The following is a 130700-nucleotide window of genomic DNA, read 5'->3' as shown; positions in this document are numbered from 1 at the left end:
ACAGAGCAAAACCAGCCTGCAAGTTACATAGGTGAAATCTTACTATAGGTACTGAGAGCAGGACAGAAGCAGTTCAACACCCAAAATATGCATGAGAGCCAACAAGAGAAGTTCAAGTCCCAGCATTAGCAAGCTTTGAATGAAGCCAGAAAAACATTAGCTATAATAATGATGGGCACACATGCCCACACCAGACATTTGTAAGCATGTAGGGAAATTCCTTTCAACAAATGTATCACTGTAGGTGGTATGCAACTTTGTGCCAGAGACTGTAGGGCTAGCTGTATATTCACAGTCAAAAATTCTTTACCAAAGAGAAAATTACTCTACAAGTAATTGTTTCATTTAGCTTGGGTTTCAAATCTTTGTCCCAAGCCTTACAGGATATGCCAAGCAGCTATCCCACACTTTACCTCATCTTCCTTTCCCCACAGGGTCACTGACACTTCCACCTGAATCACCACAATGGTGACTCTCAGAGCAACTCCTCCATCCTGGCTTTTCGTATTTTTTGTTGAAGCCCCAGATTTTAATGGGATGAAGAGACTTGTTGCAGAGATAAGATGCAACAATCAAGAGTCTGCCATGAAAAATCTGAGTTCTCAAGAGAGCTGCAAGACCACCCTACAACAGCTAGCCCAGCAGAGTATTTAGGAAATAGAGAAGACTAAGAATTCAAGAAAAGATACTGGGACTCCATGACATTGCAGAGTATCATCTGCACATTGTGGTCAAAGGGTTAAAAATAAAGGGGGGGGGGGAGAGGAGAAGGGAGAAAAAGAATAACAAGAAATAAATATTCAATTGTGTTCAGAGTTGTATCAGGTTTGGCAAGGCAACAGCTCTGTTCTACCCTCCATTACAGAGTTTCCTGCCTATGCAACTCCCAGAATCTAACCAGTTGCCTTTTTTGGCGATAATCAGGCAGGACACAGAAGCAGTATGCTTCAGCTAAATTCAGTTTCATCATTTCCTGACGAATCCTAAGTAACCAGCCATCTGAAGTGTCCTACGTTACACTGAAACGTATTCCTCACTTCCTTACTGTTGAAACACATGCATTCAATACACTCTGGAGATTTCTTCTGGGATAAAGGCTAATTCTTTTTTTGGTAAGAAATACATAAGACCACAATAAATCTTTTAAAGAGTATCTTGAAAGCCAGTTCTAGAGCTGAAGAGAACTAAGGAAAGAAGATAACTACAGAGAGGTTAATCAAATTCCTCACAGGAGGAGAAAGCTCAATTATCTTGCACACAGCAAGACTGCATTCTTCAGCCAGTACGGGATCTTTCTATATCATCTGTCCCTTTTTATTTCCAGAACTGAAACCAAAATCTTTCACAGCAAGAAGATAGATAGCCTAACAATTCTAAACAATCTCACCAAACACTAAGGGGTTTTTTATGCCAGTACTACCAAATAGCAAGGATATTCAGAGATGGTTTGCACCTCAAACTTTAAACAGACTTGAAAATTACCCTATTGCATGGCAGCAGCAAACAGTCTTGTTATGACCATTTCATATGGTCCAGAACAGAATCATCAGGTACTAGAACTAAAAAAAATTGAGAATCATGCTAAGATAACATGGTATTAGTGCTACTCTCAAGGCTGACTTCTAACCCACAGGGCCTCTAAACTAGCAGTACCAAACAAACCAACCATTAATTTGTCTTCTCCACAAGAACAGTACTAGAGGAATCAGATTCAGCAAGTTCCACCTCATGGGCTGCAAAATTTATCTTCATGGGCTGCACTTCACTGGGCATTTCTAAAAAACCCTGAAGTGGTGAAGGAAGTAAGCCCTCTAAACTCTTGCAGCCTCACAGCAACTCCCAATGATTGCAAGTCATTGCCATTTTAGGAACAAATTAAGAAGTTATTTGTTTGCCTAGTAGCTTGCATTTTGGGTGTAGATAACTGTGTGGGGCAAGGACATTTATCTTTACATGGCTATTGTGCAACTGTCAGAGGAGAATACCGTTAACAATATTCTTTTTGATGCAATAACAGTCTATGGCTTAGAAGACCAAAAAGTACAGAAGAAAGACAGACCATCCTTGTTTTGAGTTTAAATGCCTCCTTCCTAGTATTGTTTCCAAATATGAAATACTACAGTCACTTCCCTGTTAACCCAGGATGCTTCCTTATTGTGGTTCATAGCAGTCTGAGGAACGGGCTGGTCAAACATTGCTTGTTTTTCATTATTTCATGTGCCAAAAGACATTCTTTTGCCGTTTAACTAACTACATAATTGCCACAATGATGCCATGCAGTTACAGATGGAGGCAAAGCAATCTCTACAGTCATGAATAGGATGGGACCAAGACACTGATAATATTTAGTCCAACCTTAAAAAAAAAAAAATCAAAAATCCTTTGCATACGTATTTCCCTACAGATTCTTCTGAGATGAACAAATTAAACACTGGCTTTAAGTTAAGATGCCATGCATTCCGTTAAATAAGCAGAATTAACCAAAACCCTCATGCGAATACAATCATATGGACAAAAGTTTGCCTTAACCTCCTGCAGTTCCACAGCCTTAAGGCTATGAGACTCTTCACACACTCCTCTCTCTATTTAAAGGGCAAGGTGCTTCCCAAAAAGCTGGAAATAAACACCTGGCTGGCTTGGAAAGGTCTAAAAGATGCCTCTGATATAAAGCCCCTTCCTTTGATCACAGTGTTATACAACTGCTAGAAGCACAGAACATTATCTGTTTGCAATTTAATTTTCCAGAACTATTTGTATTATTCTCTCCTCTCCCCCCCCCAATGTTTACTCTGTCAGCAGCCACAGAATTGTTTCTGGGACTGAGCCATTGCTCAGCGAGAGCAGCTTGGGCTATGGTAAGCTATTGAGGTAATGGCTGAAGTAGCAATAGAATTAGTCTATTTAGAAGAGCATCAATAGCAACAGCTAAAGCATCCCACTTACTAACAACTGTCAGAGCACTAACTAGGCAAGGAAAGCACTTCTAGTTAGAGCTATATGAACTGCCATTAAGGTAGGGATCTCCACAATGTTCTTCTGAGGCTTAAGCCTCCTTAATACAAAGATACACTGGAATAGGCAGTTTTAATCACACACCATTTCTCTACTTCGATGAATTATTAGAAGTTTGTGAAATACTGGGCTACATAAAATAGACACATACATGCACTGTATACTTGCTGATTCAGATCACCATTTCCGAACCTTGCTGTAAGACTGAGCCTGTGTGAAAAGGGATGTACATTACTATAAGTTTTCTTTTGCTTCATATCCAACAGTAAGGCACTGCTATTAAAACTTTCTATGATTTCACATTAAATGATCACACACACATGGTTTGTCTAATGCCCTTTATACTAGCAGTGGAAGAGGAACTACCCTAAAGATAAGGGTGACAAATAGAAAACACATATAGACTAGAATTAAAAAGTTAACAAGTTAACTTCCCTTTGTTTATACATTTACATTTTAAAAGTATTTCAGGAACACAGTTCTCATGCTATCTACCTCTAGCAGGTTGTCAGAGAATGCAGTACAAAAGGTCCTCTCACAGAGCAAAGGGAAAATGCATGATTTCTACAGGCAAGACAAGACTTTTACACTAGAAAACTATACCACTACGCCTACAGACCCATTTCAGTTACAACCAAGTTGTCCTCAGTGAAGAAACTTGTTTCTTTATTACTACACAGCATTTTAAAAATAACCTGACTCTGAGAAGCAGCTAATGATTCAAACTAAGTTTGCTCAGTAACATTTATATGATGGGAATCCTCACTAAGCATACAATCTGAATAGCCAATTCTTGCATTATTTTTGCAGACTCAACTATTTCACTTTCCCAGCCAGCTGAATGCAGTTCATCAAATCAACACAGTTGCATGCAGTGCAGCTAGAAAGCACAGTAAGTAGACTTGTGTGGCCAGACTGCCTACAGTGACCATGAACTGACAACATCAAAAACAAAACCTCACCCACCAAAAACCCCTCCCTGTAATTCCTTTGGGTTCACTTAGAAAGTGTTCAGATCTGTTTAGTTAGGACATACGAGGCTGACACTTCACAGGTCCATGCGCCAGGATGTTTATGGGAAAGAAAACTGTGAAGTTACTTAGCACAGACTGCTCCAATGTGTAAGCGACACCTATATATATAAAATTAAAAAAAAAGGTCTGAATCATTAGTGAAATATGAGAAATGAATCCCACTGGTGTAGCGGTAAGGGGAAAAGCTGGCAGAAGGCTAAACTGATGATACCTGCTTGCTTCTCAAGTTCAATATACTGTGACACACCAGTACTTGATGCTTCAGACTGAACTCAAAGAATCACAAGTTTCAGTTATCTCACAAGGGAATATAGCATCAGAAAAGTACAAGAGTTTGCCATTAATACTGCCTCATAGATAGCCTCCCAAGCTGAAAGCTTTCAGCTCCACTCCGCCTTTGTGTTCAGAATGCCATGCTGCCACGCAGACTCATTTCTTCTAGTTAAGCTTTATTTGGGATTCATAATGATTGCTATTAGCTCACTGTAGTTCACTGCTTTCCTCTCTAGTCACAGTCTGACGCACACAATACATTGTTGAAAGATCTATTTCACAACTGGAATGCAGATTGCTGGCAATTATTCTTGCATATTCAGTTTGACTGTAGTGCTGCCCAGACTTGCAGCTACCATGTTTATTACTGTAAGTTAAACTTAAGGTAGAGCACTAAAGTGCCCTCTCTGCATGTGCAGGGCTCCAAGAATAAAGAACCTAATTATCTAATGTATAAATGATACCTGCATTAGACAAAAACGATGTGCCGACCAGACTACACACACAACAGAAGAATGAAGTTAAATGGAATTCCTTATCTTCCAAGTGGCCTAAATGTATCCAGCACACATCCTCAGACAAACATGGAATAAACGCTTCTCGGTTTCTGTATGTCCAGCCTTCTTCAGCTGTGAAGTACCACTTTCTGGTACGTGTGAAGCAAGCTCTTGCGTATTCTACTGTAACAGCTGACACATGAGGTTTGCTCTGTGAAGCTGGAACTTTCCACAGCAAATTGCAAAGGCCACAAAGCCACAAGCAATTAAGACACTGTCCTTACATGCCACTTAGTAGTTACCTTTTCTCTTCACTGGGTTCAAATGAATGGCAAGACTGGGAGAACAGAAGACACAAGCACAGCACCTGTAGACGTAATGTAAGTCAATGCTAATCTGAAGAGGCTAGTTTTGGGTACCAAAGAGTGAAAGCGGGATGGTGCAGCCTTCACCACAGGGTATACAAGCACAGAAATTATCTCGGCCAACTTCGCTGCATACCATAAAGAAACTAACTACTGAAGGTTATGAACAAATACAGGCAGGCATAGCTTCCCTAAGTAAATGCTAAGGAGGGGACGTTTGCCCCTATTTTACTTCCAACTTCTCAGTTCAGTGAGACACATAGACCCATTACCATGTACATGGCACCAATAATCAGTTCTATGAAGCCTGTGCACATTGTTTAAACACACCAAGCACTGGTTTAGGGAGGGGGAGGGTAGCCTTCTGTTGATTTCAAGTCCAGTCTTTAGCATGACAAAGCTAGGCTGGCTGCCACCCAACCCCATTCACTTGGAATAAATATTCAAAGTTTACAATCCCGCATAATACACTTTCTGCAACTGTTGTTTCTCATTAGTGCATGTACAGTACATGCCTTCTCAGCAGAGGACAGAATTCCTTTTCCAGAGACAGTGTGCCCACAAGGAAAACATTCCAGGGGGAGAACGCATTCTTCGTGACCATTCAGCAAAGTAATCCCACTTAAGGAGACAGCTGTAGTTCAGAAAACTGCAGCCCATCCTGGCTGTTCAAGCTGTTTTGCTGCAAGACTTGTTTTCAGGAGACATAATGGACTGTAAAAGTTCTGATCAGGCATGCAGAATTCCCTAAGGACATTGCATGAGAGGGGAAGGAAGAGCTTGGAAAGTTTAAGCCTGTCCTTGTTACCTCAGGGTCACTTTTCATGCCTTTCCTAATATTCTGATTTAAGACTAAAGAGTTACCTGCCAAGAACTCTGTGACACTGAAGTGGAAGGGAGCTCTTCCAATACACAGTTCTATATCAGTTAGGTCTCCCTATCATCCTTGTCCGCTCCAGGTTTCACTTCATCACAAGAGGGAACAAGGAACAAAGCAATCACACCTCAATACAGATAGCAAAACCACAGTTCTTTCAGTCTTTTTTCTAAAAGTATTTTGCATGTATGTGGCTTCTCTAGACACTCACACCTCAACCCACTGTGCCAAACTATGACTGGGTACAAGCTGCTTTCTGCTATATCTCATCTTTTTATTCTTGTTTCAAATAGTTCTGCTCTGCCTTTAACAACAGCTATTAGCGATGGTAGGCAAAAACCCTGACACAGAGAAGTCTACCACTTTCATGGGTCCATGTTTGATTCTCAACTCTTCTAGATTAATCAAGAAGATCTACCTCTGATTATGAAGGTGATCTTGGAGGTAGGGGGCAGGAGGAGAGGAGGAGAGTCACTCTTTCTGGACATGAGAACAGCAACTCCTCGACTGAAGGAGAAGCTACGTAGCGTTTAGCTCCAGGATGTATAAGGAGGCCAGGCTGAAAACAACCTTGCAGAGAATAAATACCAAATTCAAGATGGTCTCAAAAACTTCGAAACATTCAGGCTGCAACATTTCCCTGTTGTGTCCAACATCTTGCACAGCATCTTGGCTTCTTACTTAGGTATCCATTATAAGCAATGTTCTAGAGAAAGGCCCCTGTGCAGCAAAGCGAACAGGAACACTTGTCTGGTCTGTACATCTCAGCCTCAGGCTTGTTCTCTGGTTACATTGTTCCTTTCCTTACCTATGCTTTCTTCCCTAAATGTCAAATACATCAGTGTTTAAAAAGGAACAGCATTAGGCACCTCTTATTTTAGAATTCACCCAACCATGCCCTCTGGTCTGGATGTCCTGAAGTGTTGATTTGTGTTTTACAGGAGAAGAACAGACTCATTTTTCAGTTTGAATTGAGTAGAAGCAAGGGCACTTGAAGTACAATCACGGCTATACGGGCATACAAAATTTTCTCCATTCTGGTATTAGAAGACCTAAAAAAACCCAAACAACAACAACAAAAAAAACCCACAACAAATTATCCCCTATTGACATTCCATGGTACCAGTAAGAGAAGGCAAATATAATTTGGAAGTTTCCAACAAAGTTTTGCTTTCTGGTGTAACAGAGTAAAAGTCAACATAAGGAAACACTGACCACAGAGTAGCAGAATTGTTTCAATTGTTTCTTCATAGTTAACAACATTCTCCACAACCACATAAACTATAGTAATGTGGTGGTGAGGCACGGGCACAGGTTGCCCAGAGAAGCTGTGGCTGTGCTATCTGGCATTGTTCAAGGACAGGTTAGACAGGGCTTTGAGCAACCTGGTCTAGTGGACGGTGTCCCTAGTTTGTACTTGATGACCTTTAAAGTCCCTTCCAACCCAAACCATTCTATTATATTCTTCTCCTTATCTACACAAGTAAGAGCTGAACCATTACTGCAGTTGTACTATTTCATGATAGAATTGGTATAATATAACATGGCAATATTTACCAGTTAAATCTCCACTAAGTTTTCAGAGCAATTATGACCTAAAATCTACTTTTATTGTTCTGCTCATTAGGAAAAACCTTTAAATTTGCCATGCAAAAAGATTAACTTCCACATGTGGAGGAAGAAGATAAACTGAGTACCGATAGCTATATGCCACTGCTGTGCAGACAACATGCAGACAATTGTCAGAAGTTACACCAGTTTTTCTAATAAACTGACAATCCTTTTTTAAAAAAAAATAAATTACTAATACACCTTCTCGTGTGTTTTCATTTTACACTTCATAGAATCATAGAATCTTTAGGGTTGGAAAGGACCTTAAGATCATCTAGTTGCAACCCCCCTGCCATAGACAGGGACACCTCACACTAAACCATGTCACCCAAGGCTCTGCCCAACCTGGCCTTGAACACCGCCAGGGATGGAGCATTCACAGCTTCCTTGGGCAACCCATTCCAGTGCCTCACCACCCTTACAGTAAGGAACTTCTTCCTTATATCCAACCTAAACTTACCCTGTTTAAGTTTGAACCCATTACCCCTTGTGCTGTCACTACAGTCCCTAATGAAGAGTCCATCCCCAGCATACTTATAAGCCCCCTTCGGATACTGGAAGGCTGCTATGAGGTCTCCATGCAGCCTTCTCCAGGCTGAAAAGCCCCAACTTTCTCAGCCTATCTTCATACAGGAGGTGCTCCAGTCCCCTGATCACCCTCATGGCCCTCCTCTGGACTTGTTCCAACAGATCCATGTCCTTTTTATGTTGAGGACACCAGAACTGCACACAATACTCCAAGTGACGTCTCACGAGAGCAGAGTAGAGGGGCAGAATCACCTCCTTTGACCTGCTGGTCAAGCTCCTTTTGATGCAACCCAGGATACGCTTGGCTTTCTGGGATGCGAGCACACACTGCTGGCTCATGTTCATTTTCTCATCAGCCAACACCCTCAAGTCCTTCTCTGCAGGGCTGCTCTGAATCTCTTCTCTGCCCAATCTGCCATTTCCCATCATATACTGCATTAAACTACAAGCTCAAGTTCATCTACACAAAACTTTGACTTGGGAAAGGCCATTAAACAATTCAGAGTAATTTACTGCCTAATGAAAGGTCAAAGACTTTAGTATCTGCTATAAACATTCATACTGGAATATAGCCTTGATGATAAAATCCAAGTAAACTGGTTTAAGCCACAAATTTAAAATCACAGTTTAAAGAGGTTTTGTGAAGAAATCTTACTTTGCGCTTATGCTCTTTTGAGAAAGGAAATTCCCTTTGTCAATAAGCAGACATGCCCATTTGCAACATGACAGTTACAAGTATCCAATTGCGTAATTACTGTTACTAGTTTACCATATACCTGCATCCATACTTCCATATCCATTTATTTAAACAATTCTGTAAAGTCTGAATACATTTACACACAATCATAGAATGGCTTAGGTTGGAAAGGACCTTAAGATCATCTAGTTCCAACCCCCCTGCCATGGGCAGGGAAACCTCACACTAGACCATGTCACCCAAGGCTCTGTCCAGCCTGGCCTTGAACACCACCAGGGATGGTACATTTACCACTTCTTTGGGGAACCTGTTCCGGTGCCTCGGCACCCTTACAGTAAAGACTTCTTCCTTATATCTAACCTGAACTTCCCCTGTTTAAGTTTAAATCCATTACCCCTTGTCCTATCACTACAATTCCCGATGAACAGTCCCTCCCCAGCACCTTTATAGGCCCCCTTCAGATACTGGAAGGCTGCTATGAGGTCTCCACACAGCCTTCTCTTTTATTTCATGACAAAGAGATAAAACCATCTTTGTCCCTGAACAACAGAAATGAAGACATCTGAACAACATCTATGAAGAATAAAATACATAAGTGATACTCTGCTAAAACATGTAACTCCATTAATAATAATTTTTTTTAAAAAGTATTTATTTCACTAGTGCAGGTACATTTACAAGCAAAAAGTAACTAAAATGGTTTTCTAGCTACCTGCAATCAGCAATTTATGAATGAATTTTATTTTGGATACCTTCATCTCAAATCCACCCCTCATCTGTTCCACCAATTGTGAAACACATAGCTACCCACTCCCCCAAGCACTTACAAAAAGAGTTAGGAAAAAAGGCCAAAGAAAAATGTCAATGCCTTCCTGTACATTTTGAAATATGAATTACATGGCCAAAACAGAAGCCAGAAAGCATTTTTATCTACATTTAAAAAGCTGTCAAAAGTCAATTTACCTCATCAACCAACTAATTCCAAGTGCTTAGGCAAGAACTTTCTCATCCAGTTCACTAGTTTGACTTCAGCTTTACACTCTGTATTTGTTGCCAAGTTCTTAGATTTAAGCATCTTAGATTTGTTCAACTCTGCCCAAACCCTAAGATAAGCTACCAAGTTTAGAAAAGAAACACCATGAATGAAAATTAATTTGTACTCACACGTTTAAAAGTAACTGATTTTATCCATTGTGAGCATAGCAAAATGAATCTCTTGCACTTAATGACAAGCAGACCTACAGTGTAACAGTCCCTGCCAAAAAGACCTTACTCACTTAAAATTTTACCTACAAACTGATACGACAGTTGGTTTAAGTCAGTCACATTTGGAGAAAAAAACAGCAACTGAAATAAATTTAAGTTTTGCTGTAGGTTTCCTTTTTTTCCCTTGGCTATTTAAAACAAGTATCTCAATAAAACTGCTGGACTGAGTGTTGGCCAGAACCAACTTTAACCTGAGTCTAAGCTACAGCACCTGCAAGGCTGATTTAAAAGAGCTTAAATTTAAGTGAACTGGTGAAGTCTTGACCTTAAAAGAAAAATACAGATGAATGTACTCTCATCACTACAAACAATAAAAAAAGGGAGTAAACTATTACAAGAGCACACTTTAAATCTTAGATTTTAAACAGGAAGCTGCTCAACAGGGGGGGGGAAGAAGTCTGATTACACAAGACTGTCAAAGTTGAATGCAGAATTTCTCTAAACCTCATTTCTTACAAGTCCAAATGCCTACTTTGCTTTCATTCCAATTGGAACTCCAGTTCTGTGTTGAGGCATATATCACAATGAATTTCCTGCCGAGACTAATTAAAATGGTAGCTCTTGATGAATGGAAGTATTCATCAGTTGAAGAGACTTTATGATACAGATTTCCAAGTTAAGTTTCCCTCAACATACATTAATTATTAGCTTGAGTTTACTGAAATCACTCATCCACGCAGTTTTATTTACTACTCTCAGCAGAGTTGCGTATATGCATTAGGAGAAATTTAAATTTCTGGTCATGAAGACAAGTAGAATACAAACCCTATGTACAAAACTCTAGAGGCATAAATTTCATAAAGAGGTCATGGAGTCAAACCACAGTATGCAGAGATGTATTTCATTATACCTCTCTGCATCCAACAGCAATGCATTTGTAGTACCTCCATAAGAAATAATTTGCAGTAGACAAGTGTGCTAGATCAATTTTACAGTCCTTTCAAAAGGACATGACTTAGCAGTCCTAGCTCCAGAGGTATCAAACAATGAAATCAATCACAGTTCCCATTACTGGAAAATTGGAGGCACTACTATTTCTTTACACTTTTTAGGATGCTGAGAAAGGCAACATACTGTACTGAATAGTAACAGGCCAAAGAGCCACTAGCTGAAAAGAGGGACTGGTCCATTACACTGAACATGACTGCACTAGAGTGAGGTCCGAAGACGTTAAACATTACAGTAGCCTGGGATTGCAAGATGAATCGGTGTTGAGATTATTACTTCAAGTACAAAGAACAAGTTCTCACAGCCGCTAAAGAAAGAAGTGAAGCGGATAAACCATAATTAAGATGAACTTGTAAATTGATGCATTTAATTTAGTTGGACAACACCCATTTGCATTAGCTTCCAGGGCAGAAGTTGCATTTGTGTATTTGTCTCATCATACTCTATTCAAATCAGGGTGCTAGTTTCCATCTCTTTCTAAACTAGGAAACTCAATTAGAACTATGGTGTGCTTAAAGTGAAAAGAAATTTAAGGTACAAGGTCACCAAGCCACCATTAAGCTAGAGCAATTGCCAGCAAAAACAATGCCGCTGTAGGCAATCCTATGCTATTATAGTTTTGTTTCAACCCACAGAAGACTTAACATAAGGCACACAATTTCTCTACTTAACATGCAGACAGCTGTGCCTCAATTATAAACTAAGAAAACAAAGACTAATAAGATATTTATACAAGAAATCAAAGACAAAAATCTTTGTTAACGGGCACCGAGTGCATTACTGAGTCAAAACGAATTAAATCATACACTCAGGACTTTAGTAGATGCGTAGCTAACACTGAGCCTCTGAAATGCACTTTAGTCATCAGTAAGGTTCAGCATGTTACCCAATAGCCTGAAGTTACCACACAAGAAAGCAGATATACTGTGCAGAGGTGGGGGTAAGAAAACCTTAACTTTGACTTCCCCTTTCAGTAAACCTTGCATTAACCAGTTGAGTTCCTGTACTCCAGTGGGTCCACATGCAATCTCGTCCTACTAAAGTCACACCAATTCCAAAGTGACATAAATCTGGACAAGACATGGGCCTACGGATGCAGGGGTAGGAACAGAAAACTCAGCAAAATCAGCTCATAAATCACACCTGTGACATGTCCTGTCCTATCTGTTCAGCATGCCAGAGATTAACAGAACAAAAGCTGAATTTTTGGGTATAGACAGGCTAATCCCCTAGTATAACTGAAGCATATTTTCACATACTTAATAGACACACTGAAATACATATACTCCCTTGTACCTGCATGTAAACAGTCTGACAGAGCTAACCCGTGAATTATTAGTTACTATAAGCATTTAGTACATTATTTTTAAAGACCTGCCAAGATAATAATGGTTCAAGTTTTGAAGACAGTTTGTTGCACTGGTAAATGTAATTGCTATTGCAAATGATGAGACTATCTGCACTGCCAAATACTGTTGCAGAGAGATTTATGCATCTGTGGCATCTAACTCCACTGCAGTTTTCAACTCAAAGATGAGTATTAGATCTACCACACACTACCACTCTTTAACATTTTGCATAATAACAAAATAATGTGCTATACAACACACAACAAGGTTATTTCAACCTCCTAAGTGAGAAACTCTTCTAATCCTTTTCCTGTAACTTTACTGGACAAGTAATTTTATTCCTCTTGTTTTAATTATTACTTATTCACTATTGATTGACTTAAAAGATTATGATGGAGCTCTCAACACATTTGTCTTCTTAAAACCATTCTGAAACACATCAAAATCCACCTAGAAGAAACAATAATTAGAAAAAAACAAAACAAAACACCAAAACCAAGAACGTAAGTCTCTGTCTTCAACTTTTTTCTTACAAGAATAACTTGAGGAAAAAAAAAAAAAAAGTAATCCCAGAATCATGGAATAAATAACTTCACAATCTATGCAAACAAAGTCCAGTAAAATGCCTTCAGTTTCGACACCCATTCTTCTGGGACAGAGAACCCAACTATACAGTCTTCCTGTTTATACAGAAATGGCCACATGCTACCCAGCAGAGCAAACTTTGAGGTCAAAGTCTCTTCTCCAGAGAACTTCTAAAATCTTGGCTATACAGTTAGGCATCAAAGACCTGAGGTTATATTATGAAAAGAACCATGTAAGTCACCAGCTTGGAACTGGTCATACTCACTTTAAGGTTCCAGGTCAGTAAGCACAAAAATTTCAGACCCCTGTTTCTATCCGCTACCAGCAATTTTGCAGCTACCTTAGAGTTACTGAAAATTTTGCCTGTCCACCTCCAGAAAGACAGTGCACACATTATGAATAAGTGAACAAATAAAGCTATCAAGAAGGAAAACACGTCAATTTAAACAGTTCCACCTGACATAGAGCTTCATGGAACCATTGCATGACTTCACTCTAGTTATTTTTACAAGGTCAGATTAGCAGCACAATCTCGTGTTTATACAGTTTTGGCAATTGTGATTAATAACCTCAAAACTCTTTTGTGCTAAAGGCAACTCCACTTACATTTATCAATTGCTTCCTCCTCATTACAACTTTCTAGTTAACAAAAATATTTGCTTATCTCATTTAAACTTAGGAGAGAGAGCTATAGTTGCAGACAGTGCATCTATGAGTCAATACATATCTGCACCACTATTTGCCATTTTTACTGGAATGCCATGGATAAGTGAACTTAGTCACATTGTTACCTAGTGACTAATTTCAAAAGCGTCTTTACACAAGCAGTAACTGATTAGAATGCTGTTACCTTGCAGTTAAAACTTTACTGTATCTAGCTTTACAGACTGGAGACATATATGATGACGGTTAAGGATGTGCAATTTAAGCTTTCGAGCCATGGTTCAACAGCCTCCCTGTAAATTAACTTGTATTTCTTTATAGTGTAGGGCAGAGACATAGAAATCATTGTCTGCAGGCCAAAGTCCATCTACTACAATATATCTTCAGGTTTGAAGCAGAAAATTCTTATGCAGTATTTGAGAGAATATTCTCTTTAGGACAGACCTGCTCACTTAGAAAAAAGCTTAGGTTCTTACTCCACTCTAATGGAGTGTTGCTCAGGACATCATGACAGAGGATACAGAAGAAAAAGCTATGGAAAAAGATAGATGAAGAGCACAAAGCTTCAAGACAGAAAAAAAAAAGAAGGGAAATGAACCTTAAGGAGAATAAAAAAAGATGGAATCTAACAGACACTGCATGAAGAGCCTCCCAACCAATGCAGTTTACTTCTGAGAAATTCCACTTTATTACCAGAAGCATGTTACTGCTATAAAACTCATTTCACCCTGTATTTAGACAAATTAGGAGCAATCCTTATGAAACCCACTGGGTACACACTACCCTTGGGGGCTATGAAATTTATTACTTCCCACACCTACTGGAGGCAGGTTGGTAACGATACCACTAACAGCCAGAGAACCTTCCCTACTCAGTTGGAGGTGATGCCTGAAAGCACAAGCTATCTGAAGAGTTTTTACTGCAAGCTTCATCTTGCCCTGTCACTCCCTCCTCCCTCTCTCCTGGCTTCACTGTACAGACCAAACCGAACGAGGAAGTCGAGATCTGAGGGCGGAAGCCAAGCCCATTGCAATGTCTGCAGGAGGATTGTCAGCCTGTGACTCAGGCTGCAGCCCTGACAGCTGCCAAACGGTCCTATTTTCCCCTACCCGCTACTTCCAAAGGACGGTCACTTAAATGCGAGGGGGGACATTGGGGGGGGGGGGGGAGGGCAATGCACCGGAGGGAGAAGAAAGGAGACTGTGAGGTGAAAAAGAGCGCGAATAACGCCACCCCACCTGCGAGAAGGCCAGTTAGCAGGGCGTGGAGGGAGGAGAGAGGCAACTCCCTGGGCATAATGCAACCGTGCACATACGCCCCCGAACGAGATGGGAAAGGACAGGGAGCACCCCAAGCACGGCAGCTCGGCTCCCCTGCCAGGCTGCCCACCACCCGGCTCCGCAGGGAAGACGGAAGAGAGCAGTAGGAGAGCGGTGCCCTCTCGGCCGGCAGGACAAAGAGGCGCGAAACCCGTGAGGAGAGAAGCGCGGCGCCAGGGGGAACAAACCGGGGCCACCCGTATCCATCGCCCTGCTTTACCTGAGCCCTGCTACGGCGGAGGGTGGGAGGGAGGGAAATGCCGCAGCAGTGGCGGCTGCGCTCCTCGCGGCGAGAGAGTGGCGTCTTCCTCACGCTGCCGGCTTCTCCCGCAGGCACCGCCACCACCTCTCACTTCACCGGCACTGCAAGGCGCCCAGCCGCCAACAGCCGCCGCGGCCCAGCAACGCTGCCGACCCGCCCACCCCCCGCGGCACCGCCAGCCAATAGTGACGCCGGCTGACGGAGAACTGACAGCAGACGCCACCAATCAGAGGCGGCGGCACGGCGGGGGCGAGCCTTGAGGAAGCACCGAGCCGTTGAGAAACGGGGTGGTGCTTTGCGCTCTCCGCCGTTAGCAACGCCCGGGCGCGGGCGGAGCGGAGCGAGCCGAAGGTCGGCAGCGGCGGCCGTAGCAGCCGACGCGCCCGGAGAAGGCGCGCCCCAGCTTCAGCCCGCCGGGCACGGGGCGGGCCGAGCCCCCGCTACTTTGCCTTTCGTTCCCCTTCTCCCCGGGTCGAACCGTGCCAAGGCGTCCTCACAGCGCCCCGCTCCAGGCAGTGCCAGGCCGGTCCCACAATGCCCCGCGCCGGGCGGTACCGGTGGCCGTTGCCAGCCGCTGCCCCTCCGGAAGCGCTGCCTCGCTGGCACTGCGGAGGTGCTGCTCCAAGGCTGGGAGGAGGGAGCTCGGGGTCAGCCTCCGGTAGTAGGGCGCGGGGCCGCGGCACCGGCGTCCGGAGGCCTTTCCAGAGATCATTGGAAATGAGGGGGGCTTAGCCCTGTTGTCTTACAGTGCAAAAGGGGGAGATCCAAGTCGGAATTTTGTTTCATAAAGGACTGAGACAAGCAGAAGCATTGGTGTAAGCAGCCCCTGCTGAGGTGTTTGAGCAGCCAGTATGTTAAAGTAGGCTCCAACTGGATTACAAAAGGCATCCCAAAACAGTAGAGGTGTGGAAAAGCAGAAGTGGTGTAATTCTGCCTGTTCACTTTTACAACAGCGCTCTTTAGGGCTGAACTTTGTACAAGTAAAACGAGGAAGCATTTTACATACATAGCTAAGATGCAAGACAAAAGTCCTTCTGAAAAGAGCACAGCATATATAAATCCATATGTCAGGTCCATCTATGCACATGAGGTTTACTGCACACTTTACAAGCACGCTGAAACACAAGGCTCCCTCCCTTTAGGTCTTCCTACTTTCTGCAAGGAGAGCAAGTTTGCAAGTTGTAGATCATAGTGATGGAAAACGCAAGGTGAGGTTTACTGATGACAGCACTACAGATATGAGTGCAGAGGGCAAATGAAGTGAAAGAGCCTTGAGTAAAGAGAGAAGTTGAGGTATAAGTGTCTCGAGTAAGCATCTCTTGTCCAAGTGGAACTCTTCAGGCTTAGAAAGATTCACTGTAGCAGTTTGGAAACAATGCTAGACACAAAAGGCAGTGTGAAAAATCACTGAAAGGTTTGTACAGCTGAATATCAGGGATACAGAGGTGTCATTGTTAAAGGCAGAGGTGATAAATGTAAATACAAGTGCAAAATAAAAATGAGAATTTGATTTGGCAGTGAGAGGGGAACGTACTGGATTGGTCTTTGCTAGTACATCAAGGCAGAAAATTAAAGGAAACTGGAATTGTGACAACCAGAGACACCTACATAACCAGATACCTTAGATGGCGAAACTATCTGCAGTATGCAGTGACTCATTTTGATCCATGAAAAAAAGTGACCAACACATAGGAAGGACATTTACTGATTGTACAACAGGGTTTTAAATTCTCCCTCGAAAATTAAGCTGAATGATAATAGTGGAGGTAACTACATGTATCAAAAGCTTTTTAAGAGCAGGAGAGGCTGCCTTTTCAGCCAAGTGGCTGTGGAAGGAAAGGTAAGTCAGTATAAAGCTTTTAAAGAAGAAAACCATCAGATCTTTCTTAGCTGGGAAAGCAAGGCAGAATGAACTGACAGCAGTAGTAATGTGGGAAGTCAGATAGAGTGCAAGCACGAAATGCAGACATAAAAAGCTGCCACGAAGTCATTTTAGAAGAGGGTATGATATTGGGCCTTTTTAATTATTATTCTTTTCCAACTCTCATACTTTTATATATATACTTATAGAAGAGGTCCAGATATGGCCATGAAGATGCTCAGAGGGCCAGAGTACCTTTCTATGGAAACAGGCTGTGAGAGCTGGGCTTCTTCAGCCTGGAGAAGGCTCCAGAGAGACCTTAGTGCAGTTTACAGTAAGGACATGTAAGGAGTAATGGCTTCAGGATGAAAGAGAGTAGTAGATTAGAGTTAGGAAGAAATTCTTCCATGTGAGGGTGCTGAGGCCCCAGAGAAGCTGTGGCTGCCCCATCCCTGGCAGTGCTCAAGGCCAGGTTGGATGGGGCTTGGAGCAACCTGCTCTAGTGGGAGGTGCCTCTGCCTGTGGCAGGGGATTGGAACTAGGTGAGCTTTAAGGTCCTTTCCAACCCAAACCATTCTATGATTATGTGGTATGTTCTCTGCTCTTCTTGATGCTAAGATTTAACTTTAAGGTCAGGCTGGCCTGTCTTTGGCATCCATTTTTCTTTTTTTTTTTTTAATTTTGGAACTTGGTCCCATTCCTGTTTAAACACACATCAAAATTTTCTTGATGACTTCAGCAATAAAGCATCAAAACTTGAGTTCAGGTCAAAGGTTGCTGCAGGTTTACACCATCCTTTCCCTTAACAGAAAGTGTATCCCTCCTCTTTTGAAAACTCTGTGTGTTTCCCTCATGGTCAGATTTGTAGATGTGCAGTAGCTGGGGCAAGTCAGGTTTGAAATACCTGTTTTCCATAGCTTGATTACTATGAAATAAATGCAATAGGTTTTTGTGTTGCTCTTGTGGCAGGAAGTTGCCCAGGAAAAGAGACACACCTCAGAGAAAGTCTGACTAAAAAAACCTTGTATTTTATACATCTGTTACTTTCTGAAGGTTCACAGGATGTTTATTCGGATCCTTTTGATCAACTTCACTCACGTTTTCCACCAGTGTTTGCAAGCCAGCATCCTTTGGAAGAATAAACCTGATCATTGAATTCTGAAGAGCATATCTCAACTGCAGACAAATTTACCAGTTTGGTGAGAGTAAATTAATGGTACTGTAGTATATATAGTTGGGGGAAAAAAATCTGCTGAGCAGTGAGCATCCATATATGCCTCCTCAATTTGCCAGCCTTAACTGCACCCCAAGCAAATGCCCACTTTGCTGAGCTACAGTGTTCTCCCATACAGTGGTCTAATCCAAGACAATTGGGTTTAAGTTTGTTGGCAAGCAGCAACCCCAGGGAGAAGCCTGCACTTCTGCAGTCAACAATAAATGCAAGGACATTTGATTTCTACATCTGACAAAATGGGTAAAATGGCTAAATTAATTTTGTGAATTATTTCCAGTGCTTTGCAGGGCAGAAGAAATCTCTTCCAAAACGCATTTCTAACTGACAAGCTTGAGTGAAACAAGAGGAGTGACAGATACAAAAGGTGTTTACTTCACTGAAGAAGTCACATTGCTAAATGCTAACCACAGTGGCTTTAGACAGAAACCACACATGTACAGATCTGGAGAATGTCACAATCTGGTATTGCTAAGAAGCCTAAGATCTATTTTTGCAAAAGCTTGAAACATCAGTCATTTCAGTGCAGATTCATAATTAGAAATTCTCAAAAAAAGCAGCTCTGGACTGGTTTTAATACATACACCCATACAGGGGCTATAAATGCAGGTTACAACTTGAGGGGCTTTCACCTACTGTAATAAAAGGAAATGGCTCTTTTTAGGTGGGTCTGTGGAAGAAAGCCACATATGTCGGTGTACTTCACACCTATATCCTCTGAACAACCTGAAATCTGTCTGCAATGTAAGCACCATCTCTTAGCACATAACTTCCTTTTCCCCTTGTACTGTTTCTTTATTTTTCTGCCCCGTAACAAATGCCAAATCCAAACTAACTGTGAGACTGAAGAAGGTGGAGAATCATGAACTTAAGATGTGGAAGGAGTGAAAGCAAGGGGGAGGCAGATCTTACAAATTTAGTGACTAACCATTTAAGACCAAGTTCTAGCTCTGTTCATCCAGATTCTGCCAGGAGCTAGAATAGAAGAGCTGCACTGGATCACAGTAAGGGAAATGGGGCCCAGTAACTTTTCTCAGAAGCAGCCAGTAGCAGATGCTGGAAGGAGAGTAGCCATTTTCTTACAGAATGATCTTAACTAACCCTTCTGGCATGGCTGTGGAAAAGGAACAGCTTAATTGGCTCATTTTCATATGTGGGGGTGTGATTCCATCGTGCCCTCTTCATCAGTGAAGCTGGTTTAAGATGTTGTCCATTCTCCCACTAGCAATTAATTCCTAGTATTGTTTCATAGCTTATCACTGCCCCAGCAGTACCGTTTCAGATGTTTCAAAAGCCATATTGTAAACTGGATCACTGAAGTAGAGTTAAAAAAGAAGGTTAAGGAAAAAGATCAGTTCACTGATCTAGTTTATAGGCCCACTGAGAGATGCATCAGCATGGCTGAAGGGATTAAACGGAGGCAATGTGATAGGAGTCTTTCAAATTGACTTGGCTGATGGAGAAAATGTAAGAGGGAACTATTCCTGCACCCCAAGACTGAGGAGGAGGGGAGGAGCCCTACCTGGCATACTCTAGCATTTAAAACAGTTATCCTACTTTTCACCTCTCCCTAACCCTCCACCCACACAGCCCCGTGTGAACAACCTGCTGAACTCCTGCTCCCTCATTGTGGTTCTTACTTCAGTGTCAGTAAAAGAGGAACCCATTTTTACTTTCTTAATACCCTAATGACAAGATCTGCAGCTGAAAAATGAAGTGTTTACATACAGCATCTCTGCTCATTTGGGATACCATTTGGAGGCATAAATCTCTACCCACTGGTTACGTAGCATAGTAAGTATTTTGTGCCAGAGTCCCTTGTTTCAATAAAATGGGAGTGACACCATCTTGTAGAAGGGGTCTTTACTGAGGAAGTAGGTACCAAATAGATGTGCTCTGACTGAAGTCATGGAAACCTCAGAAACACACCTAAATGAACACTTCTGTTTTAGGCAAAGGAAAACTCCGCTTGGAGCTTGCAAGTTCCTCCAAACCCTGAGATGAGATTCCAAATTCATTATGCATGGATAGAGACACCACATTCCTGATCTGACATACTAAGAATAATGCCCCAGCGGTCTTTACCTCCAAGGAATTCTAATGTAATCACCTCTACTATCTAAATGCTAAACAACAAGCATTTTTAGTTCAGTATATCCACTTCCTAACCTTGTTTCCTCTAGCCGTGTTCTCCTGATGCTCACACTTTTCTATTCAGCTTTAAATTCACAGACAGCTGGCATCCAATACCATTATACAAAAAGGCCAATAGGAATACAAGCCATCCAGCAAAATTAACTTTGCCCCAAAACTGGGATTCAGAATCTGAGTTTTCTGCCTTGGGCCTACCCAGACTTGTCCAGAATGCCACCAGAACACATCCTGTTACCCGCCTGAAATAAACATGGCAATTCTTTGCCACAGAAAACGAACATTTTCACATAGTCTGTTACAGCTTAGCTCCTTCAGTGATAATTCAGCGAGTAGGATGTAATGTCTGCCATGGCTTCACAGCTGCCTGGTTCAACAAGTGCTAAGGATCCTTTATTAACATATCAAATACCACCTTTTCCTTCTCCCTTTCTCAGAGGGGGTACGAAATGCCTCAGATTCCTGAGTTTAGAAAGGCTTGGGGGCATTCTCACTCAGTAGAGGGTAAGCTGAAAAGAGACTAACATCCCTCCTTAGCCCCTCTGACACCCTGTACTTGTCATGCTTGTGACAGGTAGCAAACATACTTGCCAGGCCTGGGTCAGATATTGGCAAGGAAAAAATACTTTAAAGAGGTTTACAAATCCGCCTAAACGCTGTTTCGTTCATCCTGATAAGGCAGGGCTGTGGAGTGTTTTATACCACCTTTTCTTCTCTTTTCCTTCCATAGGTCTCAGGCTGGGCCATGTTTTCACAGAACCAAGAATTCAGTACTAGGGTAACTGCAGTACTTGGAAAACAGGACTAAGTTCAAAAAATACATGATAAAAAAAAAGGTGATAAGTATTTAACTACTTCACTTTAAATTTTTTCCCATTGTTTTAATACTTTTCAGCATCACTTACACATCTAAATCTCTAAGCAAAAGGCATCTAACTGGATATTTACTTCCCTCTTCCTTTCCCAGCAGGATTTTAGTCCCCCCCTTTTTTCCTTCTCCCTACAAAAGAACGAGAACACCCAATTTTCAGCTTGCTGCCTTTCCTGAGGTTACTATGTGAGCTTTTGCTTGGCTAATGGTGCCTCTCAGCTTACCTCATGTTTGCTGTTTGTTTTTGGGCTCAGCCTGCAATAGTAATCAAGACTAAATATTTGCTCAAATGAAGTGGCTCTGTGGTTCTCATTCCAGGGAGCTGGATGAGGACAAAGTGAAACTAGCTTGAAATATTCTAGTATGCCCAAGAGATGTGAGGAACAAGGGATTTTTCCAGTGCTGTAGAAAGTCATCCAGATTCTCATTGCAGCTTTGTTGTGGGAACTGCAGGGGAACTAACTCGTTTATAGCCTGCCACAATTAAAGACACCGCTTTTGTCTGCCAGAAACCAAAGTCGGTCCAGTCAAAGCCAACCTTTGGGACCATTCTGTCAGGCCACAACCAGAAAGAAGACGCAATGTGAAGTTACGCAAGCATCCATTCTCCCTCTTCTGCAAGACTGAAGCCCACATTTTTCTGATAAGAGGAGGCTACATCCTTTGTGCTTGCAAGTCAGTGGCAGGTCTTACAAACACACCCACAGATTCCCAGTGTAACATATTGCAAGCTCTGTGCATCTGGAGCCAGTGCATGCTTTGCTCAACAACCCCCCTTTCATTTCTGCCAAGATTCCCTCCCACATTTGGGACTTCTTTCCTGCTCCCTTGAGAGCTTCTTCAAGCTTCCCAGCTCCTCCAACCTCCCACTGTCAGAGTGGACCATTCTGTACAGCTTTGCCAGCGTGCTCTGCCTTTGGAAGCATACAGGCCACTGCAGGAAGCTGGGCACAAAGAATATCCATGCATTGCCCTTGTTCTCAGCCGTCTTGTTTGGATCAGATGGGTGGACCAGAAGACTGAACTGACGGCTCCAGCACACAAGGCAGAGAATTAGCCAGGACTTACTGAGGCATTTGCTTTGTGGGATGTGAGAAAATACCAACAGAGATGCATAACTGTATCACTGTGGGAAACCACCTTTTAGCTGAGTGGTAACACAGTCATCATCTTTTGCATTTATCAGAGCATCATTTCCTGGGATTATTCTGGAACAAAGGCAGCAACTCATTGGGTATCCCGCGTATTTGCATAACACAAAATTCCTGTAAAAAATCAGTATCTCACTGAGGAGCAGCAGGCTGCTGAGCCACCCAGCTACAGGCTAGCACCTGCTCTGCATATTTCTCAGCTACCGAGAGACAGCAAAGTGTTAGAGGAATCAAACCCACAGGACAAAGGTGCTCAGGAGCTGCTTCTGAAATTCCTCTGCATGAGGCAGCAGCTTGTGTTAGATGAGGATGTAGGGAGTCCTGCAAGCACTGCTGCCAGAAAAAAATAAATAACAAGAGGTTAAAAGGCTTTTTGTAGAAGAGAGTATTTGTACTTTGAAGTACAGACCCAAGCGTGATACCAATCTAAAGCACAAAATAATAAGATAGCTTTGCTGTCATCCACTTAGTGGGACAAAGCATTCAACCCATGGTAAATTGCATCCACTCCCTCCTTGTCTTTTCTGTTCTCACATGGACTAAAAGCATCCTTAAACCTCTTGCCACTCTATCATTCTCCTGATTACAGCTGCATCTAACACTGAACTTGAAACACACACCTGTACATAAGTTTGTGGCTAATTGCGAGACAGCACAGAGGCCTGTAATTCCTTGACTCTTTATAGAGGAATGTACATGTATAAAAGCCTTTTGAATTTTCATAAGCCGCCCTTTAGATGTGGGATAGCAAAACACAAAAGGATGAAAACAAGATGCTCACCCAGTGATTCAGCTTTCCTGCAAAGTTTTTTCTGACAGCCATCATAACCCTGAAAATAATCATCCCAGCCCTTTTTTCCTGTGGGCTAAAAACACATCAGCAATGAGGATCATAATGTAAGTTTTTTGTTCCCATTAGGAATCCATGAAAAAGAGCTTTGCATTACATGGAGAAAAAAAGAATCATATACAGGAAAAGAAAGTATATGTATGTGTGTTGTTCTTTTTTTAAGGAATGCTCAATGAAGTTTGGCTTTGCTAGGGGACACACCAGCTGTCTTCAAGCTCTTTTTATTATGATCTCCCTTGTACCTTAATTGAGAAAGCAGGGTGTGGAAGTTTCAACAAAGGTTCCTCTTTGCAGTGTGCTAATTAGGCACAGGAGTTCACAAAACCCCTCAGTTATGAACAATTGCCTTTCCCCAGGCTTACTTTCATTTTCATGCAACTGCATTTTTACTCATTTTCTATTAGTTTTCCAGAGTGGACAAGAGTCATTTCTAAAATTAGTTTTCTAATTAGCAAAAAAATAAAGGGCAAGAAAATATGTAAAGTGGAGGGGGGTGGAGGGAAGGTATAATTAAAAGCACTTTAAGATGCCTGTGCTTCTTCAGTATACAGGAGCCCAAGGTGTTTTCAGATCACTGTGAAGTCTCCTTTAAAAATCTAGATTATGCTCCCCTGGAATTGGCTCCAGCTGTGTATAATGGGGGTTTGTGTGCCCTGAACTGAGTGCTACACTCGCCCCTGCAGGAGGAAGAGCCAGAGGAAAGCAAGAGGGGCTGTGAGCTCTAATTCCTCCAGATCTTCTCCATTCATTCCACTGGCAAAGCAAAATTTGCTTTAGAAAGAGGGCCCTGCTTGGCCTTCAGGATATCTTTTTGCCTGCCAGTGGCCTGGCTGGCCTCTCAGTGTGTGCTCAGACCCAGAGGCACACACAGCTGGGAAGGGAGAGGCCTCTGCCCTCCTCCCTGCCAACGCGATGCTTCCTCCTGATGGCAATGACCTCACCTCTTGGCAGCGAGCTGTCCCATCCCGTCCCACAGAGGAGCCAGCCACCCTGGCACAAGCACCCCTCCTCCTCCCTCTGCCTCCTGGCAAGGGAAGGGAGAAACTCAGGGCTTGGGACAGTCCTTCTGCCCTAAAAAGAGGCAATCCCAATGATGGAAAACTGTATTGCAAGGACAGCTGCCACCTTAATGCTAGATGTTTTACGCCCTGCATTGGCATGAAACCTTTCACACTGCTGCTCTCTGATCTTGTTCTCTGTTGAATTTCTGGAGAAAGGTCAAGCAAGGCAATACTAACCCACATATCAGGCGAACCATGTTATGATTCAGTCTCCAGTCACCATCATACTTGTCACCTGTGATAGTCCTGTTTGCCCAGGACCTTTACAATGTAGAAGACACCCAGATATTCAAGGATAGATGAAGGGCTACATCTGCATTTCCTGAAGGTTGCTTTTGCATCCAAGGAGCTGCCTAGAAAGCAGGAGAGCAGTGTTTATGTGGGACTGGGGCGAGTTGCTCAAGCTACAGTCCCAAAAGGGTCTGTGTGTCCCAGCCTGCCAGCAGACCTGGAAAACACCATGAAGGAGAAAACTCGTAATTCTCAGTGGCAGCTTCCCAAGCATAGCAGTTCTCACTGGGAACAACCTTGCCTCTCCTCTCTGGAAGAGGCTGAGGATAGTCTAGTGAAGATACCTAGTGAAGACAGGCATTCACCACTTTATTGTTGCACATCAGACCACAGCTGTTCTTTCTCACTGCGCTGCAGTAGCACAGATCGATTCTTAAGCCCAGATCAGCTCCTGTTGCTTTCCCAAAAGAGCTTTCAAGCTCTTTAAATGGACCTGACAAACTCAGTGTGAAAAAACAATCAGAAGTGAAGAAAGGCTGAGATAGGCCCTGATACCTGCAACATGTCCCAGGCAGGAGCCAGGTACAGGATACTACCCCAGCTAGCAGGAACCAAGGACCCCATGGCAGCACAGAGCTACTTCACGTACGATGGAAAATGTTTAAAGTGCCGTAGTTGGGGCCCACAGGAAACTTTTGGGAAGTATGTGCTGGGTCTAAGACAGGAACCAAGAGAGTCAGTATTTAAAATATGCACTGACAATGAATTGCTTCATTACTTTGAGAAAAATTGAGAAGCGGGGGAAGGAGTAAAACTCAGCCACATCAGGAAACAGGCAAATGATTGTCTGACGGATACACCAGGTCTCCTGACTGCTGCCCTAAGACTTTGCTGCTGCTCAGCCCACAGTGTCTTCCTCATCGTGATAAGCATCTCCTTCCAAGAGACAGCAAGATCTCCTCTGTATTTAGGTATTGCCATAGGAATGCACTGCATCTCAGAATGGCAATATGCCCTTGGAAGATCATTTTCCCAGAGCAAAAAGATGGGGCAAGGAGGCCATTTGAAGGTTCACATGCTAAGCATAAGGCCCTGAGGACAGCCTCCTCCCTCAACACCAGCAGCAGGGACAGCACAGCTAAGTGCCTCAGGTCCCCAGGGACTGTGTAGGGTGGAGGGGACTCCACAAGAGAAGTTCCATAGCCATGCTATGGGATTAGGGCCAAGCTCAGCAACGTGGTGTGACCCTGCCTACAATGCTGGTCAGCACAGCACCTTCTCCTTCATGCCTGGGTGCGTCTTCTCCAGTGGGATCTCACACTCTGGAAAAGAAGCAAGCAGAAACGTCTTGCATAGGGCTGCTTACAGTGTCTGCTAGCGTCTTGTTTACATAGAACTGTAGAATCAGCTAGGTTGGAAAAAACCTTTAAGATCAAGTCCAGCCATTTACCTGGGAACTGCCAAGGCCATCACTAAACCATGTCACTGAGGGCCTCAGCTACACACAGGGACGGTGATTCTACTACTGCCCTGGGCAGCCTGTTCCAATGCCTGAGCACCCTCTCAGTGAAGAAATTGGTTCTAATAGCCAACCTAATTTTTGCCCTGCTGTACTGCTTTTCCTTCTCCTGCTACATCTTCCTCTGTGCATAAGACTCTCAACTGAAGCATGAAAGTGACACCCTTCAAACTAAGGAAACTTTTGGCCCATGAGCTGCTGATAAAAGGCACACAGACATGTGAGCTGCAGCCCCCCCATCCCACAACACTTTGTAAAGGAAGTGAATCACGTCAGGCAGGAGGCTGCTGCACTTTGAACAGCTCAAGGTGAGGAATGGTGTAGGGCAGAGCACCTGGAGAAACTGGACCTCGTGTCTGGGGCTTGCGCATCCGTGAGCAGAGACATGGGAAGTGCTGTCTCTGTGGAGCTGGAGTGGGGAGGGGAGCCCTGGAAGGCCAGGCAGGAAGAGCCGGGCTTGGGAGGGTGCCCAGCCTCGCACGGAGAGAGGCAGGTAGTGATCATACCACTATTTATGGCTCTTTTTTGCTGCGACAACCACTGCCTTATTTGGGCAAGAGCGCTCCACTGGAGGCTGATGTGCAGAGGTGGAGCCTCCAGGGGCACTCCTGGTGCTTGCTCCCAGGCTATCTTCCCTGGAAAAACCCTGGGAACCCTGGCTGGATCCAGCTGTTTAAACTGCAAAGAGACCCATCTCCCCTCCTCCTCGCCCCCATACCTCCTACTAGCTGGAGCTGCGGTGAAGCAGAAACGCCTGCATTTGTGATGTTGTGGGTATCTGGGAGCACTGGGTTGGAGAGTCCCCCGCTTCCGACGTGGGAAACCTATTCCCATCTGGTTGTGACAGTACTGAGAACCGGAAGCCAAAAAAAAAGAAAGGAAAAACAAACAACCCTCCCCTCGCCCCCCCAGTGTTGCTTGTCAGACACTGGTGACTGTGTGAAAGGCTGCAGATGGCAAATGTGCTGCACAAACTCCACCGCAGATCCTTTTGCCTTTGCATGTGCCTTGGAGGCCCCCAGTATCTCTGGCTGAGCTGCAGTGAGTGAACGGGGCTCTTGCGTGTTTTAACTCCATCCAATCCACCCAGCTGAACTACACTGGCAACGGGCTGCAAATAAAGCTGAACGTAAACATGCTAAAAATGTCACTGTCATCAGATAAGGTTGCTATGCACATAAAATTCCTGACACCAGTTCATTAAAACAAGGACATGAGAAGTTAAGCCACACACGTACGGTGGCTGGGGTGGTGGTGGGGAGCTACAATGAGCTGTAACTCTGGTTTTGAGCTCTACTTCTCCCAATGGGAGGGGACAAGAGAAATGGAAGATGTTACAGCACCCACCTCCTTCTGCAAACACTGGCATGTTTTGGGAAGGAGCAGCAGGCCGGGGTTAGCCATGCCCTCACAAGCCACAGAAGGCTGACCAGCATCCCTCAGCTATCGTCACCAAAACCAGTCCTATTTAGCACACCAGGAGGCATTTATCTCTGTTTTACAAGAGAGGAAACAGACACTGAGAGCTTCCTCCATAATAACAGCTCTTATAGTTGTTCCACTCACAGAAATGCAGGGTGGAACAGGCTAGATGCTGCTGCATGGGCTTACTAGTTCTGACACCCAGGTTTGCAGATACACATGAGCTGCCAGATGTAACAACCTTCCCTACCACATACTGAGTTGTTATTATCTTCAAACCATGCATTTTAAGAGCCGGGGTGAGGGCAGGAGCTGTGGGAGTCGTTCACAAGTGATTTCAGATAAACTCCCTCTGCTGAGCTTACCACAGCAGTCACCCTTTATCTGCTTGCAGGCTGTCTGTGGCTAAAGACAGAGAAGCTGTGCACCTTGTTCCAGGTGGTGAGTGATGTGAATTAGGTTAACCTGCAAGGGTTTAACAGAGCGTTCCTCCTCAGCCTCACAAAGGTCAGGGTTGGGGCTTGATGACTGCATGAAGCCAACTCAAATCTGAGCAGCCCTCGAAAGGAGGCTGTTCTCTCCTCTGATCTTCACGCTCCCACTGCCAGTCTCAGCTGATGCAGATTCTCATTCTGTTTTGAAACAAACTTGAAGCAAAAGAAAGAGAGGTGTTTCCAGATGATTCTCCAGCTTTGGTCCATTTGGCCACCAGGATACTAGAGAAGCACTGGACATGTATGGTCATAGGCAGCCAGATATGAGTTGGTCAGAAACCATGACAGAATGCAGCCCAGGAGGGGCCAGAAAGCCTCCTTTCCAGTGATACCATGAATGGATCGACTCCAGCTGCATGGCTAGTCACAGGGGTTGTTAAAGCATCCTGCATGCAAGTGGTTGCAGTCAGTATCTGAGTTAAGGAATGTCTACTGCCGACCAAAATCACAGCATCATTTAGGGTAGGAGGCAACTTTGGAGGTCTCCAGTCCAAACATGTGCTTGGAGCAGGAGCAGCCTTAAGGTAGATGAGGGTTTGCAGGGCCGTATGCAGCTGGGTTTTGACAATCTCTGTGTTGCCTCTTGTCCTTTCACTGAGCACCTCTGGCAGTTTGGCTCTACCGTCTGCACAGCCCCTTTTTGGGCAGTTGAAGACAGTGGGTTGATAGCTCCCCTCACAAGCCTTCTCTCTTTGCAAACCACCCCAGCTCCCTAAGCCCCTGCTCATGTGTCAAATGATGCAGGCCCCAGTTCTTTACTGGGAGGGTGGTGAGGCACTGGAACAGGCTGCACAGGGATATCATAAGTGCTCCATCCCCGACAGTGTTCAAGGCCTGGTTGGACAGGGCCTTGGGTGACATGGTCTAGTGTGAGGCATCCCTGCCCATGGCAGAGGATTGGAGCTTGATGATCTCAAGGTCCTTTCCAACTCTAACTATCCTATGATTCTATGCTTCTCCACTGGAATTCCTCCATTTGTTAATGTCCCTTTTGCAAATGCAAAGGGCCACCCTGAAGTAGCCTGAAGAATTGTCCATCTTACCTCCCAGAGGAGAGCAGGAGTGTCTGCCTCCTTGTAAAAGCACAAGGCTCTGTGAGCATGTTTGTTGGGGCATGCATGCACAATACCAGCGTGTGTAGTGTCACACGGGATCAGTGCATCCACCCATCCTGTAAATACTGGCTCAGAAGTTTAGGTCATAAATATGGGTGCAAACTTGATCAAATCTGGGGGGCAGAGCTGTGCTGCAGGTACGCTGTGTGTACATCCATGTGCGTACCCAGGGACATCTGTGCACCATCTTTCTCCTTCAGCAGCTCTGCACCTCAGCAGGCACAGATCCTCCTTCCCATTGTTATCTGAGAAGATGTTTACAGTCAGGTCTAAACCTGGTCAGGTAGCTTCTCAGTTACTCAACTCTCAGCTATTACTCTGCTTCAGTAACCCTGAAGCTGAGGGAGACAGGGTGTACCAGGCGGCAGCTGGGACTGGGAGACAACAGGAATGATGTTCTGCTCCGGTGCTGTTGCCGGAGGGCAGTGCATCACTGCGGTGATGTCAGAGCTGTCAGGCACAACCTTTGGAGCGTGAAGAAGAGCACCTATTGCTCCATGGGCCAGCAGGTGATTTCCAAGGAGGTGAGCAAGAAGGGACACCTCCAGCTTTTACCTGCTTGCTGTCTGGGGGATAATGGTAGACAGAATGATGTGTAACTGCAAATCAGCAGCGCCTTTTGCAATATCAGGATTGCGGTGTGATGAGCAATCCCTCTGAAGTCTTCAGAAAGGATGGGTAATGGGCAAAGCTCAGGTGAGCTCCAGGCTGCGGATGGGGGAAATACACCACAAGGATATGAGATGTAAGGTATAAGGCTGGCAGATAGATAGGTCATGGGCATGGTCTGCAGGCAGGGAGGGAGGCATCAAAGGGCATCCCTGCAATGCTGGCTGAATGTGCACCCAAATCTACCTTACAGAGTTGAAAGCCCCATCAGGAAGAGTCCCTGGAGGGGGAGCTTGGGGCTGTGCAGTGCAGGCCATTCTCTTGTTCCTGTGGTGCAGATGGACTGGGTAGGGTAGAGCCAAGGCTGGACCAGCGGCTCACCCCAGCTGCAGAGGCTGCAGCAGAACGTGAAACCCAAGAGCACTGGTTGTCAGACAGTCACATCCACTCCTTGTTTGGCAGCAAGAACTGCCATCAAGCCAAGGTCAGAAGGAGCTTTGCTGTAGCAGCACAGGATGCCTGGATGTCCGACACAGAAGGAGAAGGGGTGCCAGGTAGAGACCTCCTCGGGGTTAAGCTCCAGACTGCAGCCATGGGCTTAAAAAGAAGAGGAAGTGAAGCAATATAATCTGCTATGGGGAACAGAGATGTAAATGTGGGTTAACGTAGGGTGAGGTCCTCAAAGGGCTGGCCAGGCAGTTTGCTCCCCAGCTACAGAAGGTTATTACAGAAATGCACTAAACCAAGTTTTTGCTACAAGGACAAGAATCATCAACCGTTCAGGTCACCCAGCTCCCTTTAGCTCAAAACAGTTTGGGGGCTAGCGCTATGTGGCATGAACAAAAGGCAGTCAGGTCAGGTCTGAAAGGCAGAGCTTGTTCCAGGGATCAACATCTCCTTTTGAGGTCCTTTGGTAAATCCCAGAGCAAGGAAGGGAGGTAAAACGCAAACTGAGCTGATCGCCATCGGTTCCTCCTCTGGACCTATTAATCCCAGGTAGGATAGGATAGGACGGGGTGGGGTGAGATGGGATGGGAAGCCGTATCTATGCCACCTCCACTGCTGGATATAGGTTAGAGTCCAAAAAACGCGCACAGCCACCCTAAACCATGGGATCTCGTTCTCTGCCCTGTCCCACCCACTGGTGCATCTCACCATGCTTATTCGGCCGTGGGTCCTCCTGCCTCCCCAGCGGTACCCCCGGGCCAGGTTTTCCTGCTTCACCCCAAATGCTCAGTTTTATTATTTTAAAACAAACAGCATTGTGTCTGTTTTGGTTTCCAGAAAAAGGTTAGGGGGAGGTCAGAGCTGACATCTGGGCTGGAGATAACATTCCCCTCTAATTAACAAGCCCTCAATAATGAGGGCCTTCCTGTCCCATCCCCCTGCCCTGGTGCAGGAGACCATAAAGCCAGAAGCAGCTGGGGCAGAAATGGGGCAGGAGCACACCCCGTTAGATGGCATTTCACTTCCTAGTGCCCCCCCAGCAAGCTGATGGGGCTGCTGATTAGTGCCTGGGGGTGATGGCTGGAGGTTGCTCCTCCTTCATCCTTATGTGGGCTCCACTTGCAGGCATTTATCCTCCTCAGACTCTATTGCCAAGGAGCTGCCCACACCTTTCCAAGGGCACTGCCAGTCACCACCAAGCCTGTTGCCCAGGGAGAGTCCCTTCACCCTTTCTGCAGAGCAGGGGTTACAGATTCAAACACCCTGGGCGCTACCTGTGCTGCTGTACGTGTTGGCAAGAGAAGACACCAGGAGGTGTTGGCTGGAGACGTGGATGAGGTCCCTGGAACATGGCTGGCCCATGCACTACCCTTAGGAGCTGTACACGGGCAGTTCCATCCCTGCTGCTGGGAATGGGGTCATCCGTCAGGCTGACACGATGCAGCTGCTTGTGCACAGCAGCACCACAGAGAGGAAGCAGCCATGGCAGGAGCCAGCTTTGGCCAGGATGCTGGGTTGGGGGGGGGCAAAAGGACAGCAGCGCTGGGGAGATCCAGTTTGGGAGAGCTCCGGCATCCCCCCTGCAGCAGAGCATGGAGACATGGCACTAAAGAAGCCTGACTCAGCTGGGAGCCGGGCTGAATCACGCCGTGCTCTGCACCTTCCCGGCAGCTCCCCCTCCATTGCCCAGCCAGCACTTGCAAAACCCCATGAGATCACGGGCGCAGGAGGGAGCTGAGCTGCAGCCAGGCTCCATCCAGGTGAGGTTACAACACCAGGCGCATCCGCTCCATGCAAAACCCCTGCTGACACCCCTCAGCAGAGCCAGTGACACACGGATCCGGCTGCCCGGTCAGCACTGCTCCGGGGACATCTGCTTCCAGCAGCCCTCGACGTGCGGCTGGGCGCGTTGGGAATGCCGCAGCCTGTCTATGCCTCCAAGAGGATGTGACCGTCATTCCCGGCCTCGGAGTAAAGCCCCACAGAGGGAAGGAGAAAGGAGTCAGGGGACAAGGGGTGGGATTTAACACTGGCGGAGCTCAGCTGCTGTGTCCCTGGCTGCAGGATGGAAGTGATGCTCTTGGGTCAGCCATGTGCTGCAGGGCACCATGGCTGGGCACAGTGTCACAGGAAGGCACAGCATCATGGGAGAGCCATGGAACAAGGAGATGACACAAACCTAAGGAGTTTGCTTGTGGCCACAGCCACATGCTGCCAGTCTCTGTGCTGCAGGCTCCAGCGAGACCAGCACTGACGGGGCCCTTGTGTTTCCACATCCTTTCACCTCGAGGGCGCTGCCAGCTTCTGCTTTCCTGTGCAGTGCCAGGCATGAAGAAAACCCCGAATGTGCTTCCTCAGAGTGTGACCAAGAAAACCCAGACTGGGAACAGAACTCCAGCCCAAAGCCAGGGAAAGGGGAACAGGAACTAACCAGGGAGCAGAGAGGTACAAGGGTCTTGGTGTGCTGGGCATTAGAAATGCAGTGGCAGGCATGGCAGCAGCAACCTTTAATGTTGCCCAAGTGGCATGAAAATTCTCCGTGCTCCTGGCAGGATGTTAAGGGTGAAGCCCATGGGATGTGGCTGGGGTTGGAAGGGGAAGCTGGACCTCCTCTGGTGAAGGACCAGCCCCTGGAGAGCAAACCTGGCAAGCGAGAAAGAAGAATGTGAGGGTTTTGTCTTGTAGCTTCCTGCCGAAAGCTGGCACAAAAGGCCGTAAACAGGAGCACAGAACAATGCGGCCTCCTGTCCCACAGATGCTAAAGCCGTCACCTGGGGAGCTTCCTGCAATCAGCCGGTGGAAGGACACAAAGGAGCCCCCACATGCTTTCCTGCTATTTGTCATGTGCCTGGTCTCTGCTCGGTCCCCGCCGTCCCCCCGAGCCGCCTGTCTCACGCTCCAACAAGAGGATGTGGTTACACAGACCAACCTCTGGTGAGGAGCAGGCTCATCCCTCAGCCTTGCTGCTCCACGCAGTGAGAAATGCTTTTCTTTACGACTTGTGACTCACCCCACAGCCTCCCCACGCTAAGCATTTACGCTGGGTTGGTTCTGCAGGAGCTGCCTTCTCTTCCCCTCTACCTGGGTCCTGGCACCACAGAGGGACCCACAGCACTCTGCAGGTCCAGTCTGCCTGCCACGTGCTGTGGCTCTTACAGTGCCCAGGGCTGGCACGATGCTGCCAGCGGCTTCTCTCTGAGACTCTTGTATTCAGACCCCTGCACTTCTGCAAGGCGTTAATCTCTGGGCCTGAACACTGCCATGCTGGAGCAATCCTCACGGGTGAGTATTTTTAGAAAGCTTGAGCTCAGCCCATGCAGTCACTCCTGAGCTATGCCAGGACAAAAAGAAAACAACCACTTGTGCCTGAACAATACCAGAACAAAAAGCCGCTGCAAATGGTGTTTTCCAGCATCACTCAAAACCAGCCAAGCTTTGAAAGATGAAACTCGCAGTCAAAAAAGAAAAGGAAAAGGTTCCTCGTGAACAGAAAGGGCTTTGACAATTGACTTAAATAGCCAGATTAAAGCAAAACAATGTTATATAAATACCACTGGGCGTGCTGGAGCTTGCCTGCAGCTCCTGCCTCCATCTCCATCCCAGCCGCGCTGCACTAGCCAGACCCAGGGTGCTTGTTGCCCGCTGGCTGCAGCATGGCACGGCCCTGCGGTTAAAGCCACCTGCAAGGGAAGGAGCCCGCAGTCCCTACACCAACAGCTACAGGCCCCGAGGGAAAGAGTTACTGATGGAGCAAGAAAGCAACCTCAGGGCATGCAGCTCCTCTCTGTCCCCAAGCCATGGAGCTACCTGCAGAGCCGTCCAGGACAAACACCCTCTTTGCTGCTGGCTGTATGCTGGCTGGCATGCAGGAGCTGCAGCCATGCGGGTGGCCAGAGGTCACCATGATCTCTGGAAACCACTGAAACCTCACCTCTGGTGTGTTTTGTGCCCTCTGAGCAGCCACAAATGGGTGTTTCTGAGGGCTCTCGTGGCATAAATTCCTGGTTTTCCAGTATTGCTCAATCACTCACAGCAGACATGGAGCCTTCAGCAGCAGAGGGATGAGTAGCATGTGCTGAGGAGCGTACCAGGAGCTCAGCCTTCTCCCGGGTGGCACAGCAAGCGGGCTGGCTCCCATCCTCTTCCATCAGCAGCTACCACTGCTGGGGACATTTGTGAGCCCCAGAAGCTCTTGCACTCTCCACAACAGAGAGGATAAACACACACCTGTACGTGCAGGCACATTTCTTCACTGCAGGCCACGGAGAAAACCCAGTCCATTTTAGTGCATTTTGGTTGCAACTGTTTGGGTGATGAGGACTTAGGAAGTCAATGTGGGCAGTTGGGAGGTTGGGTGCTGCCCTGTTGGCCATAGCTGCCGGCTCTCCTCAGCCCACAGGGCACAAGCAGCTTCAGTGTCTCCATCTGGCCTCTCCTCATGGGACCAGTTCCCCCATCCCAGCAGGGAAGGCACCACAGGGTATCTCCTGGCTCTGTCCCCACTGGGGTATTGGGTGCCAGATTGTTAAGCTCTCCCTGGAAGTCTCTGGTTTCCACCCATTTGGCTCCTATGGGTGTAAGAAATGTGGGGTTTCCCCTGCTGTTCCTGCCTCCATCCCTCCCTGGATGGTAGGATGCACGTTGAGGAAGAAAGCAACCGGGCACAGCTCAGTATAGCAGCTACTTCTGGCATCGCACCTACCTTGTGGCTACAACTCTCACTGTGAGTTGCAGCCTGGTTTTTCCCTTTTAAGAGGGAAAGGGTTGCTGAAGCTACAAAGCTGCAGAGGAACTATAAAGCTCACAAGTCCACCCCACGTCCTTGAGGAGAGCAGTACCGGTGTGCAGTGATGGACTTGAGCCTGGACAGGTAACAAGGACTGTGTAACAGGTGATCTGGTTTGGTTTTGGTCTGGAAGCCAAGCCTGTCTTATCTTTTTATTGCTTAGGATATTGCAGCTGTGCAAGCTGTTATTCTTTAGCTTGCAGGAACCTGAAACTCACAGTGAGCACTGAATGACATTCAGCAGCACTGAACAGCACTGAGCTTAAGGTTGCTGCTAACAACCTTGCAGGGGCAGAGCACTTAATTACTTATTCCTAATTACTTAGTTGAGGAAAATGAGGGGGGTGGAAGCCCAAAGTGATTAACAAACTGTTAGGGCAAACAGCCCAGCTGGGCTGGTGAAAAGCAGCGACAGTGTTGGCCATTTCCCTGTTGATATGGAGCCTGTCTTTGTTTTGTTCTTTGCACAGGAGCAATCATGTAATATGTTGATAAAGCAAAGGATTTGCTGTCAATGCTTGGCCTGCTGAGGCCAGACCTCATTGGAACTAAACGAGGCCAAAACTATCCCCTTCAAAGGACTATATATATAGCCCACTGTGTGCTGCAAGCTGGGTAACCTGAGTTTTCTATCCTCTTCCAGCACTTGGAGCTGGTCTCGGCATAGCATCCCTAGCAGGGAAGGCAGCACAGCTCTCCCTCCTTGCAGGCATTCAGTGTGGCCTGGAGCAGGTGGATGTTAACATGGAGTTCAACAGGCAGCACAAATGTCTTGGGGAAAGGAACAGCTGTGTTAGGGCTTGATGCAAGTGTAAAGCCAACAGGAATGAATGGAAAACCTCAGCCTGTGCACCTTGGACAAGGCTGTGAGGACAGAGGCACCACACTGGGCTTTGGGGGGGGATCTTGACGCTGAGTTCAGAGCATACCTGGGGAGGGGGGAGAAGTGGATTTAGGCACCAACCACCATGTCCTTGATAAAATTGCAACCAGGAACATTAGAAGCTGAGAAAGCTGCTGTAATATAGCCAGACTCGGGTAGGAGAGAGCAAATCCTTAGCTGATCAGAGGAGTGTTCAATGTGCTTAACTTCAAGAAGGAAAACCAACTGCATCCTTGTTGGAGTGAACAGAAAGGAAACATTTTCCCAGCCAACATGGAAAAAGCAGCTGCTACTGAGGAATTCTCTACTACCTTGAGCTCTCTCTTCTTGGGAAAGGTTGCTGCTAAAGGTTTCATGCACCATGGCTTGAAAATTGCTGTGCAGCCCATCTACATAAACACACTGCTGGTTGCTTCCCACTTGCACCTCCTCTGTTTCCAGTACCTGTGGGAAGCCCTGAAGCCTCGCCAGTAGTCAGCAAATGGGGCTGAATTAAGATCCTGCTACAGAAAACATCCTTGTGGTTTGAGTCCTGGCCTGTGGAGAGGAGTGTGCAAAGCACTTGGGGACTCTCAAGGTGCCCCCAAACCCCTCCTTCCCCCCTCCACCCGTCATGCTGTTTCTGAAGGATTTCCACAGGACATGTGGATCTTCAGCATTTATCTCAAAGAAACAGCTGAATGGCACCTTAGCTCCGCTTTTCCTCAGTAGGAAGTGATAAAATAGCTAATTTATACTGCCCCTTAATTACACAATGCAAAGTCACTGTGTTTTTTCCTGTTCTGGTGATGGTGAAGCATGAAAGTTGACTGTTGTTGGGTTTGTGACGCTGTTCCCCTACTTTTCCTGTTCATGCAGGAAAATGGAGACAGTCTTTACTAGAAGTGTTTACAGAGCAGGAACACCAGAACTGCAGGGGAAATTGCCTGGCCTGGAACATGAGCAGGACACGAGCAGCACAGCTTCTGTGGCCTCCTGAATGAAGGAAAATGCCAGTTTTTTATTGACTGTAACTGACCAACAGTTCTTTACCAAATTACATCCAAATGACATCACCTCTTGCAGCGTGCCAGGGGTGAGATCAGCCCAGCCCATCTCAGGGGACCAGCACCACCACTTTGTGCTGCTGCCCAGGCCCTGGGGCCATAGGAGCAGGCGGGAGCAATGCCTGCAGCACTGTGGCTGCAGCAGAACATGGATCACCACTCCCCTGCTTCGTCAAAGGTCATAAAATGTTATTGCAGAGGTGCAGAAGAAAATGGCCTCACCTCTCATAACAACCTGTGCCAGGGCGGTGAAATGGAGCAGAGCCAAAGCAGGTTTAAGAGTGACTGAAGGAAACAGAAGCTGGGAAGGAAGGGAAAAAAAGAGAAAAAAGCAGCAGCCTGTGCTTGGTGATTAAGCACTTACAATGTTCTCATGTGGCTTAGATAAGCAAACTGGAAATAAGCACCACAGCGGGCATCAGTCCTGGTGCTGTACTCTGCCTACAAGCACAGGAGGAGGCTGGGAGCACTCAGAAGCCAGGCTGACTGGAAACAGGTGTATATAGGGAGGAGATGGGAAGGGCTGAAGGCTGCTCGCAGTACAAGCGCACACTGCTCCCTCAGTCTAAAGGTCAGGGCTATTAAAGTGAAAAGGCTGCCTGTTGGCAAGGCTCACCTGCATGAGTAGATTTAATCATTCACACAAGGCAGAGGGAGGCTCTCAGGGTCCGCAGGCAGGAAAGGAGTGAGAAAAATGCAGGGGAGCAAGCACAGCTCTGGTTCCTTGTGCACAAGGAGCCGCTGTTACTCTGCATGCAGGAGGCAAGTCCTTCCTCTGGCATCCTGGAGGCGAGCAGCACCCAAAGGGGGTCCTAGAAGCAGCACCGAAAGCCCTATGAAAGTAACCCGCTTGTTTGTTCTCCTGTGCTTTCCTTTTAGTAGGGATCAAGTCATAACCTGCGCTCTCCCAACCCACCATCACAAACCAGCCACTGGGGTGCCGATACTCCCTCGCCTCTCTGGACAGATAAGGGACTTCCCTGTGATTTCTGAGAATCAAGTTTTATTCTCCAGCTAGACAACAGCAACTGATAAAGCTCTCTTTATTACAGACATATAAAAGGAGATCCATAAAATATTTCTCCCTATTTTCTCTTATAAAATTAGGGCTGGAGCCTGTGGAATTGTGGGGGAGTTGTACCTGTCCCAGCGACACGAGGACAGAGGGAGAGAAGCAGGTTTCACAGACAAGGCAGAGGCATTCTCAGCTTTAAACAAACCCACCCAGGGCAGGTATGTACCAACATCTTGCAGGGAGCAGCTGCCCTCTGCTCTGGGCTATCAGATACTAAGCAAAGAGGAAAACATTCCTCCCCTGAACTCAGCAGCAGCAGTTCTGCACGTCAGCTCTTTGCTGATAAACACAGGCTAATTCCAGCCACATTCCCCATTTTGAGAATAAGCAGCCCTGCTCCTCAGTGCCCTTTACAACTACTGCTGCTCAATAGAAGGGGGTGGGTGGGAGGGAGGGAAGGGCTACAACACTGTCCATCTCCTAAAAGCCCCAAACCAGAAGAAAAGCCCAGGCTGTACAAGGCAGGTCGTTCACGTGCCCCTCAGGTCTCCCAGGCAAGGAATGCACAATGTGGACGTGTCTGGAGGCAGAGGTACAGCCACCCTTTCACTTCAGGCTCCAATGAGTTTCTTGAGGAATGCCTCCAGCTGATCCTCATCCTTTATCCCCACAAACTTATCCACAACGTCTCCGTTCTTCATAGCCAGCACAGTTGGCACTGCTGACACCTATGGGCAAGGGAAACAGGAAGACATGGGTGAGCAGAAGCTGGGCCTGGGCCCCACATGGAGCTCCACAGAAGTGGCTACAGGAGTGACGTGTCTGCTCTCAAAACCAGGCCAGTTGAGCTCCATGTTCCTCCTTTCCCTGTGGCTTCATCTCTGCACTGCTTGAGTCAAGGCTGAGCAGCTTTTCAAGTTTAAATAAGGCCAAAAATGTTAAAGAGAAACCCAAAGCTAACATAAAAACAAGGCAAAGCTTTTCTCCCCTCTCCAGTACAAATTCCTCTTCTCCTTCCTTTTTGTCCTATCATAAGTAAACAAGCCCAGTCTTTTACCAGGACACCCCTCAGACATGACAACCTTTGGACATTTTATGGCCAGGGCGGTTTCAGACTTGACCCGTGTTCTTATGAAGACAGGACTGGAGCCAGAGGAGGGTCCCCCCCATCACTGCACAGGCAGATTTCCTGCCCCATCCTATAATGGTAATGAAAACCCCCTCAACCCATCCTTCCTTATCTGCTCCTTCCCTTTCTGATCACACACCAGTGCAGTGTCCACTGTGGATCCCTGATGATCAGCTAGGAAGAGATAAAGCTCCTCTGACCAAAGTGAGTCCTGCTCTGGGCATTGCTTTTTTAGCCAAAACCAAAGTTTTCTTGGAATTACCCAAGAGGACAGCAGCAGAAATGACAATACACCCCAAGGGCTTGCTGGATAACCAGTGACAGAAGAGACCCCAGGGACACCACTGAGAAAGGAACAACGAGAGCTCAAGAGAGCTGCTGTGGCAAGAGAGATCTGGTCATGTTTGTGACCCCACAGTGCCCTTATCTCTGCAAAGCCTCCCCCCAAAACACATCCTTATCTTGCCTGCTGACTCCCACTAGCCTGCAGGGCCTTCCCTTGCTACCAGCAAGGGTCTGCAAATCCTTCCTTGGGAAACCCGCCAGAGGGCTGACTTTCCTCCCACCAGGAGCCTCAGATGAAAGGAACATTTTGTGCTTTCCTTCCCAGCCGGGCAGTGCAGCGTGGCTGCCGCAGGCTGTCCTCCAGAGCTTGCGAGTCTCATCTGAAGGAATGGGAGCGCCGGGGCTGCTTCAACGCACGATCTTCAGCTCCTCCTAGTGACTGGTGGGAGCGGATCCAGAGGGCTCAGGCGCAGCACTGGCAATGATGCCACCAACAAGCTCCGTTGTGATTTTAGGGGTCAGAAAGGATGGTACCAGCACTGCACTCAGCTGGTCTCTCCCTCCCTGAGAAGGGCAAACCTCCACTAAGCCTCCCTCTGGTTTGCAAAGCGGGTTAATAATGAACAGAGTTGGCCCAGCTCCATCCAAAACACCTGTATGCCCAACCAGGAGCAGCAAGGACCAGGACACTGCAGCCCGGGTGAGGAGCAAGGGGCTATTCGAAGCACTATGGAGAAGCAGCTAATGGCAAGTTACAGGGCTCTGAGTGCTGAGCAGCTCCGTCCCTCCTTCTCTTCCCCTTTTCGTGCTGGGCAGCAAACCCCAAGAAGGAGTGGCAGGTCTGGGGCTGGGTGAGAACCAGGGGCACTGAGCAACTTGCCTCTGGCCAGAAAACACACCGCTTTTGACATCTTCCTTCCTACTGGCTGCAGCAAGGGCAGTCTCTTAACGGAGCACACACTTTATTTGCAGCTCAAGAAGCAAATGTCATGGGAATTTCTAGAATGCAAAGTTGCTGCCCTTTCCCCTCCCTCCCCCCTTCTTTTTTGTGGGTCCCATCTGTACTGAACCTAAACAACCCCTCCTCCTCCCTCAAGAGCATTTATAGAAAAAAAAAAGTCAGGCTGCTTTTGATCTGCACTGACCACAGAGAGAAATAAACGGGGCCATCCAGGCTATTCCTGGCAGCACTCGTTCCAAGGGAATTCTCTCCCATCTGAAACTGGGGCTTTTATACAAGCTTGGATGTCACAGTGGAGCAGGGAGGATCTCACCCAGGCTTCAGAATAAGGCATAACACAGGAACAAGCTCTGCTGCTGAATGACCATCCTTGTATCCAGCAGCTCCCCTGAGCTGCTAGAGAAGGGGCTGCCCCTTTCCAGCAGCCATGCACACAGGGAACAGGCCAAAGCAGGAGATGAATCTGAAGAATTTTAGGAGTTGGCAGATTAAACAAAAGTATTCCTTCTCCTTTTCTGCTCTGGGGTCAGAGGTGAGGAGCGGGCTGGAGCAACAGAGAAAGGCCACGACCAGAGATGAAAGGTGTTAGATAAAAGGAGGAATCCCCAGAGAAAGAACTTTTGTGCTGGGCATAACCGGACGGGGAAAGGCGCCGGGGACATTTCTAGTCGCAGGAAGCGTGTCCCCGCTCTGTGCTAAGCCAGGAGGGCTGGGAGCCAAGAGAAGGAATGCGCCGGCATTCCTCAGCTCTTGCAGGGGGTCTGTCCCCTTGCCCTGCCTCCCCCCGCGGTGAGGAGGCTGCTGAAGAGGACATTGTGCAATCCAGCAGTGAGCTGGGGGCTGCATGTGTGGGCAGGGAATTAACATGGATGGAAAGAGACTTCCTGGCAGCTTGTGGAGAAGTCATGGATGCTGAAACCCCCCAGAACAAAAGCTTTCTCAGCCTGCAGATGCCCAGTCCCTAATGGAATGACTTTAAAACAACGAAATCTTTCCTGATCCCTCTCAAATACCACCTTTGGTTATCCTGATCTCCCTCAAACACTGTCTTTGGTTCCTCTTTTATGTCAACTTGGTGTCTTCCCATCAGCCCTTATGTGCACATCTCAATTGGTAACTTTCCAGAAGATGAAGCACAACCAAGCGCATGCCCAGCACATGAGCCAAACTCCTGCCTTGAAAAGGATGCCCTAAACTATAAAGTACAAAGCAGAAAGTTCTCCTTTACCCCTATCTGTTTGCAGCTATCCTGCTCCCAGACACTACCTAGGGATGGGGCTTAGCTATGGGCATTATGGTCAAAACCAGACACATACATCACTCAGAGCAGAGGATGTAGCAGAGATCCCCAGGACCTCCTGAAAACAAAATCTTCATCATGTTTGTAAACAGGCTGGAAAAGTTGGGGCTGTTCAGCCTGAAGAAGAGAAGGCTGCGTGGAGACCTCATAGCAACCTCCCAGTATCTGAAGGGGGCCTATAGGGATGCTGGAGAGGGACTCTTCATCAGGGACTATAGTGATAGGACAAGGGGTAATGGGTTCAAACTTAAACAGGGGAAGCTCAGGTCAGATATAAGGATGAAGTTCTTTACTGTGAGGGTGGTGAAGCACTGGAATGAGTTGCCCAAAGGACTGGTAAATGCTCCATCCCTGGCAGCGTTCAAGGCCGGGTTGTACAGAGCGTTGGGCAACATGGTCTGGTGTGAGGCATCCCTGCCCATGGCAGAGACTAGATGGTATTAGTCCTTTCCAACCCAAATTGTTCTATGATTCCATGATGCTCCAGCACAAATCGCTGGAAGCTGGCCCTTGCCTGCCAGCAGCCTCAATGCTGCCTGCACCTGTATCACCAGGGCTGAAAGACAGGTAGACCCTGCAGATAAATGCATGTACATAGCAGGCTGTGCCAGTGTTCCTTGGCCATCCGGTGGGAAAGCACAGAGTGTCAAACTTGTGCAATTTGGGAATTTCCTGCCTCTTTTTAATGACCTTTCTTCACATGCACACACTGCCGTTTTCCATCCGTGATTATCCTCTTGCAATCCCAGCTAATCCCATCTACTGGAAGGCTTAGAACAATACAAAAGTTGAGCTAATAATCTTTCTTCTCCTTTTCATGGCTGCTACAGGAGCCTTGCCTGCATCCATTAAGATTTACTAACTTTCTGACTACCACTGAAACAACTTCAACCTCGAGCTACACAGCCTTCAGGCTTGCAACACAGCCCTGCTCAGGAGCCAGCAGCCATCTTCCTTGGCCTGGGGCATCTCTGCCAACACACCACCACCAAGAGCAGCACCTAATGCTTTCATGCTCAGCTTGTGGGAACTGCAAATCACGACTGTGGGAGCCGGCTGTGTGGATACGCCACCACAGCACAGGCAGAAAGGTCTCCTCGGGGAAGAGTGGGAGGGAACAAGCTGTTTCCACTTCCTCCTGGCTCAGCAGGGTGTGGGAATGGCACAGAGTGTCTCCTCCAGGCTGAAGAACACAGCAGCTTGCTCGGGACACTTTGGTGGGCAGCTTGAGGAGCTTCCTGTGCCAGCCTCAGCCCTAGGACTCATCTGCAGAGGGGGAGCAGCTCCATATGCGAGTGAGAATTAAGCATTTTCTCCCCTGTAAGACACAGCAATAGGATGGCTGGACTCCGCAGACTGAGTTGTTTATAAGGAGGGACAACAGGAACGAGCACAGCTGTTAGAGGAGCTTGTACTCTTCTTAGACTACCTAATCACTGACACAATCATGTAAACCAAAGCTTCTCCAATCACTCTGCTCTATCCTGGAAGCAAGACAGCACAGAAACACACCTAAGAGGCATGTAAAGCACTACTGTAAGCACTAAGGCCTGTGCTTGTCAACAGCAAGATGCACGTTCCTGTTGCTTACGTGTGTTCTCTGACCTGGCTTTTACCTGCCTAAATGAAACCCATGGCGTCTCCTTGTGCTGTGGCTTGAGGATGGGACACTGTCACCAAGCAAGAAATTTTGCACAGGGAAGGGCTGGCTGCATGAAGAGCCAAACCACATTCAGGGCAGAGCAGACTGGGGCTTGTTAATTCATGTTCCTGCCCTGCACTTGAGCAGCCCATGCCTGCAGTACAATGCTGTGTATGCTGCAGGCTCCTTCAGACCAGGCAAGCATTCACGTTGACAGACACCTGCAAGGCTCAGAGGACATCTTTCTGCAGGATGAGAGGTGGGGATGCTGAACATGAGCAGCAGAGCTGCAGGAGGGCCAAGCAGCAAACCCCACCTACTGATGAGTGAACGGAGGGATCAGGAACCTGGAGGCACTGGATTTCCCCTCCCCACACCACACACACCTCACCCCAAGGAGGGACCTTCTTTGCACTGCCAGCAGAAGAAAGTCTGTGCTCTTCCAGCTCCTACCTCATACTCAATAGCAAGGTCCGTGTGATCATCAATGTCCACTTTGGCCATCAGCACCTTCCCCTCCTGCTTGGCCACCATCTTCTCTAACCTGGGGCCTAGAATCTTGCAGGGGCCACACCATCTGATGGAGAAAGAACAGAGAGGACATTAGAGGAGGGAAGCACAGCAGCCTCCATTAAAAAAAGCAGCCTGGAAACACCATTCTCAAATCACAGTTCCACAAAGGAAATGTCAGAGAGTTTTGTGTGTGTGGCGGTGGGGCTGAGTGGAAGAAGAGGTCATCATTCAGCATTCGTGGTGCTTTTCATGTAGTCTGGATCACACCATAACCTGCTCTGCCAGCCTTGGTGGTCAGCCCTCCTCCCCCTCTTCTCATCCGTTTATCCCAACCCTGCTTTGTGTCCTCACTGGTGGGTACATGCAGAGCTGTGATCCTGCTGCCCACAAAGCTGCCCTGGAGCCAGTGTTGCTACTGGGTGCAGGGGTAGCCACAACAGTCAAATCAACTTCTGCCAATCATAAGATCATAGATTTCCCTTCCACACTCATTGCAGGGTCTACAGAAATTCCCTTTAGCTACAAAACTCAGAGGTATCACACCTGTTTGAGGAGAGACCACTTATACCAAACCAAGTGCAGCAGCAGAAGACTTTGCAAGGCCCTGTACACAGAGAACACCCCCTGCAGCCTCTAACAGCATCAGTTACGATGGTTTGAACTTACTCAGCTCAAGTAAGACTTAAGCTAAAGCTCTAAGTGCCCTTTTCTTTTAAAACTGAAGCTCTGCTAAACTCTGTTCCTCCTCAGCCTCCCTCTGCATCAGGTTTCAGGCTTTCAATTATTTGTCCTCTCCTCTCTGGCTGATCCTGGTTAACATTTGTTTTGGTTTGTCAGTTTGGTCTATTTAAAGAAGCAGTTTTGGGGCTGTTTCATACTCTGCTTGCCCAGGATCAGCCACAACAGGTTCACATGACAGTACTGTGGGACTAGGGAAATAGATGAGAAAACAAAGATAATCAGTATCATAAATCCAGCAGATAACATCTAGGAATATTTTTACTGGCAAGAGAATGACAGTGTTTTTATCGATGACGAATGCTGCTGTTGGCATCGCGTGGCTGTTATTAATTCCTAAGGGCATTTACAGTCAAGAGCCCTGCCTCAAGAGCACACAGCATAGAAAACTGGAAGAACACAACATGACAGTGCAGAGGTGACCAACTGCAGTGCTCTTCCACAGCTGTTCACATCAGTTAGTGTTTTTAAGAGGGTATTTAATCCACAAAGGGGACACCAGAGCTTTTTCTTGAGGTGTCACTTGCAGGATGATGCAACACCAGGGCCGGGGTGACACCCAAGCACTTGGGAGTTGCAGTTATGCTGCTCTCAGGAACGCCTTCCTGGCACTTGTGTTTTATGCTCCCGCAGGGTGCACCTACGCCTGCGGTGGTGCAACACAACAAAGCAGTGAGCTCTCTATGGACTGTGCTGTAGGAGCAAAAGCACCTTTTAACACCAGCAGCTCCACAGCCTGGGGAGCCCTCACACACACTTGCTTCTCTGCACTGTGTCAGGAAAGCAGAAAGGCACACCTGCATACGTGATGGATAGCAGAGGCACAACAGCCACAGGGGAGAACTTACTGTGCATGGAAGTCCACCACAACGGGTTTGGGGTTGTTTACCACCCGATCCTGGAAGTCGCTGCCATCCTGCACATTGAAGGTGCTCTTGCAGTTTGCTGAGGTGCTGAAGGCCCTACTGTGGCACGCCGCAGGGGCCTGTGGGGGCAGCGTCCTGGGGGCGAGGGACAGCAGCTGCCGAAGCGCCAGCCTCTGGGCCATCTGTGGGGAGAGGAGGATCAGGTATGTTGGGGTGGGTGCACCCCACCGCCAGTCCAAGTGCAGCAGTGCCTGGCTCAGAGTCCCCTCTGCGGGGCAGCCTCCAAACCAGAAGACATCCTAGATAGACATACGTGGGGCACTGTGTGGAAGCTCTTGCTGTCCCTGTGCCAAGCCCCTGCCACCCCTCTGCAGCCCCACAGCCATGGGCCCCACCTGCCATGGAGTCCGCAGCTACAGACCCAACTTCTGTGAGGATGCTCCCCCCGCCCTAAGCACAGGGTCCGCGTTTCCCCAGCCCTACAGAGCAGGGCCCTCCTCCCGGGCTATTCCCTTCCCCTGCACTGGGATCCCCCTTCTCCTGACGGCACAGGACACGGCTCCCACCGGTAGGACAGGCCATCCCAGCCACGCTCAGCCACCCGAACCGGTGAGGAAAGACCCCCTCTCAACCCCAGTGGCAGGCTGCCTGTGCCAGGCGGGCCCCAGTCGCCACGGGACACCCCATACCCAGAACCCCGTCCCCTCCCTGCAGCCCCCGCCCCGCACCTTCCCAGTCCCTGAGGTGACCCGCACGCAATCAAACTTCCGCCTGCCGCCCCACCCACCCGCGCTGATTGGCTATGCTGCCGGAAAGCCGCCAACACTAATACCATCACCCTCACAGCTGATTGGCCTTCGCCCCGATCTTGGATTGGCGGTCGTGGCCGTCCTTTAAGCTTGGTAGGGGGCCAGCGGGCTATGTCACGCGGGGCGAGCCGTGAGTGCTGATTGGCGGCGGTGCCCTCCAATGGGCTGCGCGGGGAGTGGCGCGCCTCCTGCACGTGGTGTGGCCCGGTACCGGCCCGCGGCTCCATCCCGCTTGGGGGTGGGCGCTGCCTCTGTGGGCATTCCGGGAAGGAGGCTGCCCTGCGCTCCCCCGGGCCAGTGATTAACTCCCTTCCAGGAAACACACAGCAGAGCCAGGCACCGGGACTAGCCTGCAGCCTTGCTCCCACGGGTGACTGCAAACCAGCGCGGTTTGCTGCTCCCCCGCAGTGTCCCATGGGAAACCAGCCGCTACCTGCACTCCCTCCTGTTGTCAGCTCTGGCAGAAGCAAGCCCAAACGGCACTGCTTGCTCAGCAGCACATGGAGGAGGGTAGATTTAGACTCCATATTGGGAAACAAATTTTCTCTGTGAGGGTGCTGAGGCACTGGCACAGGTTGCCCTGAGAAGCTGTGGCTGCCCCATCCCTGGCAGTGTTCAAGGTCAGGGTGCACGGCGCTTGGAGCAACCTGGTCTAGTGGAAGGTGTCCCTGCCTATGGCAGGGGGTTGGAACTGGCTGAGTTTTAACACCCCGCTCTATGCCCATTCTATGACTCTATGACCCAGATATCAGCTTGTGTGGGAAGCAGGCGGCAGCAAAACCCTCTGAAGCTGGATCACCAGATCCAACCCTGGGATGCAGGCAAAGAACATGCTGAAAGCATCAGTGGGTGCCAATTTTGTACAGATTATTTTCTGTACAAGGGGAATCACAATTTAAGGCGACCCATGTGCTGTAGGCATGCAGACTGCTGCCCCCTTGTGGGCATTTGAGGCTGGAAGAAGAAAAACCTGGAGAACATGCATGCACATAATATGAACACCCTCCATGTCACTGAGCACAAGGATGAACGAGTGAAAGGGGCTCTTTAGTGACAGCCAGTCAACCCAGTTCAGTCAGACAATCCCAAAGTAAAAAGCCAATAGTACCACGGATGTAGGAAGTAGTGGCAGCCCCCAGACTGCTACAGGCCACAAGAACCAGACCGGCCTTAGAGCTGTGGCAATGGGACATAAGCCCGTGGAAGGATGCTGACTCATGCACATTGAGAAGTGATTGTGTCCCCCTTCCAGCTGCATGTGAACTTTTAAGATCTCTCAGCAGCAGAAGTGTTCTCACTGAGGAGCAAGAATTCATTTGGCATCTTCCTCACCTCTTCTCCTCCTCAGCCTCTGAGCAGGGTAGAAACTGGGAATTCACAGAAACAGCACATGAGTTTGAAGGATTAGGGGAGTTTTAGGTCTCCCCCACTCTGGAAGCACTAGATGCCAAGTGGTTGGAAAATAAGTGCTGAAGCAAAAAGCCTGTTACCTTCTGCCCCTTCTCCATTTCCTAGAAATCACAGAGACATCATAATGTCAAGCTCGAAAATGCTCTCGCTTTTCAGCTTCAGTGGAAGAAGCCCACAGAGAGGTGACAAACATATACATGTGGCTGACAGAAGGAGCAATAAATGCCAACGGCCTCCAAGCCAGTGCCAGCATGCTCTCAAAGTAACAGGAGAGGGAATAAAATACAGAACGAGCATTTTAATGACATCAGTGTCCACATAAAACTTTCTTGATGGGACACAGTGCAAACAGGAGAACTATTGGTCATGCTTTATAAAAGACAAGGGCTAACCTTTCAGGGTGCTTGGGGTGGGAGAAAATAAATGTGAGAAGAGTGGAGCTGAACCCAGTGTAAGTCTCTGTGTATCTGGCATTCCAGGAAAGCTGCTCATCCTTCCTGGAGGGAAGGGTCCCTTGTAGTGCCCTTAAGAAATGACAAATCGTCTGACCTATAAAGTCAGTAAAACTCACCCATCTTCACTCAAGCTAGACACCTGCCCTAACTGAAAGGCAGGAAAAGTACCAGGGAGTGTGTCTGGAGTGCCATTTGGGGATTCAGGATTCAGCATAGAAACAAACCTTCAAGTATACACAGTGTATGGCACTCCAGGACTAGAGAGCCTGCACTGGCCTGCATGAGTACCAGCAGGTCACCTCCGATGCAGGACATGACATTGTAAGTTACCCAGGTGATCCTGCACTCTCTTCTGTGACTCCTGGAATTCACTGCTGGCACTGATCCATGAGATAAACACCAACACCATCTTCAAGCGACTCCGAACTCTGCAAGGATAACACGGGAACCTCAGCATAGCTGGATTTTAGCCCCTTGCTTATCGTTTAAAGCATGTTGGTCCTCTTTGTAACAGCAAGATCTGAGCAGGTCTTTGGCAACTCATGATCAGTGGAAGACATGAGGATGGAGAAGGTGCATGGGGCAGGGCAGAATCCTGCTGTGGATCTCTGTTACAGTATTGTCACAACAGCACCTTTGAGTTTCAGTGTGGAGTGAGAAAGGTTAAAGCTCATCCTTGGCATTAACAAGATGCTGCAGTGGACGAACTGATATGACATGATCTCTCAGCAGTTGGTCCTGTGACCCTCTGTGGCTCTCAGGGGGTCTGTCACCCATGGAGTCTGTGATGCTGTAATCCTGCAGCAGGCCAGCCTCTACGGCATGGCGCCAGAGCCCCTTGCTCCCCTCCAGACCTTGCATTCTCATGTAGCCCTGACGACAGAAGGGAGGCAGCTTCTGACGGGTGAAGGCAAACAGGAAACAGGACTCTGTGGGGGAAAGGATCAAATATCAGACTCAGCAGAGATGTCCTGTGGAGAAAAATTCCCATAAACTTTTGAGGACTCATTCAAAACTAAAAGCAGAGAGGATGAGGGAAGGCAGCCAGAGTTTCCCACCCGGTACCCTGCCCTGGATGGCAGCAGAGTAATGGACTTCATTCTGCAGAGCTCAGAAGATGCAGGGTGGGAGCTCCAGTTCGTGCTCTGAGAGGAAAAGGAGCTGGATTTGAACTTGCAGCCCTCTGGCATGTTCTCTGTACCCGCCTCTGTGTGCCAAGTGGAGGTCCTGCAGGAGGTTCCCAGGCCAGCAATCCAATTTCCCGTCATCAGTATGTGAAAAGAGATCTGGTACCCAGTGGCATAAAGGAACATTCAGATAATTGAGGAGGAAAAAAACCTGAAGCTAGAAAAGGGATTGAACCCAACCTCATACACCTTTCCCTAATCTGGGTGCACCTGGGGCAGTCTTTTTCTGGTGGTGAGCAGGAACAAAGAGTATTTGGGAACAAACAGCACCAGCATCTTTTACTATCTGGAGAGTGCATCAGAGAGGTGTGATTGATGGTGAGACCACCTGCACGCATGGGGAGATCTCAGCTCTTTGCAGATCACTCCTGTTGCGTGTCCCTCACATCCTTCCTCCTCCTCCTGCCACCTCCATCCTGTGCACAAATTACCTGCAAAGAAATTGCGCAGGTCTGTGCTGAGGCAGTTCTCCAAAAACCGCCTCAAGGGCAGGATGTGAGCATTTGGAGCCGTCCAGTCTGTCAGAAAGTCCTCCACAATGTGATGGATGGCATCAGGGCGAGGGAGAGGCCAATCTGGGGGCCGAAGTTTCATCTCACGCTCTGCCAAGACAACATTAGGGGAATCTCTCAGAATCAAAACAGCATTAAAAAGTGCCTGGGCAGTAGAAAGCAGCTACCACAGCTGTTTCAGCTTTCGTCCTGACCTTTTAATCCCTACCTGACTTCCATTTGCAATCCCCTCTGTTAGCTTTGTCCTCAGCAGCCCTGCCACTGCACAGCTGCCCCTTGCCCCTGCCCACAGTATTCCTGTCATTTCACTCCTGTTCCCCCGGCAGGGACTGTCAGACGGACTGAGCTCCTTTCAAGCTTTAATGCTGCTACCCATCATGCTTCTTCTTGTGCAAGGCAGGCCAGACCCTGACCCTCGGTTTCTGGAGATGAAGATTCAGCACAGTAATTTCCCAAGGAAATCTGTTCTGAGTGCATTTGTTTGCTGGCTGTAATACTCATCTTCAAACCTCTGCCTCTGGCTGCCTCTCACTGTGTAACCTCTCAGACCTCAGCAGGCCACAGGGAACAGCCTTCTTTTGGTGCTAACACTGAAAAAGCCTGGGCTCATCTGCCAGGACTCTGCAAAATAAACACAAGGTGCCAGCCAAAGGGAAGCAGTGTTCCTCTTTCTGGGAACAGAGAAATTCCCAGTGTGCCTATTTGTTTCTATTCTCAAATGGGAGGTCTTTGGTACAACTCCCCCACTGTGCATCGGTCTGACTGATGGAAACTTCTTGCCGACTCCCAGCTTTTTTTTCAGCTCACACAGCGGTGGTGGGTGCCCCAGAAGATGGACATGAAAGAAGCAGAGGAGAAAGGTGTGCAATTCCTTTAGGTCCCACCCCCTTTTTTTGGCAGTGAAGTATATTTATCCCTCTCAAGTTTTGCTACTATCAGGTAACTCAAAGGAAAGCTTACCTGTTGGGAGGTGTTTGTAAAAGTAAATAACAGGGTGCAAAAAGTTGGACTGCCAGGCATGTTGTGCCTCTCCCACAGCTCGGTTGTAGTAGAAGACATCCTTGTCAGCCCCAGAGAAATTTTTCCCATACTCCATGATGATGACAAACAGCCCACTGGGAGCCTTTCTCCCTGTCTGAGTTTCCAGGTCAGCCAGGATTCCAACTGGGTACTCTTCCAGGTATTCAAATGCTGTGGCATTCCTGTGAATTGCAACCACAACCACCAAATTTTTCCACTAGAGAAAAGCCAGCTGGGATCCAACACCCCCTCAGCTGGTCCAGGTTAAGGCCAAAAAGCCATCAGATGCACTGCTCAAGGAAAGCTGCTTCTTGGGGACAGCAGAAGGATATTACTCCTCTGAGCCTAAAGAGAAGGTCTGGACCCTTTCAGCCCTTTAAGAGAGGGAGGTAACTGGCAGAATTGGGCATACTGGCATAAACTGTGGCAGTGGTACAAGTTTTGAGGTGGCTGCTTACATGACTGTAACATCCTTAGGCAGCAATGGAGCAATTTATGTGGTGGCAACACGGGAAGCAGTGGTCGAGAAAAACGGACTGAAATGATGGAGCGCAGTGCTGGGAATAATTACTCACTCACTCTCTCAGCAGTATGATATCAGCCAGGACACTGAACATCTGGTAGAGGCCCGAGGCCTCGTTCACCCTCTTGATGATGGAATTGGTCAGCTGTGTAACAGGGTAGACTGTGGATGGCCAGGGGACACTATGGTGACGGTTTTCCAGTAGGCGGTGAACTGCACGAGCTAAAACATGGGGAGAAACAAGGACACCTTATTAACACATCCAAGCTTGCTTCAGAAATCACACAGATAACTGGCAGGGCACAATAAATAAGCTTTACAGCTCATCTGTGCTTAGGATCTCCCACCCCAATTGCTGGTAACTGCAGTGGAGATGCCCTCTGAAAGCTGATGTGATGCTAAGTGGTTGGTGAGCAGGTGGTCGGGGGGGATCCTAAGGGATGTTTCATTACTTCTGAGTAGTCTTAATGATAAGGATGAGCACATACATAAAGACAGAAATTCTCTACTGGCCAAAGCCACTGGGTTTTAACTCCACAGCACAGACCTCTCACCCACAGCCTGTCACGAGGCAGAGTGTCTGGCAGGCAGAACTCTATTGTGTTACATAAGTAAGAGACAGTGGGCAAAGAGAGACACAAGACAAAACAAAGACAGACAACCCAAAACTTCAGATATGACCCCAAGTCACTTCTCCTCCACTCCAGATGATGCAGCTGCAGCTTGGCTGTGTTTTGTTGTCTTACTGCCAGCCGTAAGCTATGAATTGTTCCTTCGAAGGGAGGACCAATTGCTATCTCTGTCCTTCCTGTACACCCCAGTACTCACTCGTATACCGGAATCCATGGATGAAGCCCCCAGCAGATTTCCTGAAGTCAATGGAATGGCTAGCAGTGCCAAGAACAAAGAGCCCTTGGGTGCTTGTGGACTCGTAATTGGGTTTGATCTCAGGATACTTCTTTTTGTCTCCTTTCCCTGGCATCATTTTAAGGGATCTGATGTGCAAAAGACAAGCAAGAGCAGACTGTCAGAAAGGGCCTGAGTGAAAAAAATAGAAGGGGTTTCTGATATTATATACACATTATATTGCGGCCACTGCAAGACACTGCTTCATGCCCCCACTGTCTTCAGTGGGATTTACTACTTCAATTAGGATCTTCCAGAAGACAAGGGTGCTCATCCCAAGTTAGCTCGAGACAAGATCAAATTCTAGCTTGAGCCACTGACAGTGAATTTTAGATGACAGCGAAGTTAAGAGTACCATTTTCAGCTCCAGAATGTACTAGGAGACAAACCAAAGTAGAGTGAAGGTTGCAACCTCAGGGGAAAAAAGCAGACACCACCTTTCTGTAGCGATCTGTACCTGTACTATCATTCAAAATAATCCCAACCCAAACCACAAAACACTGCTAGCCTTCTCCATGTGATCTGGCAGGTCAGGATATCAATTTCTAAAGGCACAGTCTTTTCTGTGTCATCCAGGTCTCAACACAGCCATTTGCTCAGCCCTGCAGCCGGTTTGGGACAGTGGCACACACAGTGGTTCCCACTACAACATAGCCATAGCTGCAGCATCAACAAAGGACTGTGCAGCACCAGCCACCTCAGAGCACGTGGAGGTCTAAGCAATGCTGCCAGAAGAGGACCTGCTCTTCCCTTTCCTCTGCGATCCAAATACCAGCTTTCCTGAGATTCTGTTTCCTCCTCACCTATTGTAGATAGAGAAGTCAAACTTCCACCCCAGGCAGCGGATGACACGGTCGTAAGGTGCGCGGGGGGCAAAATTATCCAGTTCATCCTGCGGGAGGGTGATGGAGTCAATGCCTGCACTGATGTTACCGTTCTCCAGGTAGAACCGGAGCGTGATGTGCAACTTCCCCTTCTTGTCCTTGACGATAGCCAGGTCTTCCAAGTCACCCTCCAGAAGCCCATCCAGAGATTTTAGCTGGTAGGTGTCCAGCAGACCATTGTTGATTGCTCTGTGGAAAGAAAAGGAGAACGTAAGAAGAGCTAAAAGAAGGGAGGAGAGGTTCTGTCTCCGCTGCTGAAAATGGCAAACCTTTACCAGGTATCCCACATCCCTCTTCAGTGCAAAGGTTATCCCCAGAGCCTCAGGGCTCACAGGAACAGCACAGGTAACACACCTTCACTGTCCTTGCAGGATGTAGTCAACCTCTCAGCTCTCCTCTGTGACTGCAAGCAAGGGAACAACTTAGGACCCAGCATTTTTTTATGACACTGTTTCCAAAGGGATACTTTCCTATTTCACACAGATCCTGAAGAGCTCTCATTAAGCTCCTGTGATGACAACTGCATCCTGGACTGCCTTAAACCAAGGGCCTAAAGCTAAAAGGCCCTGTATTTCTTCTGTGATGTGCAGGACCACAGCACCCCTAGTGCCAGTCCGGCTCATTGCCTGAGCAAGGAGTGACTGTCCAGGTTTGTACTCTAGCTGCATTAGAAAGAGGAAGAGAAGCGGTTTCCTACCTCAGATCCCCGACGTAGTGGGTGGCCCACGAGAGGCGCACGCGGGACCGGCTCACCATGTGGATGAAATTCGTGACGCCCAGAATGTGCTCTGCCGTCTCAAAGGCCGAGTTCCCTCGGCCCAAGATCAACACAGTTTGTCCAGTGAAATCCTCAGGGTTGGTGGACACAGTCTCGTAACCCTCGACATATTCGGAGCCAGGGAAGTTTACCACATTGGGGACCCACGTCCCAGTGGCAACCAACAAGCAGCTGCAAAAACAGGGATAGCACTAGGAAATGCAGGAATTATGGGACCAGGGACCATTACTCTGTCTCATCACTCCCTCTTCCTGCTATGGAGGATGGCTGTGATGTAAATCCTGCAGTCACGCTGGATCAGCTGCAGAGGTCATGGTTTCAAAAGAAACTTCTTCCCAGCTTCACCTATTGAGCTGCTCCTCTTTTCCCCACCCTGAGGCCAGCAAGGACAACTAGAAATATTGTTATATATAGCAAAAGTCATTGTGAGTGCTGTACATAAACACAGAATCATAGAATCCATTAGTTGGAAAAGACTTTCAAGATCATCAAGTCCAACTGTTCAACCAGCACTGCCAAGGCCATCACTAAACACTGTGTCACTGAGGGACTCATCTACACGGTCTGTGAACACTTCCAGGGATGGTGATTCCACCCCTTCCCTGGGCAGCCTGTTTCAATGCCTGAGCACCATCTCGGAGAAGAAATTGTTCCTAATGTCCAATCTAAACCTCCCCTGGTGCAGCTTGAGGCTGTTTCCTCCTGTCCTGTCACTTGTTACTTGGGAGAAGAGATCAGTCACCTCCTCTTTCCATCCTCCTTTCAGGTAATTGTAGAGAGCGATAAGGTCCCCCCTGAGCCTTCTCTTCTCCAGACTAAACAACCCCAGTTCCCTCAGCCATTCCTCATCACACTTGTGCTCCAGACTCCTGACCTGCCTCCACTGCTCAAGAACGTGCAAGTACTACTTATATGTACTCACTGAAAATAGATATGATACTAAAGTTTCAAAGGTGATTCTACATTGCATAAAAAGTTACTTTAAAATTTGTGTTGCTTTTTAGTCCAGCAAAACAAAAGTAATTTTTAAGGGGGATAGAAAGCGATTTTGATATTTAAAACCTTTAACTTCTAGCCATAAAAACACATTAGCAATGTCACTAATTGCTAACACTAAAGTGAAGTATAGTGATCTTTTTATCTTCTGCTGTAAATTTTACTTAAATCTTAGACAAAACTTTGTGACTTGGATGGAAACACCAGGCAGCCGAGGCTAGAGGCACTGCCTGCTGTCCCAGCCCTGCTCACGCAGCTCCTGGTGCGTGGGTGCCTGGGACTGCCTTCTGTCCCCACCAAGCTTGCCTGCCAGCTCACCTCCAAATGACAGTCAGCAAACCTGCTGTCGTGGAGCTGAGCTTCCAGGAGAGGTGAGAAATAAACTCCGTATGTTTACTTGAGTAACTTCTAGGGTTTTAGGAACGGAGCTCAGAAGCGTTACGGGATACACAGAACGGTTTGGGTTGGAAGGGACCTTAAAGCTCATCCAGTTCCAGCCCCCTGCCATGGGCAGGGACACCTTCCACTAGACCAGATTGCTCCAAGCCCCATCCAACCTGGCCTTGAGCACTGCCAGGATTGGGGCAGCCACGGCTCCTCTGGACAACCTGTGCCAATGCCTTTGAAGACACCCATGGAGAGTGGCGTGCCTAGCCCTGCGTTTGCCCATTACCTGCACTTGTAGTTCTGCCTGTCCTGATCAGTCAGGATGAAGTAGTGCCCATTCCAGGCCTGCTCATCCCTCTCCAGCGTGACATGGATGATGGCCGTGTTGTACTGAACCCGCAGCTTCAGCAGGGAAGCAAAGTCCTCCAGGTAACGCACCATCTCGTCAGCATCGGGGTAGAAGTCACGCGAGTAGTGCCGGAAAAGCAGCCGGCGGTCGTGACTGAGGAGCGAGTTCCAGTCATGGCGCAGGTTGAACTCGCTGTTGGATTTGCCCGTGTAGCGCTTGTTGATGCTGATGAGCTTGCGGTGGCGAGGGTAGAGGGCGAAGAAGCTGCCGGGAGAGTGGCTCCGCTCAAAGACCACATAGTCCCGGCTGGCTCGTTGGAGGAAATACGCTGCCTGCAAGCCCGAGGGTCCTGCCCCAATGATGCAGTAGTCATGGTAGACCAAAGCGGTGCAGCTCAGCACACACAGGCTGCCGGTGTACAGGGCCAGGCCCAGGAGCACCCTGCACACCGCTGGGGTCATGGCAGGGCTGGGACAGCCGCCCCTGTGGGGGAGAGGACCGGGGAGGTGTCACACAGGGGGTTAGAGACCCTGGTCCCGGTCTGGATGCCATGAGGCCACCACCACCCCTCAGGGACCAGCGTGGGGTGTTTGGTGTGGGACCCTGTTCCCTGCCAGCCAATACCAAAATGGGCCACAGGTCAGCCAACCAATGGGCACACAGGACCCCCTGCTCCAGCCAATAGCAGGCAGCATGAGGCCTGCAGGTAGCAGCAACACCTGTGGGCTAATGGCCGCAAGCCCCTCACTGTGCCTCTGCACCCCAACAGCCAATGGGGAAAGGGACGCGTAAACCCCCCACCCAATCGGGTCCGGCCTCGGCCCCGATGCCTTCTCCCGCCGCCCCTCGCCCAATGGCTTGCGGGGCCCCCTGCTGCGACCCGCCCGCACCACTCGCACCAGCGGCCGCACCTGCACCGCGGGGCTCGCGCCGCTCCCCGCCTCCCGCGCCGAGCAGCAAGTGGTGGGGGGATGGAGGGGGGGGGGGGCGGGGAAGGCGCGCACGGCGCGTCGCGTCACGTCACGTCACGCCGCCGCTTGCCGCCGCCGGCACCATGGCGCCGCGGCGCGCGTACCACGCGTGCGGGTGGGGGTAGGGGGAATAGAGAAAGTAGGCGGGGCAGCGCACTTAAAGGGGCAGGCGCCGCAGGGGATTGGAGCCAGCCCCAGGCCCCGCACACACGACACGGCAGCGACGCTGGGCCAGTCACTTTATTGAGCTCGGTCCCGCCTCGCGATGCCGGCGAGGAACCGCCGGTGTGAAGGGAGAGGGGGGGCTCCGGGCGCTCATGCCTCCTCGGGCAGCTCGCAGGGTTCAGCTCTCTTCCTCTGAAAGAGACGAGAGACAGGAATGAAGTGAATGCAGCTGGTGAAAGGCACACTCTTGGTGAAGGAAACACCACAAGGAAGAAGAGGAAACCAGGGATCCATCCCACCTCCGTGTGCCTGACACCCCCCCAACAGAGCTGTCAGTCAACACCATGCAATTGGAACAACAGTGCAATTACATTCCTGGACAAATGCTGCAGAGACCTAAAATGCCACAGTAAGAACTAAGTCTATAGCTCAGACCCCTGCAAGAAACACCAAAAACTTGCTGAAAGATGTTTTGTGGATCACAGAAACAAGATCTCTGGGTCAAATTTTATCTTTTGAGGTCCCTTGATCTTTTGAGGTCCCTTCCAATCTCTAACATACTGTGATACTGTGAAATGTTTTTGCTGTTGCCCATTGCAGCACCATCAGTCCTTTGGAACTCCTCAATGACCTGCTAGTCACCAGAGCTTTACCAGTTGCATTACTGAAGCCTTCCCTGAGTCACCTCAGTCAGGCTTGGTCACCATGTGTTCTGAATGCACTGACCTGGTCACTTCTGCTTCTAAAACTGTACTAAACAAATATGCAGGTACCAGCAGAAACGGGTACCCACACACTGCTGCTGAACAAAGGGCCCCCGTGGCAGGCTTTGTTTCCCCAGTCGGTGCTCTGGATCCTCTCCCCAACCCCTGCCAAATGAGTCCTCACTCAGCATCCACACCAAGGTATGACATCTGCCTTGACAACTCTCAAACTCTTTTTGCCTCCATCTGAGCTCTCCCAGTGTCACCCACAGCTGCTCCACCACCGGATCCCATCCTCTGGTCTGCAGGTTCTCTAGCCTCGCTCCTCTCCTGCCACTGCATTCATCAGATCTCACCATTTAGACTGGGTCTTCACCACAGGTCACCCCTTTTCACCCAGACTAGATCATATCTTTAAAGCATGTATCACCAAATTTGCTACAAACCTTCCTCCTCCTCCTCTTCCTCTTCATCTTCCTCATCTTCATCAGAGCTGAAGGTGCCATCAGGCAAGCTGTAGATCCGGATCACCTGCTTGTTGGGATCCTTCAGGATGAGGTACTTCCCCTCATCCAGCTTCATGCAGATGTCAATGACACACCGCAGGATGCCCCAGGCGTTCTCTATGCTCAGGTTAATCTGGCTGGCAAACTCATTTGGCTTGAACTGCTGCGTGCCCAGGATCACATGGCGGGCAGAGTCCTTCACGTGGTATCGGGACACGTACCTTTGGAGGGCAAGAAGAAACCAGAGGGACATCAGGAGATTAAGCCCGGCCGGGAGAATGACAGCAAGAAAATCAGAATCATCACCTTAGGTTTGCTTCCTGGGCTAAAAAAAAAATCTAATACTCCCAACACTGAAAGTTAAGAAGATCTCCTCACTACAAGGTGACAACCAGTAATGTACCTGTAATCCTTCCACCACCCCAAATCAGACGGGGTGGTACAGAAGATATAGCAGAATTAGTCCCAGAGGTAAAAATTAAGCGGTAACATGATTAGCAAGGAGTTATGGAATTAAGCAGCTGCAAATGCATCAGTCCCATATCCAAAGATTGAATCTGAAACTGCTGAACCACCAGAACCAAATTAGCTAACACCTCTTGTTCATTATCCAAAGTATGGACCCAACTGATTTCACACTGGCATTTCAGAAAGTTCTGTGGCTACAGCCCTCCACCGTATCTCCCAGCAACAGGACACTGAGGATCTCAAATTCCTGACAGCCAGCACAGCCCTTGCATTTATTTCTATGTTGGCAATAGAACCATAGAATGGTTTGGATTGGAAAGGATGTTAAGACCATCCAGCTCCAAACCCCTGCCATGGGCAGAGACACCTCGCACTAAACCATGTCACCCAAGGCCCTGTCCAACCTGGCCTTGAATGCTGCCAGGAATGGAGCATTTACCACTTCTCTGGGCAACATGTTCCAGTGCCTCACCACCCTCACAATAAAGAACTTCATCCTTGTATCTAACCTGAAGGTCCCCTGTTTAAGTTTGAGCCCATTACCCCTTGTTCTATCACTACAGTCCCTGATGAGGAGTCCTTCTCCAGCATTACTGTAGGCCCCCTTCATATACTGTAAGGCTGCTATGAGGTCCACAGAGCTTCTCTTCTCCAGGCCAGAGCAGCCCCAATTATCATCCTAATCATATAAAGATGCTTTGAAATGTTATGGCAAAACATGTGTGACACCTCCCAGTGTCATTCACAGTGGGGGACACAACAGCTGGATGCTGAGGGGAAGTGGCTCACACCAGAGCCAGTGTGATCACTGCAAACCTTCCCCTTCTGGCCATTCAAAACATGGAGTGATACTATGATTATTCACTCTACAAATGGTTCACTTGGATGTACATGCTGGGTTACCTCATGGGAAATGCATCTGCAAGATGCCTGGTTTGAAAATGCCATCTTACCCGAGTTTAAGATACTCTGATCCAGCCAGCAGCGCGCAGCAAGTCCAACGGGCTAACTTGTAGCTGTTGTTCTTCAGCTCTGTGGCAATCACAGCTCCTCTCTGAGAGTCAAGCTTCTGGCGCCAGTCTACTCCATTGCAATACTAAGAGGGGAATCAAAGCACGGGTCAGCCTAAGAAGCCAGCAGCAGTAATCTCTTCTGCCACCTTGACATCACACAGGTAAGTTTTTTGTCTACCTACTCAAACCAGCTACCTCACACCTGGGGGAGAACCCCACCAGCACTGCTTGTCCACCAAAGTTAGACTCCTTTGGTGGAACATAACCACCTGGGTGACACCACCAGATGTTTATCTCATCTTGCCTGCTGTACATGGCAGGTCAGGCAGCAGTGCAGCTGCTAGAGCTAGCTCTGGGATCAGGTTCTTCCTCACCCTGGAATCCCACTCGTTCAGCGTTTTGATGTTGATGAATGACACCTCTCCATTAGCTCCTGTCATCACTCCATCATGCTCACAGCGGACAATGAGATCTATATCATCTCCCAGCTTCCACCTTCGGTATCTGCCAACAAACAAACCAGCAGGTTATTTCTGACTCTTGTTCTTACCCAGATCTATGCAAGTGCTCAGCAAAATCCTTTCCCCCTTGGATGCCCTGTAAGAACATCCAGGAACCCCACTCATGGCATGGCAAAGCTTCTACCAATAACACTCTCAATTTGTTTTGCCTCTCTATCACGCTGACATCCTGCCCCCTTGCCAAACCTGGGCATCAGAAAGATAGCAACATACCTGTAAGCAACAGATGCTACTTCATTTTTATCCATGTCGTCCTCCACAAAGGGGTTTGGGTTGGGAAACTTGTATTTCTCCTTTCCCTGTAGGAGAAAACAGAAAGGCATATTAGAATGAAAAACCCAAGGGGTTTATCTCCCCCAGCGGATAAATATTCCTTTAAAGCAACAGAGCCCATTTCCCTTATATAAAAAATGCTAAGCCAGTAAAACAGCTGATGAAAAGCCTCATCTTCACATTAGTCACTTCATTGTAGGCAGCACTTCTACTGCCACTTTGGCTTCACTAAGCATACTCAGAAGCCTGTCTGCTTCACCAAGAAGAGTGAGGTTTCTTCTCTGTGGAATAAAGGTGAGAATCTTTCCACAGTAAAATCATGCTGCTCATAGCAAGTAATCCCACCTCTTTCCAACCTGAAAAACCATCAGTGTGATGTACTTATGCCAATTAAAATGCTTGTGTGCTGTATTACAGCAGCCTTAACAAGGCCTCCTCTTGAGGCTCTCTCGAACACAGGCCTGACTACCCAGCACTGCTTGACCTTACCATCCTCAGGCACTGCTGGGAGAAGTTGTGATTGATGTAGGTAGCTTCCATGGCAAGGTTGCGTGGAGAATTAAAGGAGTTGCCCTCTTCCTGTGGTGGTTCATTGGCTGTTTCACTCACTGTCAGGAGGTCTGTGAAGAAAACCAGATACAAGTGGTTATACCTGGGGGAATAACTACATCAGCTTCAGTGAGTCTCTAGCTCCACACTGGAACAGATTAATAGTGAAGTGTTCTGCTGTATTCACATTGTTCCAAGAGTCTCAGTCTCAATGCTGAGACACAGAATAAATTCCAAAAGAAAAGCATAAAGAAAACTTTAGCTACTGTAACAGAAATTTCTTTCATGACTTTTCCTTACCAAAATCTGAATTGTCCCTCTTGTCAAAGAAAAGCTTGGATCCAACTCTCTGGACAATGATGTCCCAGGAATAGACGGAACGAGTGCAGCTCATCAGTGTGGCCAGGATGGCATCTGTGGCAAATACATTCCCTTGGGTCTTGGCCAACTACAGACACAGAAGTAGAAAACTGTTTCAGCAACAAGAGCAGACAACCTTTCCCCTTCCCAGCAAGGACAAGAAGAAATTAATGAGCTGGTTTGCTAACACTTTTCCCATGCTGAGTTACACTGGTAGGTATACCACCAACTGCTAGAGAAAGCATTAGGTACTATCCAGCAATCCAAGCCAACCCTCAGTCAAACAAGGAAAAACTAAGGAATTTATCACAAAATGTGAGTCCTGTTGGGAAAGGCATGGCTCCTCTTTCCTGATCAGGTCACAGAGATCTCCAAGCCTTCTTCATCTCCAAAAGGAGAAACCTCAAGAACCAAGTCTCTGACATGGACGTTTCTTTCCCACTGTAGCTCAAGCACGCTTCTGCTTGCTTTTCCAGAATGACAGCTTTTCCTTGGCCAGTATTCCTAGTTTTGTATTAATCTACTTCTGCCTTGGACCTAAGAAAAATAACGCTACTAGCTAATGCTTATATCCCTTTACAAGCTTCAGGATGTGGAGTTTTTCTGCCCTTAACTTTGGTCTGACAGTGTCAGCTGATCTCTCACAACAGCACCCACTGAGAAACACACTACTGGGTTTTAGAAACCAGTAAACGTACCTTTCGGATAACTGGGTCATCAGTTGTAGTGACGGTATGGAAGATACGCTTAATGCTCCTCAGTAGCTTCTCATTCCTTGTTGTAATGCGGTCAAAGGCTTTGTCATAGTATTCCAGGGCTCCACAGCACTCTCTGCAGAGGTAAGAGAAAGACCACCTTGATACCCCGACTACAGATACCAACACCCACAAACTATACAGGACTAAGGGGGGCCTTTTGGCTGCTCAGTTACCTCCCCCTGCTTTGGGTACCTCAGTGAGAACACTGGAGCAGGCCAGGAGACCCTTGCTCCTTTTTCAGGAGGCAAACAAACAGCTGTCTTAGGAACTCACATGTCCTGTGGCTCTGAAACCTCCAGGTAGCGCATCTTCATCAGCCGAGGGAAATCCATCTCTTCCTTCACCTCCCAGTCACTGCGAACTTCAACAGAGGAGTCACGAGGCTTCTGCTGTGCGGCCAGAGGCAGGACAGATAGAGAGAAACAGAGACACAGGTATCAGGCAGGATTCATGCAAGAGAAGCTGCCCTGCGAGCACAGCCAGAGCTCAAAGCAGGGGGCAGAAAGCTTGTTAGTTTACCTGTGATTTTTGGTCCCATTTCTGCCTCACTCCAAATTGCTTCTGAAACTTCTTTTGCAAGCGCAAACGATCTCTAAAATGACAAATATGAGAAGACATGAAAAGAAATTCTCGATTCCTATGTGCCACAACCATTTCTATGCTTCCAGATTACAGAGGAGCAGCACTTTTAGGCACTGAGCCACTGAAACAGCTGCTGAGCTGTCTGTTGATCAAGATGCCCCAGGCGTTAAAAGCTCTGCTCTTTATTCCAAGCAACTCTTTAAGCACTTTCATCTCTAAAGACTGCAATGCAGTTTTCGGAATGCTCTTGCTTTAAAACACCCCATTTACTTTCTAAATACAACTAAAACGTTCTCCTAAATTCTTAGATAGCAGCTTGAAACCCATGCTTGTCAACTACTGCTGGCATCAGCGCAATGAACTGGAAATATCCTGAAATTCTTCCCAGCCGACTGTTTGCTCCAGTGGGTTCTGTTACAGCAGCTTCCTAAATTTATCAACAGTATGTTCACACGCTCCAATCCAAGTTTGGTATGCTCCTATCTGCAGCCTCACCTCTCCTTCTGCTTGGCACTCTTTGGCAGGGTCTGCATGCTAAACTGCAGCATATTCCGACGGTCCTTGTCTCTCCGAAGGTTCCTCTGCAGAAACAAAGGAAAAAAAAGAAAAGAACATTTTAGTTGAAAAATCCTCCTGTGCCACTGAAGCTCACCTTTGAGCCTGTTTCTGGTAACACATTACCTGTGCAAACCGCATCCGATTCCTCTGGTATGCGGTTTTCTGTGTCCGAGCTGTATCCACCAGCTGGAAGCTCGTCTCATCCTCCTCGTGAAAATACGCATATTGGCTTCCACCACCAAACTGAGATGAGTACTTGTCTGGAAATAAAACAGAGCATCTTGACAACAGCTGCTAGAAAAATCCCTGACACTTTGACCCTTTTTTCTCCCCAAATTCCTTCCAGCTGTCTTCATTTATGATGCATACATCAGGACTCAGGCCTTACACCAGCATGTTTCTGCTCTTCCAAGCGTCCCCAAGAAGCCCCAGCAATGAGGCAGTACAAAACTCAGGAATAAGCCCTGAGGACAGGGAGAGCCCCACAAAGCTCTCCCAGCAAGGGTGAGGCATGCTGCCTAGTCTGAGTGGCTTCTCTTGCTGAGCCGTGCAGGTAACCACCAAAGTGAGTGTGAGACATGAAAGTGGGAATGACGCTTGAAGAACACTTGGTAGGAAATAAGTCATGAGGAGCAGCAACCACACAACACGTACTTGTGTATCTTTTATCCTGATATGTAGCTCCTGTCCAATCAGCCACCTAAGGACAAGCATAAACAGTCACAGTAAGTATTACCTCACAGCAGCATTCCAGTATCTGAAGGGCCTATAAGGATGCTAGGGAGGGACTCTTCATTAGGGACCATAGTGGCAGGACAAGGCGTAATGGGTTCAAACTTAAATAGTGGAAGTTCAGGTTAGATATAAGGAAGTTCTTTACTGTGAGGGTGGTGGGGCACTGGAACAAGCTGCCCAAAGGAGTGGTAAATGCTCCATCCTTGCCAGTGTTCAAGGCTAGCTGGATGGAGCCTTGGGTGACACGGTTTAGTGTGTGGTATCCCTGCCCATGGCAGGGGGGTTGGAACTGGATGATCTTAAAGTCCTTTCCAACCTTAACTATTCTGATCTGTCCTATTCTAAAATAAGTATGACAGATCCCCCCACCTCTGGTTTTATCTAGGCAGGATTTAAGCAGTAGAAGCAAACACTGCTGTGTGCTCCAGAACTAAGCCTCTCAACTCCCACCTTCCTTTTGCCAGCCCTGCTAATCGGCCACAACTGTGCCATGTGCTGGGAAGGGTGTCAGAAGGACAACTGTGGTAGTAAGAAAGCAAAAGCCGGTGGCAGCATGCAGAGGTGGGAGGTTCAGGAGACACACACTGCTTGCTCAGCAGCAGTACATGGCTAGAAGTACCTTTCCCAGGCGGTCTCCTTTACTGAATGGCTGGTAAGGCATGTCCCGGAACTGCTCGGGCACGGCGCAGGGGCCCCAGCCCGAGGGGTTGTCCTGGATCACGGGTGTCACGAACTTCGCCATGTTTTAAACTTCTAGAGGGAAGAAAAGGCAAAACCCCCCAAACTTCAGCTGCCGCAAGGCCAGCTCCGCTGCAATGGGCCACCGAGGACCACCACCTTACCCCGGCACAGACCAAGGCGCGGAGCCACCGTGAGGGCACGCCGACAACCGGCCTGCACCGAGCTGAGCAGCCAGGGTGGGTCGGGAGAACCGGCGCTGTGTGTGCGAGTGTGGGGAGGGGCGGGAGCGAGGCCCCACCGGAACTAGCTGCAAAGCCGGGGCGGGGCTGGGGGTTTCAGCGCCAGCGGATGAGTGCCGGTAGGAAGGGAGGACGATCCCGGGCCGCCCCTAGCACTCCCCTCACCTGCGCGGCCCCTTACGGCCCCGATGGCACCGGATGCGGCGGCAGCGGCGGCGGCGGGCACGGAAAGAGGCCTGTGGGCCCCCGTCCCACCTCTTCCGCGTCAGCGCCGCGCGACAGCAGTGCCGCCAAGCACTTCTAAGCACAACCAAACGCGTTATGCTGCCGTAAAGCATCACCTTAGAGTACGCAGTACGTCGTGGCCATAGAGTTGCAGTACGTGCGGGCTAGGGAAGGCACAGCGGGTGAGAGCGCCCCCAATGATCCATTGATCGCTGGCGGACCTGGGTGTCCGCGTCCTTCAGCGTCCTGGGGGTGCCGGAGGGGCGGCCGGACGCTGTGGAGCTGCATCCCATGTGGTGTGTGCCCCTGTCGGGAACGTCTGTCTCCTGTTTTGCTGTGCCTTCTGTCGTGACAGTGTCACCTGCTGGAGTTTTGCGCGCTGTTAATTGCCGCTTAACGACAAAAATGTGTAGGAGTGGGAAGAGAGTGATGTTAATGGTAGTAAATGCGCCCCGTTGATTAAAAAGCTTGGGTTTGGCTTTGAAGTACAAAAGCTGGGGCTGACACATGACAAAATGTTCAGTTTGTACCTGGCTGTCACAAAGAGGAAGAAAACATTGATTTTGGTGTCTGCGGAAAGCACGGCAGCTCAAACAGGCGATGGCGAGGTGTCAAAAGCGTCTTCTCCAGTGGAAACAATGATTAAGCTTCATAGAAACGTGGAACTTCTCTTGGCAGAAGTATTTCTTTTCAAGGCCAGGTTGGATGGGGCTTGGAGCAACCTGCTCTAGTGGAAGGTGTCCCTGCCCATTGGAGGGGATTGTAACTGGATGAGCTTTAAGGTCCCTTCCAGCTCAAACTAGCCTATGATTCTATGATATCAAGGATATCAATATAACTACATGTCAGGACAGAAAACATGACTTAATGCCGTGCCTCTTAATTTTCACACACACACAGCCTCTTGAAATAAAAGTACGTCCCTATACGATGATTTTGTAGGAAAGCAGGTAACTTTTCAGTTTGTAGCTGTATGATCATTCAACTGACTTTGTGTTTTAGAGGCTGTTATGAAACACTTGATTTTGAGAGGTAAAGATGCACGAAGAACGGGAATTGCAGTTGCCCTCACTGTATTCACAGCGTGGCATTTGAGGTTCTGCATTGTTCTCATGGCTTTCCTTGACCTGCTGGAGGGGAGACCTAGCCCTAGACGTTAGGATTCAGCCCTATGGCCCCTTTGGGAGACCATGAACCAGTGATTTAGTACAGCATGTGCCTCAGATCCCTGCCGCTGGCATTGGTATAGTATTTTTTCTCAGGGATTGAGGGCAATAAATCGTTAAATCACAGATGTTCATGTGCCAGAGGAATTGAAGTTTCCTCTGCCCCTAAAAGCAGCAGGATCTAGCTTACAGGTCCCTTTTGCCCAGAGGCCAAAATCTAACTCTTTAGATAATTTTATCAGGTATCTTTTACCTAAGAAGAGTCTAGTTCAATATTTTCCAGGCAGAGAGGCGTGCATTTTCTTCTTCATTTGCCACTTGTAATTCCTCCTTGAGAAAGAACTGAAGCTGCAAGCAGTCTTTCCTTTGCCAAGACACCCTGCCATTAATCAGAAGTGGGATTATTAAAGCACTTTTCCCTGCTAGCAAAAAAATCCACTTATAGAAATACAGTTTATAAAATGCAATTTGTAACTGTCTCACCTAAATGGCCCTTTTGGAGACAAACATCATTAGTGCTGGAACTGCCTCACTGGTTGCTGGTGGTGGCTCAGTGCGAGCCCAGCTCCAGGGAACCCCCACAGCACCCATCCCTCACCCTCCTGCATCGAACGGGCTCAGAGGAGCTGTTGATGATGACAAAAAGAGTGAGAAGTTCTGAAGCGAAAACTGGACTAGGGAACAAATGAAGAGAAGTGATGACAAATAGACTGATACGCCAAAATCCTTTCCCTTCCACGGCTTCCTCTTTGCTCAGAAGCCTGTGTAGGTGCTTGCAAGAGAATGTAATGCTGCTTCTATCTCCCTGAGATGACAGATCATGTGCAATTTGGGCTTAGCCCTTCAAACTACCTTTTGTGGGGTTAGAGTTGGGTTTATCTAGGGTCAGAGGAGAGTATGTGTAGGGAGTAGCTGGTGTAGGATAAATGTCCATGTGGGCACAGAGACAACCTTCTGGTTTCCTATCAAGGACAAGAAAGGATGTAAGACAAAAACCCAGTGTTGAAGAAGATGAGATTTGCTGCCCCATTTAGGTCAAATTTACTGGAAGAGGGGAAGGAATAAGTGTGTCTCCCTTTCTGCTTCATGGCAGGCACTGCACCTCCTGTATCCTGTGCCATGCTGCAGCTGGGACGTTTCTCACCCCAGCCTCTAGCTGTCATTAAAGGCACGTGAGATACATCATTTCCCGGAAAAGTACTCAAAATACACTTGCTTGCAATCATTTGATCCTTGATCCATAATCTCAGTTCATCAGTTAATTAGTCACTTAATCAGTTATAAGGCTAATCACTCTTCCCTGGAAGATGCTCATGAGAAGAGCCAGGATAAATTGCTCCCATCTGTTTCTCTGTTCTTGTCTCCCACTTCACTGTTTCTGGGCTCTGTGCTGGTGGTAGATCCTTAAAAGAGGGGCTCGTTCCAGCACTGTGGCTATTCCAGTCTGAAACTTCCACCACCATCAGCCTCCACCACGGTTTGTGGTTTCTTGGAGGTCTGTTGCTCTGTGAGCTGGCTCTGTGTTGCGCGGCAGCCTCCTCCTGCTGCACGAGGACAATACGCAGCCCAGGTTTGCCCAGCCTGTTAAGGGCCTTTCATAGAAAATAGATCCCTTCTGCCTTGACTGAAGATGCCTTGGAAAGCCTTGAGGCAGGGGTTGCTTTCCAGCTTGTGTGACTGTATTTCCACTCAAGGAGGCAGCTGAGGACTGGAAGACCAATGTTCATATTAAAACACTATTTTCCAGTAGTTCCTTTTCTCAATCTTATAACAAATACATCAGAAATAGCCAGTTGGATTCTTCTTCCTCACTAAGCAGCAAGCACACCTTTTACCTGTGCCATATGCCTAGTATCCACTGCCCATCCTTCTTGACAAACCCAGAAACCAAGGGAAATAGTCTTCAGCCTTAACGCCTTCCCCCTGTGGGGAAACCTGACCTTTACACCCCTCTTCAGGTCAGACTCTTCTTCTAAAGTCATCATCGCTGTCTTTAAACAGAAGAGCTCACTGCTGGCTCATGGGCTTTCACTGCAACCAGCCCTGGCTGTATAGGAACTGGCTTCTGCCACAGAGCAGTGTTCACGCACTGGGAAACCCTCTGTCCTTTCCTGGCTTTCTTCTTTGAATCCCATCTTTCCCATTGCTCTTTTATTTGCCTTTTCAGTCTGCTGTTCTCCCACACCATGTGCTTCACTGCGACACGTGGCCTCCTTCTCAGCACCTTCATCCCTTTCCCGGAGGCTGGACTATAAACCTGCCTTCTTCGTGTGGCTGCTTTCTTGGAGAAATGCTTGGCTGGATTTTCACAGACCCAGTCTTTCTCTGAATTAGTGCTGTCTCTTGGTTGGCTTTGACTGTTTTTATCACCATTGTCTGATGTCTCCCATGGCTTCTGTAGCTTTGACCATCAGGGCCCGGCCACGTGTATCATGGAAGAGGCAGCATGTATTATACTCTGTTCTCATCCTCAGCTGCTGAGCACTGCTCTTTCCAGAGCTGCAGAAGGAGCCTGGGTCCAGCTGTCTCCCCACAAACTGTCAGCAAGATTGCCTCCTTTGATCTGAACTCAGCGCTGGATTTCATCCCAGCAGCCAACAGGCTAATTCCACACGTTTATTCTACAAAGCTCAATTAGAGCAGCTGGTGCCAGCAGTGTCCCTGCTGGCTCGGAGCCTGCAGAAGGAGAGGAAGGCTGGTGCAGTGGCTGGGGTATGAGCTTGGGAGTGCACAGGCTGAGCTGCAATCCTTGCTCTATGTGCTGTCTTTCAGGCCACCCCAGTTAACCCCTCCAGTGGGAGCTGGCACCTCTATGCTGTGCAGGGAGGGACATTATTTCCCTGCCTCACTGAGGGAGAAGTACGTTAGAGATACAAGCTATTGTGGTGATGGGGAACTGTGTCAAAAGAGGCAGAAGCAGGTCACAGCTGCTGCATTGGGGAAATGCTGCATAGACCCAGCTGGACCAACAGCAGGGAAGAGGATGTGGCCCAGGATGATGGAGGGTGATAGACTTCTCATTACTGAGGTAGAGGTTTGCTCTTCAGCTGCAGGAGCTCTCCTCCTTGCCCTGCAGTTCTCCAGTGTCTGAGTTATATTCAGCACCGAACTGAAAGGGATCCTGGTGTCTATGAGCAGAGCCACAGGCAATGTGGGCTTTCTTTACAAGGGGCCCTGTCCAGCACAGAAAGGTCCACAGTAATTTGCTTTGACACTGCCAGTGTTACGGTAACTTCCATGAAAAATCAGAATCTTCTGGAGCTAATCATGTTCTCCACATGCTTCTGCCTCGCTGGTCCCTCTTCTGGAAAGCTACTGTTTACTGAAACCAGGTAAAGAGGTCCAAGCAGGACATCAGGAGGCAGGAAGAAAATCTTACTATAGAATCATAGGATCATGGAATTACAGAATCCCAGGCTGGTTTGGGTTGGAAGGGATCTTAAAGCTCATCCAGTTCCAACCCCCTGCCATGGGCAGGGACACCTCCCACTAGAGCAGGTTGCTCCAAGCCCCATCCAACCTGGCCTGGAACTCTGCCAGGGATGAGGCATTCACAACTGAGCAACCTGTTCCAGTGTCTGACCACCATTGTCTCATAGTGAAGATTTTCTTCCTAATGTCTAATCTAAATCTCTCCTCTTTCAAGTTGAAGCCATTCCCCCTTGTCTTGTCACTACATGCCCTTGTAAAAAGTTCCTCTCCAGATTTCTTGTAGGCCCCCTTCAGTACTGAAAAGCTGCTGTAAGATCTCCCCAGAGATCTTCTACTCCAGGCTGAACACCAACTGATTTCTGCTAGTGAGCAGAGTTGAACCCCATTTGCACAAGAACAAGTTATCAAGGCAGTAAGGAGTCAAATGCAGATGCTAGCTATGTATAAGATGCTGTTTCTCTCTCAGGGTCTCTCAGGAAAGTCCCCACAAAAGAGCACAGTGCCAAGGGACACACAGCAGCTCAGCCAGCCCACATTTGCCATTCTTTTCCCTGCTCCTTGGTAAGTCAGAGAGTGGGCTGGCCGACACGCTTGGCTGGGAACAAATGTGCCTCTTGGGGTGCAGGGACTGTGGAGCCTCGGGGCTATTCCTTCCTCTCCTCTTGAGCAGATTTCAGTGCCATCTGCTCTCTTCTGTCTTTGGAGGAGTCAGCCGGGTGCTTTTGTCCCTTCTGGCAAAGCTGTGCTGTGTATGTCCCCCATCGGGCGTCAGGCACCTCGAGGCAGTGGAAAGGATGCGCACTCTCAGCCTTGCTCCAGAAAGCAAGCTCCCTCTGCAGCAGCCCAAGGTCCTTCTTTCTCTCCTCTTCCCTCTCCAGAGCCTGTCCTTCTGGATAAGGCACTTCCCAAGGTCACAGCTGATTCCCAAGGTCGGGTCCACGCTTTGCTGTGGGCTCTGCAGGAAGGGATGGGAAAGGTCTGGAGCTGGGAAGCTTCTCTCCTTCCCTGCACGGCTCACTCCCCAGAAGGGCCCACAAGCAGCATGAAGCCATTGGGTGGTAGCAGCAAGGACAGAAGGAGGTGTGGGGCAGCCATGGGGCTCCCTGACTGTGAAATGCTCTGTGGGGTTGCCCTTTTCTCTCCATGAATGAAGCATCTCTGCAGTGAACACTCCTGGATGATGCCTGGCTTAGCACCAGCAGGAGACCAGAGGAGCTGTAAAATTCAGAGGAGAGGTGGGGAGTTTGCTGATGGAGGGTGCCTTGCTGGGACATGCTGCCTCCAACCTCATGACCACACCAAGGTCAGGGTCACAGCTTTATTGTCTGCCCTCCCCTCCTAAAGTTATACCTGCCCCTCGTATATATATACATACCTGGGACCTGCTGGAGCCTGTCCTGGGTTGGGGGTAAGCTGAACCCCATATCCAGTTATGTCACTATGACCCCTCGGAGCTTTCCTTCTGGAAGGAGAGGGGGAATAAGGGGAAGCAAGAGGTGAGGAGCCCTGGCAGACTGGAAATGGTCCCAGCCACTCCTGTCCTGTGTGGGACACTGAGCAAGTGATGTCTCCCACATGGGAGCTGTGCGGCTGCTTCGGCTCCCGCATAGTGCGGCTCTGAGGCTCGGCTGCTGTGCTGAGCTCATCCCACGGGATGGCACTGCCTGCTCAGGAACGGGCTGGCAGGCCGGCCTCCTGGCAGGCATAAATTCAGCAAATTAAACGGTGGTGGCAGATTCTGATTGACAGGTCCCTAGAGAGCAAACTCCCTTGTTTTCTCCATCCCCGAGGGGATCAGGAGCGGCAGGAGGAGCAGCAGCAGAGAAAACCCTTTCCCAAGCCCAGTGCTTTGCCCTTGCGGATCTGTTTCTGGGATTCAGCCCATAGCTGTGTATCTTGACTGCTTTGCTGAAGCTTCTGGTGCTGGGTCAGTCTTCTCCTGCGACTTTCCACAATGTCAAGAGCTGCCCGCTACGGAGGCAGTCAAGGCTACCTCCTCCAAGCCCTCTCTGCACACATGAGACATTGCATCCCTGTTGGTGTGTGCCCAGGGTGCAAGGCCCGGAGGTTTCAATAAAGGGCAAGTGAAATGAGGCCAGCAGGGTTTGGCGTCATTCGCACTCCTCTCCACACTGTAAAACTGGCACAAATGACAGCGCTCTGCCAGAATGGTTCACGTCTGCGTTGGCTCTGCTGGAGCCAGGTCAGAGCTGGGATTTGCAGCCTGGAAAGGCGATGGCTGGGTGAGCCTCTGATGCTATGCCTGGGGGAAGCAGCACAGCCCATCGGGGTCCTGTCTTTTCTGGTGGGGTCCTCACTGCAGCTCCATGTCTGGTAGGTCCTCAGCACTGCTCTACCCACCAGTGGTTCATGGTCTTAGGATGCAGTATCCGTTGTGGACACTGGAACATCACCAATGTCTGCCCTACCCTTGTGGGCATAGATCCCCAGGGAAAGGCTTTTTTTAGGACCTGTCCCATGTCCTGGAGGGATTTTTCTCCTCTCCATGATGCATTTTGGTTGCACAGCTGCTCTGGAGCTGTGTGGAGCCATTAAAATGTGGCTTGGATGTGCTTGGTTTGGTCAACTTCTTGTAAATGCCCTGCCTGGGTGAGAAGCAGCATAATGGCCCAGTGCCACCATGGGGTCCAGCTCCATGCCTCAGCTTAGCAAGAGGGATGACTTGTTCTCTGCTTTTGGAGGGAAATCTCAGGCTGGAGGCATTTAATTCATATCCCCTTAATCTGTATAGATCCTTGGCTGCTCTTAATATTTGTCCTTCCTCTGCCTCCCTTCCCTACCAAAACTGTTGCCTCTTCTTTCTGTCTCTGCAGGGGGTGTCTGAAAGGGCCTGGGGAAAGGAGGGGAGAAGCCCCCAGCAGCTGGAAGGCACCCAAGGAGGGGATGCTGAGTGTCTGGAGCCACCTCTACTCTCAGACAGAGCCCCCAGGACATGCAGCTGGCCTGCCCTTTACCATCCTTCCTCACCTAGAGGCTTTTGTTAGGTTGACTGCACCCTCACAGACCCCACTTCTGCACCAGTTCTCCTTCTTGAGGCTCTCTGCATCCTTGGCCCCAGTGCTTGGCTTTGAAAAGGTGAGATAAGCAACTGCCTTCCTCCCCTGTGTCAGTTCTTACATGCAAACAAGACAGTAGGCTTGTGTGTCTGGTGCTTGGCCTCTCTTTGTAGTCATTTGGCACTAAAAATTACCTGCAGAGAAAAGTACTGGGCTCCATACCTGGCTCTTAATTTCCTCCCTCACCAAACCATTATTACTAATTACTACCTCTAGGTGTTTAAACCATTTCAATGATGCTATTAAATGCCCGGTGTTAATTTGATGGCCATGTATCTGGGTTTCCCCGTATTAGGAGCTCTCAAGAGTGTCTCCCAAAACCCAGCCAGTCCTGGCTAAGGTCCATATGAGGAAGGCAGCAGAGTAGCAGTAAGCACACATTAACAACAGACCCATGAGTGCCAGGAGCTGGGCATTACTCAGCAGGAAGTGCTCCCTCACCCTGTACTGTCCCTCAAAGGGAGCCCCCTCTTCAGCCATGCTGCCTCCATGGTGAGGAAAGACCTGGCATCATTGTCAGTGCTGGCTGGCATTCCTCAGGCACCACCACACCCTCTCAAGCTTGGATCCTTTGCCAGAGCCATCCTAGACGGTTGCTATGAGTGGGGCAGCATCCTCCCTGGTAGACACCTGCCTGCTTTCCACCCATCCCTGGCCAGCATTTGGAAGTGTGTCCTCAGATTTGAGAAACCACCCCATGCAGGTGGACTTTTCCGATCCAGGTATTTTAACTGACCTGTCAGTTGCAAGTCCCTGGCATCCCCAGCACCTCAGTGTCTCAGTGCTGTGGAGAAGATGCTGATCCCTGTGGAAGAGGCAAGCAAATGTTCTGGGGAGCACTGAGACCCAAGAGGGGCACAGGGTGGCATTTTAGGGTCTTGCACCTATCCAAGTCTTAATGTCCCATGGGAGAGAGTGGGAATTGCTTTCAACATTACCCCTTTAAGATATCGCTTAACGTAACAGATTAATTAGTTAATGTTTGCAATGTGCTTTGAACATGAAAAGTGCTGTAGAAGTGCTGAGTATTAATTATTATGGAATGGAGGCTGCCCCATTTGAACAGTGTTCCCCATGCATTCCTCATGCCAGATTTCCTGCTGGTGTGGTTCCCCTGCCATTGCCCCATCTGTAAAAGCCAGAAGAAGGGGAGAAGCAGAAAGGATTAAGTAAGACCATGTGCACCCTGTGAGGAAGGAGCGTCTCCTGGAGTCATGTAGGGGGCTAAGCCACGCACTCCCTGCTGCATCACATGGAAAGTGGAGCCTCATCTCCCCAGAGTCCCAGGGAGGATGGATGAAGATGCACAAGGGTTTCTGCAGCTCATCCCACCCGTGCCTGGGTGGCAGCACCCAGCACTGGTGGCAGCTTCAGAGCCAGGCAAGGGGATCAGAAGGGGGTGAGAAGGTTTTGGGGTCTGTGAGCTAGACAGGACAGGAAGACAGCTGCATCCTAGATGTGTGTATGTCACAGCCAGGAGCTCCCCGGTGTCCCTCAGAGCCAGTGCCTGGCCTGCTTTGCTGCCTTTCCCCTCCTTGTGCCCTCCTTCTTGGAGAAGCTGCTCCTGGGAAGGGTCCCTGGAGGAGGATCATAAATGGGGCGGCGAGTGCCCCCAATTACCTTGGTGGTGAAGCATCTGGCTGGCTGGCCCACGAAATGTGTGTGCTGACAAGCATGCTGGGGGGCATGGGGTGTCTGTGTGGTGCTACCAGGGGCCCAAAGGAGAGGGGTGAGCTGAAGGTTGTTGGGCTGCGGGTACCCAGTGATGCTGATCAGAGGATCTACACTCTGAGCATTGGTATCAACCTGTGCAATGTGCATCAGGTGGTGGGTGGACTGTGTTGCTGTGATGGCACTGCGACCCATCAGTGGACCCATCATTTTGGAGCCAAGTGTACCTTCATGCTGCAGCCCCCCTGCCCCCACTGAATTAAACCCCTCATCCTACCTGCTCATCCAGCCCACCATGGGTCAGACCCTGGCTGCACTTCAGAGCGGCTTTGTGCCTCTGCGGCTTTCCATCCCCATCACCCCTCTGAGCTGCCGGTGATGGGGTCTGATGGGAATCCTGGTTCACTCCAGAAAGCCATGGAGGGTCCCACGGTAAGCAGGAGCCCAGTGGAGGTGAGGGGATCTCAGCACGTCGGTGGCACCCCTGCTGCCAGTGGTGGGGTGGGAGGTGAGGGGACATACCTCACCCATTTCTGGGTGTAAGAAACCCCCAACTCAGGGCTCTGATGCTGAGCATTTCCACCAGGCAGCCACTGCCAACCCAGCTACTGAGGGAATCACCCAAATCCCATGAGTGGTTGAACAAAACCCCCAAAACAACATTAGTCCCATTTTCCTTTCTCTTTCCTTTTTGACCCTCCAGCCTGTGCGAACGCTGAGCTGAGTGGTTCCTGGCTTGGTGATATGAGAACTGCTCTCTTTGGGTAGGAGTTTGGGTAGTATCCTTTGTGGTAACACAATCCTGGGAGGAATGGGACCGGAGCAGCAATGCTGGGGGCTAAACAGGGGCTGGAGCAGATATTTGGAGGGCAGCAGGAAAAGCCCATGTGTGTGACTTGCATTTACCTGCACTTACTTTGGAAAAGGTTGTAGCAAAGCCCTCTCCTCTCGCCTTGTATCGTGAAGACCAACTTGAGAAGAGCCACTGAAGCAAGAGCGTCCACCCAGTTGCCAAAGAGGACAGAACTGTCCAGTAGTTGACTTTCTTGCTGGTGTTTGGGGAACTCTCCTCCCCCCCAATAAATCCACATAAATGAGGACCAAGTTATAAAAAAAAAAAATCTTTATTTCATGTACCAGGATTTTTTTTTTTGTCATTTTCTCTTTTTAAAATTTTTTTTCTTTTTAACAGTCTGAAAAAAACCATGAAATAAAGGAAATGGAAGTTGGTTTCTTGTACTGGTTTGAGCTGGACATGAACAACACCCTCGGAAGAAAGCTTCCCTGCCAGCCCTCGCCTCCCATCCGCGCTCTCCCGGCACTCTTCCCTTCCCGCCTGTCCCCGGGGGGCACACTCAGCCCTGTGAATGCTCCCCAGCTCCATACGGCATTGGGCAGGCGACGGGGCAGCTGGGGATGGGAACCCCAATGCCGGGGTCTGGGAAATCAGCTTCAACTTATTCCTTGAGAGGCACCGGAACAGGGGGGTAGCTGTGAATCTCTTTTAAAGGGCTGTGGGGTCAGGGAGGGGATTTCAGTGGTAGGGGGAGCCTGGACACCCAACCAAGCCGCTCTCATCCTCCTCTTGCCCAGTGATGCTGTTTCTAGGGGTGACCCCCTCCCGATTGCTGCCCACTGCCCTGCTCTGGGGCAAGGAAGGGGGGTGAAAGCAGCAGGGAGGTGGAGGTTTCTTTGAAGCAGAAGCCCCACTGGGACCCAAAGCGGGGACTGCGCAGCTCCGAAAAACTGGAGCATCAGGAACGAGGACGGAGAAGAAGTCGAAAAGTGGGTCTGAGCTGCCCAAGGGCTCAGCAGCCCCCTCCTGCAAGCCTCCCCACAGGGGGCCCTGCCCTCTCCCTGGGCTGGCCAGCGGCTTGCAGGGTGTCACTGTAGCCCCATGTGCTCCCCTACCTCTGCCTCCATGGGGGAACTGGATTAAAAGCTGGCCCCGGTACCCCTGGGAAGGGGCTGCCACCAGAGCAGGGGTCCTGGGGTGGGGGCCCAGCTCACCTGTTCACTGTGGATGAAGCCACACTGGGACTGGATGCCCCGGCGAGGAGGGAACGAGGACAAAACCCAGCGGGTGTAGAGATGCCCGATGGCTTCTCACTTCTCCCTGGCATGGCCACTGGGACTTGGGATGCTCAGGCCCGGAGCAGGGGCCTCCCTGGGATGTGGGCTGGGGCTACATGTGTCAAGGCTAAAAGCCGGTGGCCAGCTTTGGGTCAGGGCGGGCTGGTTGTACGTGGGGGGGAGACAAGAGCTATTTCAGGGGCTGGGTAGACCTTGCCATGCGCCCACATGGCTGCAGCCCCATTGGCAGGACCTAAGTGGGATCTAGGCAGATTTGGGGGCTGTCTGGGAAGCCTCTGGAGCATTCACAGGAGAGCGTGCCCGTGCCTGGGCACACGTATGTAAGCACATGGGCATGTGCATGCACGAGTGCTGTCCCCCCTGTCGGCACGCTGCCCTCAGCTTTGGCCTCCCATATCCCCCCCTGGACCACAGCAGCAGCATCCCGAAGGAATGGGACCCATGGTTCCCCTCCACAGCCCCCACCCTCTACCTGCACCTCCCACCACACTCCCCATTGCTTTTTCTCTTTGTTTTTTGTTCACAGTTTAAAGCTGGAGAAAACAAAAATGAAAAGAAAAAATAATACTATCTGCTTTTCTTGCAAGTAAATCCACTTATTGTATTTACATTTATTTATAGCTGTTGTTTTATTAAAAAAATTGCCACTTTTTTTTGGTTTTTTTTTTAAGAAACCTCTTTTTTTTTTTTGTCCGTTTTTGTTTTTTTGTCTCTGTGTACATCTTTCTCTTTATATACTGTGTCTGTTTGCTTTTTGCATTGTCACCGTTGACCCCAGGGTACCCAGTGCAAGGGAATCAGGGATCCCCCCTGGGGACACTGTGGAGGGGTGACTCAGCATGGGCTCCTGCATTCCCTAGGGACAGGAGTCGCTCTTAACCCCTATGGACCTGTGGGGCATAAGCGGATCCCCATCTGTCCTGGGGGAATGGAGCGGATCCCCATGGGTCCTGGGGAAACAGAGTGGGTCATGGCTGAGCCCCCAGCACCTTGGGATCCTCTGTAAGCGGCCCAAGGACACCAAAGTCGCTGCCGTCGGGACCCCCAGTCCCTGTCCCCCAAGGAGCCTGTGCTGGATTAAGGGTAAGTGGGAAAGAAACTGTAAAAGTAAAGAATAAAACCCCCCAAAATCCAAAGAGCTGCCTCCTCCTCCTCATCCCACTGGATTTATCCTCTTTTGTTATTTCTTGGTTCCCTTTTATATTTTTTAAGTCTGTTTTTATTAAATGTTAAAATAATGGTACATGGGAAATCATGCATTTTCTTTTAAATTTATTTCTATTTTTAAATCTCTTTCTCTCAGTTTTAAAGTTTTTCTTTTTTTCTTTTTTCTTTTTTATTTTTTAAGAATTTTTTTTTCTCGCTGTTGTCTCTTTCCTCTCATTTCCTTGTCATTTGTTTGTCTTTTTTGTTCACTCGCTTGTTTGTTTATCTGTTTGCTCGTTGGTTGTTTATTTTTTGTCCTTTTTTTGTTTGTTTTGTTGGTTTTTTTTGGTGGATTTTTTCTTTTTTTTTTCTTTTTTTTTCTTTTTTCTTTCTTTTTTTTTTTTTGCGTTGGGAAGGTCCCCAAGGGGCGCTTCCTCCTCCTTCTCCTCTTCCTCCTCCTTCTCCTTCCCACCCCCCTGCTACCCTCGCCCCTCTTCCACCCTTCCCACCCCGCATCCCACCCCATCTCCTGCCCGTTCCTGCCCCATTTTCAGCTCCTGGAGACAGCTTCATACCGGGGTGGTCCGGCGGTTGGCTGTGTTGGTGTGGATAGAGTCCTTGTTCTCTTTCTGGATACAGTTGTGAACCTGGAGGAAACTGTTGTCCCTGTCGGAGTTGTAGGTGGCGGTAGGGGTGGTGGTTGCCTTCAGCGGGTCCCTGGTCAGGGTGTACATCGAGATCTCTGTTGATGGGAGGGTGTTGAACCCTTTGATCCCAACGGGAGAGGCATCCCTGGAGTGTGAAGGCTCAGTGGAGCGGGAGCTGGAGCGGCTGCGTCTCTGATAGCGGTACCGGTAGCTGGGGATGCGGGTGATGGCGGAGGACTGGAGGTAGTCCGTGGCACGAGCGTTGGCGCGCAGCTGTTTGTGCCGGTCTATGAACATGTGGACGGCCAGCACTCCCACCATCTCGGCTATAATGAAGGACAGGGCCCCAAAGTAGAAGGACCAGCCGTAGGAGTAGCTGTTCTTCTTAGAGTCACTCTTGGAGGGGTCTCCAGCATTGGCTGATATGTATACGATGATGCCAATTATATTACTCAGACCTGCCAGCCGGATGGCGGAGAAGAGAAAGGTAGATGTCAGGGAAGTCACACATGGGGGTTTTGGACAGAAGGGCCCCCAGACTCCCATCTGCTCCCAGTGGGCCACTTCCCCTAGGAAACTAGGCAAGACCCTCCTTGCACGCCTGCAGCATCGCCGGACTGCACTCCCGGCTGGTTCCTGAGAGATGCCATCGGTAGGGAAAGAAACCTTCTCCCTCCAGCATCTCCCAAGCAGCAGGAAAGCCCCTCCTGCCTGCAGGGTGCAGCTGCCTGCCCTTTCCAGGCAAGGAAGCAGGGTGAAAAGGCTTGCTTTCACCCCAAATAAGGCTCATCAGAGATAGGAACCATAAGCATTCCTGCCTGAGCAACTGATCCCATGCAGGATGCCCCAGCTGAGCAGGCTGTCCATCTCCCAGATCCCAGGAGCATCGGGCCCTGTGCATCCCTTTACCTGCAGACACGAAGAAGATGCCAGCACTAAGGATGATGTTGTGTCGGGTTTTGTAGAACTCGCTGGCTGCAATGCAGAGTCCACCCATGAAAAGCAGAATCACACTCAGGATCGGGAAAATACTAGAGGCTCTAACAGCCCCTGCAGAGGAGAGAGGGAGCAGGGCAGAAAGAACAACAGAGGTGTGAGAGAGAGGAAAAAGGGGGGAGGATATGGGGTTACGTGGGGGTACGCGAGTGGGGGTAGAGGGGAGACACAGAAGGCAATGTGCAGGTGGGGGGAAGTAATACAAGGACGGATAAATGCATTGGGGAGGGAGAGAGAAACAAAGTGTGTCAGAAAAAGAGAGCTGTCTGAAACATCTCTCTTGCTCCCTGTCTGCTGCCATGAAGCTGGTGGCTCAGTGTGGGGAGGTGTGGGGCTGTTGGCTGAGCTGGGACCCTGCCGTGCTCCCTGTCCCCCCCCTTACACTGTCTTATCCTCCAATTTTGGGGGGACAACGGACTGGAGGGGGAGCCCTGGCACCATCCAGCTTCTCCTCCTGGGGGGCATTGCTGCTCCAGCCTGCTCTTCCAAGAGCCACCAGCCACACAAATGCTTCCCATGGAGCTGCTCGATCTCAAATCCTCCTGAAAGGGCCTGAGCATCTCAAGGAGAGATTTATTTATTTATGTATCTTTTTAGGGTTGGGAAGGAGCTCCTGGTGCTCTGTGGCTGCAGTGAGGACCGAGAACCTGAAGTCCCAGCCCTCCACGCTGAAGCACGGGGCTTATCCTAGTGATTGAACAACTGGGCTCCTTCCAGAGGGCAGTGATGGGTTCGGATGTGCCAGCTCCCACACACGCACTCTCCATTGGTCGATAACGGGAATGGCTCAGCCAGCAGAGGGCAATGGCACTGATGCATGTATATGCTCATACACACATGCAAAACATACCCCAAAGCTGCTGGGGGGACTCTCTTGTATTCACACAGCAAAAGGCCAGGTCTGTGTATAGATGTGCACACACACGCAAGTGTGCACATGCTGACTGTGGGCTGCTCAGTGGGTACCAACAGGCTGCCTGTGTTCGTGTGGCCAATATTCATATATTTTAATTAGGAAGGCCTTCCCTTCTTCCTTCCCAAGAGAAAGCAAGCTGTTAAAGCATGAAATGAAGGCTTGCTTGGTAAAGAAAGGTATCAGAGTGGCTGGTGCAATTCAGCATGTGGAGCAAAGATCTGGAAGGGGGGATGAAAGCCAATACATCCTTGCCTGCAAGAATGAACCCTACTGAAGCAAGCACAGGATTTACGCCTAAGTGGGCAGAGAACGTGCTTCAAAGAGCCTGTTGGCATCAGGACCCTACCAGGCACAAGCAGTTAGCTCTTTGAGGGGAGGCCTTAGCCCACTGCCTGTGCATAGGGAATGCAAACGGCAGGGAGAAACCTCTCTTGCTTGCTTTCCAGTTCTGCCTGGCTGTGTTTCAGGGACCAGGATAGTGATAATAACCTTCTTAATAGCTTCTGGAAAGCAAGGTGGGATTTGACAATGTGAAGCTTAAATGGCAGGAAGCAAAGAGCTTCCTGACAAGAGGCGTTTGATTTCAAAGAGACTAACACACCTTAAGTGGATGGTTGGCAGAAATAAAGTCTAAGCCCTTCTAGCAAGGCTGTGGGCACTGCCCCGCGGTTATGTCCTGGTCTCCTAAATGAGGGAATGGCTTAGTCTGATGATAATAAACAACTTCCTAGCTGTCCTTGCCAGTACCACCAGGCATCGCCCATGAAGAGCGCCCAGGGACTCCGGTTTGGCAGGAGTCCTGGGAAGAAGCTGTTCAGTGGGGTCCCTCTTCAGTCATGTCTAAGCCAGCAGAAATCCCACTTCCCTCATGAATGATCCAAGTAGTCCTTTATTGACTCACCAAATTCCTCTTTGAACCTGTTTCTTTCTTGAAAAGGGCTCTACACTGGGATGCCATCAGGTTCTGATGATGGGTCAGTTTGTGTGCTCAGATCTTGTTCCCTCTGAGGGAACAGACTCATCCTTCTTGAGATGCTTGGCCCCTTCCCCCAACTCTTCTTTCTGAAGTGCAGCTGATGCTGCAAGCAGCTTCCTCTCTCTCAAACAGCTCTGCAAGAGCAGGTTTGGCCTCAGAGGCAGCCTGCACAGCCGCTGTGCCAAACTGGATCAAACCCCTGTATTCAGCTCTGCTGTTCAGGGGCCAAGCAGCGATTAAGAGGCTGATGCTGCAGAAAGGCATCTGAAGGAAGCAATCTCCCTGGGTTATTTACAATTTACAGTGGATGAAGAACTGTTTGAGAAACCAAGAGGAAGCAGCATAAGGTCCGCCTCTTTTCACATACAAATGAGCCTCACAGAGCCTAAATTATCTCTCTCATCCCTGCCGCAGGGCTGGGTCTCCACATCTGGCTTGGAGAATGCCTGACTGACAAGGAGCTATTCTGAAAGACTCCCAGCCTTTTGGAGTCCTCTGATGCTTAACCTTGGGAGGTCAAAAGCTCTCATCTCAGATTTCTGAATGGAGAAGATCTCTTCTCGTGATGTCAAAAGGCATTGGGCTTGCAGAGGGAGGGCAGGATAGCAAGGTGGGGACCTAAGAGGAGGAATGATCCCTGTTGAGCCGTGCCTAAAAGAAGAGCAAGCTCTTGCCTCTAGGGCAAGGTGGAAATGCTGGCTTGTGATCAGGGAGTGCAACACATGGTGTTGATCTGCCCTGCTTCACCCGCATGTCCCAGGCTGGGCTTGGAGCTCAGGTTAGGTTTCCTTATGGGGATGCCATGTGCCTGGTTTACAGCACCTCTCCAAGTGGCTCTGGGTATGAGCACCAGGTCTTTTCTTCAAAGGGCTCTTACTGTCCTTTCTCCTGCTTCCCATTCCCATCAGTAAAAGCAGCACAGATCAGACCTGCAGCCTTTATAGGCAGCTGGTGTTTTGGGAAAGATAAAGACAGAAATAGGTGCTCCTCAGACACAGTGCAGCTAATTTCTTAAATCTGATGCAACCAGAGTATCAGGTAAGGAAATATAAACTTCCTCTGCTTTAGGAAGACACACACACTCTCACATGCACTCACACTGCCCCAGCTAGCCCAGTCCTCCCCTTACACCTGCTCAGCAGCTCTCCAGTGGATTTGAACTAAGACTCTAGATTTATATCAAGGTTAATTGCCATTAATAAAAAAAGCCAGCAGTTGTTACTGTGAGTTTGAAGCTTGCACTGTCTTATGGGCAGGGCCCCAAGGAGGTGAGAGTGGAACTGGTCGGGGGGGCAGTGTGGCTCTGGGGTCACCTCCTCTGGCTTGCTGAGCCTCACAGGTCCCAGCATATCCACCACCTTACCTACAGAGAACAAAAAGCACCCGACGCTAGCACCTACGAGCCATTGCAAGAGGAAGAACCTGCAGACTTACGGAGGAAATATTCTGCTGTATCGGCTTCATAATCTGCATCCTCAGGGAAGTGATCGATTTGCTTACACAGACCTTTAAAATTCCCTGGGGAACAAGAGAAAAAAACAAGAACAAATGAGAACACCAAAACCTGCCTCGCAGGAACAACTGCCCTCTGCATCGCCCTTTATGCCCTCCCTGCCTTCCCTCCAGGCAACACTCCTGATCGCGTATAGATGCCCATTAAATGCCCAGGTATTCTCCTTGCATGCTCACACATGCATCTCCCTCTTATTTGCACAGGAACATGGGCTTCACTGTCTGGATCCAGCCTGATGCCCACCTAGCCCAGCACCCCTCACTCAGTGGTGGAGAGCAGCAGGAGCTTTGGCCAGGAGGCATGATTCATGCTGCAGATAGACAGGAGAGCACTGCCCACCTCCAAGGAAGGTGGTGGGGTGGGAAGAGGAGCCAGAAGCTGGATCACCCTGTGAAGCACAAGGGCCAGAGTCCCTTCCCTCAGCATTGACCAGTGTGACTGTGGGTGTTTGTGCTTCACCTGGTGTGGCTTCAGTGGAACCCAGCAGCGGTGATCAGGTTTGGGTGGAAAATCAGCTGTGAATTCGCTGCCTATTCTTTTCATGTGCAGGATACATTCTGTTCTGGTGCAGTGTGAGAAGAACAAAAGCTCTTAGTCTACTTTCTCCATAAGACTGCTTAGTTTTGCATACCTTTATCGGGTCTCCTCTTGTGTCCTCTCACAGACTAAGGCTACAGGAAGCTTGGTGCATGTGTGTGTACCTCGCTCAGCAGCAAAACACCCTTTGCACTGGGAGAGCAAAATCTTCTACTGTAAGTGAGGGAACCCAGGCTGGTCACCCTCAGTTTCAGCAGACTGTCTTATGCACAGGGCCTCTGCTAGCTTTAGTCATGGGGCATCCTTTTCCACACACTCTATGACCAGCAAAGCCATCTCAGCAGGAGGCAAGCAACATCTTCCTAGTCTTTTGTCATCTGAGATGTTGACTAGGTTCTTATTTTCATCATTCATGTCTCTCTCCTCTTGAAATCACGAACACCACTCCAGAGAGGTAACCCTCAAACCATGTCATCATCATGACCACTGGTGGACTAGTATCTCAAAGGATCAGGTTGTTCATGCTGGTACAGGGGTGCCCACATGGAAGGTAATTTCCTTATGCCTCTGGGGTTCCCCCAAACTTCTTCCCCTTACATTTCCCTCTGGATTCTTGCACTGGCTGGCCATTAACACAGAACTGGTGGGCATAATATGTTCAGAAATGTGAAAAGCAGTGTCTGCATGAGGTACCTGGATAGGCATGGTGATCCCATTGGTCCTCTCACCAGAGGTCAGCCACCAAAGTGGCTCAGGCTGACGGATCCCTCAGCAGAAGGGCTTGGAGACTGAGTCTGGAGAGTGACAAAAGCTGTGGCAACATGGGAAAGCCGCCTGCCACCCTGTCCCTGAGCCCAGCCACTGGACCAGCTGGATGTGCACAGGGAGGGGACAGTGAAGCCACTGCATTTGTGGTTGCTGCCTCTGGGAAGGGTTGAATGTGATGAATCCAGAGCTCTTCTAGGACAACCCTACCCAGGCTGAGACCTGCAGGCACCATATCAGGTCCCAGAGTCATGTCTTGGAAGTTTTATTCCAGATTAATTCCAATGACCTTCCAGATATTTGGTCATAGCTGGAAGGAGGACCAAGCTCAAAGGATTCCCTCTGAGTTTCTTCTCAAGGCTGAGCCTTGCTGGAACAAGGGTTGGAACGCTTTGGGAGGCAGTGGTGAGCAAATAGCTGTAGAAGGCAGGTAGGGAGGTTCCTCTAGGTCAGCCTCCAAGCTTAGCTCCGTTTGCGTCCAGTCATCTTGTGTCTAATGCTTCTGAGATACCTACTGCCTTTAACTACTAGTTCAAAGAGCTTCCATGGAGAGGCTAGAGACAGCACAGAGGAGTGTGTGTGCATGTGAGAGGTAAGTAATAGGAGAAGAAAGTAGGAACAAAGCCTCTCTGTGTAGTTCTGAAGTGTTATTCCCACACTGAAACTGTGGGTTATGAAAGGAGGTTATTAATCATCCATCCTCAATCCAGTTACCTCATTCAAGAAGTGTCTGCTTCTTAGCCATATGTCTTCTGAAAGGAAAGCTGCACAGCCAGATTCCTTTGCCACACTCCCACCCTGCTTCTTGCCCACCTAAAAACCTGTGAGGAAGGTAGATATAGCATGAAGGGGGTCCTTTCCCTTGCTTGCCCCTGACTGCCTGGGGCCATCTGCCTATGACAGGTGAGCAGCTCATCACCCTGGTCCTTTGGTTGCTGTCACTGCTGTACAGTGCATGCAAGCACCGCTGCTCTCCAAGGCACTGAAGGAGCCTCCAAAACCAGATTTCAGCTCCTTGCCTGGCACATCTTGAGGCTGGGTGCCTCCTGCTTGTATGCTGTTGGGGAGCACTTCCCAGGCAAGTCTCCCACCACACAGCTGGAGACCCCCAGCTGGAATCAGCCAGGGAGGGAAGAGGCATTGCATGTGGAAACCTCCTCTCTCTGTGCCATCCTTTCCCTGCTTCTTCTTTTCTCCTTCTCCCCCACTCTATTTCTTGCTGTATTTGAGCCTGATTAATTCCTATGTGAAGAATCAAGCTGCCTGGGAAAGACACCGCATCTTGCGCAGGGTGTCTTTTACATGGACTTGCGTGGGATAGCTAGTTAGAGGTTCAGCTACTTAGTCAGGGTGAGGGGACATGAAGGCTCTTTGATCCTGGTGCTGAGAGTCCAAAAGTCCAGGCTGACCTGGCTCAGCAGGGTGCTTGGCCATTGGGCTGTCCAGCCTTGCCTTACTTAAGATGCTGGGGCATTGAGGAGCTGCCCTTCACTGCAGGCTGGTACGCTGTGCCAGGCTGACCCCCCTCCCTGGCTCAACCCTGCCAGGGTTTATGCTGGCAAGGTGGGCAGCACTGGTCCCACTTCAGCCCCTGCTTTGTCTGTGCTTAGCAGACTATGAATTCCTGTGCTATCACACCCTCTCCTCCACTGCCTCCTAGCTCCTCTGGGCAACGGATGGGGAAAGGATGCAGAATTTAGGTCATTAACACGCTGACTGGGGATGTAAGAGAACAGGATTCAGTTTTTGCTCTGCCACAGGCTTGCTGCTAGAACCACTTCTTGTCTCTGCCTCGGAGTCCCACCCTGTAAAACAGGGGTGCCAGCACTCCTCTGCCTCGTGCTGCACATGAGGGCATGGTGCAGGTGCACCAGTTTGTATCGGTGAGTGATGGATGGCAGCAGTTCAGCTCGGTGCGGGGAAGGCCTCAGTGTCACTCCTTGTGCCAAGGTCACTCAGCAGCTCTCTGACAGACATCTGTGGCCTGCTGAGATGGTGCAGCAGCATCCCTGGCACCTGTGCTGGTGGGGAGGAGGGATGGAGCTGCTCAGCAGCACTGCTGAGGTCTGACACAACAGCCTTCTGTGCTGCACGTGCGGTTTGCAGAGCCAGGGAGGGAAGAGCCGTGTGCTGCCCTATAGGTAATACTCCTGAATGCCTCAGCAGGAGCAAATTACTATTTGGGAGGGCCTTAAGGGAGTAAGAACAACATCTCCATTTGCACTTGTGTCTTTTTGCCCTTCCCATTCTTCCCGACTTGAGCCATTTCGTGCTGTGAACCCTGAAACAGGCAGGTGTTGAGCACTCTGGCTTCTCCTGCACTCCTCTCTGAGAAATTTAAGCCACGTGCTTCCACCTCCTTCCTGCAGGTCTCCCAGTGCAGTCCAGGCTCCCCCCTCATCCTATTTCCTTTGCTCACCCACCAGCTCTTCAGTCTCTCTCATTCATCGCAGTCACCTCCCTCTCCCTGGCATATTGGTGTGGGCATCCTTTGAGCAGCCTGCCTTGGGATGTGCAGGCTGCAGAGGAGGTGGGGAGGAGCTCTGTGTTGTCTCAGGATAGGAAGGCTGGGGAAGCCCAGGCCCATAGAAAATCACAGAGCAGCCCCCAAGTTCCCTGGCTATTACTGTGAGTCCTTAGGCACAATCCCCACCGTTTGCTTGTGGCCTGCCCAAGCTTTGGAAAATGCCTCCTGGAGGAGCTAGGACTGGTGCAACAGGCACCCCTTCCCCAGTGCCTGGACTGGGACAGAAGTTGCCCGGCCAGGGCATTTAGACAGAGCAGAGACAACCTGCCACACTGCCAAAAGGGACCGAGTGCCTAAGATGCACGAAAATTGACATTAACTGTGCATTCAGCCTTCAGAGAGACCTCCAATACATCCGGGTCATTGCTTGGGTACATGCTGTCTATCCAGGGCAGCTGGCAGCAGTCAGCTCTGCTGCAGCAAGAGTCAGACCAAGCTACCCCCGATGAGAACCTTGCTCGGTATTGCTGGTGATGGGGTTTATTTTTGTGCCGCTTTGTGCAGCCCTGCCTGTTTCAGAAGTCGCACTTGCCTGCAGAGTGCAATCCATCACAAAATAGTAAGTTCCAAAGAATGAAAAGCTACTCCCTTCCTGCAGGGTAGGAACACTTTAAAATGGTCAGGACTGTACATCTGAAAACTGGGAGCCAGAGGCAGAGGAAAAGACGTCCAAAAGGAGAGAAGGAGACAAAGAGGGATGAGAACAGAAAGACCTGTTTTCCCAGAATGATTTGTGATATTTCCATTTATGGAAAAAAGCAATCCACTGAAAGCTTTCCTTCGGTCTCACTCTCCAATTTAACAGAGGTTTTGGCATGATGGCTTCTAGAAATAAATAAAGGGGGCTGGATATAGCTGTTGTCGATAAAAGCTCAGAAAGATGGCTTGATGTTAACCAAGGATTCAGTACCTCTTTCTGCCACGCTCCCAGTATCATTTTAGGCAAGTCACTTCACCCCCCTCATCTTTCACTCAAAATGGGAATAACAGTATTTTCCTGCCTCAGGGAAATAGCCTGAGGGTATTTATAATAAGAATATGAAAGCAATCAGACACTGAATCATTTTGGGCCAGATAATTTTCGCCAGCTTCCAGTTCAAATGTAATGTGATCATCGTTGACGTGACCTTCTCCCAGATCAACGCGAAGCCTGAGCACACATGAAAGCTCTCCCAGATTCACACTTGTGATTCCTACCTTAGATGTGATCTTTGTTGCAGATTAAACTAATATTCACTATTTACCCATGAAATAAATGTGAGAAGCGGCACGGGAAGGGCAGGTCGTCAGACCCAACACAAACATTTCTGTCTGCTCCAGGACCCTGTTTCTGGGCAGAGTCCTTTTGAACCAGGTGGTGAAGTGGGGCTCAGAGCCAGCCTCTGGGCTGGGAAGACAAATTCCACAGCTATGTGGCAAACAGTTGGTGTGTCTTTCTTACACGTATTGGCAAAGGAGGGGAGGTCTGCTGTCCCTGTCAAAAAATGACACTAGTGACACTGAGTTGTTAATGCCCAACCTGACACGACTTCAAGACGAAGGGCTGAGGTTTCATGAAGTGCCAAGGGGAGCACAGAAGAAGCCTTCTGAAGGCATTTTGATTGCTCTCCACCCTTCCAGGAATGAAGCACTCGGAAGCACTCACAGGTTTGGGGGATTGAAGAGCACAGTGGCAGAGAGCACACAAAGTGCTTGTGGATATCTGCTTTTACCCACCTGTGCTGACGTGCCTGAAGGAAAGGCTGGCTTTTCAAAAGTGCTCATCAGCCCTCTGGGGAAATCTCTCTGGAGACAGCACCTCACAAAAATTAGGCCATCTTTTCACGTGCCTTATTATGCGTTTAAAGGCCTCAGTTGTGGGGTGTAGGGCTACACCAGCGAACGCAGCCTCTATGCTACAAGGGATGGTCATCTGGGGCTTGAGAAGGTGCTGCTCTAGCAGCTCTGACCCTGATGCTGTGATAGTAGCAATACCTTTTGGCTCAGGTGGGTAATTTGAAGACCAAAGGCTCCACAGCTCCACAGGTCTGTCCTTAAGGACAGCTTTCCACTGCAAGGGGAAGCTCAGTGGGGCAGCAAATGAGGTCTGCAGAAGGGTGCCTGGGACAACCCCAGGTATTCCATGGGAACAAAGGACCATCAGAAATCTTGCCACCTTCCTGTCCAAATGCCTGCCCTGACATGGTCTTCTCCAACATAAGCATGCAGCAGTGCATATGTTAAAAAGCTCAACCAAAACCTTAGCAAAATAAGCAGTACGTTGCACACATAATTCTCTCCCTGGGGAGAGGATAAAAGAACAAACCACATGTGACTGATATCAAGCCCCATCACTTAACGAGCCACTGGAAATCATTTAGATATTGTGGTGAAGAAGCTTGTAAAAGAACTGATGCAAAATAGAAATTGATCTTATAGTTATGATAGAATATCCCCCCTGCCTACAAGGCAGAACCATTATACCAGCTCTCCTCACCTTCTTATTAATAATCATGTTTATTACAGCTGTTGCTAAGGATCAGATGATAAAGAGAGTTTACTGCAGTAAAAACGGTACAGACACTGCCTTAAAGATGATAAGCATGAAGGAAAGGATGTATCACCACACATTAGCTATGACCGAAGCTAGAGCAGCAAATACCAATTATACCTGATAATACCAGTTCTCAGGAAATGATTTTAGTCAGGAGACTGTTAATAAATAGAGAAATAAATGCAGACATAGATGGGTAGGGGATGAAAAAGCAGGGGAAACGGATGGGGGGTATCACTGAGGAGGAGATGACAAGATGGAAGAAGAGTCGCACCGGGCAGGGAAGTCCCATCCAAGCCAATACCATGCTCCTGTTCTGCCTTTTTCAGCTCCCCTCTTGCTCTCTGCCACCTCGCCGACTGTCACCTGGCAAAGGAGAGGGGGCTAATGACAGAAGAAGAGACCACATGTACTGCTGGCGGTGGCCTGGGTCCCCCCCCTCGGTGCGGGAGCGCAGAAGAGCCCCATCACGCACGTCCCGGCGTTCTCCGCACGGTCCCCTGCAGCGCTCCGCCTGCCTGGTCCTGGTGCTGCAGCTGCGGCGGGGAGCGGGCACCGCGCTGCATCACGGCCGGACCCTGCGCCTGCTCTCAGCCTTCAGCCGCTTTGCGTTTTCCCTTGAAGGAGGCAGCCTCCTCGCCTTCCCACCCCGCTCCGAGCGCTGCCGATAGACTCAGCCTCGGAGCTGGCTGTAGCTATTCCCATGGACGTGGGTGGAGATGCAGAGGTAGCAAAAGCTATTATTAAGATTATATGAAATTTCCATTTATAAACACCCTCTCTTTACAGGGTCGTAAGTTACAAAAATATCCCCACTGTGCCTTGAAATTTCCTGTGCTTTGTTACACTGAGATCGGCCAGGAAAACTGGGCAAAGCCTCTTGAACACGTTTTGGTGCAAGCACAGATTCAGCACGTTTGAGCTTTATAAGCCGAAGCATTGTGGGTGGCTGGTTTTCAGGGACTGCGAGACATCTGTCCAAGTTACAAATGAAAACCCTCAATACGGCAGTAATAAAAATCATTCAAAAAGATCCTTTTTTGTGTACATCTAGCACAACCATCTCCCCTGGTAAATAATTTGCTCTATTTCTAGACTTTGCCAGAATCAAACCTGAGCTGAGCTTCTTCTGAAAATAGCACTAAACGTAAAAATGTAATAGGCTCATCTAAATCATCTAAAGCTGTGAATAAATTTGCTCCTCCTGATGCTGTATTTCTTGCCTTTCCCTGCTGTGCTGCTGGCATTCTGGAATTGAAAATAGTTTTATATATAGATAAATAACAAATGCATGTCATGATTTCATTTATATGTCAACGAAATAATTTGGTGTTTATAACGGATACTTTCCTGTGTGGTTCAATGAATGCGTAAAACACTGACAATATCTCTGATTTCTCAGCAGAGAGGTTAGAAACTGTTCCTACGGTTGTTACAGTGACTGGTGTCACTCTAGGTAGGAAAAACATGAACTCCTTGGCATACAAGCCCTGTTGCAGAGTTTTCAAGGTATATCAGCTGAGTCAGTAAAACATATTGCCTTTGCCTTGCAAGAAGAGGCAAAACGGGTCTTTAAATGAGCTGGGAAAGAGGAAAACAATTGAGAAAAGGGTTTGTAAATAGTCCTGCTCAGATGCTGTAGCATGATCTTGGGTTTTAAACACCAAGAGCACAACTGAAGTGCTGGAGCTGCTGGGGTGGAAGGCAGAAAAGTGAAGCAGAAGTTGATGAGGACATGGAGGGATGTCCAAGCAAACAAAAAAAAGCGAGTGAAAGAAATCAAGTTATTACAGAGGATTAAAAAGAAAAAAAACCAAATCTGGCAATTTGTAGCAAGAACATTTGTGTGTGTGTGTGTAACAAGTCAAAATGTGACACTACAACTGTGAGCCGAGTAACAGGAAGGGTGATGCAATTATCTGCAGTGAGAGAGAAATGATGTGCATAAGGTGTGGGAGGAGAGGAGATGCTCCATAGCTACCACAGGCAATCCCAATCTATGGCTGCGTATCCAGATGTCAGAGGAAGAGAGATACTACTGTAAGCCTGGAGGAAAAGGGGTGGATGGGACAAAGGGAGTATTTAAGAGCTGTTGCTTCTCTTTTTCTTCCTTTTCCCCCTATCATTGCAACAATACCGTAACTAGGACAGGTTTTGCATATAGGGTTACAACATCAAACTCTGAGAAATCAGAGCATGTAAACAACATCCTAGCTGGATGAGGACATAAGGGCTGAACCATCTCAAATTTGACCTCAGAGACACAGAGCTGGGGTGGATTAGTCTCTCTCCGGAAGTATGCAGAGGAAATCCATGGATTGGAAAGTCTATAATTCACCTTATCCTATTGGGTTGAATTTTCATCCTCAGATATAACTGTATTGCTGATCTGTGAGCATGCACCAGAGGACAGAGCCAGACTCACCTTGTCCAGTACGTCATGTTTTGGGTCAGTGGTGAGACTGTAACTCTCGGGGTGATTAGCAGTTACTATGCACCGGCATGGGTTCACTAGGCAAGAAAAGAGGGGAGAACAGCCCTCCTTACGCTGTGAAAAGTGGCCTGTGCAGCCTGGAACACAGCCATGAGCTGTACAGTGCCTTGGTTCAGATGTGGGCCCAGCTCCTACTCCAGTGGGAATTCGGGCTTGGCTATTCCCAAAATCCAAATCTTGAATCTTGCAGTCGTAATGCTGCGTTCACAAGGCTTTTTGAATGCAATTTCCTTAGTCATTTTTAAATTATGAAGGAGGAGAAAAGGCAATTCAAATCTTTCATCTCCAGCTCCACACTGCATTTGTCTCTGACATATCCAGCTGGATCTATAGGGAGACGGTGTCCTCAGTTAAACTGGTGTAAATCTAGTGTGACTCTGAGCTTTTCCTTCAGCAGATATGGTCACAACCAAGAGAAGAATTAGGCTTGCAGCTGGTAATTAGCTTATGAAGTATGTGGTGTGCTTTAGGGTCCTTCAGGATGCAAAGCGCTACATAAAAATTATTAGTTATTAATAATAAAAATATCTGGGAACTCCAGGGAAATAATCCAAAGAATGGAGCAAGTCAATGACAGAGACAGCTTTCAATCCATCCTCCCTCTTCTGTGCCACTTCAACTCTCCTCCCCATTCCCCTCCAAGGCTCAGACGCATGGAGGAAGGGAGAGCCCCCATCACATGTGTTTAGCAGTTTGGCAGTCTCAGCAAGTCTCCTGTGTTCTCCCACACAACATCATCAGCCTGCAGTAGGAATTGTCAAATCTGGGTCATAATTGACAGCCAGCAGTAGAAATTTTGGGTATTAGCAGGGTGTGGGAATTCTTCAGCTTGCTTCCCACGGGGAAACTACAGTGGGGACCACCTGCCCCAGTGGTCCTCAGGGCTTTTCATCTCATCACCCTCCCTGCCCCTGGAAAAGGACTGGGCAGGTAGGCACTGCTTTCTTTCTTTAATGACCTTGGAGTAAGAACTGGGGGTCTGGCCACAGTCACCTGAGTTGGAGGGAGAGGTTCTACTGGGGATGTGCAACCTGCTTTGGCTATTCCAGCCCAGCAGATGAGTGTGAAGTTTATTTTAGGCAAGGAAATAGAACAAGGGAAGGACTGTATTTTCTCTAGCACTTTTTATACCCCAGGGATCCCAAAGCCCTTCATGCAACAGTGAGAAAGATCCCCCAGCGCGGTGGCTCTGCAGACGAGCATGGCAGCCATTATGTGCTCACTGAGCTTGCACACGCTTGCCCTCGGAGAGCAGAGGCTGCTATACCCAGGCAGGGAATATTGGTTATCCCTTATTCTGCTCAGAGAGCTCACTGGGATTTCTGCTGTCCCTTCAGGCTGCCCACCAGAGATGGCCAGGAGGGAACTCTGCATAGGATTTCCTTGGCAGAAAGCCCTGCTGACTGCAGCGCTTCAGGCTGAGCTGCGACGTGCAGTGCCACGCACTCGTGGAGCTTTTCTGCCCTGTGCCCTTTATTGCCCTGAAATGCACCACCTACCATCTGAAAATGGAACCACCAAGGAGGAGGTCAGGACTTCCTAATTCTGCAATTTCCCATAGCTGTCGCTATGTCTCACCCTGCAGCACTGGTGTTTTGGGAGAAGCCAAACTCAGAGCAGATCCCCAGCCAGTCATCTGATCCTGGGGAGCACCCTAGGATGAGGGGCATGCAAGTGTACCAAACCCCTTCAGGATGCTAAGCCCTGGTCAATCCACTCCTGACCTCGACCTCAGTCACTAAAGTGATTCAAAGCCTCCCAAATGCTTCTAAATCAATAAGAATAAGAAACTGGAGGGAAGACAGGGCAGGAGGAGTGGAGGGCTGACCTGATGTACAGCAAGCCCTTTCTTACAGATAGTTGGGGAGGAAGCCATTGGTATCCCTAGCTACCCCAAAAATGAGAGCTCACTGCCTTGGTCATGTCCCCAAAATGGGGACAACCTCCATTGCAGCCCCTTCGCAATCAGCCTGAGTACTGATTCCAAACGTGGATTCTTACTGTTTCATGAATTTCCCAGCTACGCTGGGATTCGGGATTAGAAGAGTTATGTGGGTTCCAAACAATTTTAGGCTCCTACTTCTCTGAGATTATTTTGGTGCAATTGCTATCAGGGCAACTATCTGGAGTAAAAACCAGGCTGGTCTGTGAAAGCAGTAGGAAAGCAGTGCCCTCTGTGCTAAAAGAGCTAGGACATAGAGTTTGCTTTGTTACACATGAAACAAACATGCTTATACTTCATTTGGGTCGCTGGAGTTCAGAAAGTGTAGGTAAACATAGTCTATATCCCACAGGGCCAAATAGGGTAGCTGGCCCCTGTGAGTCTGATTAAATTGCGTTAGCACAGCTATGCTGTGGCTCTCAATACCTCCAGAGAAGCTGCTACTGTTCCAGCTTGCTGCTTTACTCATAATCCACATCAAACATTGGGTGTTACAGTAGATATTGCACAGATTTGATTTTAGTCCCCTTTTTATGCAGCTGGGCAAAAAACAAATGCCAAGCCTTGCGAGTGGTGTTAGCTTTCAGAGGCTGCTATTAGAACATTAATAAGTTTATTATTGTTATTTCCTCCAGGTTGCAGGTACCCCAGTGATTTACAAGGAAACAAAGTGACTTGGCCCTCTTGTGAAATGCTTACAACAAAAGTTAGATTTAAGCACAGCACTGGGCTTATTTAACAAGCAAACAGTACCAGCAGGGTGTTCAGAAGGAGAAGGTTTATAGCAGCAGAGAATCATGGGACATTTACAGTTGTGTGTGTGTGCGTATTGTGTTAGTTTATGCTGGGTTTTGAAATGAAAACAGTGGAGGGGAAAAGCGTGCTAGATTTAGGGATGATGTCTGCAATAAGGGGGAGTGGAGGTCAGTGAGAAAGGGGAGGTTTGGAGAGGGGAGCTTGAAAGGGAGGCTGTGAAGGAGGAGTATGGAACTACCTGTGGCACAGTCACAGAAGGCGAATGGGGGAGCAGGTACTGCTGCTCAGGCATAATAACCTCTTTGAAGCTTGACTCCAAGCCGTGCTGCCGCACCAATATGTTTTCATCCATTGAGTACGCTACTTTATTACAGAGGAGTCTGTAGGTGTGAGCTATGTGCTAGGGCTAATCTCTGAAGCGTTTTCAGCTACACTACACATAACATTACTCTGGCGTCCTGGGGAGGAGGCTATTCATAATGGGATAAAATTTACTCACAATACTAGACTAGGGAATATTATTTCTAATGTGATCTGGTCCAGTTACACTCAGTTAGAAACTTGAAAGGCCGTTTAGGGCTTTGAATCATGTCCAAGCCAGGTACCGAGTCACCTTCCGTGGCGAGGCTTGCGCTACTTGGAGACATGCCCATCAGAGATTCTTACACCAAACCATGCCTCCCCACCTACCCTACACGTGAGGTAACATAGCCCAAGTTTCAGAACTGAAACTTCCCTGCTTTAAAGCCAGTAAATTAAAAACTTGTCTCCTAAAGACTGCCAAAATGCAAACTCCTTCCAGATTCGCCCACTTTCCCTTGGAAAAAATTACCAGTTCTCCACTGGAATCACTGGTCTGCAATTCCAGCCACTTCCTTGGTTTCTGATTGTCTCTATAGCTACAGAAGTCTGTGAAGCAACAACAAATGTCGTGCTGCACCTTAGATGTTAACCTCATTATCGTACCTTCGAACTGGAGTTGCCAGTCAGGAAATGTGCCAAGATCAAAGAACGGCAGCATTTCACTCTCACTGTGTGTATGTCTCTCCATGAGTAAATACCTTTTTATTTTCCCCATGCTACAGCCACTGCTGCAAGTTTTTCTCTCTTGAAGTTATTCAGAGTTTGTCAATGAAAATTTCTCAGGGGGATGCAGAGACTTTGACGAAACCACCTGAATTCCAAGTGAACAAGGTGAATATTCGAGCTATTGGCTTACTCACAGTTTCGGTGTATCTAACTCATGGTTCTGGTCTAAAAAACAGCCTTCAAAAACCACCTTTGTCCCACTCCAGCATAGAACAGGAAGCTTTATAATTTCAGAGCTTTGTGGGGCAGGAAAAGAGTTTTTCATGCTTTTCCAGCCCAGTTTCTGCATCTACCTCAGCTACCACACTTAACAGATGTTCGCAACTTCTCTTTGGGTCCTGCTGGGGCAGATGTGGCTGCTGAAAACACATCTGTTCCATGGGGACAGTTAAGGGGACTTGTCTTCAAAACTGATCTCTGTGATACTGTTGTGCACCAAGACCCTGTTCTCCTGGCCCTCTTGATCAGCACAGCCTTGGAAGGCTGTGGCCTTGGTTTTGCTAAGCCTTTGTTAGAGTCATGTCAACCTCAAACATGAAATTCGCTCTATGAGTTAATCTCTAGTCCAAACTGCTTCTCCTGGAGCCATTTTCAGTGAACACCAGAATGAGTTTGGGACAAATTAGAAACACAACTGTGCAGGTTTTCCTCTTGCTTCCTCTGTGACCTGAACTGACAAATGCGTTGTGCAAATGCTTCTTCAGGGCTGCCCTCTGCTCCTACTGAAGGGCTGCTCTTTTCCAGTGGTGCACTTCATGGTGCGCAGAGGTGATTAATACGTCAGAACAAGAGTGAATGACTTTGCCTAGCCACCAGGATCCTGTAACAACCCTGGAACTTGGAGATTCCCCTGTGGGGGGGAAGAAGAGAGAGCATTTCTTGACTAGCTGGAAGCCCTGTGTACAGAATACCTGTGGAGACTGGCAGGGAAAGCGAGTGAGCTGGGACTGGATGCCTTCCAAGCATCAGAGCAAAACGGAGTCTCTCAGTGGAGGATGCTAAATTTTGACAACGGGAAAGAAACAGATAGACAAAGGGTGAGTGGGAGGGGGAAGTCTTCCCCTGCTAATGCTGTCTGCTCATAGCGTTAAGCATTATTATGTATTTCCACATGCCACCCTCTGTACATAGAGTTTTACTGGCAGCTAAAAAGGCAGAATCTTTCCCCCAGGGTTACACACTACAAAGACCCCAGCCTGTGGGGCAGTAACGAGTGAGGATGCTCAGCTCTTTCAGAAGAGGCTCTCAGCAGCCTTTAGGCAGCAACTGAGAGTCCTGGATCCTGCTTCTGGTGAGGTCAGCGGGAAAACAGCAGGGATGAGATTAGGTCTGAGATGTGCAGGCTGGAATGAGGGAAGTGCCTGAGAAAGGTCACAAGCTGAGCTATGGCATGTTCATGTCTTGTTTGCTCCTGGCCTTGGCCGGGCATCTCTGAATCATTCCTCATCCTACAGATCTAATAGTAAACAAAGTTAATAGTCAAAAGGGGCAAAGCTCGCCAGCGGCGTAGGAGAAGTGGAAGTCGTTAATGCAGGAAGACTAGCTGCAGTAAATGAGTCCTGAGGGCAGGCATGAGGGAGGTGAATGAGGCTGTGTGGTGGAAAGAGGAGAGGGGACAGAAGGAGAGAAGGAGTGAAGTCATTGCTGCAGGAAGATGGAGGGGGGCCAGGCAGAGGGAGATGAGTGAGTAGGGTGGGATAGGAAGGAAGGGAGCAAGCTCCAACAGAGCCACGTGAGGCCTTGAAGATGAAATGAGGAACTGAACTTTGATGTAGAAAGAGACTGGAAGTCAGCACAGGGATTCAAGGAGAGAGAGTGACACAAGTGGAACAGCAGGTAAGGAAAAGATAATATAGCTGCTGCATGCTGGGTGTTTTAGTGTGAGTATTAAGCCTCCCCTATAGTCCTGCTGGGCTTCTCCAGCTCTGAGAATTGAGTGGGTTTGTGCTTTCATGGTCTGGTCTAAATAGCTTGGTAAAGCGTTGTCTCTACATTGCTCTTGCCTAATCAATCAGCTGCACATCAGGAGTGTTTATCTGTAAGGAGAGGCAGTCGACAGGAAAGAGCCGTCCAGGACCAGTGGGATGGGTGCCATCGCAGCAGCAGAACAGTACGACACAGAGGGCCTGAGGATCTCCCATTGCATCCCACGGGTTGTAGGATGCAGAGCATTTCTACAGAGAGGAGAGCAGTGGGATCATCTCCAACCTCAGGACCTCCACAAAAGGTGACCAAGGGGATAATCCCAGCAGCAGAGCATTTCCCACACTGCAAGTTCCCAAGGAGATCAATGCAGCTGTCTTTGCTGTTTATTGCAGCTTCCCTGGATCGTGTCCTACCAACAGTAGGTACTGAAGGACAGAACTAGATCATGACTGCTCCTCTCAGGACAAGTACCATCTCCCATCTCTGAAACTCTTGAGTAGATCCTATGTATGTTTTTAAACAGCTCATCTCTCACTCCTGGAGCAATTTTGTGCGTGTGAATTTCTTCTATTTTCTTACTTTCCATGGTCTTTCAGACTTCTCAGCTTCAGCTTCCTGATCTCTGGGAGTCTGTCCTAATGAGCCCAGCTTTTCCCTCCCTACCCAGTGCTGTCTTGCTTAATTTGCACCAATTCCTGTTGTCTCTTCATCTCAGGATTAAACTAAACCTTTGATTCCCTTCAATCATTCTCCCCACATGCTTTTTAGTGCTCATCTGCAGTTTGACTGGCTCCCTCCTTTCCTCTCTCAGGTCATTATGGCAATACCTGCAGTGCTGTGTTAATCTCCATTTCTGTCCAACACCGTCTGCTTTAAAAACCAAAATCAAACAAAATGCATCACCTCAAGATCTTCTTCAGGATACTTTGTCCGACCTCTGATTTTCCATAATTTGGGTTATAGTTTCAGAAACAACAGTATGACTCCCTCCTCCGTAGCCAGCAGGAGACTTAGGGAAGTTTATTATGGATAGGCTTGATCCTATTCCTTCTTTGTTTCTCAAGCTGCTATTAGCTGTTTCTCTGACACTGGTGCTCTTCCCAGCACACCCATGTTGTTGCCATCTCCTAGGCCTTTTGCAGACAAGTACAATATACTTTTTCCATCTTTCAATCACAGATTGCCCTGATTTATCTCACTTAGACATAACACCCCCCTTTCCTGAGCCTTTCTCATGCCTCTCCTCCTACTCTTTTTGCAGCCCTGGAAACATCTGACATAGTTCAGTCACTCAAAAAACCAACTACTTCTCTTGACCCTGGTACCTCTCATCATTTAGGTCTATCTCCTTACTCTGGCTTTTTACTTCACTCCTGTTCCCAGTAATTCCTTAGCTTCTGGTACTCTGCTCAGCTCTTTGAAAATAAGCCATTATCTGCTGTGTCCTCAGGCTCCTCCATTGACACCACCATTCCATTTAACAAGCACCCAGAGCCTCCTTATTCTTCATAGAGCACTTAAGAGAGTCACTCACTCCTATCTCTCCTACATGACTGTCCTTGTCTGTTTTTGCTGTAGGTTCATGCAGACCACAGTGCAGAAATCTAATGATCTCCTTTCTGATAATGACGCCTGGTCCCATTTCTTTTCTTTTACCTTGTGACAGCTTTGTGAAATGGTTGTCCACTCCATCTGCCTCCGCGTATTCACTGGGATAAGGGTACTCTGGTTCTTAGCAACTGCTCAGCTTTCAAGCTCGTCTTCGGACAGGGATGTCTCTTCTGTGCTAGGATCCCTTCTCCAGGGAGAGATGATCCTTTAAATCTTTTTCTAATAAAAATTATAATCACACTTAACATTCATGATGCTTTTCATCTGTAGAGCTCAAAGCATTTTGCAAAATCAGTTAGCATCGTTTTCTCCATTGTAAGATAGAAAAGCTGACTCACAGAGATATTAGGGCCAATATTTTCATGTGTTCATTCATTTTATGCATCTTCATTTCTGGGAACGCAGTCTGAAATAACTTAACCTAATTGCTTTGCCGTAGGACTTGAAAGGGAGCAGTAGGTCTTCAGCACCTTTGAACAATACAGAATAGAACAGTAGGTGCAAAATATCTCAGACGAAGCACTTAGAAAGAAGTACCTATGAAAATGTAGTTGTATACCATCTGATCAAGACCACACAGAGCTCAGTTACTTCTGGCATCAGAGCCAGAGACCTCCATTCATGAGGATACTGCTGCTTCAGGGTCTTCTTTTTGCCTGAAGTGCTGAAGAGATGTGACGGTGCAAAGCATCAGGGTATTTTAGAATTTTCAGAATAAGTCTTCTGTTCGTACTGTGGCATATCCATAATTCCTCAGTTATTTCTTTCTATGAGGAAGGGGGAAAGCAGCCCTGCCCTAGACGAACTAGCAGTCTAGCAGCCAGGTTTAGTATTGAAATTCTTTTTCTCATCCAGCATAGACTTCACCCTGGATTTCTTGTATTCTAGATGAGTTAATTCTTTGGCTCTTCTGATCGACTCTTTCTTTCCTTCTGCCTAGTCATGCCAGATCTAAGCAACCTTTTCCGCTGAGACTAGAAAGTACGCTCCTGCAGAGTGTCAGCTTCAACAAACCAACATTCACAAACAAATAATGTGTTTCAGTAAAAGGCTCCTCTGAGCTCTACCAGCCACTATAATGTCAACAGTACTCAAATGCACACATACCTTTTATAACTGCATTGGCTCTTCCCTGCTTACCTGCAGCCTCTCTTGCATAAGAAAGCTTCCCAGTTTGTGTCAGCTTTTCTCAGTTAACTCCTTCACAGGTAGAACAGTTTCTCTTAATCTAAAATGTTTCAAATAATCTATATTATTTTCCTGACCCTCTGTGAAGCCCTTTCTGCGAATGTTAAGGATAACCTGGGCATTTCTGTGAATTGCAAACCTGCTTTCCTTACTCTAACAGTAAATCTACCAGCCATAATGTCTACAGCATGGTCTGACCTTTGAAATGTTCTTACTCAGGGCTTTTCCAAATTTGTGTGTACAACTAAACACAACTGGTATTATGTCTTTGCCTTTTCATGTCAAACTCATGGTTTCCCATTTGTTTTGAGGCAAAAGATCAAATTCCTCTCCTTTATTTTCCAAGCTGATTTCCTCCAGTCTGTGCCTTTACTTGCATTTCTCTGCTAGTGCCTTCCACAGCTACAGTTGTTGACGTAAGTTTTTTTCCAATACTACTTCCTTGACCTGGACTAACATTTCCATCTCTCTGGTTTGGGGACTCTCACTCTATTTCCCCCTGTCTTGATTTCAATTGATCTCAGATTTCTTTTCAATTGTTTCAAATTTAATCTTGTATTTTTCCACTGTGAACCCAGGCCAGTCCCCATTCTTCTAACACACAGTACAAAGGTTACAAAAAATGGGATTGAAAAGCAATGTAAAAGCACAATTGCATGCATAAGCAAAAGAAAGCTGTTCCCTCTTTTGAAGAGTCTGGGATGTATCCACTCCCTCAGAGCTACTAACCCTTGCTCCCATCTGTATTTAAATAATTCTTGGAGGAAAACAATAACTTCCCTTAATTTGTTTGTTGATTGATGTTTTTTGACAACATCAGGGTAATTCAGCCTCTGATTTGTTTGCTAATCTATTTCTGCCAGCATTGCTTTAAGTATATGAGATGATACAAAATTCAGTTCTTTTCTGACTGGACGCATATACTAAATTGCTGTTCTCCTATGCCATCAACTGGAAATGGAAAATGTTTTAGTTTCCATTGCCCGCCCCCAAAAGAAAGAACATGTCAAAAATATGCCCAGGAAAACAGATGCTTTTGCAGCTCTCGTCATTGTGTTTGAATTCTAAGTTCCCCTCAGACAAAGATTTCCGGTAACAGTATGGTAGTGCCTGTAACTCATTAATAGTAGGGTCTCATCACAGGGCATACTTTTTGATTATAGATTCGACATTTGCTTTTTTACGAACATGCTCACTTAAATGTTGCTGTTTAAGTGAAAATCTGTGCCAGTAAATATGTTGCTGGAACAGTCACAGAAGGCAGACAAATGGAGTGGGAACACAATTGAAGCAAATTTGTTTAAAGTAAACTAAATGATGGCACACAAATATTTTATGTGTTATTTACTAAAACCTGTCTTCTCGCCCATCTGATAACCAACACATAGTTTTTGTGAAGTAAGATACAATATCCTGACAACAGGCCCATGAGAACATAACCTGTCCCTTCAGATGGTAGTTTACCAACAGTAGAAGATGTAGCATGCTGAGTTTTCATTAAAAGGGTAGTCTGAGAGGTTAGGCTAAAATCCAGGTCACGTGCACTTTTCACACCAAATGCACATATATGCTCAGTCAAGGTTTGACTGCAACCGCAGAATCCCTTCTTGATGAAATAAGTCATTTAACAAAGAAAATGTGACTGGAGAATCAATACTTAAGAGTAATGATAGGTAGAGGGTATGAATTGCTATCTTCTTCTGGTGAAAATACATCAGCGTTCTCAATTACTGGTCTTTTCAGCTATGTTTCTTTTCTTGGCCACTCCAGGACCGCTACTGTTGTAGTATAGGGTAGTCTTAGAGGTGCTATTAGGAACACCACATCGCTATCCTGTTTATTGGGCAGCAAGGGACAAGTGCAGGGGAGTCCAGCAATAGTTAAGATAGTTTAAGTTGTGTGAGTTATGTGCTGGCAGGACAGAGAAAATGACACATTACAGCAGCTCACACTGCCTCCAATTCACTCAGCTCAAGCTGTGAATGCAGCCAAACGTATACGATTTGCTGGCTTATTTACTAGTTATAAACGTCCATCCTCTCCATCCAAGCCAGTGAAACCACTCTCAGTAGCTTGCTGGATGAAAGGCCTTTGCTTCTGAGTTGAGAAGTCCTGAAATTAAATCCCACATGTTGTGTACAGTGAAATGGCTGCAGGGCAAAGTGATGCATCAGGTAAATAAAGTTGGTATTGGAAACTTAGATTGCAAGTATCTGATGAACTATTTAAAAGAGAGGGACAGACGTGACAGTGTCACCACATCTAACTCTGGATCAATCATGTTACTGCACACTGTTACATGCCCAACACATAGATTATAAACTGGCTATAAACCAGATAAGCAATGCTGGGAATCACACACATCTCAAAACCAACAAAACACCAAGTGCTCATCTACCATATGTAGTGCAGTGACACTCTGTGCCGTGGGGTGTATTAGTGAATACGAGCAAGCAAATGTGAGGCTGTTTGCAAAGTAATTTGACTGGGTTCCTCTGGCTGCACTGCATTAGGTTTGGAGTGCAGCATCTCAGTTCCTGGCTGGCCTGAGCAGTGAGCTCCAGAAAAGAGGGACTGAAAATAACTGATACATGGGAAATGCAAGGAATTACTGGCAGTGACAGTAAGGAGGAGTTGCCTGCAACCAAGGCAGCCACTGCTATGGGAGAAAGGTACAAAGCTCTCTACAACCCTGTGTCCAGTGTCTCTGGAGCACCAGTGTGTGGTATCACCCAGAGGTACAGCCTCTCCTGGGGGTCCAAAATTTGGGAAGGCTCCTCTAGCTGCAGGTTTGACTACCCTGACTGCATTAGATCCAGTGGGCCAGCCTAAAGCCTTTTGTGTGTGTTTATCTAATAGGTATCACAATAGGAGATACTGCTTTATGAAATACTTACTGTTTCTAATTGCAACCCTGGGTTTTCCAGAACTGTGGCATTGGCTGACAGACACTCACGTGGTCTCAGATTGCCTTTTACTGTGCTTCTCATGCTCTCATTTGTCCAATAGATCGTTGAACTATTGAGCAGCCCTGGCTGACACAGTTTTGCAGCTCTGCGACCTACAGCAGTAGATTCTCAGCATAGGAGGACTATGCTCCCTTGTCACATTTAGGGGGAGAAAAAAGCATTTTTTATATGAAACTGCTAAATGGCTTGGTGTCGCTGTTAAGACTCTCCATCCACTTCACACTCCATGATGGGGGTAATATACCCCCTGAGCTGTTGTACAATTTCCTGAATAAGGGGCCAAATAAGTGGGATTTCAGAGGAATATTTTTCTTCTTGTCCCTCCTGACAGGGCATTATACCTCAGTGCGGGAATCTGAATCCAGTAACATCCATTCTGACCAGAGACGACAACTCTGGTTTCATACACCCTCCCCTCATCCCAGGACCCTGAGGATGGCCTGGGTGGGTTATGATACAATGATTCCTCCAGCCTAACCCTTTGCCAACAGAAAGGAGTAAGTTCCTGTTACATGCACAGAAGCTGGTTAGCAGTGGATCACAAAGAGGAGGCCACTCATCCCCAGGACAGAGCGCAACCCTGTGTGCATCTGACTGCAGCGCCTAGAAATAGGGTGCAGGGAGACATCAGAGATGTTCCCATGAGTTTGCAATCTCCAGTATGCACATGCTGAGCTCCCAAGGAGCTTGAAACTGCAGATCACACTTTCCTACATCTACTCTCTGGCTACTATCTAGTTATTGTGATAAAGGAGATGAAGCACTGCTTTCTCTCTACTTGTGTGCACCACCTAGAAAGTCATACAAGGTTCTTCCATTGGCCTTCTTACAAGTATACGGCCCAAGCAGGGCTTATAGCTTATATTGAGATCTCATATGGCTATTTTCAGCTCTTGATCAGCACCTACTGAGGACTGGTAGAGTGAGGAGCTGTGATAAGTTGCAAAGGTGCAATGCACATAGAGCTTAGACCTAAGTATTAATTTTTAAAAAGCTATATGCCTCTGAAATTTTAGGGGTGGCTGTTCCTCAGTGATATACCACATTCATTTGAAGTTCTGCTGGAATATGATATCAAACCTGCCCCAGATGAATAAAACCCTGAGCAAACCTGGCCTCACAGCCGACCCTGCTTTGAGCAATAGCTTGGACTAGAGATTTTGTGAGGTCCCTCCTCACCTGAATGCTTCAGTTATTCTGTGATTCAGACTTAAATAACAGACACAACTGTCTCACCAACCTTTTCTTAACCAACACCCCCTGCCCAGTGATAGGAGGGTGTATATGAACAAACACAACTGGGGGGTGAAAGTCAGTGCTATGTCATCGCGAAGCCTGGCAAGCGAGTGCTAAAATACTTACACAGCATGATAATGGCCAGACTACAAATTCCTACAGAGCAGCTGCAAAATTTCATCCTACCGCAGGACCCAGCTGCTGAAGACTGTGTTACGTGTACAACTGGAAAGGTGAAAAGGAATCAGATTGAAAAGTACGTGCAGGGAAAAACAGATTTACCCAGACTGGAAACATACTGATAGACTTTCTGTTGATGAATGGCATGTTAAGGTAAAAAAAACCCTTCCATGTCAGTTTAAGTGTAGGAAAAGGATGAGTGCTACAGTGGATCCACCATTGGCTGGTCACAACGTTCTTCATAACTGATAAACCTCCGAGAAAATTTTGGGACGGAAGCCCAGACTTCACGTAAGGTTTATGATGCATTATTATTTCCAACTTACCAGTGAAACTGAATCAGAGAAAAAGGACTGAAAGTGAACTCTAACTCAGGCTAGGGATGTTTTATTTCACTTGGGGTGATCATGGGTCTCATCACATTTGAGAAGTTCTGTGTGCAGTTCAGGAAAATTGGCATCCTGAAATCCCAGTGAAGCAGCCTCAACACCCAAAAAGCAATGAACTTCTCCCAGTGTTGCTGCATTCTGGCGCAAAGCAAAAAATCAGCTTGTAGTTCACAAGAAATTACAGCAAGAATCCAAAAACCACCACTAAACCCCAGCTCCTTCCCTGCCCAGTCATAGGCATAAGGTTTCCTCAGAGGTACAACAGGTCATTTCTGGGCATGCACTTGCTGTAGAGGCTCAGGATTATTAGTTCTGTCCCTTCTCCAGTGGGGCTTGTACAAGTTCATTCCATTACTGCACTGATGAGACTGGTGCAGGCAACGAGGTCATGACTGCAGTTACCTTGGTCCTTCGAGGGTCTCTGGGGAATTGTAGCCCTTTTCTCTAGGAATGCAGCTGCACACTTTCAACCTGCATTTATCTTACAAAGCAATGTGTCTTGAAGTTCTGCACAACAGGGCTCTTCATAATGGACTTGACAAATCTGGGGCAGTGCATAGAAAATCTCCCTGCAAGGGAACAGGTTCAGGTGCACCGACACCGATTTTCACTCCTTAGCAGATGGAAGACTATTTAGAAGTGGAACACTGAAGATAGGATTATTGCCAAGACATGTACCCTGGGGTTGAAGGGAAGGGAGCTGCCAAACAAAGAGGTTATGATGGTGAGGAACACCCAGACCACCCCAACTCCATTGCATGAGGATTGAATGACCAATGACCTTGAGCAGATACTTCTTTTATGGGTACGGGACTTCAAAAAGAACTGTTGTCCCTGTGGAATGTGTCCAAGGGGAGATATGAGATGTGTCTGAAGAAAGGATCTAAGACGAAACAAGAAGTCTACAACCATTCAAGCAGATGGAAGGTGGTAGCACCGACTGGACTGACAGACTTGTTTGTATGTGTATGGTGAAGCCTGGAGATGAGCTGCCAGGGATGGCTGAGCACATTCTCTCCCTGATGACTTCTGGATGGGATCCTTAGACTGGGATCTCCCTGTGAACTCAGTGAAGCATACACCAGTTCCAGACTGTGCTTCCATGCTCAATAGCTCGTGGGAGAGGAGTACAGTAAACAGTCTTGTCACTCTGGACTTCAGAGGTTACTGTAGTAGGGGTCAGGCTCTTCACCCTTCTGCTGTTGTGAAGGAAATGCTCCAGGCAGGAATAGAGTCCCAGGGAGGGTCATTCGAAAAGAAGCTAAGATGGGTTTGCTTCAGCTTCTGATGAATGGCAAAAGGAGAGAGAGAAACAGGCTTTTCTTTCTGTTGTCTGGTCTTACCAGTAGCTATTGGACTCTGTAAGGCTGCTGAGGGATTGCTAACTCACTGTGTTAGAATCTGCTTGTTAATTCCCCACAGATGTAAGAGAGGAGTGAGGGCTCATTTGGGAAAAGGCAGAAAGAGAGGGAGTATGGAAAAGATCTTGGAAGGAAAGCCAAGGACAATCAGATATAGTCATGATGCTTTGGCTGGGATGTATATTGAATAAGACTTCTGAATTGCCCATAAAGTCCAGATCCTGGCAGAGGATGGATCTGGATGCTAACTCAGCATTTGTGTGCAATGGTGAGAATACCATGGGGTCGCAGTCCATTTTCCTCATTGAAATGATCAACTCAAGTGAATTAACTTGGTTTCTATCTCAGCCAAACTAAATCATTCTCCTTTGAAGTTCTCCTTCCTTGTTCATGCTATGTTTGTGCCATATATATAAAATCCAATGTGTCTCAAAAGCAGCTGTAGTAGAAACCATGGAAGGGACAGAGGCCTTTTATCCAACACAGAAAATTAATCCCATTTTTGAACACTGTAACAGCTCTCAGAGTAGAGAGACAGAAGAAGGTGGCACAGCTGGACTGCTGACTATACCTCTGCTTGCTGCCCTTGAAAGACTGATTCAGGGCACTTTGCTCACCCACACTATAATGCTTGGTGAGTTAGAGGAAGGTGGAAGGCGTAAAACCTTGTCCTGATATTACATGAGGACATCACGTAACTTAAACTGAGGGATCAGTTCAATACTGTAACTGTGAGCAAACAAAACTCTAGTGAAGAAAAATTGTTATAAGAAGGAGTGCAAAAGGGTTTAGGGACTGCTTTTTCTGTCATATCGCTCAGAGAGAAAATCTCAATGAAAGCCACTAGTATTAATGAAAGCCAATTGGAACTTCATAGGAATTCGTTTGCTATTTTGTCAGCATTGGTTGAAACACAGGGATTTAGGAAGATTTCCTTTGTAGAAGCACATATAGGAACAGTGTGATATCTCTTCTGAGCTGTGAGATGCACAAGTCTTTGAGAATTTGTATTACTCTCAGGATCTGGTTTGTATTCAGCTTTTCAGACTTTTATGGGAGACCAACAAACTCACTTTACTGGCATGCATGAACTGGCTGAGAGCACACAAGCTCAGACACAGATCTGTGATGTGAAGGAACCAGAAGGATGGAACAGAAATTCAGGTTGCCATCTCCATTAGTTCACCCCTTCTAAAAATCACACCATGAACTAAGGAGGTGAGAGCCAGGATGGATAAATAAATACCTTTTCTCAGTGGGGTAAGCTGCCGAGTTCAAAGGAATGGGCTTCAAGAAAGTCCTTCTCAAATCATTAAACAGGTGCTATCAAAGAAATGGCACATGAGAAAGTGGCCTCTGTTGCCCACTGTCATGATGGTCCAGGAACTCAGGTGGGAAGCAGAGGCAGTAAGTGGGGACCAGCATAGCATGTAGGGATGCCAGAGAAAGGCACATGCAAGCGATGAGATGTTTCCTAACTGCATTTGCTGGTGTTGAACTTGCCTCTGCTCAGAGCCATTTGTTACTCTTTCTCAGGAGCACAAAAACATTCCCTCCCATTTAAAAGGAAGGAGAAGGAAGAGCTCAGCTGCAGGGGAGAATGGTGAAATCAGAGAGTGAGGGAGGAAGCAGCAAAGCAAAGAGCAGGTAGAGTGCACGTCCGATGATGTCCATCTGTTCCTCATTAGCCAGATGTCCCCCACCCACCTCCTGAAGTGCCATTGACTGTATATTGTCAGGACAAGAAGGGGATAACAATGCCACCATGGTGCAGACATTCGTACACCAACAGGAGTCCTGCCATGCAGCCATCCCTCCCTCTGCTACCCTTCCAGATTGGATGCCAAGTCCCTTTTTTCCATAATCAGCTTTTAAACAGTTACATCCTCATAAAGCTTCTTGCATTATAATTGCCATGTGTTTCATCCTGTTCTGAAAATTGCAAGTTATTTCAGCTCAGTTTACCAGAATCAGGCCTTGCTTCCTGTAAGTGTGTCACCACTTCCTGCAGTCTTTAAATGAGAGAAGACTGAATCCTTGATTTTAAAAGTGATTTCTGCTTGCCAAACTTCATCATTTTAAGAGTCAGAGAGTCCTTGGATTCACATCTGTACCCAAAGAACAGCAACAGATTTATGGTCAATTCAACCTACTAAAGATTATTCAGAAATGCAAGAAGAGCCATAAATTACTTTACCTATGTTGTTAGCCAAGGATCATTTATAATAAGAACCATCGAGTCATCCTTATTCCAAGGGTGATGTGTGCATCCGTCTGTGTGTGGGCATGTCAGTGCAGGAAGGCTCTGTCTTGTACCCTAACCTGTATTCCCAGCCCATTCATGAGAAGCTTTCTCTTACCTCCATGTCCCTGATGAAACTGAAACACTATCTTTTCTACCCTCTAAATCATACTGCAGCATGGCTCGTAAATTATAGGGTGCAAATGGACCATCTGCTGAGCTGCAGCCATAGACAGCATGATGTTTCCACCTATTTTCTTTTATAACAACATGCAGGTTATAATATATTCTGGGACCCCGACTCATTACTGTGATGGACTTGGCAGTGCTAGGTTAATGGTTGGACTTGATCTTAAAGGTCTTTTCCAAACTAAGTTATTGTATGCTTCTATTATTCTATATAACAGCTAGAAGATAATCTGTGCCCTGATCTTGCCTTTTTCCTCCAAGTTCTTGTGCTGGGAACTTGAATGGGTGGAGGAGATCCAGGTGGGCAGGTTTCCTCCAGAACCTGCAGCTCTGAACACTTGCCACATGAGCAGCTGAAGGCCCCAGTTGCTTGTTCAGGTAAATACCTCTATGTCTTTCAGAGTCATTGTACTTACTAAGCCTACAATGCTACTAGAATAGCACTGAGCTCAAACACCTCTTCCCTGGGTGCCTGCTGTTGAACAGCTGGTCCTGAGCCTCATGTTGATGTGGGACCTTTGCATGAGTTGTGCGGTTTTCTTGATGTCACGGTGTTCTTACGTTGCTGTAACTAATAATGTAGCTTCAGCATGAGTGCCTACTCACTATTAGGCAGAAGAGTCCTTCATGCATCATTGACTGCAGTTGGTTCTTGAACCCTGGTGGGTGATGACTGAGATTGAACTCAGGGGTGATAGGATTACTGAGCCCTATGCACAACACAAAAAGCTGAACAAAGCCAGATAAGGATGGGAAAGATCAAAGAAAGACTTGGGGAATGAACAAAAGAGGAAACTTCAAGAGGCAGGAAAGAATGGGGGGCAGAGAGGGGAGTGAATGGTTTTTGACAGGAAAAAGTCTAATTCAGCAAGGAGAATAACCACATTCAGAAAAGACAAATTATGAGCTGGTAATTTGAAGGCAGGAGATCCCCCACTGAACCAAAGAGAGAGGGAGCAGTGGGTGGGGACATGTGTTTGTTGTTTTCTCATGATTTGTATTTTCTGACATAATGCATAGGTTCAGGCATTATGTGCAAAGTTCACCTCCACCACACATGTATTACATCTAGCAGTGCCTGATGAATCAGAGTGTAAGCCAAAAGACTCATGCCTCGTGATAGGATTCTGTGAAAGGCTGCACTTAAGCTACCTGGGGAAGTTGTGCAAACCTGCATGACAGACAACTGCAGCAGGAGGTCAGGTGCTCAGGAAGGGGTGGTCGATAGAGGCTCTATGCCCCTCAAGCATCCCTGCAGATGCTCAGTCAGGTGTAGTGCTTTTGTCTCTCTTTACGCTCCAGAAACTGAAAGCATATTGGAAGCTCAGCAGCTGGATCCTGTAGCAGCAATCTGATTAGTGTCCAACAAATGGCTCCTAGCCAGGTTTGTGACAACCTGATCAATCAAATTCAGAAAATCCCTTTTTAGCTCAACAGCTGACACCGGGAAAGATCTGGGAACATATTTGGGAATTGAAAGCACCTGATGAACATGAATGAGAAATAAAAAAAAAACCAACCCCATCACAGACAAGCAGGTGGAGAAGGAAATGAATGGGTGATGGTGAGATGATTCCTTGTGCTGGTGTGTGGAAGAAGGCAACCAATGTAAAGTGCCAAACTGTGCCTTTGCCTGCATCACGTAACACCCATGAGGCTGCACTGTGGTGGGAAGTTAATATGGGTGCTTTTCCATGTCGTGCTTTTGCAGTAGAAAAACACACCTGAACATTTCTCCAGGTGAGTTACAACTGACATGGAAAGCCTGAGGAGAAAGCTGGAATCCAGCATGACTTGGAAGTGCGTTAAACACCATCTGTGGCATATGTACACAGGAGCTCAGTATTGGATCCTTTGTACATCACAAAGGTTAGATTATATAATCTGTGTCACAGCCTCATACACATCGTATCTGAACACAAGAACCAGTGGATTATGCTCCCTTACAGTAGCAATGGACTGGACCCAGTAGAGCAACTTCAGGCCTTACTTCCCTGACACTGCCCAAGAACAGCATGGATTTTCTTTTTTTCCTTTTTTCCTTTGCTGTTTTCCTCTTCTTCCTCGAAGCATTCCAGAGTTGGTTTGTTTTTTTAGTAAAATCTTTTTAAGGTACCAAGTAAGTCTGCAATTGCAGCAAGAACAATACCCCAGTGTTCTCTCTTTCCCCTTTGGTTCTAACAACCTCTGAGTATCAAACAGGCTTTTCTTTGGAGAGAAAAAAAGATAATAATGAATGACTTAAAATAGCTCTGCTGAGGAAAATATGAGTTTGATTTCAATTGTAGTGGGAATAACTTTTTTCCTGGTTCACTCACTGACTCCAATAGAAGACCAGCATCAGCGGCTCCTGCAGAGACCTCCTATATTCAAAGAATCTGGGAGCTTGCAAGAAGTACTATAGAGCTTGAATTGGCTCTAATACATTACTGATTGCAATCCATGGTATTTCTGTGGTGATTTAGAGATCATCTATGTAAGATAGTCAGTGGAGCGAGGTAAACAGTGTTGGTGGAGTGATCTGGATATGGATTTCAGACATGGAGAAAAGTAAGTTCACTTCTACTGCAGTTTTTGTGTATACTTTGCTAACCATTTTATACGAATTTTTCCACATATACAATGAGCATGGGAGCATTTTCTTGTGCTCCAGGGACTCTGGGTGATGAAATGCATCAAAAAGTGAAAACCTATGCACTACCAGAATTACTTTTGTTGCTGTGAGCAGAGGACAGCAATGGCATGTGTAGAAATTAGAAGTTGAAACCTCACCAGCAGCATTGCTTTTGTTGATGAAAAATAGGACATCTCCTTCAGTAAATCATCTGTTAGTCTTTGTTTACCTGACCAGCAATGGCACTAGTGGGTTGGGAATGTCATCCTGATTGGTACCAGTAAAATTTCATACCACAATCTGCCACTCTCTATTCTGGAAGTGCCATTTGTGTCATGGAAAATGGATTTATTTTGAGAGGTTTAAAAATGTTATTGAGATTATTCCTGCGTTCCTTCTCTATAAAAGCAAACATCAGTTACTCTAACCACAGACCTCAAAGGAGGCCATAACAGTCTTTTAAAAAATCCTGGAATAGTCTGGAATGTCAACATTTTAAGCTCTTTCCATTAAGTTACTTCTGTAGGGAAGATGTGGATTCCCAGCTTTCCCAGTTGTATCTGAAACACAATGCATAGTGTGGGGGTTAAAGGTGGCTTTGTGTTGTGTTTGAATTTTTCTGACCATCAGACCAGAAAAGATTGGCTTAGTCTCTGATGCAAGTTAGAGAACCTCGAGGCTGTTGTAACATATACCTGGTCAAATCAGAACTCAAATCAAGGTGCCACAGAAGCAGGGTACTCCTGGAACATGTCTTGTTATTGTCCCTATTTGTCCTTCAGCAACATCCCATAATTGAGGGGAGGTGTATGCATTTCTTGGCTATAATTTGTCTGCAACAGGGAAGTTAAACCAGCAATGTACAACAATGTTAGCAGAGGTCAGGATCTATTTGGGACTTTATGGAGTCAGGCACCAATATAATTAACCAAAGTAGCACGATGTTTTATGCTCTGAAAAAAGAAGTCACTGCATCAAGTGCCTGCAGTGGGCCAGGGGCAGGTGTTGTTTTGGAGGGGACAAATCACTAAAGTCAAAGTGTTTAAATTAATAAACCAGGCAAATGGCAAATGGACATCTTCCAGAGAAGAGGTATTTCAGTCAAGAGAAGAAGCCTTAACCAGGTGCACTAGAAGGCTGCACAGCAAACTCTTCTCATCATTCCCCTGACATACTCCAGCACGGCTCCTCATGAGTTCAAGAGATGGCATCTGAGGAACCCGGCATGACCCCATGACCCAGCAAAAACCTGTATGACACAGCAATACCTGATATAACCAGTGCAAAGCCACCACGGTAACCTAGCATGACCCACAAGGTTGACCCTGTGGCAGCATTTGATTTATTACAAATGACTTGGATTTAATCACTCACCGGAGAATGCTGAATGACGCAGCACAGCATTGCTCGCCGTGGCTCTACTGAACTGGCACACACTGATTGGCTTTGGGAACACACCCATTGTGTGATTCATCCAATTAAAGAGTGGCCGCTCATCCCAATGCTAATGAATTACATCTCTATTTTATTTGTAGCACTTTCTAGCAACCCATTTAGGCATTTCTGCTGCTCTCATCACCTTAAGGTATGAGTACATTGTAATTGATGGACAGTTGAGATTAAAAGGAAAACCTCGTTCCTAATAGGATAGAGTTGAATAATTTGTACATTTATAATCACAATGCAAATGTTCAGTCATCTAATTAATTACTATACTGGCTTAGCACATATTGGATGTTGTCCCCCACACCAATAACATTACCATAGAACTGTTAAGGACTGTGTGTGTACTAAGAAAACAAGTGTTAAAACATTGTTGTAAAGCATGTAAACTAAATCTCAAATATGTTTGAAGATTTCCTGCAGGCCATGAGGAAGACACTGCGGTTCTTCTCCACTGGAAGGAGAAATAAAGATAGCTTCAAGGTGCATAGCAAACGGCCCACTAAGATCACTAACGTATTAGCATATGTCAGCCAGTGAACAGATGTAGGGCTCAGTCCTTAAATTCATTCTAGCTTTTTTCACCCCATTTAATAGCACAAAACTGCAAAAATTTTGCTTAAATTCCATCTGAAGACATTCTGTATGTAGGGGAAATCCCAGATGACACAAGTTCAAAGATGTGAATATGATGGTAGTTTAAGACTCTTTTGTCCTCTGTCATTTTGGACTGAGTATAATCCAGTCATGCTGGAAGAGCTAGTCCACATGTGAAGGACAGCAAGTAGGGTCTGCATGAACTAAACTTGTTCAATAGGATTGCTTCAATCCTCATAATAAACTTATTTTTTCTATTAGAGCCTCAGTTTCCCTTAGTCTTTTTGCATGTCCTTTGGTCTAACACCCATGAGGTCCCAGCTCACTTCCTTCCCTGCATGAAAATTAAACCTCCCTTTAGCTGTAGTCTCTACCCTGATTCCCTATACATTTTGCTGCTGTACAATAAAAAAACACATTCTCCCTCTTTTGCTCTCACCATCCTACTAATCTAATGCCCTGGTATTATTCTCGTAACAGCATGCAGAGATGCGAACTGATCTGCCTCCCATCTTGTCATCTTCTCTTACATATCCGACCCAGTTCTCAGGGTCTGATTTTGTACAACTATGAACATTTATTCTTGAAAATTGATCACTGGCCCAGAGGCTAAATGTTTGTTATCTGGAAAGAAAAAAAAAAGACGACATTGCAATTATTCTTATTTTAGGTCCTGAAAAAGGCAGGGAGTCCAACGGCATTAGCAGTGAAAGGAGCAAAGGTGGCTTAAGAGGGTCTTGGCAGGTTCATGAAGTCACAGCATTTGAAAACAAAAGTCCACATTTGATCACCTATCAAGAATTTTATCAATAGCACAGTGATTAAAAACAAAGCTCTTCTACTTCATTAAACACATTCAGTGCCGTTTGCTCTACATTCCAAATGGCTGAACTGATGTTCCAGTGCAGCCTATTTTTAGTATTTCTGATTAGTTCATTATTTGGGAAAAGCTACTGACTGTGTATCTGTTGCAGAGATCTAATTCTTCACTGGGTTCCAAAGAAGAGCAGGGCTACATGTAGGTCTGAAGATGTGGGTTTGGATGTGGGTTCAACCTCTGTCCCTGCTGTGGTGCAGCTCAGTGAAGTGATGGCCATGAAGCCTTCATCTCCTTGAGTTCTTTTCATTTGTTTTTATTGTGGGGAAGAAGCCATATAGCGTATTACACCTTTTTCTGAGTAAACTAAGATCAAGAATGACAGAAAACTAGCAGTCTCAGTGAGAATTAAACAAGATACTCAAAATAAGTGATCTCTTGGGTGTCTGAGTAAATTGCCACCTCCAGACCAGATTTTATTTATTTTAAGAACAAACTATTTTTTTTTTTTTGCTGGTAAATCCTGCAGTTTTGTCATGAATCCAACGAATTTTCACTGGTAAGTGACAACCCTAGAAAAGGAAGTGGCCGTGTATGCTCAGGGCAGATATCACATGGGCAAAAGCATTCCAGCATTGCCTCTTCAGCGTGCTTCAGCCCTCATGTGAAAGGACAGGGTCTGCAGGTCACAGGGAGATTTGTTTCTGTCTCCTTCAGCCCTGGTTGCTAAAACTGCAAAGGACAAATCCAGCTGTGATGGCATCTCCGGGCTCCAGATTCTCAAGCACTTGGAGACATGTTTGGAACCAAGCTTCCTTTCAGAACCCCAAATAATACAGTACCCATCCCACAAGAACAGACTGAGGTGTGATCATTCTTTCCTTTCAGACCACCTGTGGTCACCAAACACGGGGAAGAACCCCTCCAACCACACAGGCATGCTCATATGGGAATACAGGAATTAGATTTGGATTGAGAGCTGAGAGAGGCTTCATGGCACAATGTAATGTGACCTTGCATGGGTCTTGGAAGCAGCACACCTGACTAAGTGCTGCATCCTGACAGCTCCCAGACACACTGCTAATTTGCCTGTGCAGAGCACCATGCTTGAGTAGCCATTAGGGCTTGAAATATTTAAGCTAGCTTGCTAGAGATATTTGGGTATCTCCTTCTGGCACTGCCTGGTGCTGGGCATATGTGCCCTGTTCTGCATTCTGCTCTGCCTGGAGAGGGAGACAAAGTCAGTTCCAGGTGTAATACACTCTTACTGATGTCAAAAGCAACAATGCAGAAACAAGTTCTACACGTTTGCTGTCTTCTGCTTTGCTGCCCTTCATATGTCATTTGTCATCTTAGGTTGTCACTTCTTTGATGTGGGGACAACAGCTTTTGTGTATGCATGACGTCTAGCATAAAGGTGTTTCCACCCTTCGTGAAGCATTTTGGTGCAGTCGTAATGGCACCATAGCAATAAAAGGTGAAATACTCATAAACCCTCTGCCAAAGAGAAGCAGCCGAATAGGAGCATTAAGTTTTGGTTCCGCTGATCATCTGGCCAAACCATGGGTTCTTTACTATGAAAGCTGTACTCCAGGCCTCCAGAAGAAGGACAGATGCGTGTGTTTACAACCTGTGAGACCAGTAGAGAGCCTCACTGTAGGAGGTAGTCATGTCTGCCTTGACTTCCTTGTATAGATAAATTTCTCGGTATCACCAAGCTGGGACAAAAAAATTATACTCAGACTCTTTTGATTCTTCATTTTCCCAGCTTTCCTTTGTTTTGGGTCTTCTCTTGCCTTGTGTTTCCTTCTGGCCAGCTGTGCTTCCCAGCTGCCACAGACACTTCCAGCCCCAAACATCCCTCCGTTTCCAGCATGCAGAGATGCTTTCCTCCACAGCTGAGTCAGTATACATCCATAAACAACCCATCCCTTCGGTTTCTGCAGAAAAGTTATAAATTCTCCTTGGCCCTGGTGCCTGTACATCCCCACAGTGCTCTTTCTCACAGTCTTGCTTTGCTCTGAATGCTTTCCCCCTCGCTGTTCCTGCAAATGTGAGCCAAGCTGTAATGATGCAGCACACAGAAAAACACCTTTCTCCTGTGATCTTAGACAGCCTGTGGAATTAATTCCTGGAAAGCCGTTCTTGGCCTTTCTCAGTTACGCTTTCCTGTGAACACACGGACAAAGCGATGACTGAAGAGGGGAAGAGTGGAGCGATGATTGGGGAAAAGTGGTGCAATGATTAGGAGTCATCAGAAATTTAGGAAAATGGTCAGTCCATGCTTTTCCTGCGTGCTGCGCTGCTGTTTGCATTGCAGTTCACTTGGCAGGGTAGACATATTAGTTTCTCTGTTGCTCCCTTTACCAACAGCAAAACAGCTGCACTGCTCTACTCTTAATTGTTATTTCCTTCAAGACTGTTGAGTACAGCTGCAATGGAGGTGTCTCAGCTAGAAGACGTGGTGCAGTGTTCAGCTCCAATTAATCCCCAATACCAAGCCTGATGCCAGCTTCTCTGGTTACCCCAAACCCTTCCATTTTCATGATAGATCCTGTCATCCTCCCTGGTTTCCTCCCACACCTCCTATTGAACTTTCTTATGAATGTTCTCTTCCTTGAAAGGAACACATGGCTCCCACTTTTGGATGCACAAATGGAGCAGGAGAGATTTAAGAAACTCCATGACTGGCATACTTAGGGGTCTAGCCCACTGTGCAATCCCTTCCAGCCTGGAAGATAGGAAGCTCTGGTTATTTCTTGAGGGAGCAGCAGCAAGTCTCCACTTCTGTTATTTTACAGGTCAACTTCCAATTTCTTTTTTCTGCTGCATACACTGAGTTGGTAGGGCTCCAGGCAGGCAAATTATCTGAGGAATATCTGGGACAGAGACTTCTACACCAAACTGTAGCACCCCACCCCCCCGACATCCCAAAAGCACGCACTGCAATGCTGCTCAGAAGCAAGCTGGAGAAGATAAGAGCCTGGAGATAGATATTACCGGACCTTTCCTCTCTCCCAGCTGCATTTCCACAGTGCATTGGAGATCTGTGTTTCTCAGTTGTTTCTGCTGGACACCAGCCTCTCTTGCTGTTCCCAAAATACTCTAAACCAGCTCTTCAGCCTGCCTACAATGTTCCCACTGTCTGTAGGCAAGTATGAACCCCCAAACACAGGGAAACCATCCATCCTGTTGTCGTTGTCATTCAGTAAAACTTCATAGTTGCTTCAGCTTATTCCCTGTACTTTATTTCAACTCTCAAGCACCATTCCTTAGTCTCTGAATATTTGATTTCTGTCTCCTTCCCCAACCTTCATGCAGGATGACATTCTTTTCTACTCTAGTCCTTTCAGGCGTTACTGATCTTGAAGCTCCTCAATTACAACCACTTTTCTTCTGATGGTGACTCCTTAAGAGACAACGGCAGCTGCCTATAAAGGGCCTCTGCCATCTGTTTCCTCTGCCACTTCTTTGAGACAGCTCTAGCTATGTACAGAGAAATATTTATCACAGTTCATTCACTCCCTCACTTAAAAATAAGCAAGAGAAAAATGTCTCCTTTCATGATTCTGCCACTGCCCTTCAAAAACCCGTGACCCTCAGCCTAAGGAAAACAGCAATGCTTGACTCTAAAAGGAAGCAGCAGAAACTCTTAATGATTGATCCCTTGAGACCCTGTACTCTGAAGGCAATTCTGGGGGGCATCTGCATTAGGAAATGACTCCTTATGGGTGGCTGAAAGGCAAAAGTCAGAGCCAGGACACTTCATTTCAACCACCAAGCTTTCATACCAATCGTATCTGAAAGTAGATGCGCATGTGCATGCGTGCACATATGCACATGAGAACACACTTAGTTGTCAGTCCTTTTCCACAACCTCTCCATAGAGGCTGAATGGCCTGGGATTAAGGAGAATGGTTCCTACCCAGGAGGACTACAGTTTAGAAATGTGAAGGGAAGGGAAAAATGTTATCATGGGTGAGAGCTGGGGGAGAAAATGGCAGACATGAGAAATAACATGGAGAAAAAGAGAAGAAAAGAAGAAACAATGAATTCTGAAGGGGAATCACAGAGAGAATGAAGAAAAACTGAAACCAAGAAAGAAAAAAGCCACCAAACCTAAGAAATAAAAGTATTAGACAACATCTTCAGAAGGAAATACAACTCCAGGAACAGGGTCTCAGAAATTTACTGGTTACAATGGACAGGTCACAATTAGATTGCAGGAGTCAACAAACAGGTTTGGATCAAAAGTAGTTTGATTGGCAGTGGCTGGTCTATGGAACTGAATGAACATGACTGTATTCAGGGACACATTCAGTGTTCAAACGTGATCCATTGCACTGCAGCTACACTGCTGGTATAAACAAGAGCTGAAGAAACAGAGAAATTCCCTGAGCAACTGCAAATTTAAGAATGAAATGCAGTTATGAAGCAGTGGGTGGAGAAAAATAAAACAGGCACTAAAAAAAAAATATGTTCAGGGGGAGAATGAAAACTGAGAAATAGGAAGAGAAAAATCAGAAAGGAATAGAAAATCCAGGGGACGGAGGTGGATAGTGTTGTTCTTTATTTGACAGAATGTATACTTTATACAACAAGCTAAATCAGAAATTTATAGTTGTTTGCTCCTAGCAAAAACACACATCAGAAAGATTCCTACCCATGGATAGGGTGGCGTTGCATCCTCAGGTTTTTGTATACCTTCATTTTCTGGTTTTCACAGCTAGCAGGTAAGACTATTTGCTCTGGGGGAAGAGGAAGGGCAGGATAAAGTCCACATACTTCTCTGGGGAGTTATAGATTTGATAGGAAGCTAGTATAAAAACTTCAGCAGCCTGTGCCATAGAACAGCAGTGGATTTCAGCTATCCTGCAGGGCTTGGGATGAAAACTCTGACTGTGTAGTTTGGAATTTTGTGGGAGAGCTTTTCTGTAACACAAAGAGGATAAAGGGGGCTGGGAGACAGGAAGCTGTCGGTAAATAAAAGAGAGTCAATGAAAGATAGAAACGCAGAAAGACAAAAACGAGAAGGTGAACGCCAGGGGATACATGGTCACCTCTGCTGTGTTACATGCTCATAAATCCAAGGGGAGGAGTCCGTAAGAGGATTTTTGCCCCACAGGGAGGGCAGCCAGGTTGAATTTTTCTAATGAAGGTGAAAGATGATGGCAATGGAAATAATAGTTAAAAAAGGAACTATGGGACTGGGTGGGCGGCTGGCATAAACAAGTGCAGAATCTCATTACCTTTGAGGCTGTTGCACCCATTCGCACTGGAACTGAATTTAGCCCCTGGTTTGTTGGGTATAGCACTGGCAACGCGGGGACATGCAGTGACCTTGGGGACATGGTGTTTAAAGCATGCACAGACCATCCTCAGCCTCATTCTCCCCTTGCCTGCATGGACAGCATATGTATTGTGGCTCCACCCGAATCAGTGAGGTTGCATCAGTGTAGATGAGGGGAGAATAGGGCCTTCACATCTCTTGTGCATAGAAACACTACGGTATTGTACGTCATCAGATGCCAGTTCAGTAATCATTTACACAGATACAAGAGAAAAGAGACAACCTCGTTTCTAATTTAGTCATGATAGCATCAAAGAGACCCAAAGCCTATTGCTTTCTGGGAAGCAGGGACTTCAACAATAATAATTCTTCGCACATATATAGCACCTTCATTGCTAACTACTTGCTTTATACCCTGGGGTGTGAAGAAAAAGGACTCCACTTAATTCCATATGCTCTTAATTGCTCTCTATCCCAGATCCTTCCTAGAAAAATATGATAGAAATACCTAAACTCACTGTTAATTTGTCAAATTAGGGCAGTCATTAACACCAGCAGAAACGCAGGCCTAGTTTGCATCTTATATTGCAACTGCATACCATAGCATCTAGAAACAAAAGAAATGCCAGACTAAGTAAATCTGAGCTCTGTTTAATCCCTGACAAATGATTCAGGGAAGAGGCAAGAACCACATGGCACTCGGATAGGGGATAGACTGCCCTTGTGAAATGTTATCCTAGTTTTTATGGCGACTGCCTTAATTGCTGAATTACGAAATACCCAAAATACTGTTCACATCCATTAGAGGGACGCTTAAGTTTTGTGAACTCGGTTGTAAATGCCCACTTGCTTGCTAAATGTTGCTAAAATTTTGGCCACGGGAGCTCTGGTGGCAATGAGCTCCACAGCCCTGATAGACATCAGATGAGAACGCTTTAACTGGGTCTCCGGTGACTCACATCAGGTCCTCTTGTCTGTGTGTTACAAAATGGGGAAATCAAGAGCTACTGATCCATCTTCTCTAGCCCATTCATTATTCAATACAATCCAATTGCTTCCCCTCTCATTCACCTCATTTTCCAGGCAAACACATCCAATCTTGCAGGGCTGCCCTGACACTCGCGGTCTTTCCTCCTCCTTGTCCCTGTCCCCGTCCCCCTTTTATGAACCCTCTTCTGACTTTACAACCCTCTTCCTTGGATGGCCCTTGCTCCCGCACTCTCTGTTATCCATCCTGCTCTACTCCTTATGCCTGGGAACTTGCTAGTGGTGAGTTTTCTGTCTGCAGCCATGGGCTGCACTGGGCCACTAACAGCAGTATGTCTGTTTCAGGCATTCAGTGAGCTGCCATGGTTCATGTAGAGCCCTCCATGGGCCACAGTCCCCTTTTCCCACCAGCCAGCATCACCCCCTGGCCTGACTCACTGCGGTTCATTCAGCTGATCATCAAGATCCATTGAGCCTGGAGACCCCAGCCCCTTCCCCTCACCCCTTGGGCATCCCTGAGGAAATCATCCCCCAGTAAGCGGCTTGAAAAGGATGACTGCTTGCTGAGACACTTCTTCCTGACAACCAGAGATCCTCCGCTGTAGTGCACAACAACTGCCCCGGGGTTATGGCTACAGAGACCCTGATTTTCCATTTGGATCCTGGAGTGATCCATGGTTGAGTGTTTCTGGGGAGGATATTTAGGACTGCTATGAGCTCCTTCCAGCCCAGTTGCTGGCTGCATGCAGATGAGCCAGCTCATCAGCTGAGCTGCCAGTGAGCCCTCCGGCCACTGGAGGTTGGAGGCAGCAAAATGGAGTGATGTTGGTTTGACCACAGGCAATGAGCAATGAGGGGACCAGAAGGAGGGGCTTGGGTTTCACCCCCCTCAGAGGTAGCCAGGCTGCCCTGGGGACAAGAGAAGACAGCAACAGCAACTGGTGTTATACACTGCTTCGAGGAAGGGGAATAGCGGCCAGAGAAAGGAGGAAGGGGAGAGATGGAGAGGGGTCAGAAAAAAGCTGCTTTAGAGTGTAGAGGGAGCAGAGCTCCAAAAGAATGGGGTCCTTCAGGTGGGGACAATGAGGGCAGGGGAAATAACAGCAAAGAGGAAAGAGGACAGAGAGAGATGAGATGGCAGGAGCAGAGGGGACAGAGGAGAGCAAGGACAAGATAATATAACAGAGGAAAAAGCAAGGGGGATGGGCCTCAGCAAACTTGGAGAGAAACAGGGCGAAATAATGAAGGCGAAGCTGCTTTTGAGAGAAAGCACAGAAGAGACGTGAAGATGAAAGAGAAAAATAAAGAGGAAAAACAGGGGAGTGAAACGAGAGCAAATTAAAATGGAGATGGATAGAATGAGTCAAAGATGGAGGGCGAGAATAAAGCTGGGGTCATAAAGGCAACGGAGAAATAACTTTTAAGTGTATTGTATTTACAATACGTTCTACGTATGCCTGACCTGTTCTGTGCTCTGTGCTTCCCGTGCTGGGTAGCTGTTGCCCTGGGATGGGGGCTGCAGGGGGAGGAGACGGAACAAGGGCCCTGCTGCTAACCCATTCCCCCAGCAGAAGCCCCCTTCCATCCCCGAGAGCCCCCTGCAAGGGGGAAGGTTTTGTGCCCGTGAAAGGCAGCAGCACATCCCTTGACAACGAGTGCAATATGGAAGGGAGAAGCAGCGCAGAATGGAGCAGTGAGGGCTCCCCCCTGGGATAAACCGGGTATGCTTGATTGGGAATCTGCTCTTCAAACAGGGGCAGGGGGCAGAGCCATCTGAGAGCCTGAAATGTTCCCTGCTCCCCCCGGCAACCTCCTCATCCTGCTTTTAAATGAAATCAATATGGAGATTCTGCTGCCAAGCCTCAGCAGTCCTCCTCCCCCAAAACTCTTGCTTAGATTGTACCAAACCGCAGCAAAGTGAGATGGGGGCTCAAGAGGCTGCATGGGAAGAAGAACGGGTTAAAAAGGAAACACTAGATAGGAATAGCTCCTGGTCTCCCTGGCAAAGAGACATTTGTTCTATCTCTGTGTAATTTCTTTATACATTACTGCTGCCACACTGCATCTCCACGTCCCTCCCACTGCATTTTGCTCTCACTCTCTTCAGCAAGGCAATTTCTGGTGCATTTCAGGACAATATTAACCCATTCCTCTTTCTCTGTTGGTAGGAAAGTTCGTCATTTAAAAGCAATTTAAAAGTCAGTTCCAGTGACTCAACGGTGAGGAACAGCATTTCCTTGTTTAAAATCTTATGAAGGAACTGAGCTTGCAGGTCTCAGCCCCTCTCATCCCTGCCTTCTCTGTACAGTCAGGTGTGAATTTAAGCTGAGAGGAGAATCAAACCCAACCGTGTCTGGGATCCTGAGTAATTCTCCCCACCATCTGCCACCCCACTTTTTAAAATCCTTTGCCTTCCTCTTCACTCAAGGCCTGTCCGGCTCTGCATCCTCCTCCTTTCTGGCAGATGCAATGCCAGCAGCAATCAGCTCTGTGCTGGGCCATTGCCTCCTGCTGAATCTCAGGGCTGTGCTAGGCTGCTCCTGCTCCTGAACCACGAAGACATGGAGACCCTGACTTAATAATCTACTGCTCTGTTCACTGTGTGTTCAGAAAGGCCCCTGGATGAGAACAGCAAAAGTCAGGGGAAAGGATCCAGGATGATTTGTGGATCCTTGGAAGTAGGATGGCAGGGAATTCTGCAACGCAAAACAAGGGATGCTGACGGGAGAGAAGAGAAAAGAAAAGAAGTTGGGAAAGGTAAGAGGGAATATAAGGAAAAAAACCACTCATAAGATGGGTGTGAAAGAAAAAAGGTGGCCCAGGAGTGAACATCTGTGAGAGAAGGCAGCATGAGGAAGAGACACAGCACCAAAATTGTCTGGCAGAAGCTTGTCCACTGCCTGTGCTCTGCCTCGCTGTGCTGTCAGCTCTTCATTTTTGCAAACACTGAAACTGCACTTAACTCTTCTGTGCTGTTCAGATATAACAAGCTGGAAAGGGAACAGATCAGCTCATTAATTTTCCTTGGGAAGGGTCTCTAGGCAGGAATTATTTTCTCCACCAACATCTATTCAATTACTTGCCTTCACACCAGTCAGATCTACAGGGATGTCTAACCTCATGCACATCACTCATGCCTGCCTGCCCTGGACTCTTCTCTCCCTCCTTCTCAGTATAAAAGCCTCCCAGACCTATCCCTTTCCTAGTAATAATGACAACATGACAAAACCAATAACCTGCAGATATAAAATACATTTCATTTGCTTGCTTCGTAAGACCCTGATAAGGCATCGTCGCTCACTTTTTTGAGATCCTATAGGAGATCTACAGCAGCTAATGAAAGAATTAGACAAAGCATCACTCATAATAAAAAGCGGTTTTAAAGCACTTGGTGCCAAGAAGGATTTAGGCTGGAAGATCTGCAGCCATTTCAAAGTTGTAAGGGGTGCAGTATCCATGTCTGGCACGAGCTTGCAGATCTCAATTGCCTGGTTCACGTGTGTGTTTTGTGCCTATGCACTTAAAGGGCTGATAAAAGCCATTTTTCTTGCAGGGCAAATATTTTTTAATGGCCCTGGGACTCATTTGGGCAACCCCAAAACCTGAGAAAGGAAGATGAGGAAAAAAATCAGAAGTGGGACCTGTAGTAATGTGAACCAACGCCACCACTCTGCTTTAGCCCCACCGCAGAGCAGGCGCTCACTATAGGACACAAGAAAGGGGGTGAAAGAAATACCTATCAAGTAGGAAGATCCCAAATGACATTCTTCTTTGGAACAATACCAAGATCTGCGAATGCTGACTGAAAGTCCACTGTGGGGAACAGAATGGCTGAAGAGAGGAGGACCCAGAAACTGAAAGCCTGGGGACCAAATTCTCTTAAGAGGAACTTGCAGTTCTGCCTGCAGCATATGTGCATGCACAGCCTGGACTGAGGCTCCATGTCTGGTTTTGCTACTGGGTATCATGGCCAAAAGGAAAAAAGACAGTTTAGCACAGTATTTTCAACACAAGGAGTCCACCATCTCTGACATCCTACAGTCTTGACTAATGCCAGCATTCCCCTCCATCCCCAGAAATCAAGACGGCCTTATCAAAGGTTTCCTACCAGTTGCAGGAAGAAGTTTGGGCTCCTTTGATTGTTTCCTTGTTACAAAGCCTCCTGCCCTCCTCTTCACCACCTCCCCTCACCCGATAAACCTGTCGCTGCCCCAGGTAGCAGAAGTGTGTCTGTCCCACAGCCTTTGTGCCATACTGTGGCCATGGTGTGAGCACCCTTTTTACAGCCTGCTGGGACCAAGCCCTTCCCTCCACAAATCTGCCCACCCTCTGAATCATGGGGGAAAGGATCCTTTGCTGCTCCCTTCTCCCTCCTGCTCACCAGCCACAGCTTTCACCAGGGAGAGTGAGTCAATCAGGGACACCTTTCTGATTCCTCCTGCTGAGAAAGACAATAACCCCCTTTAAGGTTAAGACATGACACTAAGAGGTCTGCCATCCAGGGGCTGGTGAAGGTATGTCTGTGCTGTCCTGTGAGCAAGGCAGTGCCAGTCAGCAGCCCATGCAGGCTGTGGGGCTGTGGGAATCCAGGCAGAGGCATCCTGGCAGCAATGGTGGCAGACCTGTGCCGTGCCACCCCAGGAAGCGAACCCATGCCCAGAGGCTGTTCAGAATGTGGCCGTAGGGCTGGTTTTGCTTTCTGCTGACATGTTCTTGCTACCGAGCCTTTATCCAAGTTTTGGTGCAACCTGTGCCCTCAGGCTAGGGACTTGGAGCTGGGCTCGGGTCCTGTGTGGTGCATTGTACCCTCCTACACCACTTGCTGCTTCAGCCCAGCACCCGGGGGCTGGGGGAAAGGGCCAGCCCAACCCTCACATGTCTGGGGCAAGAGGAAACACCCTGCCAGGGTCATGCACCTTGTGCTCAGGCTGCATTTCACCCCCTTGTGCAGGGCTGCAGTTTGAGCCTGCTGGAGAGCATCAACAGGGAGGACAGAGGGCCTGGGCTAGGGGCACTTTGAGGCTTTTAATTGGAAGCATCCTGGCACATTCCTTTGCCATGCAAGCCACTTCTCCATAGTGCCTGTGGGGTCCTGTCAGATGTAAAGTAGCAGGAACCCTGAACTCCTCCAATCTGACAAACCTCACCCGCCCCTTCCTCCTCCCCCTTGGACCTCGTCCCTCTGGGTACAGCTCTGTGGGCAGATAGACATGATCTGAATTCACTGCCTCTCCTGGTCAGGGTCCTCATACGTTCTCTCTCCATCCCAAGCCTCCCTCCGCCCTCCAACCTGGGGACATGGCTCAGGAAGGGAGTCCTTTCCCGCAGCCTCCCTTCCCCACATGGCTTTGCATTTAGGCTTCCTTTATTTATTTATTTTTTCTCTTCCCTCTCTCATTAATTTTTAATTAAGGAGATGTCTCCTTCCCTGGTTCTAATGAATAGCTATTTGAAAAGCTTTTCATTTTTCATTTCTATATACCTCTATCTATTTGGAGGAAGTGTGTGCGTGTGTGCGAGCGCGTGTGTTTAAAACGTCCCCCATTAATTTACTGCTATTGATTTTCTGGCGTGGAGACAGCATATAGTATTCAGCATAGAGCTCCTCTGCAGGATATGTTAAAAGGCAGCAGTTTGGGTTGACAAAGGGCACTAAATGCAGTATGCGTCAAATAGACCATCGCTCAATGAAGTCACTTAGCTATTCAAAACATGTCCAGCCATCACTCAAACGTTTGCACCAAGAACGGGGGGGGAAATTCGCGCTTCTTCCCGGACACAACCATTTCCAAACAGCAGCTTTAGCTTGCTTTGGTAAGAGACGTCAGGACATGCATAGTTTATCCCCCCCCTCTACTGCCTTCCCATCTCCCAGTGCCGGTCTGAGAGAATCAGTCCTGCGGTACCCGCTCCCTGTTGTTCTCCCGACGGGGAGCTCCAGGCACACCCAGCTCTGGTGGACACCATCAGATCCAAGCGTTATCCCTGGATGCCCACAAACACCCGGGAGCCCACCCTTCAGCTGGGAGCTAATTCATAAACAGGGCTTTTACAATGGGCTGTAATTGTGCGCTCCTGTGCTCTCGCTTCTCTCCTCTTCGCTACATGTGTAACATAAGCCACGCATTTACATCGGTTGCCCCTCTCACTCCAGCACAGGCTGAAGACCACCTCCCCAGCCCACACACACGCCAATAGCAGTACTGAGCAACACATATTCAACAGCAAATCACTGGCCCCCTCCTTTCTTTCCCTCTCCCTTAGGAACGTCTGATTTGAGAAGTTGGCTGCGGCGGTGTCTCTTCTGCCATCAGACATGTCACTGAGTTGCTGTTCAGTTTCACATCAGACTTAGGCTGGATTTTTTCCGTTCAGAGGCTTGTTTATTTTTAGCCTTTACCATAAACCTTACAACCCCCCCTCCCCATAACCCAAAACAACAGCCCCAAACAAAAACCTACCCCCCCCAAACAACAAACAAACCCAGGAAAAATCCCAGTCCCAAAGCAGTCAGCCACCAACTAGACCCTTCTGCACCCAGCCCAGTGAGATGTGGTTGATCACAGACATTACGAAATGCTCTGAACTCTGCTCAAGATGACTGGAATCGTTAGATTCACTGTATGAGGCATATCAGACCTAACAGGGCTGCTTCCTTTTCTCTCTTCCCCCCCTCCAAAAGTGAACTGATAATTGCATCCAAAGTGCTTTGCAGTCACCCCCTCCCCGCATCACCCCTCTCTCCCAGTCTTGTCTTTGCAAATAAGCCGTCTGCAAATTACTTCACTGTGTGGTTACAGCCGGAGCACAGCAATAATACAGCATTTTGGCATTGGCTTCCCAGGCAGTACAAACAAGCCGAAGACAGGCAGACCACACAGTTGGGTCTCTCAGTGTTTTTGTAACACGCGCGTTATCCCAGTTTGAGAGGGGAAGTGATTTTTTCTCAGGGAGGGGTGGGGGTGGAATGTGGGGAAGAGGAAGGGAGAAGGGAATGGAACAGAGAATGTTTTGCCTGTCTTCTTGCCTCTGCCCTGAGTAACCGAGCTCTCGATCCGTGGTGACAGGAATGAAGTAAGAAAATGGTGGAATGTGGAGGGATTTATTTGGAAGGGGGGGGGGGGGAACATGGGTTGGTGGGAGAGGAAAGGAGGGGGTGGTGGAGATCCAGAATCAAATACCTTCCAGGCAGCAGGTTCTCCATAATCCAGAATGGGTCATGACTTCCTCGTTCTTTTTGCTGGTTTCGTTCTCACTGACAGTTTTAGTCTTGCAAACCCCTCTGGAGTAAAGCCAGTAGTCGGTCCCCACAGCTATGGTCATCAGGCTGAAGGCAGCGAAAGCACCAACGGTGGTTAAAAGCATCTGAACACCTCTGTCAAAGAGCCCCATAATTCTTCATTATACAAATACCCAACCGCCTTCTGATTCTTGGGGTGTGTGTGTTTAATAAAATAAATGTATAATAATTCCGACTAATAATATAATGGGTATATATAGAGAGATAGATATCAAAAAAGGGAGGTAAGAAAGCCCACGGAAAAGAGTGTAAATTAGAAAGACCACACGGGAAGAGGCTTGCCTTTTAAATCAGAAACGTTCTGGTTGAAATAGAAAAAAAGGAAAAAAGAAAAAAAAAAAAGAAGAGATAAAAGAACCAAGAAAAAAAAACCAAACAAATAAAGAGAGAACCCCCCCAAAATGAGACGCCTTAATCCCTTTTTCTAAAATTCTGGTCTCCAGTTTCCATATGTAATGGCTAATTTGGAGATGGCTTCCACAGTGAACAGGGGAGCAGCAGCAGCATCCTCAACACAATCTCTCATTATCTGGACCTAGACAGTTAGAGACTGTAAGAGCAGAGATGCAACCTTCAGTCTTCTTGCTTAGCTCTGCAGCCTGCGCCATGAAAATCCTTTTCCTTCTCAGTTATCTTCCTTGGGGTTTTATTTATTATTTTTTTTCCCGGCAGCGGCAGTAGCTCCAATCCTCTCTCACTTTTGCTTGCTTGCTTCTCCTTTCCTTTCGCTCGCTCCTACCACCAAGCCAGGCTGCCCAGTATACTGTAAGCCCTTGATTTCAGCTGAACAGGTGCCGAGGTCTTGCCTCCCATGGCTTTTCCGCACAGCCGCGGCGCTCGCTCCCGGCGGAGGTGGGCGAGGACAGAGGGGGGCTCCGGGTGGCGGTGGGAAGACGAGGACACGGACGTGGGGTAGGGGAGAAGCGGGGGGGAGGGGGGTGGTGGGTACAGGCGCGGAGCGCGGCTGCGGCACCCCCTGCCCCGCGGCGGCCCCCGGATACTCCCGGGCCCCGCTACTGCATCAAGGCGGCGGCGGCGGCGGCGGCGCGGCGCTGGACGGCTCGGCGGCGGTGTGCGGCGGTGCTGCAGGACGGCTCCCCGGGCGGCGGCGGTGCGGGAGGAGCGCTGCCGGGCCCCGGTGCTGCAGGACGGCTCCCCGGGCGGCGGCGGTGCGGGAGGCGCGCTCGGCGGCCCGCGGTGCTGAAGGACAGCTCCCCTGCCCGCGCCGCCCGCCCTGCCCGCGCCGCCCGCGCCCCAGCATCCGCGGGCGGCAGCCGCCCTCCTCCGCTGCGCTGCGCTCCGCTCCGCTCTGCGCGGGCAGCAGGCAAGGAGCAGGCAGGGAGGGGCGAAGGGGGCAGCCCCCCCCCCCGCTCCCGGCTCCCAACCCGCCGCTGCCAGCCCCGGGAAGGGTTGGTGGCCCAGGCGTAGCTGGGACTCCCCCTCTTTCTCGGTTTTCTGTCCCCCTCAGCTCAGCCTTCCTCCCGTACGTGCTCAGAGGTGCAAACCCGCACACCGCGGCCACCCCAGCGCAAAACTTCAGGCAGCCGTTTCTGTCCTCAGGAGACGGGCGAAATGGTAATTTAAAATATAAGCGCTTATTGCTGCTATTATTGCTGCTGTGGTGGGGTTTTAAATGCTTGCTCTTCACTCTTCGTGGGCTCGCTGCAAGTTGGCTGTGTTTTGGTGTTTTCCGTCCCTCTGTCTCCCCCTGACCAGTGTTGTGTGAATCCCCGCGTTCTGACTTTGTCTTCACAGCTTTCCGTGAAATCCCAACCCTTGCTCCAAGAAGCAGACATTTTGGGAAGATTCTTCACCAGAAAGGACAATTTGTTTTATTATTACTGTTATGCTGTTAAGGAAAGAAACCACCAAAACTTAATACCTCCCTCTGCTTCAAACCTAGGGAAGCAACCCCCATTTCACATCCTCATTTTACACAGAAAAATGCATGAGCTGAATGGATGTAGGCTGAGTTCTATCAGTGGTGAAGTTTCCTGTGTCAGACACAACCTGAGAGTACCAGGAACATACACGAAATTGTGCAGTACTGACATCTAAGTATGTCATAATCCTCTCTCTCTTCCTCAGCAGTATCATTACACCAGGTTAATTACATTAGTCACCTCCTGGTCCTATACATGTAGCTGCTCATTAATGCAACAACCATAAAGAAAAGGAATCCTCTAATTCTTGATGCTGCCGATTTTGTTTCTCTCTGATCAGATTCGTTGTTCAGTGAAAAGGGGTCCAGAAGAGCTGCTGTAGGTTCACTGCTGTTCTCTGCAGGGAGCAGGGCTGAGGGAAGTGAGTGCTGGGAAGTTGAACCACTCAGAGGGCTTCAGCCACGTTGCAATTTCATAACTCCATCTACCTCCCTTCCCTTCTCCCTCTCTGAGTGCAGACTGGGGCTGCCCTTTTGGGACAGTCTGCCCCAGGACTGTTGGAATTGAAAGGCTCCATAGCCAGCACTGGGAGGGGGGGAAGGGGGGGCATTGGCTGCCCTGCAGACCACTGATCACCTTCCGCAGTTGGAGGGCCTGCACAGCTGAGACTGAGTTGGAGGTGTTTAGCAGCAAGCACTCGTGGTGTCTGGCATCAGCCATACACAGATCACCACCAGCATGCAGGAAAAGACCTGGGGGAGGCAGGAGAAGGGATGAGAGGTGATAGGAGACAGTGCAGGTTAAGACCACTAAGTTCCCAGCCTCACCTGGGAGAATCCTGGCTTTGACTTCTGCCACAGGAGCTGGGAGTCTCTTTCTGCACTCGTGGAGTGATGGGCAAGGGGGATGTGGCCCCAGTGCACTTTTAGGACGCAGCCTGCTGCAGGAGTGTGGATCTATGGTAGCTGTGGACAGGCTCTGAACCATTGTCCTTGGTTCAAAGGATTTTGAGAGCCAGGGAGATGTAGAGAACACCCCTGTGATGGTTGGAGATGATGGCTTTACAAGGACAGCCTGTGTTGAAGAGGAGGCTCTGTGAGGTTCTTAGCTGCTGAAGCTAGAGATCACCAAGGACTTCTTCTCCGCTTCTGAGACATTCCCAGTGAAAGAAGGAAGGGGCCTTGAAGGGGGAAGGTATAAGGGTGGAATAAATA

At 47.9% G+C, this 130700-nt stretch overlaps 4 protein-coding genes and 1 long non-coding RNA gene across 11 annotated transcripts; 1 reads left to right on the top strand and 4 right to left on the bottom strand.

Annotated features, from left to right (window-relative positions):
- Positions 1 to 15713: 15713 nt before the first annotated feature.
- LOC133222261 (uncharacterized) lies at positions 15714 to 25068 on the top strand. 5 transcript variants are annotated; one of them, XR_009728248.1, is made up of 5 exons: positions 15714 to 15899; positions 16035 to 16189; positions 18117 to 18621; positions 21260 to 21365; positions 21919 to 25068. It is a non-coding gene; the product is annotated as an uncharacterized LOC133222261 (long non-coding RNA). The 5 variants fall into 5 exon arrangements; XR_009728245.1 differs by having other exon boundaries at positions 18500 to 18621; positions 21260 to 25068; XR_009728249.1 differs by lacking the exons at positions 21260 to 21365; positions 21919 to 25068 and having other exon boundaries at positions 16035 to 16139; positions 18117 to 19267.
- A 12929-nt stretch (positions 25069 to 37997) lies between these two features.
- Positions 37998 to 46259, bottom strand: TXN2 (thioredoxin 2). Its single transcript, XM_061371763.1, has 4 exons — positions 46192 to 46259; positions 45446 to 45645; positions 43800 to 43923; positions 37998 to 38757 (listed from the first exon to the last, which is right to left on the bottom strand). The coding sequence occupies exons 2-4, from the start codon at positions 45643 to 45645 to the stop codon at positions 38641 to 38643; spliced, it is 441 nt and encodes a 146-aa protein (XP_061227747.1). The 5' UTR covers positions 46192 to 46259; the 3' UTR covers positions 37998 to 38640.
- A 1706-nt stretch (positions 46260 to 47965) lies between these two features.
- On the bottom strand, positions 47966 to 56644 carry FOXRED2 (FAD dependent oxidoreductase domain containing 2). The gene is made up of 9 exons (XM_061371755.1): positions 56591 to 56644; positions 55617 to 56162; positions 53867 to 54118; positions 53089 to 53358; positions 52208 to 52374; positions 51436 to 51601; positions 50797 to 51038; positions 49756 to 49926; positions 47966 to 49066 (listed from the first exon to the last, which is right to left on the bottom strand). The coding sequence occupies exons 2-9, from the start codon at positions 56138 to 56140 to the stop codon at positions 48801 to 48803; spliced, it is 2058 nt and encodes a 685-aa protein (XP_061227739.1). The 5' UTR covers positions 56141 to 56162; positions 56591 to 56644; the 3' UTR covers positions 47966 to 48800.
- A 158-nt stretch (positions 56645 to 56802) lies between these two features.
- Positions 56803 to 65030, bottom strand: EIF3D (eukaryotic translation initiation factor 3 subunit D). 2 transcript variants are annotated; one of them, XM_061371753.1, is made up of 15 exons: positions 64928 to 65030; positions 64462 to 64595; positions 63762 to 63807; positions 63231 to 63367; positions 63045 to 63130; positions 62487 to 62559; positions 62241 to 62356; positions 61908 to 62040; positions 61150 to 61297; positions 60790 to 60920; positions 60241 to 60326; positions 59881 to 60010; positions 59447 to 59589; positions 57966 to 58246; positions 56803 to 57007 (listed from the first exon to the last, which is right to left on the bottom strand). In XM_061371753.1, exons 2-15 carry the CDS (start codon positions 64582 to 64584, stop codon positions 56994 to 56996), a joined length of 1647 nt encoding a protein of 548 aa, XP_061227737.1. In that variant the 5' UTR covers positions 64585 to 64595; positions 64928 to 65030; the 3' UTR covers positions 56803 to 56993. The 2 variants fall into 2 exon arrangements, with proteins under 2 accessions (XP_061227737.1, XP_061227738.1); XM_061371754.1 differs by having other exon boundaries at positions 62241 to 62353.
- Positions 65031 to 78070: 13040 nt separating this feature from the next.
- On the bottom strand, positions 78071 to 128486 carry CACNG2 (calcium voltage-gated channel auxiliary subunit gamma 2). Of its 2 annotated transcripts, XM_061371762.1 has the most exons (5): positions 128175 to 128486; positions 127485 to 127630; positions 82543 to 82626; positions 79130 to 79270; positions 78071 to 78678 (listed from the first exon to the last, which is right to left on the bottom strand). In XM_061371762.1, exons 2-5 carry the CDS (start codon positions 127624 to 127626, stop codon positions 78143 to 78145), a joined length of 903 nt encoding a protein of 300 aa, XP_061227746.1. In that variant the 5' UTR covers positions 127627 to 127630; positions 128175 to 128486; the 3' UTR covers positions 78071 to 78142. The 2 variants fall into 2 exon arrangements, with proteins under 2 accessions (XP_061227746.1, XP_061227745.1); XM_061371761.1 differs by having other exon boundaries at positions 78072 to 78678; positions 127485 to 128486.
- Between the last annotated feature and the right edge of the window lie 2214 nt (positions 128487 to 130700).

This window comes from Neopsephotus bourkii, unplaced genomic scaffold (assembly GCF_033783945.1).
Source record: "Neopsephotus bourkii isolate Nb327-2 ecotype Australia unplaced genomic scaffold, CSIRO-AGI_Nbou_v1 NB_1589, whole genome shotgun sequence".
Classification (NCBI taxonomy): domain Eukaryota; kingdom Metazoa; phylum Chordata; class Aves; order Psittaciformes; family Psittacidae; genus Neopsephotus; species Neopsephotus bourkii.
This window is presented reverse-complemented; position numbering and strand designations above follow the sequence as displayed.

What these genes read in the sequence shown, in the direction of transcription:
- TXN2 (XM_061371763.1), bottom strand. Translation starts at nt 45,645, where the DNA reads ATGGCCCAGAGGCTGGCGCTTCGGCAGCTGCTGTCCCTCGCCCCCAGG. An exon ending in GTGGTGGACTTCCATGCACA is followed by an intron (nt 43,924 to 45,445) that starts GTAAGTTCTCCC and finishes TTTCTCCATCAG; the next exon opens with ATGGTGTGGCCCCTGCAAGA. An exon ending in ACCTTGCTATTGAGTATGAG is followed by an intron (nt 38,758 to 43,799) that starts GTAGGAGCTGGA and finishes CCTTGCCCATAG; the next exon opens with GTGTCAGCAGTGCCAACTGT.
- FOXRED2 (XM_061371755.1), bottom strand. Translation starts at nt 56,140, where the DNA reads ATGACCCCAGCGGTGTGCAGGGTGCTCCTGGGCCTGGCCCTGTACACC. An exon ending in GACTTCTCTATCTACAATAG is followed by an intron (nt 52,375 to 53,088) that starts GTGAGGAGGAAA and finishes TTTGCACATCAG; the next exon opens with ATCCCTTAAAATGATGCCAG. An exon ending in CCATGGATTCCGGTATACGA is followed by an intron (nt 51,602 to 52,207) that starts GTGAGTACTGGG and finishes CCCATGTTTTAG; the next exon opens with CTCGTGCAGTTCACCGCCTA.
- EIF3D (XM_061371753.1), bottom strand. Translation starts at nt 64,584, where the DNA reads ATGGCGAAGTTCGTGACACCCGTGATCCAGGACAACCCCTCGGGCTGG. An exon ending in ATGACCCAGTTATCCGAAAG is followed by an intron (nt 61,298 to 61,907) that starts GTACGTTTACTG and finishes CTGTGTCTGTAG; the next exon opens with TTGGCCAAGACCCAAGGGAA. An exon ending in CCCAGCAGTGCCTGAGGATG is followed by an intron (nt 60,327 to 60,789) that starts GTAAGGTCAAGC and finishes TTTCTCCTACAG; the next exon opens with GGAAAGGAGAAATACAAGTT.
- CACNG2 (XM_061371761.1), bottom strand. Translation starts at nt 127,695, where the DNA reads ATGGGGCTCTTTGACAGAGGTGTTCAGATGCTTTTAACCACCGTTGGT. An exon ending in TACAGCAGAATATTTCCTCC is followed by an intron (nt 79,271 to 82,542) that starts GTAAGTCTGCAG and finishes TCTCCTCTGCAG; the next exon opens with GGGCTGTTAGAGCCTCTAGT. An exon ending in CATCTTCTTCGTGTCTGCAG is followed by an intron (nt 78,679 to 79,129) that starts GTAAAGGGATGC and finishes TCCGGCTGGCAG; the next exon opens with GTCTGAGTAATATAATTGGC.